Below are 144179 nucleotides of genomic sequence, written 5' to 3'. Positions count from 1 at the left end.
CAGGCTTGCGCTAGAAAGCTTCCTGGACACGGTAACCTTTCCTGCGGTCTCGGAGGAACATCAGGGCGCACTTAATGAACACCTCACGCTGGAGGAGGTGGGAGAAGCGATACAGGCACTGGCGACCGGGAAGGCACCAGGGCCTGATGGCCTGCCTGCAGAAAACTTTAAGGCCTACAGGGACACGCTGGCGCCCCTGCTCCTTCACATGTAAAATTAAGCAATCAGTGAGGGCTCGCTCCCCCCGTCCATGCGGGAGGCCTTCCTGGTCTCATTGCCTAAGCTGGATAGGGATCCAACGGCACTGGGCTCATACAGGCCATTGGCACTGCTAAATGTTGACTACAAAATACTAACAAAGCTGCTCGCGGAAAGACTGGGGCTGGTGGTTCCGCACCTTATACATACTGATCAAAACGGGTTTGTGCCGGAGCGGTCCACATCTTTGAATTTTAGGCGGTTCTTTCGTATAGCGGCTGAGGCAACAAAGACATGGCCCAGGGCGGGATGCCTGGTACTCGGCCTGGAAAAGACTTTTGACTGCCTGGAATGGGGATACTTGGCTGTGGCGCTGAAGCGCTTCGAGTTTGATGTGGACTTTCTACAGATGGTCGACCTCCTCTACAAAAACCCTGTAGTACGGGTGAGACTGGGGCCCTACATCTATGCATGTTATGGGGAGAGGCGGGCACCTGGTTCGCTGGTTTGCCGCATCGCTAAGAGCTCACACAGAGATCAGCTTGGCTCCGCTTCGAGGCAAGTGGGACTGAGACTTGGATAGGGCGCTGTCCGATAAAGAATGGGAGAGAGTCCTTAAGAGCCCGGTGAGCATCCCCAGCAACATGCGCTTTCGCCAGATACAGCTGTTCATCATCCACAGAGCCTATCTTACACCTGAGCTAATCAATAGGAACTTCCACCGCTTAGACACGTCCTGCCCAAGATGCAATGAGTTGGATGCAGGAATTATCCACCTCTTATGGAGCTGCCCTAAGCTGGGGGATTACTGGAATAGGATACATACAATGCTCGGGTGTGCACGGGCCGCATGATCCCCTTTAGCTGGCCAGAGTACATCTTACACCACTTCAAGAGGTCGCCCAAAAATAAAGCATCTTCCCACTTCTTAGACCTGGGATTGGTGGTGGCAAAGCGTCTCCTCACGAGGCGATGGAAAGCGCGCGAACCGCCAGCTGCGCAAGCATGGGTCTCTTCCCTTCAGGCGTGGGCCCGAGCAGAATGGATATCCATACGGAGGGAGGAAACGACGGGGCTATATAAGGAACCCATGGCGGACAAATGGGAGGGTATGCTTAAGGCCCTGCAATTGCCTGGGGAAGGCGGCGATCAGGTTGCTGATAAGACTTAGACAAAAGACCTGGGGCCAGAACACAACACGGGGTGCTTTCCTGCCCGGATGACCCGTCATGCACTCTTCCAGCCTTTAGATATGCAAGCCTGCGACACACACTTGCCCACAGATGTATCTGCACAGGGGGGTGGGCACCTGGAAGGGACGGGGGGGACGAGGATGGGTGTGATTGGATGTCTGCATTCTGCCGCTATTGTTGAAGTTCCCTTTTATTATATACCTGTTAGAATAATTTAATTTCTAGGTGGAAATACATGGTTAAAAGGATCCACCTCATAGTTATGCTTCTTGCAAGGCTGAGTCAATAGATGGACATGAACAATATTTCAGGAGCCGAAGCGGACCCCACCTGTACTGGTCAGTCCTGAACACAGCTACTTTGTTTACAAGACATTGCCAGAGTGACTTCGTGGTCTCACTTTATACTGAATTCAAATGACTGAATGTTGAACCGGCAAGACCGGAATGCCACGATGAATTGATTGTTTCTCTTGTACTGTATCCTGAACCGTATAAAATGTTAAAATGCTAATAAACAGATTTGACAAAAAAAGGAATGATGTAATATGTGACATCATCAGCAGTGGATTGCGGGCGTGCGAGATATAGTTAGTACAACTAACTCTATAGGAGCAATTTCAATGGTTTTGTATGAGTGAAATGTCCAGCTAACTATAACACCCCTAAAATCTACAGTTTTTTCAGTGAATTTCTAAGGTTTTTTAAATGCTAATTCCTACCTATATCAGGCCTGAAACCTATGTTTTTTTCAGTGAATTTCAAAGGTTTATTAAATGCTAATTCCTAAATATATCAGGCCTGAAACCTAAGTTTTTTTCAGTGAATATATATATATATATATATATATATATATATATATATATATATATATATATATATATATATATATATATAGTTACAAAGTGATCCTTCACCACAATGCGCGCAGCTGCGGGTGCTCTGCAAAGCGGCCGGATCCTGGCCCATTACAAACAATTTTTCCCAAAGATGCGGCACACAGGTAGGGTAGTTATAACCAAGTGTCTTTATTCACTCCTCTCTCGGACCAATGCGTTTCAGCCTAGCATAGGCTTTGTTCACGGTAAGTGAGCTCACTTCTATGTCTACTATTTATCCCAGTTAGCTATTAGGAGGCCTTCTGGGACTAGTAATTTGTCAAATTGTGCATTACATAAATACATACGCATTAGGGACGCTGCTGCTACATTTATCGACTGTGTAAATTATTAACATTTCACAGATTACTTTTCCAAATAATTTGATCAGTTTCACATGGCTGCTTAGTTCGCGCTGCATTGGATCAAATGTAAAGTTTACACCATTATCGCTATGAGCTTTGCAACCACAGTCATTAACCTCTTGGATGCTATGGGAATTCCCCTGCTGTGCTGGGATTTCGTGATCCTCATTGGTTTATGACGAGCTGGGCTCGTCATGAGCGTGCGAGGAGGCTACTGCATGACGAGCCCAGCTCGTCATGAGCGTGGAAGGGGTTAAGGGTGATATCTGGGTATAGTACCCATATGAAATCAATGTGTATACATTGATTAAATAGTGCACGCATTTGAAGTGTCACCTTAATACAACGCCCCAAAACTCTTGCAACAAAGTATTCAGTTCGTAATTTACGGGTATAGTACCCAGTTCAATTCATAATCACCTACTCAGTTATAGCTCAAATCAGTTCACTTCGGCTCAACTCATGTCCAATGAATATTGTTTTAACATTCATTCAAGATGTACATAATCCTCATCAAAGTTCATCCCCCTCGGTACCTTAGTTTTAAGTCTGATGATCAATTTAGAATCAATTTGCCGCAGTTTCTGCAGTCGATTGCCACCTCTTTCATCTGCATCCAGTATGAAGATACCATAATATGACATTGCTCTTCAATCGCTGGTTTGACTACTGGCCATGTGTTTGGCGGTAGCATATGCCATGTCTTTATTTTTCACGGCCCTTATATGCTCCAAAATCCGCTTCGGGAGCGCACATGTTGTACTCCCAATATATTTGGATCCACATTTGCATTGTACAACATACACAACATGAGTTGATGCACATGATATTTTTCCTTCAATTGTAGTTTGTTTTCCATTAGGTTCTTCATAAGAAGTTTTATTTTGGCCAATTTTATATGCCTTGCAGACATTACGTCTGCGGAATCCATTTTGTTGGTCTGTCAGCCAATTATTCTTGTTGATCGTTTGTTTTCCTTTAAAATGGCTCTGTACCAAGCAGTTTCTTAGTGATGTTGTTTTTCTATAGCTGATCAGTGGTCCTTTTCCTGCCATCTTGCCTATATCTGGGTCCCCTGATATAAGGTGCCAGTACTTCTGAATTTTGTTTCTTATGATACCCCTCTCTTTACTGTACGTCATGACAAACCGGGGTAGTCCTTGACTATCATCTTCTTTCACTTGTGGAGCAATTATCATCTTTCTACTTCTCAGATCAACTCTCTTTTTGCAATTCTTCAATATTTTATCACTGTATCCTCTAGATTTGAATCATACTGATGTCTCCATGATTTTCGTTTTATGCATCCCTTTCTTTAGTGCAGTTCCTTTTCATGCGAATAAATTCGCCTTATGGTATGCTGGACAACAGAGGTTAAGGATGAAAGCTAGTATCATGTAATATACTGTTTGTTGCTGTTTTTTTCCTATAGAGAGTGGTTTGTATTTGATCATCTTCGATAAATATTGTGAGGTCCAAAAAATCTATTTTCTTTTTAGTGATGGAATGTGTGAACTGTAAACCCACATCATTGCTGTTAAGTTTGGAGAAATAAGTGTTGAATTCCAATTTTGTTCCATTCCAAATTACGAATAGGTTGTCGATATAACGAACCCATGAGATAATTTTGTTAAGATCTTCTTGATTGGTGGGATCCCAAGCTATTGTTTTCTCCCACCAACCAATGGTGATTTTGGCGTAATTTGGTGAAAATGACATGCCCATAGATGTACCACACTCCTGCTTGTACAATTGATGATTGAAAATGAAAACGTTGTTTGTGAGACACAAATTAATCATTTGCATAAGCATTTCCGTATGTTTTTTCTCCTCTTCATTCCGTTGTTTGAGGAAGTAGGCGCATGCATTGAGTCCTATATGGTGTCTTATAGAAGTGTATAATGACACTGCATCAATGGTTATCAATAGATAGTTATTGTTCCATGCAATATTTTGCACAATTCTCCAAAAGTCCCCAGAGTCTTTAATGTAGTAACTCATGCTTTTGGCAATTGGTGCAAGAAAAACATCTACATATAGTGAGACATTTTCATATAAACTTTCACATGAGGAGACAATCGGCCTTCCGGGTGGATCAATGAGTGTCTTATGAATTTTGGGCATAAAATAGATAGTTGGAATTAATGGGAAATCTGTTTTCAGAAATGTTTTCTCTTCATCACTTAATAACCCCTCCATTTGCCAGGTATCTATTAGTCAATTGAGTTGTAGTGTCATCTGGTTTATAGGATGTATCTGTAGTTTACTGTAGTTCGTGATGTTTTCTAATTGACGATTTGCCTCTTTTAGATAATCCTCTATATTCATCAGGACGATATTCCCGCCCTTATTGGCTGGCTTGATAATTAGATTGATGTCTTCATTCAATGTTTTGATAGCATTACGTTCTCCTTTGGTCAAATTTTCTCTACATCCATCTTTGGTTTTTACACTGGTTAATTTTTCCATTTCTTCAATTACTGCTTCCGAGAACATCTCAATGAGATTGCCAGGTGACAGGGTGGGGCATATTCTTGATTTCTTTTTCAATCCGCTGTCAACCCTTTTATCTGTCCTGATTTCAAGATCTTCTAGTAATAGGGTGCCAGATATTTCCGTTGTCATGGGTTCGTACAATAATCCAAATATATTTTGGAGATTCGGGATCTCTTCAATTTGCCAATTTGATTTGTTTCCAGATGCCTCATTGGACTCCGATCTCGGGACTTGTTTGATTTGTCGAGCATGGAATTTGGCCAGTTTGAGCTTACGTATATACTTATATAGATCAATTCTTACTTCAGTCGGGTTAAAATGTTTCTCAGGACAATAAGATAGACCTTTATTCAGTATTGATTGTTCTTCTTTTGTGAGAACATGATCAGAGAGATTGATTATCAAATTTTCTATTTTCTTTTCCTTAGATAATACACTCTTTTTTATTTTGGCTCTTCTGGTTTTCCTTGTTTTCCTGACACTGCTTTGGAGCCTCTTCCACGGTTCTGATTTTGCGATGTTGCTCTTCCGCGACCCCTTCCTCTAGATAAGGTTTTGTCCAGGTTCCAGAGCCACACCTCTTCTAAAAAATCACGGCTTGTATTACTTGCTCCACTGTCTGAGCCTTCGGTCTCACTTAATTCTGATCCACTTACATTTGTTGCGGATTCAGGAGCTGTTTTGGCAGGGAAGTTTTTTTGCAAATGATTGAACCGTTTAGCGAATGTTAATATCCTGCCTAATGCGTAATCTTTTTCATCTCTGTGATTTTTACGTCCCTTTTCGTTCTTCGATCTCTGTTTCATATTTTTCAAGTCTATCATCCATGTCTTTCCTCAGTTTCATTGCCTCATCTTTGTTTATTTGTTTGATATTTTCTTCCAGTTAGTCTATTTTCATTTTAATCTCTGAAATGTCAACTGTAGCGTGTTTGATTAGTATCCGCATCATATTTAACGAACATTCTGTGTTGTTTTCAGCCCAGTCTTCAAAAAGTTCATTTTTTGATATCAGGGTGTGTGGGCATAGTGAAAATCCTGAGACCTCTCGGTATCCTCCTTACTTTAATATAATTCTCAAGTGCAATAATTTCCCAACTTTTGTTGATCTCCTTTCGATAAAGTTTCTCAATTTGATTGAAAAGTTGTTTGGCCACATTAATCACTGGCGTGTTAGTATTGTTCGCATTGCTTGCGCCGGGTAATTCCTTCTCTTTATGTTCCTTGCTTTTAAACATCTTGATAGCTTTATCCGTGCATTTTGCAGCTCGCGCTTCCATATTGACTAATTTCAGAGTGCGTCCCTGTTTGCATAAATCACTTTTAAACCGAGCATACTGGAGTTTACAATGGTTTTGGTTATTGCCGTACCTTTTCCCCGTGTTGGTCTCGCTAACTGTCGTTTCAAATCACGATGTCAGTTATACTATGAGACTGTAGGGGAAACGCATCGCCGTATTGCTGCTACATTAAAAGCGTCTGATATTGCCACTCACCTCCAGACAGACAACTACAGATACCACGATGTCCTCTGTGCTCTGGTGCTGTGCTCGAATGCTTCGTGGTTTCAGCATTGGCGGGCGCACTCTGGTTTTCCATTCACGTAGTTACAAAGTGATCCTTCACCACAATGTGCGCAGCTGCGGGTGCTCTGCAAAGGGGCCGGATCCTGGCCCATTACATACAATTTTTCCCAAAGATGCGGCACACAGGTAGGGTAGTTATCACCAAGTGTCTTTATTCAATCTTCGCTCGGACCAGCGCGTTTCAGCCTAGCATAGGCTTTGTTCACGGTAAGTGAGCTTACTTCTATGTCTACTATTTATCCCAGTTAGCTGTTAGGAGGCCTTCTGGGACTAGTAGTTTGTCAAATTGTGCATTACATAAATACATACGGTATTAGGGACGCTGCTGCTACATTTATCAACTGTGTAAATTATTAACATTTCACAGATTACCTTTCCAAATAATTTGATCAGTTTCACATGGCTGCTTAGTTTGCGCTGCATTGGATCAAATGCAAAATGTACACCTTTATCGCTATGAGCTTTGCAACCACAGTCATTAAGGGTGATATCTGTTCATAGTACCCATATGAAATCAATGTGTATACATTGATTAAATAGTGCACGCATTTGAAGCGTCACCTTAATACAACGCCCCAAAACTCTTGCAACAAAGTATTTCAGTTCGTAATTTACTTATTTACTCACCGTGAACAAAGCCTATGCTAGGCTGAAATGCGTTGGTCAGAGCGAGGAGTGAATAAAGACACTTGGTGATAACTACCATATATATATATATATATATATATATATATTACCTAGTTAGGATCGTTTTCCATAGGAAATTCGCAACATTCTATTGGGAATAACTTTGGCGCCGAATGAGGGATCTGCCTGTAATTTTCCTTAACTTTGCCTCGCTGCGCTCCGCTCCTTCCCTGAAAGTTTCGGGGGGATCCGTCGAGCGGGGGCCGAGATAAAAGGGGGGTCCCAAAACGTGTTTTCCCCATGTTAATTTCCATAGGGCGGTTGGACTCACTTTTAGCCCGAACGGCTGAATGGATTTCCACCAAACTTTGCAAAATTGTAGGGACTGGTACCCCGATGTGCATTTGCTATGTCTCAAGATATATGCTCCAGTGGTTTTTACAAAAATTAACTTTGAAAAAATATATATTGGGCTACATTGGGCTATATATATGTTAGAGCCCAAATGTAGCCCCATGTAGCCCAATGTAGCCCAAAGATGGCCACCAGAGACAAAAAAAACAAATGTAGCCCAAATATCAGCCAGATGTAGCCCAACTATAGACCAATGACAGAATGTCCCACAGTGTTCTAAAGAACAACTAGAGCGCTAACAGTCTTACTTATGACAAAAGTATGGCACACCTGAAGTCATCTTGATTGGAATAAAGTGTTAACACTTAAAACATTTAATTTGCAAAGGAACAAAATGAGGGGGTTCATTTTGCCATAGAAATTATGATTAGTGCTGAAGAAAGAAAAATTAGGGCACATTTTGAGTGACTTCTCAAATCCTCTTATATTTCATTAAACAAATTCTGATATGCAGTCTCCCAAGATGGCCACCAGAGACAAAAGAGCCCAAATGTAGCCCAAATATCAGCCAGATGTAGCCCAACTATAGTCCAATGACAGAATGTCCCAGAGTGTTCTAAAGAACAACTAGAACGCTAACAGTCTTACTTATGACAAAAGTATGGCACACCTGAAGTCATCTTGATTGGAATAAAGTGGTAACACTTAATACATTTAATTTGAAAAGGAACAAAATGAGGGGTTTCATTTTGCCATAGAAATGTTATGTATATATATATATATATATATATATTCACTGAAAAAACCATAGGTTTCACACCAGTTATAGTTAGGAATTAGCATTTAAAAAACCTATTAAATTCACTGAAAAAACCATAGGTTTCACACCAGTTATAGTTAGGTGGAAATTTTACTCTCATAAAACCATTGAAATTCCCACGTTATAGTTAGTTGGACTCACTATAACTTGCGCGTGCAATGCACTGCTGATGACGTCACATATTACATCACTCGTGACATGGTCAGTGACATCACTCATGACATCACTGATGACATCTCAAATGACATCACTGATGACATCATCCAGTGAATGTGTATCTTTCTGAAAAATAAATATTTTTTATATATGTATATCTAAAGGTTGATGGAAGAATAAATGGGTAAATAAATGTCTAAATGGATGTTTTTTGTGTGTAAAATTGATTGGTTAACTGACTTATTAAATGTATCTTAGTGAAAACATATATTAGCGAGTAATGTTTAAATATTTAAATATCTGTATCTGTGTCTCACTTTGTGTATAAGTGGCTGCATGGGTTGGTGAGTAGCTACATGAGTGTGTATATGGGTTATTAGTTGTTTTTTTGAGTATCAGTATCAGTGTCTGTATGGTTCGGTGGGGGATATTACTTAGAGCACAGATGCATGAATGAGTGACTCACTATTTGTATGTATTTTGAAGACAGCATGTGTGCAAGACTGTATGGGTGGATGATTGTGTGTATGGGTGGGTTAGTGAGTATGGGTTTTTATAATTGATTGTTTAAGAGAGTAAATATGTTTCCGTTTCTGTAGAAGTATGTGTAGTGGTGTGTTTATAGCAGTATAATCAAGTAAATGTTTTTTTGATAGTTTATTTGCATGTGTGAATTTGTGTGTGAGTAACTATATGGATGAGTATTAGTGTGTAACAGGATGTATAGGTGTATGAGTACATATGATGAGTAAGTACATGCATGAGTGACTATATAGAACTGTTGGTGAATGAGTGGATGTGTATGTAGATGTTGGAATTACCTAATAAGTTGTTGTAATTGGTATTGGTTTCTCCTTTTTTAAGAAAATGTTAGTTTCTATTTTTGAATGTGTGTGTCAAAGGTTATTTTATGCTGATAGGAGGTCTGTCACTTTGTCACAAGGATGTTGTCATCAGTGATGTCATTTGAGATGTCATCAGTGATGTCATGAGTGATGTCACTGACCATGTCATGAGTGATGTAATATGTGACGTCATCAGCAGTGCATTGCACGCGCAAGTTATAGTGAGTCCAACTAACTATAATGTGGGAATTTCAATGGTTTTATGCGAGTAAAATTTCCACCTAACTATAACTGGTGTGAAACCTATAGTTTTTTCAGTGAATATATATATCTATCTATATATATATATATATATATATATATATATATATATATATATATATATATATATATATATATATATATATATATAGATAGATAGATATATATATTCACTGAATATATATATATATATATATATATTCACTGGAAAAACCATAGGTTTAACACTCGTTATAGTTAGGAATTAGCATTTAAAAAACCTTTGAAATTCACTGAAAAAACCATAGGTTTCACACCAGTTATAGTTAGCTGGACATTTTACTCGTACAAAACCATTGAAATTCCCACGTTATAGTTAGTTGAACTAACTATAACTCGCGCGCCCGCAATCCACTGCTGATGATGTCACATATTACATCATTCATGACATGGTCAGTGACATCACTGATGACATCACTGATGACATCTCAAATGACATCACTGATGACATCACTGATGACATCTTAAATGACATCACTGATGACATCACTGATGACATCACTGATGACATCATCCAGTAAATGTGTGTTCCTGTAAATTTAAAATTTAAAATGTGTTTAACATATTGTAGAATGAGTGTATGTATGAGTGTTTGGATAATGGATTTAGTAGGTGCGTGACTGACTGTATGAGTGGGAGATTAAATGTGTCTTACTGAATGCATGGGTTAGTGACTAAAGTGTTAGAATGTGTGCATCATTATGTCTGTTGTTGTGTAACCTGCTGCATGTATTGATTAGTAGCTATATGACTGGCTATATGGGTTAATGATTGATAACCCAAGTATTTGTATGTGAGGGTGAGTGTGAGTGGAGGTGGCTGGGAGGTGTGTGACTCTCTGGATAGATGTGTGAGCAGTTGATTCACTTGGTTTATGGGTTCAAGAGTGCATGAGGAAACAGCTGTATAGGCGGTTTACTGTGTGCATGGGTGTGTTAGTGACTGAATGGATATCTCAGTGCTACATGTCCAAGTAAGTACATATGTAAAACACAGTGCATGTGAGAGTTGTCATATATAAATGACTATATATAAGAGCCTGTGATTGCATAAGTGACTGTATCTATCAATATGTACTTGTATCAGTGATTGTAAAAGACAGTAAGTATGTGTTAGTCTATGTTTAAATAAGCAAGGTTTTGTGTGTATAACGGTATAGTTGTGGAAATGGGAGTGTGATTGATTCTTTACATGACTGACTAGGTGTGTGAGTAACTCCATGGATGAGTGGCAGTGTGTGAGTCTCTGTATAGGTGTATGACTGCATATGTTGGTCTTGTATTGATGAGTGACTGTATGTATGAAAGATTGTATGGGTGAATGAGTGGATGTGTGTGTAGACCTACAAATCAGTGAGTGCGTATGTGGTAAGTAGTTTTACTGTGTCAATGGTTTCAGGAATGGTAGTTTGTATTTACCACTAGGTGTATCATAGGTTAGATTAGAATGTGAGGAGGTGTATTGTATTATCACATGGATGATGTCATCAGTGATGTCATCAGTGATGTCATTTGAGATGTCATCAGTGATGTCATCAGTGATGTCATTTGAGATGTCATCAGTGATGTCATCAGTGATGTCACTGACCATGTCATGAATGATGTAATATGTGACATCATCAGCAGTGGATTGCGGGCGTGTGAGTTATAGTGAGTCCAACTAACTATAACGTGGGAATTTCAATGGTTTTGTATGAGTAAAATGCCCAGCTAACTATAACTAGTGTGAAACCTATGTTTTTTTCAGTGAATTTCAAAGGTTTTTTAAATGCTAATTCCTAACTATAACGAGTGTTAAACCTATGGTTTTTTCAGTGAATTTCAAAGGTTTTTTAAATGCTAATTCCTAACTATAACGAGTGTTAAACCTATGTTTTTTTCAGTGAATTTCAAAGGTTTTTTAAATGCTAATTCCTAACTATAACGATTGTGAAACCTATGGTTTTTTTTTCAGTGAATTTCAAAGGTTTTTTAAAAGCTAATTCCTTTGTATATCGACTTTGTAACCTACATTTTTTTTTGTTTTTTTTATTAGCTGTTTTTTACAACAATTAATTATATATATATATTTTTTTAATTATTTGTTAAATGTATATAATTTTTTAAAAAATTTTTCCTGGTGCGCTCAGGGTGCGCGCACCGGTAAGCTCACCCGTATCATTTTGTCTTGGAACGCTCAGGGTGTGCGCACCGGTAAGCTCTCTCGAGAGCGCAGCGAGAGCGCTAATTCTGCGTTCGTAAAAAAAAAATATGTATGAAAACTAAATAATAATGCAAGACATTCAGTACCATACTTATTAAAGCAGTATTTTTGATTTTCCGAATAAAAATGATTTTGCATTTCCGTAAAGCTACCAAAACGTCACTCAGGAAGCGCCTACGTTCGCGCCACGTAAGCGCCCCCGGAAGCGCTCCGGTGCGCGCAGCGTAAGCGCGCCAAGTCATGTGACCTTAAATTAACACTTTTCATTGCTTTCTAACATTTTTTTTTCCAAAGAATGAAATCCCCACCCATTTCCTTCACTTCTTCTTTCACTTTTGTGACTGCAAGACCTGTCTTTTTCCTGATTAATCTTTTTTGGATTATCATGGCTGCTGCAAGACCCTCCAGTAGCAGTGAGGACTCAGATGGGTTCATAGAAGAAGAGGCTCTTCAGCCCAGGGTAAAAGAACACTTCATATTGAAGTTTTTTTCCATTCCAGATGATAAAAAAAAAGTAAATGCTCCAAAGGTGGAGTGCCGAATTTGTCACACTGTCCTGTCACGGGGTGACCCTACCAGAAAATATTCATTTGGAAATTCCACCATGATTCGGCACCTCCAGAGGAGGCACCCACAGAACTATGCCCGGGAGAGTGTCAGGGCTCTGGCACGAGAGGCTCCAAGGGATGGTGCGGTGCCTCTACTTCAACTGGAGGAGCAACTACATCAGGGAGGGGTACATTGTATCTAACATTCTGATCATGTGCCTAAGATCACACTGTGAGTGAAGCTTGATTCACCCATCACTGTGATCTTAGGCAGAGTCACACATACTGTTGGCAAAGACAGACATGGTACATTATATCTAACATTGCGCACACAGCTTGTAAATATGCCATTGAAACCATTACATTATCTCTGGACCAACATTAATGTCAAACATTGCGCACGCAGCTTGTAAATATGCCAATGAAACCATTACACTATCTCTAGACCAGCATTATTGTCAAACATTGCGCACGCGGCTTGTAAATATGCCAATGAAACCATTACACTATCTCTGGACCAGCATTAATGTCAAAGATTGCGCACGCAGCTTGTCCAAGCATAAAAAACAAATTATAAAAAAGTCTACCTTATAAACACACAGCTATGTCAAAGATTGCGCACGCAGCTTGTAAATAGCTTCTCTTTTTTTGTATATTCTATCTATATTCTATCTCAATTTATGCCATTAAAAAAAAGCTTTAAACATCTCTCACGGCATTTCATATTCTTGGCTGGGTGCCAATTTTATTATTTTACATGCATTTTCTGCTCGCACCCATGTCAAATATTGCGCAAGAGTCTTGTAAATATGCCCCTCTTTATCTTATATTCCATCTCAATTGATACCATTACTGAAATACTTTATGCATCTCCCACACCATTTCATATGGTTTTCTATCTGCTATTCCTATCCCTCTCCATACATTCACTTCTTCCACCCATGCTAAAGGTTGCACAAGGCACTTCAAAAAAAGGAGCATATTTACATGTCCAATGAAACCATTACACAATTTCTAAACCAGCATTGAATCCAAGCATAAAAAACAATTTATAAAGAAGTCTACCTTATAAACACACAGCTATGTCAAAGATTGCGCACGCAGCTTGTAAATATGCCTCTCTTTTTTTGTATATTCTGTCTCAATGTATGCCATTAAAAAAAAGCTTTAACATCTCTCACAGCATTTCATATTCTTCTCTGGGTGCCAATTTTATTATTCTGCATGCATTTTCTGCTTGCCCCCATGTCAAACATTGTGCAAGAGTCTTGTAAATATGCCCCTCTTTATCTTATATTCCATCTCAATTGATACCATAACTGAAATACTTTATGCATCTCCCTTACCATTTCATATGGTTTTCTATCTGCTATTCCTATCCCTCTCCATACATTCACTGCTTCCACTCATGCTAAAGGTTGCACAAGGCGCTTCAAAAAAAGGAGCATATTTACAAGTCCAATGAAACTATTACACAATTTCTAAACCAGCATTGAATCCAAGCATAAAAAACAATTTATAAAGAAGTCTACCTTATAAACACACAGCTAACACTATGGAAAAAGGTAAAAATATAATTCCTTAATTCACACAGACACTCACTGTGATATTTGTCAAAAATCTTTAAGCTCTCTATCTTTTTTAAAACAATCATTACTCACCTTTAAAAATGCTTTGGAAGATGTAAAACAGTGTCAGTCACAGTCAACAGATATTCTTAAGCAGAATCTCTGAATAATGCTACCTTCACTGGAGCCTTTCAATAATGGCACAGATTCTTTCTCATTTCAGACCCATATTCTTGTACATAGCCAATAAAAATTGTTCCCACACAAATTCAAAACCAAACTGCACATTTTAATTGGTTGTACATTTCAAGACTCTGAAACTCACATAACATTCACCCATCCCCCAGTGCTCATTTGCCCTGTAACCATGGTAACTCCCTCTTAAACCAGCATACAGTTCACAAGTTCATCATACTATGTTGCAAAACAATCCTTCAAGGCTGTTTGACCTCCCAATCTACTAGCTAATGAAATGCAATGTTTCTTTAAATGACTTTTTCTCAACCATTGAAATGACTTCTTAAAAAAAAAAAGCATACACCCTAATTTTCAGTGGAGATTTTTAACAAAGCTCCAATCATTTATGGTTATTCAACTGCACTGATTCACAACCACTTTTTTTCATAATAAAACTGCCATTTCATTTCCACAACTCATCTGACTAGAAGCACATCTACCTTCAAAATGTCAAAAGTCTGGTTTGTGGGTCATAGCTATGTCCACTGGAGTAAAAAATACGCAGCTAACCGAGGTATTTACAATCTTGATTTACAAAATGTGGACATTCTATGGATTGGACAGAGAGGATTAAGGAGTCACCAATCGATACCATTAGTAAAATCCTTTATGCATTTACCACACCCTGACCTTATAATTGCGCACTGTGGTGGAAATGACTAAGGGACTTTGACTGGGGTAGGTCTGGAAATGCTTTTAAAGGACATCTTTGGGCAATTGATGTCACTTTTTCCAAAAACTGCCTTGGTATTTTCTAATATATGCCAAAGGCAAAAATGGAACTGGTCCAACCAATTGTGTCCATAGATTGAGAAAGCAAGGAAACATGTAAATAAATCTGGTCTGCTTACCTCAGAGACTATGGTATGGGTTCCATTTACCACAACAACTCGTGTTACAACATGCAAGACATCTATAGGAGAGATTGTGTGCATTTTACAGATGAGGGGAATAGAGTTTTCCTCTTGAATATAAGACTCTGCATTGGTACCTACTTGTAGGTACAAAAAACACCCACTTAACACAACAGCTCTTTTCAGAGCTAACTTACCTCTAAACACTCTACATTATTTTTTTACTCTATTTTTTTTACACTGTTTTTCCCCGTGGTGCGCTCAGGGTGCGGGTACCGGAGAGCGCACCTGGGAGTGCACCCAGCACTTACCCCACAAAATTTGTTTAAAAAAAAAAAAGTTTTTTTGCTCTTAAGAATCCTTCTAGGCCCCCCTCAGAAAACCTAGGGGGTCAGGGGGTGTCTACTCTGCCCCCTTTTAATTATTTTCCCCTTTCTTTTTCACCTCTTGTGTCTCGATTCCACCGAGACACAAGATGGCGGACTCTCCGGACTGTTTAGAATGTTGACAGACACCCGACAACCAATCAGCTTTCCATTCGCGCACTCCCGTAGCGCGCCGGGTGCGCTCCCCGGTACGCGTACCGGTGAGCGCTCGGAGCGCGCCTATAGATATATATGTGTTTTTGAAGTTAATTTTCAAAAAAAACACTGGAGCAATTTTCAGCAAATATAGCAAAGGCACATCTGCGTTCCAGTCCCTACAATTTTGCCAAGTTTGGCGTAATTCCGTTCAGCGGTTCGGGCTGTAGACTTGTCAGACCGTCCAATGGAAATTAACATAGGGAAAACACGTTTTGGGACCCCCCTTTTTTCTCAGCCCCCACTTCACGAATCCCCCCGAAACTTTCGGGGAAGGAGCGCAGCGGAGCTGGCCAAAATTTTGGAAAATTACACACAAATTCCTCAAGCGGCGCCAGTTATTCCCAATAGAATGTTGCGGATTTCCTATGGTAGCCAATCCTAACTATAACTACCTATTGGCGACCGCCAGTAGGTAATATATATATATATATATATATATATATTTTGCCGCTTCACTTTCTGTATCTTCGGATTTCCATCCACCAGAAAAAAGCACTCTCGGGGGGTCGTTTGGGTCGTTTATTCACCAGCAAACAGACATGGTAACAAACAGACGCGTTTCGGTAAAGACCTTCATCTATAGCTATAGATAGATGAAATCCGAAAGTACAGAAAGCGAAGCGGCAATTGATTTGCGGGTGCACCCCCACACTGAAAGCCCCCGCCTGAGAGTGCCCCGCCCTGGTGTTTCCTGGAGCTGAAATATATATATATATATATATATCCAACAAACCGTCATTGATACGTTATCGAAAAGACAACAAGCTGAGGCTCAAATGCATCCAAGGTGAGATTTAATAGCAGTAACACCCAGCGCGTTTCGCAGCCACAGCCGCTGGTTCACGATATATATATCAAAATAAAACCCTTTCAGTGTTGTTCCACTGAAGTGAGGACTTTCGGATTTCAATGGAACAACAAGTGTTGCGACTTGGATTGACCTTCTGTCTCTCTAGTAGAATGGAATACATGCAAACTCGCATCGATCTATTCAAACTAATTCGCAAATTCGAACTTCACAAGTATTTTAAGACCAACCCAAACTTTCACAAACAAAGGAAACAACTGACTAAAACCACAGTGACTGATGCCCTCACAGGTGAAGATCTGGCTGCCTTTGAGGTTATGGAATCACTTTGGGTGGACAAGAGTATCGTTGCTCAGGAGTTGGCGACACAAGGAGATGACACTCTCATGCGAACTAGGCAACTGGGTTTCGATCAGGTTAAGGAGGAAAGTCAATTTAAACCTACTTCGCAATTCTTACCTCACTTACAGACGGACGCAATTGATGTGTTTGCAGAGGCGGTCAATAAAGACCTCTTAAAAATGAGAGAACGACTATCACGCTCAAGCATCAAACACAACATCTCCAAGGAACAACGTGAAGCTATTGAAAATTTAGCTAAGGATGGCACACTGATTTGTAAGCCTTCAGACAAAGGGGGCAACGTGGTTTTACAAACTAGGGAAAACTACAGCAGAAAAGCTCTCAGGCAACTGTCTGATGAGAACACCCACTGTAAAATTTCCAAGGAAAAATACATGGACAGCATCAAAAGATATCATGACATGATTAAGTCCTGGTTAGATAGATCTATGCTGGACATGGAGGAGTATCTGTTTCTTCTGTGCCTAAACCCTGTAGTACCCACTTTCTATCATATTCCAAAGATCCACAAGAGCAAGGACACCGGGGAGACCTATTGTCTCCTCCCAGGGCGGACTAACTGAACATTTGTCCATTTTTATTGATTCATTTCTTTTCCCACTGGTAAAGACTCTCCCTGCATACAGTAAAGATTCCCAGGATTTTTTGAAGCACATTGAAAAACAACTTTGGGATCCTGGATATAAACTCATTGTGCTAGACATTACCAGCCTATACACCAAGATCAGGCATGAACATGGGTTGGAAGCAGTGGCGCACTTTCTGAAGAAAAAATCTTTGACGTATACTGAGCATAACTCCATGATTCTTCAATTCACAGAATTCTGTTTAAAGAATAACATTTTTGTGTTTGGCGAGAAGTTTTTACCTTCAGGTATCTGGTACAGCGATGGGCACCTGCTTCGCCCCCAGTTACATTAACTTGTTTGTGGGCATGTGGGAGGAGCAGGTGTCCAAAGCAGTGGGTGATATTGACATGATTAAGGTCATCTCATGGCATTATTATATAGATTATCTCTGTATAATCTGGGAGGGATCATTTGAATCTGCTACCACCTTTATTGACAGTATCAACAAAAATGTGAATTTGGAATTTAGTGGTAGTATTAGCTCTGATACAGTTAACTTCTTAGATCTCAAGGTCAGTGTGAGTGGTAATCTTTTGAATGTATCTCTTTAGCGTAAGCCTACAGTGGGCAATTCTATATTGTACGCTGCCAGCAATCACCTTCCAGGGTTAATTAAGAGTATCCCGTTTGGGGAATTGTTAAGACTGAAACGTAACAGCACCAAGGTGAGTGATTTTGAAAAAGCGGCCCATGAAAGTGTAAATAGGTTTGCCGTAAGAGGTTACAATAGGGAACTTTTGGATATGACTCTTAACAGGGTGAAGAATATACCGACTCACTCAAACCTTTCCTGGAACTTAATCCGCCTAGGACTGCTTCTGGAGACAGGCTTCTCCATCGTCCTACTCAGAGCACTGAGGGGGTCTGTGCCCGCGATTCCTGCCGCGATTCTTGACGCTTGTGTGCCGGCTGCGCGTTGGGTTGCCTTGGGCCCTGAAACGACATCTTCCAGGCTCCCCCAGCGCGTCGCACACCACCCTTGTCATCACAACGCGCCGGAGGCGCTTAAAATCACTTGGTGCCTCCCGCATGTGCGGGGCGAGCGCGGGCGCTGCACGGGCCACGCCCGGGCCAAGGGCGGGCCCAGTCCGCACCCGTCAGCGGCAGGCAGAGGCTGGGCTGTGCCACCCCCCTGTCATCTTGTCTCCAGTTACAAGGTACTGTTATTACGACTATCTGTGGGCCCATTTGCGCAATGAATCCTGAATTATTCTAACAGCTGCTTCCATGCTGGGGGGGACTACTGACTGACTGTAAAAGGTGGCTGGGCCATAAACATTATGGGGAAAAGGAAAGCAATGGAGGGCGGGGGTTTAGTTGGGAACAAAAGAGGGAAAAAGTTAAAAAAGCAAATAATGGGGGTAATAATTGTGTACTAGACAGAATAGAGGTCCTAGTTTCGGAATGTGAAGAGATCTTGGGGACTGACAATGTAGCAACTGATATTGGTATAGACCTGCAAGAGAGTGGATCAGAGAATCATCCCCAATGTACAATCCCATCGATGTTTAGGAAACAGGCTTGCTCAACCACAAACCTAATCACTCATAGCCCTGTGGTTGAAGGTACAGGGAAACCCAGTCAGCCCTCACCTTCCATTCTATCATTGAACCAAAGTAATTCAGGGGCAATAAGTGATAACCAAGAGAAGGCAATCCTCTGTCCAATCCATTGTGTTAATAGATTCGCAGTATTGGAGCATATGCCTATCTCAGAATTGATTGATTGTAACTCTGCTGGTACCGGCACCCTGATAAATAGTTGTGGCTGTAGGGGCTCAAATGAGGAGCTACTACGGAAAGTGGAGTTACTTCAAAATGAGGGGGAACTTCTAAAGAAAATGGTGACAGTTCTAAATTCTAGGTCCGAAACTCCCATAGCTGCAAATATCCAATTATCTCAACCTCTTCCTTTGAAACGGCCTTACCATTGGGGTAATTTAATAAATGGTGAAATTGAGGAAAGGCGGGAAGGTATGCCCCTTAAGTCATGTGATACAATCAAAGCCACCCCACCCCCAGCCCGAGATCTGAGTTTGAAAAAAGCCCAAGTTGATGCGTTAAAAACACCTGGGGCTCGACAAACTTCATTTCCCTCTAGCACTATGAGGTATGAGGTGCAACTCCCTTTGGCCACATCTAGGGACTCCCGGGCAACAGTTTATATGGTAAAAGGCCCAAAACCCTTGAGTAGACAGGGCTATGAAAGTAGCGAGTCTTTGTGTAACAAGGCAATACATTGGCTACGCTACGTAAGAGGTTGTAGGTCCATAATCCGCGAGGATATCCTCAGAGCTAGGAGGATTACTTTGCGAAACTCAGAGCTAGACTGTATTGAGTTAAAGCTAACAGACATAGCTCTAGCTGATAATGTGCTGGCCCTGGAGTTCCGCACCTCCGCTCCCGAACATTCATCCATTCAGATTAGACATCTTCCAATCTGGCTGTCATCGGGGACGGTAGTCCAAGAGAAATCTGGGTACAAGGGAGGGGGATTCTGGGTTGAACAGGGTTGACTGAATAAAACGCAGGGATATTGAGGGCAGCATCCCAACCATGATTTAAGAAAGGTCAAGGGAGTTAAAAGTTTCGGCTACACCGTTGGCTTCAGGAATTTTGTTGGGTCAGGGTTTGGAAGTAGGTAATGCCCAGGCAACATCTATCGATGTAAGTAGTGTGGAAGGGGAAACCAGGAGTATAATGACTAACCCATTATTTCTTAACATACTCTCGTGGAATATACCTGGGTTAGAGAAGAAACTACAGCTCCCTGAGTGGAATAGATTTGTTGAGAAACACGAGGTATGTCTATTTCAGGAGACATGGAGCTTAAGTCCTTTACACAAGTCCGGCTATACCTCCTATTGCATCCCTGCATGCGTTCAGGTAGATGGCGTCCATCTGGGGGATTGCAAATCTGGATAAATATTGCACTTAACTGGACCATTCTTACCCATCCTTGCTCATCACGGGATATCTTGCATCTGACTATTTAAAGTCCACACAATGGCCCAGTCTTAGAATTATTCAGCATCTATGCAAGGGGCTCCCCAGGTGCCCAGATATCATCCACCATATCCTCCCTAGAAAGTATGTTATCGTTAATTTTGCCACACTCTAATGTTATACTGGCTGGGGACTTTAACGTTACATTTGAACCCTTGAGTATGGGTGATCCATTGGGAACTATTGAAGAAGATGCAAAATGGGCAATCCCACCTCTTAGTTTGGTCCCCATTAACCACATTGGTGCTAAGGCAATTCCCGCTGGGTGCTGATTATTGAAAATCCCATTGTTCATGACAAGGTCAGCTCGTCATTAGCACAGCTCCAGTGCACTGCGTGACGAGCTGACCTTGTCATGAGCATGGAAGGGGTTAAAAAGTGGTCTCAGAGAGCCATCCAAATTAATGCTCTCAATATGGAATATGGCCTAAGAGCAGCGAATGGTAGAACGCGCTCTGACCCACATGGTGCTAATACTTTTAATAGGATAAGCTCCCCGTCCAGAATTGACTATATTCTTATTGATGTCCAACTTTGGGGGGATTTAGAAGATATGGTAGATGTGCCATCAATAGACAGTGATCATAATCCGCTCTGTCTTCAATTAAATAATATATGGCAATCATGTGGGCTGAAGGCACGCAACCGCCCACTGATGACAACTAGAGAGGTAATCCCTACCAATTGTAAGCGTCGCCTGAAATGGCACAAAGTCTCCCAACAAGGAAACAAGTTGCGAAGTATCAAGGAGACGGTTGAATCTAAGAATAGAGAATTAATGTTGGTCTACAGCGGAACGGCGAAGCAATTTAATTTTATCCTCTTTTATCGAAATACAATTGTTCCTTTTTTATTGTAAAAGTCAAATCAGCCCTGAAGCATGATCATCTAAGGCCCACAATCCATGGTACTCTCCTAGTTGTAGGGAAAAAAGGGTGGCACTAGCTCTTGCAATCATAATGTGCTAAAATGGCTACCTGGTATAAATTATGGAAATTGTAGGAGGACAATTGTTGACACTGTGACCAAGACCTGCTGGTCGAAACGCGTAGGTGTGGGGAGTGCTGGCAATAGCCTCTTAAAATAAACCTGAAGTTTTGAACTGGGCGAGTGCAAGCATATTCTTTTTGGGTGAAGGATTACCCTCGGGGAAAGTCCGTCCCCGCTGCTTGCACCAGCTGTGAAAAGTGCGCCCTCAGTGATGTCATTTGAGATGTTATCAGTGATGTTATCGGTGATGTCACTGACCATGTCATGAATGATGTAATATGTGATATCATCACTAGTGAATTGCGGGTGCGAGAATTACAGTTAGTACAACTAACTATAACAGAGGAATTTCAATGGTTTTGTATGAGTGAAATGTCCAGTTAACTATAACATTCCTAAAACCTATGTTTTTTTCTGTGAATTTCTAAGGTTTTTTAAATGCTAATTCCTAACAATAACCTGCCTGAAACCTATGATTTTTTCAGTGAATTTCAAAAGTTTTTTAAATGATAATTCCAAACTATAACCTGCTTGAAACCTCTGTTTTTTTCAGTGAGTTTCAAAGGTTTTTAAAATGACAATTTCTACTTATTATGTTGACCACTTTCCCATATTTTCAACCACAAACGAAATCTGCCATGCTACGTAAAAAATCAGGCAATAGTTCCACTTACCACTAGCAAATTAACATCAACATTTAACTACTGTAAGAACGTCGAACATGTACTATGTGAATTACATCGAACTCACACCCATGTTTAAAGAGCAATATGTCTTAGAGATTGTAATTATACACTTCCGACACCCAACAAAATCACAATACTCAGCGCCACTACCACTACAACCAGCCCCACGGACCCCTCCCCTCTACTACCTCAGAGGCAACGCAACACAGGACAACGGACCTTTCCAAAATTATATATCCCCTGAACAGCACACTAGCTCAATCTACAAACATGTGGCAACCAAGTATGTATAAGGGAAAAATCTCGAACATCAACAATAATGTACACAACGCTAAGACTACTGGTGAAATACTATACACAATTCACTATAGAAATCAAAAACGTTTCAGTGTGTACATATACCATTGATACGTGGGGTGTACTGAATAGTGGACGCAACCATTTTATCTCAGACACTAGGGAATATTTCGGTCATGTAGTCGTGTTCACCCCCCTCCTTTGAAACAGAAGCGGAGTGGGCTAGCCCAGCGTAAACAACGTCAATGTACAACTATAAATAATTAGGCTATACCTTGAATGTGGCTCACTTCTGCTAAGAGAAGAGACTGCGGTGCAGCGAAGGTCCCCACCCTGCCACGTAGCTGCCACCATGACCACGTGCCACCTCGATACAGGCCGATTGCGAACTCAGCGCCACTTATGTCTGTATCGAAGACTTATGTCTGTATCGACTAGTGGTTTCCATCGACACTGCGGACAGCAGGGTTCACAACTTGAATTCAACTTTGGATCTAAATTTGTCTTCCGTATCTGTGCTGAGAAGTGCCTACAATCTATTCTGCGGTCAGTAGAGTTGACAGCTTGATACCAGTTGAATTCAGCTTTGCATCAACACTACGGACAGCATTGAATCCAGCCTTGCTTTATTTAGGGCAGAGACGATTGTACTGTGTCCTCAGATTTTGTTAACTGTGCGAAATAGCATTCATCGATCTTTGTGTCGACTACTGCCTTCAATCTACACTAAGTACAACAGGGTTCTCAACTTCAATTCAAATTTGCATCAACACTATGGACAGAATTGAATCCAGCCTTGCTTTATTTAAGGCAGATACATTTGTACTGTGTCCTCAGATTCTGTGACAAAATAGCATGCTTCGATCTTTGTGTCAACTACTGCCTTAAATCTACACTGCGTACAACAGGGTTCACAACTTGCATTCAGCTTTCCATCTACAATACGGACAGCATTCAAGATATCCTTGATTTATGTAAGGCAAAGATTATTTTCTTAAAGGATGCCACAAAAAAACTTCCTCAATGACTGTAGTGAGCTCTGTTTTCAAATATACACCGCGATCAAAATAGTTTACCGCTTGATATCAGTGTCGCATACGCACTACAGACAGCATTAAATTCAGGCTCGATTTATTTAAAGCAGAGAAAAAAATAGTGCTGTTGCACTGCTAGTATGTGCAAGCACCTTCAATAGCTGCACCATGTGAACTATGATAACAAACAATGTACAAGTTTGCGCCAAAATGTACCTCCACCCCCAGCAATACCAATTACCTCTGGGGTATCACCCTCAACATCGCCACCAGACATACGTCCCCAATTTGTGAAAGTTACAATGCACTGTGTAAAGAGGAATCGTGTAATTTGTTATGAGGAGCAATCATTACACCTAGTTTTAACCGCAATTGATAACCATCAATGCTAGTTTTTCCCCCCCTCAAAGTTCATATACTCCAGTATGCAACAGTGAATGTTTTCAGTGCAGCCCGTTCAGACCACACATCATCGCAGGGTGAGCACACGATAAACACCAGACGTACCACTAACTCAGTACACAGTAAATAATTGCCACGTGCCCTTGTTAACCCCTTGCATGCTGATGACGGCCCCTGTCCGTCATGCACCGCGGTGCTCGTGTGCTGATGACGGCTGGGGCCGTCATGAACCCTCCCACTTGCAATTTTACTGCACAGACGCAGAATCACGGCCGCATACAAGGGTTTAAGGCAAAATTCAATAGTCAAAACACATTTTTACCAGTGCGGTCTACCTGAACCATGCATCATCGCAAGCTCCACACAAACCGCCCTTACGTCAGTCCACCACAACTCATGAACTCTTTACGATAGAATCTTCTGTGTATTATTTCACATACAATGCTACTACCTTTGTACAACAGAAGTCATGAACCGTTTATCATTAAATATCTGTATATGATATCATGATTACTATTCTACTTCTTACCAACAACAACGTAATAAAATGGAGTCGGGCACACGTGCCCATACCCACTTCAACTATCTATCTGTGTCTGTGTATTTATTGTGTTTGTAAAATGCTGCTCCTCCGCCCTACCCGTAACATTCTATTTAAAATAACTTTTGCGTCGATTGTTGAATCTCCTTGAAATTTTCTGAAAGTTTGGGGGTGATTGGTAAAGCGGGGGCTGAGAAAAAAGGGGGGTCTTAAATCGTGTTTTCCCCATGCAATTTCCCATAGGATCTTTAGCCAAGGCTACAGTCTGGACGGATGAACGGAATTACAGCAAATTTAGCAGAGAGGTAGTCCTCAGTTCCAACTTGTGCCTTTCGCTTATCTGGTGTCAATCTGTTCAGTAGTTTCTTTGAAAATTACAGTTAAAGTCATTTATATATATCTATGGGCGAGGCGGATCCGTGGATTGTGCGAGGATTGGCCTCGTAGGATAAGCGCACCGTCCCGATCACGCGCTCAATTCTAATTGGCTGTCAAACGGTTGTAAACATACGAACTCAGGAACTGTTGGCAGCCATTTTGTGTCTTGGTAGAAGCGAGGGTCAAGAAGTCTGTGAACAGGGGCAGGGTAGACACACCCTGACACCCTAGGCCTGCTCAGGGGGTCCCATAAGGACCAGTAGGGAAAAAAAGTATGAAAATATATATATATTTTTTCAAGTCGTGGGATGCGCGTTGGATCCGCGCATTTCGCCACTGAAAAAAACCAAAGCATCAAGCTTATGTACATACTCGTGCTCCCATCATCATCGCAGGTTCTTTACCCGCTCAGTGCTTCTGATGCCGCTAACTCAGTGACCAAAGAGGCCACACACGTAGTGGTGGGCCCCCTTACTCTGTGGTTTGGGTCTGCATGAGGTGTTTGAATTATTTATTTAATTTATTTATTTAAAACACTTGTAAAGCGCAGCTGTCACCTAGCAGGCATCCTGGCGCTGAGTGGTTTACTCCTGATTTAGAAGCTGTGGGAGTTGATTGGGGAGTGGTAATGGAAGGGGGGTCTAGGGGAAAAGCCAAGTTTTTATTAGTTTCCGAAAAGGCAGAAGCTGTGAAGTTTGGCGAATGTCGGCGGGAAGACCGTTCCAGAGCTTAGCAGCCGCCACTCGGAACGATCTTCCCCCGATCCTGGCTCTCTTGAATCTGGGTACTATTACAAGGCGGGCGGTCGCAGATCGCAACGCTCTTGTTGGTGTGTACCAGGTAAACATCCGTTGAAGAGGTCTAGGTCCTAATCCGTGTAATGCCTTGAAGACCAGGCAGAGAGACCTGAAGGCAATACGTTGCTTCAAGGGAAGCCAGTGTAGCTCGGCTAAGGCAGCCGTGGTAGAGGATCTCCTGGTCCATCCAAGGGCCAGTTTGGCTGCTGCTGACTGGACACGTTGGAGTCTGTCCAGCAGTACCATGGGGGAGTCGAGCAGGAGGGCATTGCAATAGTCAAGGCGACTTAGAATAGAGCACCTGTCTATCTGTGCTCTGGCGGGTGGTGGAAGTAGAGGCAGGATTTTGCGCAATGAGCGCATGAGGGCCGAGCAGGTGGCGACAGTTCTTGATACCTGAGTTTCCATGCTCAGTTTGTTATTGAGCATGACGCCCAGGTTGCGAACACTGGCCACCGGTGGCGGATTATCTGGATTTTCCGGGGGCCAGAACTCGGCAGGCAGAAGACGAGGTATGCGGCTTGCTGGACAGAACAGGACCTCGGTTTTGGAGGAGTTGAGTTGGAGGGAGTTGTGGTGTAACCAGCCAGCAGTATCTCTCAGGCAGTCGTGGAAGGCTTCTAAGGTAATAGAGTCTTCACCCACCCAGGAGAAAATAAGCTGGGTATCGTCCGCGTAGTTTACTGTAGTCATATTGTAGGATTTAATAAGAGTGACCAGTGGTGATAAGTAAACATTAAAAAGAATCGGACTGATAGAAGAACCCTGGGGTACACCGTGGGGGACTGAGGAGAAAGCAGATTGAAAAGGGGGGAGGGATACCGCCTGTTTCCTTTCTATGAGAAAGGAGTGGCACCAGAGCAGGGCTGTGCCATCAACCCCAGCCTCTCTCAGCCTCTCCAGCAGGATCACGTGGTTGACAGTGTCGAATGCGGCAGACAGGTCCAAAAGGATCAAGGCCACCGCTTGGCCCCTGTCTGCCCGCATTCGAAGTTCTTCCATGGCCGTAAGTACAGCTGTTTCAGTGCCATGGACTGGGCGAAATCCGAATTGGAAGTCGTCCAGAACGTGATTCTGCTCGAGGTGGGCTGACAGGCAGGTGCTGACCCATTGCTCCACCACTTTCGCCCGAAAGGGCAGAAGTGATATGGGTCGGAAATTGGAAAGGCATTCTGGATTCAGGGATGGTTTTTTCAGAAGCGGGGTGATTAGAGCTTGCTTCCAAGGGTTGGGAACCAATCCACTACGGAGAGATTGGTTGCAAATCCTCCGAAGGGTATGGAATAGCTCATGCCCGCATGCTTTCCAGATTTTTGGGGGCAGTGGGTCAAGAGGGGACCCCGAGGTGATGCCAAGTGCCAGTCTTTCAAATTCTGCTTCAGGGATCTGGGGGAAAGCCAAAAGACTTTCCCTGGGCGAACCGACTAAACTGGGATACAGGTTAGTGGAGCAGGTTGCCGGGGAGGTAGGCGGGTATTGGGATGATGCGATTGCCAAGTTGTTGATGATGGTCATGATTTTATCCAGAAAGAACTGTGCGAGATTGTCACAGAGGGTCTGGGATGGTGGGATAGTTTTCTTAGCACAGTCAGGGTGTATAAGATTCTCTAAGATCTGGAATATGCTTTTTGAGCTGTTGGCTGCATTAACTATTGTGGAGCAATAGTAGGCCGATTTGCTCACTCTAATAGCCGCTTTGTATTCAAGAAGACTATTTTTCCAGAGGGTTTTATTCATGTCACAATAGCCCTGTCTCCACTTCCTCTCAGCCTGCTTACAAGCTGACTTGAGGGTTTTCAGGGAGTCAGTAAACCAGGGAGCAGACCCTCTCCCTTTAGGATTACCGTGTTTTAAAGGGGCAATGGAATCCGTGATGGATGTTATCCTGCTACTAAAGGTTCTGTAGTTGTTTTCCACCGAGCTAGTGGGAGAAAAACTATCCTCCAAATCGAAGACTGTGGTGACAGAGCTGAGCTTTTCTAGAGCTTTCCAGTTCCGGTACGTAAATTCAGCTGGACGACAATTTTTGGGCTTATTTGTGGTGGTACTAGTGATGTAAAGTTTGATGAGTGAATGGTCCGTCCAGCTCATAGGCAGAATATCACTAGGACGGGCCTTCACGGCGCTTGGGATGGGAGCAACTCTATCAGGGAAGGAGCGGAGTGGAGCAGGCCATCTTCTTGGAGAAATTTGCAAAGATTCGTCCACCGGCGCCAAAGTTATTAAAAATAGAATGTTGCGGATTTCCTATGGAAACTAGGTTTTAACTATAACTACCTACTGGCGACTGCATTCACGCGCAGAGACCCCCGCATTGCAAAGTGGTTGCGGTGTTGTTGGCTTCTGTTTCGACGGTCTGCTGGTTTCCAGGGTACTGGATTTGCGCTGCAACCCACCATCAATCTCGGGAGGAGCTGGGCGGTGGGCTACGTGGAATTCATTCCCGATGCCCCTGCCTCCATTTGGCCCGGAGGATTGGAGGTTTATGCGGTAATGGGGACCCGAGGAGGTACGAACTTTGGGAGGCACATTAACATTGAGGATGGTGAACTTTGTGATGCCGTCTCCTTCCCCGACATTTTCAGCTCATCTGAATTTGGCATTCTGGGACATGTAGGCGATATTGAGCTTGCCACAATTTGATTCATCATGGAGGCGGAGCTATCATTCAGGCAACAGGGTGCAGCTGGGTATTTGAAGCCGCGATATGTGTCGCGCATCCTGTGAACACCTCAAGGCACTGAAGAAGGCTGTGATGTATGCCGAAATGCATTTGCCGTTTTTGTGTTCCGAATAAATGCCTCCAAACGTCCCCGCCTGTGGTCTCTTCTTCTTCTGCTGGAGGAGAATACTTTGGATATTTTCAGCGTGAACGCCAACATTCACGCGCAGAGACCCCCGCATTGCAAAGTGGTTGCGGTGTTGTTGGCTTCTGTTTCGACGGTCTGCTGGTTTCCAGGGTACTGGATTTGCGCTGCAACCCACCATCAATCTCGGGAGGAGCTGGGCGGTGGGCTACGTGGAATTCATTCCCGATGCCCCTGCCTCCATTTGGCCCGGAGGATTGGAGGTTTATGCGGTAATGGGGACCCGAGGAGGTACGAACTTTGGGAGGCACATTAACATTGAGGATGGTGAACTTTGTGATGCCGTCTCCTTCCCCGACATTTTCAGCTCATCTGAATTTGGCATTCTGGGACATGTAGGCGATATTGAGCTTGCCACAATTTGATTCATCATGGAGGCGGAGCTATCATTCAGGCAACAGGGTGCAGCTGGGTATTTGAAGCCGCGATATGTGTCGCGCATCCTGTGAACACCTCAAGGCACTGAAGAAGGCTGTGATGTATGCCGAAATGCATTTGCCGTTTTTGTGTTCCGAATAAATGCCTCCAAACGTCCCCGCCTGTGGTCTCTTCTTCTTCTGCTGGAGGAGAATACTTTGGATATTTTCAGCGTGAACGCCAACATTCACGCGCAGAGACCCCCGCATTGCAAAGTGGTTGCGGTGTTGTTGGCTTCTGTTTCGACGGTCTGCTGGTTTCCAGGGTACTGGATTTGCGCTGCAACCCACCATCAATCTCGGGAGGAGCTGGGCGGTGGGCTACGTGGAATTCATTCCCGATGCCCCTGCCTCCATTTGGCCCGGAGGATTGGAGGTTTATGCGGTAATGGGGACCCGAGGAGGTACGAACTTTGGGAGGCACATTAACATTGAGGATGGTGAACTTTGTGATGCCGTCTCCTTCCCCGACATTTTCAGCTCATCTGAATTTGGCATTCTGGGACATGTAGGCGATATTGAGCTTGCCACAATTTGATTCATCATGGAGGCGGAGCTATCATTCAGGCAACAGGGTGCAGCTGGGTATTTGAAGCCGCGATATGTGTCGCGCATCCTGTGAACACCTCAAGGCACTGAAGAAGGCTGTGATGTATGCCGAAATGCATTTGCCGTTTTTGTGTTCCGAATAAATGCCTCCAAACGTCCCCGCCTGTGGTCTCTTCTTCTTCTGCTGGAGGAGAATACTTTGGATATTTTCAGCGTGAACGCCAACATTCACGCGCAGAGACCCCCGCATTGCAAAGTGGTTGCGGTGTTGTTGGCTTCTGTTTCGACGGTCTGCTGGTTTCCAGGGTACTGGATTTGCGCTGCAACCCACCATCAATCTCGGGAGGAGCTGGGCGGTGGGCTACGTGGAATTCATTCCCGATGCCCCTGCCTCCATTTGGCCCGGAGGATTGGAGGTTTATTCGGTAATGGGGACCCGAGGAGGTACGAACTTTGGGAGGCACATTAACATTGAGGATGGTGAACTTTGTGATGCCGTCTCCTTCCCCGACATTTTCAGCTCATCTGAATTTGGCATTCTGGGACATGTAGGCGATATTGAGCTTGCCACAATTTGATTCATCATGGAGGCGGAGCTATCATTCAGGCAACAGGGTGCAGCTGGGTATTTGAAGCCGCGATATGTGTCGCGCATCCTGTGAACACCTCAAGGCACTGAAGAAGGCTGTGATGTATGCCGAAATGCATTTGCCGTTTTTGTGTTCCGAATAAATGCCTCCAAACGTCCCCGCCTGTGGTCTCTTCTTCTTCTGCTGGAGGAGAATACTTTGGATATTTTCAGCGTGAACGCCAACATTCACGCGCAGAGACCCCCGCATTGCAAAGTGGTTGCGGTGTTGTTGGCTTCTGTTTCGACGGTCTGCTGGTTTCCAGGGTACTGGATTTGCGCTGCAACCCACCATCAATCTCGGGAGGAGCTGGGCGGTGGGCTACGTGGAATTCATTCCCGATGCCCCTGCCTCCATTTGGCCCGGAGGATTGGAGGTTTATGCGGTAATGGGGACCCGAGGAGGTACGAACTTTGGGAGGCACATTAACATTGAGGATGGTGAACTTTGTGATGCCGTCTCCTTCCCCGACATTTTCAGCTCATCTGAATTTGGCATTCTGGGACATGTAGGCGATATTGAGCTTGCCACAATTTGATTCATCATGGAGGCGGAGCTATCATTCAGGCAACAGGGTGCAGCTGGGTATTTGAAGCCGCGATATGTGTCGCGCATCCTGTGAACACCTCAAGGCACTGAAGAAGGCTGTGATGTATGCCGAAATGCATTTGCCGTTTTTGTGTTCCGAATAAATGCCTCCAAACGTCCCCGCCTGTGGTCTCTTCTTCTTCTGCTGGAGGAGAATACTTTGGATATTTTCAGCGTGAACGCCAACATTCACGCGCAGAGACCCCCGCATTGCAAAGTGGTTGCGGTGTTGTTGGCTTCTGTTTCGACGGTCTGCTGGTTTCCAGGGTACTGGATTTGCGCTGCAACCCACCATCAATCTCGGGAGGAGCTGGGCGGTGGGCTACGTGGAATTCATTCCCGATGCCCCTGCCTCCATTTGGCCCGGAGGATTGGAGGTTTATGCGGTAATGGGGACCCGAGGAGGTACGAACTTTGGGAGGCACATTAACATTGAGGATGGTGAACTTTGTGATGCCGTCTCCTTCCCCGACATTTTCAGCTCATCTGAATTTGGCATTCTGGGACATGTAGGCGATATTGAGCTTGCCACAATTTGATTCATCATGGAGGCGGAGCTATCATTCAGGCAACAGGGTGCAGCTGGGTATTTGAAGCCGCGATATGTGTCGCGCATCCTGTGAACACCTCAAGGCACTGAAGAAGGCTGTGATGTATGCCGAAATGCATTTGCCGTTTTTGTGTTCCGAATAAATGCCTCCAAACGTCCCCGCCTGTGGTCTCTTCTTCTTCTGCTGGAGGAGAATACTTTGGATATTTTCAGCGTGAACGCCAACATTCACGCGCAGAGACCCCCGCATTGCAAAGTGGTTGCGGTGTTGTTGGCTTCTGTTTCGACGGTCTGCTGGTTTCCAGGGTACTGGATTTGCGCTGCAACCCACCATCAATCTCGGGAGGAGCTGGGCGGTGGGCTACGTGGAATTCATTCCCGATGCCCCTGCCTCTATTTGGCCCGGAGGATTGGAGGTTTATGCGGTAATGGGGACCCGAGGAGGTACGAACTTTGGGAGGCACATTAACATTGAGGATGGTGAACTTTGTGATGCCGTCTCCTTCCCCGACATTTTCAGCTCATCTGAATTTGGCATTCTGGGACATGTAGGCGATATTGAGCTTGCCACAATTTGATTCATCATGGAGGCGGAGCTATCATTCAGGCAACAGGGTGCAGCTGGGTATTTGAAGCCGCGATATGTGTCGCGCATCCTGTGAACACCTCAAGGCACTGAAGAAGGCTGTGATGTATGCCGAAATGCATTTGCCGTTTTTGTGTTCCGAATAAATGCCTCCAAACGTCCCCGCCTGTGGTCTCTTCTTCTTCTGCTGGAGGAGAATACTTTGGATATATATATATATATATATATATATATATATATATATATATATATAATTCACTGAAAAAACCATAGGTTATAGACCATATATAGTTAGGAATTTGCATTTACAAAACCTTAAAAATTCACTGAAAAAACCATAGGTTAGAGACCATATATAGTTAGCTGGACATTTTATTGACATAAAACCAATGAAATTCCATATATAGTTAGTTGCACTCACTATATATCGCGCACCCGCAATCCACTGCTGATGATGTCACATATTACATCATTCATGACATGGTCAGTGACATCACTGATGACATCACTGATGACATCTCAAATGACATCACTGATGACATCACTGATGACATCTCAAATGACATCACTGATGACATCATCTAGTGTCTGTGTGTTTTTGTAAAGTTTAAATATGTTTTACATATTGAAGAATGAGTGGATGTATGGAAGACTGAGTGTGTGTGTGGCTGGCTGGGAGGTGTGTGACTCTGTGCATATCAATGTGTACTTGTATCAGTGATTGTATAAGAGAGTAAGTATGTGTTAGTATATGTGTGAAAAGTATGGTGTTCTGTGTTTAACTGTATAGATGAGGAAATCAAAGTGTGATTGATTCTTCACAGGACTGACTAGGTGTATGAGTGCATATGATAGTGTTGTAATAATGAGTGACTGTATGTATGAGTGATTGTATGGGTGAATGAGTGAATGTGTGTGTAGACGTAGGAATCAGTGAGTGCGTATGTAGTAACTGGTATTGGTGTGTCATGATGTCATCAGTGATGTCATTTGAGATGTCATCAGTGATGTCATTTGAGATGTCATTTGAGATGTCATCAGTGATGTCATCAGTGATGTCACTGACCATGTCATGAATGATGTAATATGTGACATCATCAGCAGTGGATTGCGGGTGCGCGATATATAGTGAGTGCAACTAACTATATATGGAATTTCATTGGTTTTATGTCAATAAAATGTCCAGCTAACTATATATGGTCTCTAACCTATGGTTTTTTCAGTGAATTTTCGAGGTTTTGTAAATGCAAATTCCTAACTATATATGGTCTATAACCTATGGTTTTTTCAGTGAATTTCATTGGTTTTTTAAAAGCTAATATCTATAGCTGTAAAATATATTCTTTATTACGTGACGTATCACGTAGCCACGTGAGACGCCTCATGACGCGTCGCATAACCGTGACGTATCGGCTCTGCAGCGCAAACAAAACCCGTAACGTAAGCGTGCCGGAGCACGCTTACAGATATATATATTTTTTTTAACCTTAATTAGACAAAATCCACACGTGCACATATCTTGAGGCCTTGCAAAGGCACATCAAACAAACAGTCCCTACAATTTTGCCAAGTTTGCTGGAAATCTATTCCCTTAATTTTTTTTTTACTGTTTCTCTTGGTTTTCCCCTTGTTATGCTTACCGGGACGCTACCCGGTACGCGAACCGGACGCTCCAAAAACACAAGATGGCGGACTCCCGTTACGCTGCCGGTTAGCTGCCCGGTTCGCGTACCGGGAAGCGCCTCTACCGCGAAAAATCGCGGGGGACTTTAATATCCCCCTCATCAATCCTAGGGGGTCAGGAGGGGTTTACCTTGCCCCCTTTCCTTCATTTCCCCCTTCTTTTTTCACCACATCTTGTCTCTCGAACCTACCGAGAGACAAGATGGCGGCCGCTCCGGACTGTTTACAATGTTGACAGCTACGCTGCCGGTTAGCTGCCCGGTTAGCTGCCCGGTAAGCTGCCCGGTGAGCTGCCCGGTTCGCGTACCGGGACGCGCCTCTACGGCGTAAAATCGCAAACATTTTTATTTTTTATTTTTTGCCCCGCAGGGCACTTTAATATCCCCCTCATCAATCCTAGGGGGCCAGGAGTGGTCTACCTTGCCCCCTTTCCTTCATTTCCCCCTTCGTTTTTAACCACATCTTGTCTCTCGATCGTACCGAGAGACAAGATGGCGGCCGCTCCGGACTGTTTAGAATGTTGACAGACACCGGAGAGCCAATCAGCTTCGCTTCGCGAAGTTCCGTTACGCGTCAGGTACGCGAACCGGGGCGCTAACCGGAGCGCTGTCACAGATATATATATTTTTTTAAACGTTAATTTCTCAAAATCCACTGGAGCACATATATTGAGACATAGCAAAGGCACGTCGGGCAAACCATATCTACAATTTTGCCAAGTTTCATGTAAAGCTATTCAGCCGTTCGAGCTAAAAGTGAGTCCAACCGCCCTATGGAAAAATGAATGGGAAAAACGCGTTTTGGGACCCCCTTTTTTCTCGGCCCCCCCTTGACAAAACCCCCCCCAAATTTTCAGGGGCTGCTCAGAAACAAAATGTGCCATTTTCCTGAAAATTTCAGCCAATTCCGTCCACAAACGCCAAAGTTATTAGACATAGAATTTTCAGAAATCCCATAGAGAAAAAATCCTAACTATACATACCCACTGGCTATCGCCAGTAGGTAATATACATATATAAACATATATAATCTGCATATCTATATAAATATAAATGCATGCATACATATACATATATGCATACATATGCATGTTATTTACATGAAAGTTTTAAAAACACTAATAAAAGCAAAGCTAAAAAGCCACCTCATTACAAACAGAATGGCTTTAACTTAAACGAGGGCGAGATCTATTGCATTTTCAATGCTTGTTTACTTTGGTTCTATCAAGAAGGCATTCAGATGTGTCACACATTTGCCATAAATTCTGAATGTTAGCACTCTAGTTGCTCATTAGATCACTGTAGTAAAGCTAGTGCTCACCAGGGAAGTCTGCTGCTAATCATGGTTTGCAGCCATTTTCCCGCATTTTTTATCCCGCAGACTTTCAGTCCGCATACCATTATCCCGCAAGGTCATTGACCTCGCATACCATTATCCCGCATTTTTTCAAAACGCATGTGCATTTATCGCGCATGCCTTTACAAAGAATTACGTTTTAAAGGCATGTATGGTAAATGCATTTGCGTTGTGAAAACCACGATGACGAGAGAGGTAAGTGGGTTTGTGTTAATTTTTTCGTGGGTTAGTGATTGTGTAGTGTAGTGTAGTGTTGTGTTAGTGTAGTGTAGAGTTGTGGTGGTTGTTTAGTGTAGGGTCATGCTGGGGGTAGTGTTTTAGGGTTTAGGGTTGTGTTGTAGTGTTTGCGTAGTGTAGGGTCATGCTGGGGGTAGTGTTTTAGGGTTTAGGGTAGTGTTGTAGTGTTTGCGTAGTGTAGGGTCATGCTGGGGGTAGTGTTTTAGGGTTTAGGGTTGTGTTGTAGTGTTTGCGTAGTGTAGGGTCATGCTGGGGCTAGTGTTTTAGGGTTTAGGGTAGTGTTGTAGTGTTTGCGTAGTGTAGGGTCATGCTGGGCGTAGTGTTTTAGGGTTTAGGATAGTGTTGTAGTGTTTGCGTAGTGTAGGGTCATGCTGGGGGTAGTGTTTTAGGGTTTTGGGTAGTGTTGTAGTGTTTGCGTAGTGTAGGGTCATGCTGGGGTGTAGTATTTTAGGGTTTAGGGTAGTTTGCGTAGTGTAGGGTCATGCTGGGGGTAGTGTTTTAGGGTTTTGGGTAGTGTTGTAGTGTTTGCGTAGTGTAGGGTCATGCTGGGGGTAGTGTTTTAGGGTTTTGGGTAGTGTTGTAGTGTTTGCGTAGTGTAGGGTCATGCTGGGGTTGGGTAGTGTTGTAGTGTTTGCGTAGTGTAGGGTCATGCTGGGGGTAGTGTTTTAGGGTTTTGGGTAGTGTTGTAGTGTTTGCGTAGTGTAGGGTCATGCTGGGGTGTAGTGTTTTAGGGTTTTGGGTAGTGTTGTAGTGTTTGCGTAGTGTAGGGTCATGCTGGGGTGTAGTATTTTAGGGTTTTGGGTAGTGTTGTAGTGTTTGCGTAGTGTAGGGTCATGCTGGGGGTAGCGTTTTAGGGTTTTGGGTAGTGTTGTAGTGTTTGCGTAGTGTAGGGTCATGCTGGGGGTAGCGTTTTAGGGTTTTGGGTAGTGTTGTAGTGTTTGCGTAGTGTAGGGTCATGCTGGGGTGTAGTGTTTTAGGGTTTTGGGTAGTGTTGTAGTGTTTGCGTAGTGTAGGGTCATGCTGGGGGTAGTGTTTTAGGGTTTAGGGTAGTGTTGTAGTGTTTGAGTAGTGTAGGGTCATGCTGGGGGTAGTGTTTTAGGGTTTAGGGTAGTGTTGTAGTGTTTGGGTAGTGTAGGGTCATGCTGGGGGTAGTGTTTTAGGGTTTAGGGTAGTGTTGTAGTGTTTGCGTAGTGTAGGGTCATGCTGGAGGTAGTGTTTTAGGGTTTAGGGTAATGTTGTAGTGTTTGCGTAGTGTAGGGTCATGCTGGGGTGTAGTGTTTTAGGGTTTTGGGTAGTATTGTAGTGTTTGCGTAGTGTAGGGTCATGCTGGGGGTAGTGTTTTAGGGTTTAGGGTAGTGTTGTAGTGTTTGCGTAGTGTAGGGTCATGCTGGGGTGTAGTGTTTTAGGGTTTTGGGTAGTGTTGTAGTGTTTGCGTAGTGTAGGGTCATGCTGGGGGTAGTGTTTTAGGGTTTAGGGTAGTGTTGTAGTGTTTGCGTAGTGTTGGGTCATGCTGGGGGTAGTGTTTTAGGGTTTAGGGTTGTGTTGTAGTGTTTGCGTAGTGTAGGGTCATGCTGGGGGTAGTGTTTTAGGGTTTAGGGTTGTGTTGTAGTGTTTGTGTAGTGTAGGGTCATGCTGGGGGTAGTGTTTTAGGGTTTAGGGTAGTGTTGTAGTGTTTGCGTAGTGTAGGGTCATGCTGGGGTGTAGTGTTTTAGGGTTTTGGGTAGTGTTGTAGTGTTTGCGAAGTGTAGGGTCATGCTGGGGGTAGTGTTTTAGGGTTTAGGGTAGTGTTGTAGTGTTTGTGTAGTGTAGGGTCATGCTGGGGGTAGTGTTTTAGGGTTTAGGGTAGTGTTGTACTGTTTGTGTAGTGTAGGGTCATGCTGGGGGTAGTGTTTTAGGGTTTAGGGTAGTTTAGTTGTTTAGTGTATGCTAAAGGCATATTCGTTCTAAAAGTTTTCGTTATTTTAATTTGCGGCCTAATAGTACATGCGGGAATTTTTTTTGCGGACTGATGGTATGCGGGATTTCGTCATATATTCGCTAATCATATTTTCTATGGCAAAATGAACCCCCTCATTTTGTTCCTTTTTAAATTAAATGTTTTAAGAGTTACCACTTTATTTCAATCAAGATGGCTTCAGGTGTGCCATACCTTTGTAATAAGTAGGACTGTTAGCACTCTAGTTGTTCTTTAGAACACTCTGGGACATTCTGTCATTGGGCTATAGTTGGGCTACATCTGGCTGATATTTGGGCTACATTTGTTTTTTTTGTCTCTGGTGGCCATCTTTGGGCTACATTGGGCTACATTGGGCTACATTGGGCTACATTTGGGCTCCAACATATATATAGCCCAATGTAGCCCAATATATATTTTTCAAAGTTAATTTTCGTAAAAACCACTGGAGCCTATATCTTGAGACATAGCAAAGGCACATCGGGCTACCAGTCCCTACAATTTTGCCAAGTTTGGTGTAAATCCATTCAGCCGTTCAGGCTAAAAGTGAGGCCAACCGCCCTATGGAAAATTGCATGGGAAAAACACGTTTTGGGACCCCCCTTTTTTCTCGGCCCCCCCTAGACGAAACCCCCCCAAATTTTCAGGGGCTGCTCAGAAACAAAATGTTCCATTTTCCTGAAAATTTCAGCCAATTTTGTCCCCAAACACCAAAGTTATTCGACATAGAATTTTCAAAAATCCCATAGGAAAAAAATCCTAACTATATATACCTACTGGCGATCGCCAGTAGGTAATATATATATATATATATATATATATATATATATATATATATATATATTACCTACTGGCGGTCGCCAGTAGGTATATATAGTTAGGATTTTTTCTCTATGGGTTTTTTGAAAATTCTATGTCTAATAACTTTGGCGTTTGTGGACGGAATTGGCTGAAATTTTCAGGAAAATGGCACATTTTGTTTCTGAGCAGCCCTTGAAAATTTGGGGGGGGTTCGTCCAGTGGGGGCCGAGAAAAAAGGGGGGTCCCAAAACGTGTTTTTAACATTGAGTTTTCCATAGGGCGGTTGGCCTCACTTTTAGCCCGAACGGCTGAATGGATTTGCACGAAACTTGGCAAAATTGTAGGGACTGGTAGCCCGATGTGCCTTTTGTAGGTCTCAATATATGTGCTCCAGTGGATTTTGAGAAATTAACGTTTAAAAAAAGATATATATCTGTAACAGCGGACCGGTTAGCGCTCTGGTTCGCGGACTTTTCGCGCAACGGAGCTTTGTGAAGCGAAGCTGATTGGTTCTCCGGCGTCTGTCAACATTCCAAACAGTCCGTAGCGGCCGCCATCTTGTCTCTCGGTAGGATCGAGAGACAAGAGGAGGTCAAAACAAAGGGGGAAATAACTATAAGGGGGCATAGTAGATCCTCGCTGACCCCCTAGGTTTGATGTGGAGGTTTTAAAAGGGCCCCGCGGGGCAAAAAAAAAACAAAATAATAATAATCGAACGGCTGAATGGATTTGCACGAAACTTGGCAAAATATTAGGGACTGGTAGCCCGATGTGCCTTTGCTAGGTCTCAATATATGTGCTCCAGTGGATTTTGAGAAATTAACGTTGAAAAAAAGATATATATCTGTAACAGCGCTCCGCTTCGCGTACTTTTCGCGTTACGGAGCTTTGCGAAGCTGATTGGTTCTCCGGCGTCTGTCAACATTCCAAACAGTCCGTAGCGGCCGCCATCTTGTCCCTCGGTAGGATTGAGAGACAAGAGGAGGCCAAAGCGAAGGGGGAAATGACCATAAGGGGGCATAGTAGATCCTTCCTGACCTCTTAGGTTTGATGTACCATTTTGCCAAGTTTGGTGTAATTCCGTTCAGCCATTCAGGCTGTAGACGTATGTAAATGTCCTATGGAAAATTGCATGGGGAAAACACATTTGAAAGTGTTGAAATTTAGAACCAATTAAAATGTTACTTTGGTTTTGTATTTGTGTGTGATGAAAGTTAATTGGTTATGTATATATGTCAAATGAGAGGAAACCACAGCCAGTTTGTGATACTACTGTCTGAGGTACATTTGTGAGGAATTTTTGGTGGTGAATTTCTGGTGTTTGATTTACACAGTACTAACACTTCTGCTACTTTTAAAAAGGTGAGTTGTTAATTTGTAAGGGGAACTATGTTGTACACTTGAAGATAATTTGAAAAATGTTTTCTGTTATTTATTTGCAGTCCTTCTGTTATACTAAATACTTGATGAAGTTAGTTTTATATTATGTATTACTAAAAACGATAAATGAAAGTGATTATTTTTTTCTGCAATTTACAGCAAGCAATTTCAAAATAAAATGGCTCACAATGAAGAGACCGTGGCAATTTCTTTTGAATTGTCCACTACATTGATTGAAATTGAGAGCACCAATAATGAAATATTGTCACAAGGAGGACATGACTTGTATGATTCCATTAGATTGATTGAAATGGACAGCACCAAGAATGAAATATTGTCACAAGGAGATGACTTGAATGATTCCACTACATTGATTGAAATTGAGAGCACCAATAATGAAATATTGTCACAAGGAGGAGATGGCTTGTATGATTCCATTAGATTGATTGAAATGGACAGCACCAATAATGAAATATTGTCACAAGGAGGAGATGACTTGAATGATTCCACTACATTGATTGAAATTGAGAGCACCAATAATGAAATATTGTCACGAGGAGATGACTTGAATGATTCCACTACATTGATTGAAATGGACAGCACCAATAATGAAATATTGTCAGAAGGAGGAGATGACTTGAATGATTTTTTTGATCAATCTCTTGATGGCGAATTTATCGAGTGTTTGGAGACCATAGAGTTACAAGAATCATCATTGCAGACTTTTAATGAGGAGATTCCAGATGAGATGATTGAAGAGGAAATTACTGATGAGGACATGTTACTAGTTGTTTCAAATTTAGAAAATTCTGAAGAATAAATTTATATTTAGAAATCAAAAATTGTTTGAGACATTATTTATTTTTATTTTTAATTTATGAGGTTGTAGCGAAGTGATTGTAGTATAAAATGAGACTTATAGTATAGAGTGCAACATTTTTATGTTACATGGTAAGTTTACTCATATTTACTTCCCTTCTGCCACTATATTATCTCCAATGTGTATTTGACATGTCTTCTTCATCTCCGGCCTCCTTTCTCTCACTGTGTGTCTCCGATGCATCTTATCGCTGGTATTTTGTGTAATTACAGAAGAGAGTAAAATAAAATAGTTCGGAACGTGAAAAGGGGGCAAAGTAGAGTACTCCTCACCCCCTAGGCCTTTTTAGGCGGTCCCAAAAGGATCAGTTTCTGCTTTCCTGAGAGATTATGGTATGAGTTCCATATACCACAATAACTTGCATTACAACATGCAAGATATCTATCTCCTATTACCAACTTTTGGAGATATTCGCGCTAAGCGCGAATATCTCCAAAAAGTAACACCTGCCCTGAGCAGTTCTTAGCCATGTTATCCAATGGGAGGTGGATAACATGGCTAAGAGTATTAGCTCGGTAATGCATGAATATCGCTGACTTTTTAGCGATATTCATGCATTGCGGCCGTTTATTATCGCATTTGCGATAAACCTTGATAATAGTAAGGTTTATCTTCGATAATTTCTGACGATGCTTAGTGGTAAAAAATTGGTTGGTAAGCATCGTTAGCGATAAATATCGCTTAACTTTGGTAATATGCCCCAACGTCTGTTAACGTTCGATTCGAAGGAAATGAGGAAGTGTTGAAAAACATTGTCTGCGCCATCTTGCCTTTTTTGAAATGCCACACTTTTGTCGTGCACGGCAGCCATTTTAGATGTCTTGACCAGACCCACTCTCTGCACGCTGTCGATTCGTAGCATGGCTCCTCACCCTCGTAAGCATCTCCCCCAGGCACTGGTCACCACCGCTCTCTGTCTTATGCATGGGCAATAAACCTTCCCCCATCTGCGCTGCTCTTCCCTGAGAATCACACTCTGTGCCCGCCCGACACCTCCCTTTCGCCCTATTCACTACCGCACCCTCTGACACTCCTCTTCCTCTGTGTCCGAATGTCCAGGCCGGTCCTAGGCTATCAGCTAGCCCTGCAGATGTAGTTTATGGCCCCAGCTGTAAAGAATCACCCCTCTTCAAAGGAGTTATAGTAGATCAAGGCCCACACCCGATGTGATCCGTCACAGCACACGCGTTCCTACTATCTGAAAACCATCCTGTATTGTGATTGGGGAGGGGACCGAGCCTGAAGCGGAAGATTCCAGGAATGACTCTTTGTACATCAAAGTTTTTACAATTATGTGTCACATTAAAAATATATAGCACTCCAACAAAGTAGTAGGAATATAAAACTTTAATAACATATAAATATATACAACAAAACAAAAACAGTAAAAACATTTAAACAACGAAGAGACCGTGGCAATTTCTTTTTAATTATCCAATAGATTTATTGAAATTGACAGCACCAATAATGAAATATTCTTGTCAGTAGCGGTCTGTTGTGCGAATAGTTCCAAGGCAGCAGAACGCGCTGAAATCTAGATGGCACGAAAGTGATGTCTAGTAAGTTGCCGCCCAGCAAAAAACGGCGTGGGGCGCCGCGGGGGTGAGTGAGTCCAGTAGGCACCACAGCTATTCTTACCGGCATTGCAGAATTACTGCTGGGGACAATGCCTGTGCTGTAGCAGGGTCACAGCAGAAACAAAAAGGATTCTGTTGAAGATGTTGTTGGTTTTCAATTTGAAAACAGTTCTGGTGTCAACTGCTATGCTAATGTAGTGGTTAATGTTTTGTTTTCTCTAGAAAATGTAAAAGAGGGGGAGGCAGTCCAAAGTTCCGTTAAAAGGGCAAAGGAAAGGATCGGTGGTTTGAACTATCAGTCAAAAAGGGGAGGGGGTGCAATAATTTTTCCTACCGGGTCACACTGTGCTTTCACCGGAAGTAAGGTCTGCAGGATTGTAGTAATTCAAAGTGAGGCTGGCGCCAGCATGGGAGCGCCGACGTCCCGCGGATACAGTTTCGTCACTCCACGGGCGATCATGGCAGTCATTCCCCATCGGGGGTCGGAGACTCCCGCGGCTCCTCTAGAATCTTCAAGGTCGTGGAGGACTACGGTGGTGGAGTCAACCAGTGACCGGGCCATTTCTTTATGTTGGGCCCGCTCTTGCCAGGTCGACCGCCATTTTGAGAGTTCGGCAGCTACCGGCGATCGCGGGGTCACATGAGCGGACGGGCTCCACCCTGCCGGGCGAGACGTTGCAGCATGGCCACAGTGGAAGAACCGTTATCTAGGTCGTTCCGAAACTGTGCAGCACTGTAGTTGTTAGGATGCCACCGCCTGGAGCGCTGAGGGTGCAGCTGGGAAGCCTCCACCTGGGGAGGCGGGAGAGGCCTGTTCGCACCGTCTCTCCCTCCCAGTGCACCCCACGGCGTCTCGCTTGAGATTTGTTATGGCCGGACCAGGCGATGAGGACGAGGGGGGGGTCGGAGGCATGTGCAAGACATCCCCCTCCAGTGTTGTCGCAGCCATTATAAAAGAAAGAAGTGTCCCGTCCGTCTTCGGGCCGGGCTTCCGGTGGATGTCGGCCGGACGCCCCTGGCTCTGGCCCCATGAACGGGTTTCTTGGTTTATCGGCTGCAGCCGGATCCCGTCGGCCTCGGCCCCCCGACCGTTGGTGGTCGGACCGGAAGAGCATGTGGCGGGACTACCTGCAACTCTCAAGGGCCACCGCGGCCGGACTGGGAGAGAGAGGGGAGGGTCGAGGAGACATTCCCCCCCCCTGCAACTGTTCAGCGTTGTAAAGGCAATCCCCTGGCCGGGTCCCGCTGGTCTCGGCCTCTCCTCCGGCTACACCCTACGTTAGGATCTCCTGGCCGAGGCGTGGCAGCAGGACCTGCCTTATATGGGCTGCTCCCGGCTGGGCGTAGCCGGAACCCTGCCCCACCTTGGAAGTTTCCAGAGTGGGGGTGGATGTTCTACTGACTTGCATTTTCCCTAGTCTATCGATTTTTTTGGCGTGGCAGGCGGTGGGACAGCGAGGGGTGATTTGGTTTCTCTTACTGTTTTTCTGGTCTCTCACCACTGGCATATTTTAACGTTTTCTTGTTTCTAGGACATTAATAGGTTTTATCATTACGTTATGTTATCGTTTCTTTGTTCGTTGTTTAATAAAAGTTCATGTTCATCAGTGGCCTACTGATTTTCGTTTTCCTATTTTTTTCTTTCCAGGTTGTTTCATGGTAAAGTTTCTGTTAACAGGATACAGTGATCACTTCGTTATTATTGCATATGTCCTTTTCACTAGGGGTGCTCTCTGGTCGGGCCAGATGACGTATCTCTAGTAAATGGTCCGGGTGAAAAAGGTGCATCAATCAGTGGGGAGTAGATAGGCATGACAGATTACAACGGGGGAGAACGGTCCGCATTACGTACCCTTTCACTACTTGCAAAGATTTTCCTACGTTTATTTGCAAACAGGGAATACCTCCAAAAAGAACTAATTCCCAAACAGTCAATGTTCGGACAATCAATCAATCAATGAGGAATGAAATAGGTACGACGTGTTAAAGGCTTGCGTTACCTACCCTTCACTATCTGCAAAGGGAGATAGAATATTCCTATTCTTCCTCGTTTGCAGGTAGAGAAGATCGTTAAGAGAATTAACTTCGAACAATTCAATGCTCGATTGAAACAATCAACAAGGGGTACTGTGAACACAAATGAACGCCGCTTATATACATACGCATTGCTATTTTCAACAGGTTGTTCCTAATGTTTCTATTTTAGCGAGGTCAAAAGAGATCCCATTAGTGGCCTACTGATTTTGCTCGATTCCTTTTGTTTTTTTACACGATTTTTCGCTATCTGCAAAGACTAAACAGAGTATTGCGACTCTGTGCTTGTTTGTAAATAGAGAATGAACCAAAGAGAACAATCAATCAAATGGAGAGAGAAGCAGGCACGACGGATTACAAAGGGGGAAAGGGCTGCGTTAACTACCCTTCACTATCTGCAAAGAGAGAGTACTCCTAATAGAAATGAGGGGTGGGGGGCAGCAATCAAAGCAGATCAGTGTGCATAAACACGAAAAAAAAAATTCTTACCACGTACTTGACATTCGACAGCTTATGATATTTGCTATTAAAAAACCATTGAAATTCACTGAAAAAACCATAGGTTATAGACCATATATAGTTAGGAATTAGCATTTACAAAACCTTGAAAATTCACTGAAAAAACCATAGGTTATAGACCATATATAGTTAGGAATTAGCATTTAAAAAACCTTATTTTACTCACACAAAACCATTGAAATTCCATATATAGTTAGTTGCACTAACTATATATTGCGCACCCGCAATCCACTGCTGATGATGTCACATATTACATCATTCATGACATGGTCAGTGACATCACTGATGACATCACTGATGACATCTCAAATGACATCACTGATGACATCTCACTTGACATCAATGATCACATCACTGATGATATCATTCATGTGACAATACAATGCATCTCCTCACATTTTAATATAACCTCTGTTTCACCCAGTGTTAAAAACAGAGTATAATTTTTGAAACCATTGACACACCAATACTAGTTACTACATACGTACTCACTGATTCCTACGTCTACACACACATTCACTCATTCACCCATACAATCATTCATACATACAATCACTCATGTTTACAACACAATCATATGCACTCATACACCTATACAGACACTCACACTCTGCCACTCATCCATGGAGTTACTCACACACCTAGTCAGTCCTGTAAAGAATCAATCACACTTCCATTTTCTACTCTATACAGTTAAACATAGAGCACCTTACGTTTTCAACCATATACTAACACATACTTACTCTCTTATACAATCATTGATACAAGTACACATTGATCTGTACAGAGTCACACACCTCCCATCCAGCCACACACACACTCAGTCTCCCATGCAAATAATTGGGCAATCAATCAATAACCCATATAGTTACTCATATAGCTACTGATCAACACATGCAGCAGTTTACAGAACAACAGACATAATGATGCACAAATTAAGACAGTTTAGTCACTAATCCATGCACTCAGTGAGACACATTTAATCACTCACTCATACATTCAGTCATGCACCTACTAAATCCTTCGTCCAGACACTTATACATCCACTCATTCTTCAATATGTAAGACATATTTTAACTTTACAGAAACATAGTCACTGGATGTTGTCATCAGTGATGTCATCAGTGATGTCATTTGAGATGTCATCAGTGATGTCATCAGTGATGTCACTGACCATGTCATGAATGATGTAATATGTGACATCATCAGCAGTGGATTGCGGGTGCGCAATATATAGTTAGTGCAACTAACTATATATGGAATTTCAATGGTTTTGTGTGAGTAAAATAAGGTTTTTTAAATGCTAATTCCTAACTATATATGGTCTATAACCTATGGTTTTTTCAGTGAATATATATATATATATATATATATATATATATATATATATATATATATATATATATATATATATATATATATATATATATATATATATATATATATATAATGTAACAGGTGCTCAGCAGCGAGGGCGCAGTTGGGAGTCAGAAATCTTGCGAGGACACCAGCGCACACTTCCATCTTCATATTACAAGCCTGGTGCATTTTGGAAAAAGTTCCTTCCTCATAGGCTTAAAACAATCATACACTATGCTACTGACATCATTATTCAAATATATGCCCTCCAGTGGGCTTCTGCAATGAGTCCCAGTGCCTGCTGGGTGATTGAGTTTTCAGTAGCCTACGTTAAACCAAATGGTGATTGATGAAAATTAATGAATGGCACCCAAATGGGATAAAGTGTCAGTTAGTGTCCAAAATCCATGCTTGAATCCCCACCTTAAGGGCAATGGTGAATTCCAAGTCCAGTGACCCTTATTCCATCTCAAGGGTGGTGCAGCCCTTCACACCCGGAGCAGGCGTGATTAACATCATGAAACGGGTGCACAGCAGCAAGGGCGCACTCGGGAGTCAGAAATCTTGCAATGGCACCAGCGCACACTTCCATCTTCACATTACAAGCCTGACGCATTTCAGATAAAGTTTCTTCCTCATAGGCTTTAATCAATCATACGCTATGCTACTGACATCATTATACATTTTCAGCAATCACGATTTGGTTTAAGGTAGGCTGCTGAAAACTCAAAAACCCAGCAGGCTTCCTTGCTCCTGTGTTTACACTGACAATACTGCCCCACCTACACAGCAGTAAACCTTATTTTAAAAGATGAGCACTGGAGGCTACATCTTACATTTATTTTACAACAGAGCTGTCCATGGGTGAGATTCCATTAGGGGTCCTATAGCACGGTAGAGGCAAAAAACAGAGGTTCATAAGCAAACATATTAGGGGTTTCACAGTTTAGAATCTGCTTTATTATAGCCATAATGAGAGAGGTAAAGTGTAGAGGCTGCACATATGCATCTACAGGCTTGACAGAGTGACTGCAACCAGTAGAAGTATGTAGTAGGGAAGGAGTACTGTGAGCCACAATACATGGCACATAGTGTTTTGGAAAATAAGACATGCACACTGTGGGGAGAAATTCATGGAGGTGTGAGGAGCCAAAACCCCATATTGCAGGGAAGTAGAGGGTGTGAGGGCAGCCTGCTATCATGGGAAGTGAGAAGACTCAAAGCAAAAACAGGGAACAAAGAAAAGCTAGGGCAGTACGTAGGCAATGCTAATACCAAATATAGTGAATAACAACCAAGGGGAGATAATATCATATTGTAAATGAAGAGCCATTAATGATTGATAAATTTGGCAGGCGATGAGAGTCTGTGAACTACAGTGCTTTGAAACAGGTTGCGCCTCTTTGCCCAGAATGCCGTCCTGCAAGCTAGACTTTGAGTGTGAAAAACTAAAGTAATTGCTTTTAATTCTATACACGATACCAATAAAAAGGACTTTAAATTTCAATCCTTTTGACACCAAATTCGACATTTATATTGCAATTCTTTAGATACCAAAAACAACCTACCTATCTGTTCCCATATTAAACTTATCACTTATTCAATGCAATAAGGTAAAACAAGGTTATGCTATGGAAGAGGTACGCCTTGCAATAGTGAAAAACTAATTTAAGAGTTTTTCACTACCAGGACATGTAAACGTTAAAAGTAAATGTCTAATATTTTAAATACACCTTTGGGCTGCTTATGGCCTACCCTAGGAGCGACCTATATATAATAAAAAGGAAATTTTAAGCCTTACAAATGGTTTATTTTGCCAGGTGAAAATGACAGTTTAAAACTGCACACACAGGCTGCAATGGCAGGCCTGACATGTTTATAAAAGCTGCTTAAGTGGGTGCATATTAAGTGTTTAAGGGCTATTAGTAACATTTAATTTACAGACCATGGGTACATTTAGTACCACTTTACTAGGGACTTTTTCACTACCAGGACATGTAAACGTTAAAAGTAAATGTCTAATATTTTAAATACACCTTTGGGCTGCTTATGGCCTACTCTAGGAGCGACCTATATATAATAAAAAGGAAATTTTAAGCCTTACAAATGGTTTATTTTGCCAGGTGAAAATGACAGTTTAAAACTGCACACACAGGCTGCAATGGCAGGCCTGACATGTTTATAAAAGCTGCTTAAGTGGGTGCATATTAAGTGTTTAAGGGCTATTAGTAACATTTAATTTACAGACCATGGGTACATTTAGTACCACTTTACTAGGGACTTACAAGTAAATCCAATGTGGCAATTGGATGCAAATACATTTCACCACGTTTAAAGGAGAGAGCACAAACACTTTAGCACTGATTAGAAGTGGTATAGAGTGCAGAGTTCAAATTAAAATTCAAACTAACTTTATTCGGTTATATTGCACAGATAACCATAAAAGTACATTAAAATCACAGCATATAAGAAAAAAGTAAAATTACACTACAAGCAATCCAAATTCATACAAATTCATACAATGGACTCATTACAAATTAGATAGTTATTGATTTTCGTGAGATAAAAACATTTTTAAGAAATGCTCAGACAGATGCCACAGTAAATATATCGTCAAGCTTCTGGATCACTAAGAACGCAGGTCTGCATTGTCTAAAATTCATATACATTAATATGGGCTTGATCCACCTTTTTCTTGGCATAGAATAAAATTTACAGAAGAATAAAATATGGATGTCAGATTGGCTGGACAAATCGTCACAGGGACATTTAATAATTCCAGTTGACCAGACATTCACATTAGGAAAACTTAGTAACCTAAACAGGATACCGAATCTAAAACGAACCAGTAGAAACCTTTCAAATTCTCTCATCTGCAAAGTTAAATAAGGTTGGATAACTGTCGCAGTCGTTATCAATTGATGAGAGATCACTGTTTTTTTAATCGTCTTCGCTTCATCCCTACAAACTTCCAGATAAGTTATGCATAGTTTTTTTATCTCCTTCCTCGGGATCTGGGTCATTAACAAAGGGTTCTCATAGTAATCCAGATGATCAATATTTACAAGGAAGGTCTTTATGTACCGTAACCACCTCATCTTGTGGGCACAATCAAGATTCAACGAATCCCCCAAAATGAAACGATTAAAAGAACCTTCCTCCGTGGTCCACACCCTGTGCCACAGAAGAACCGGTTGCACCTTAATTATATCCTCCAAGTAAGGAAGACCAAGTTCAGCATGGCAATTGTGGGTGGACGTACTATCCGGTATTGATAAAAAATATCTCAGAAAACTATTTTCTTTTTTTTTTATATATATTTTCATTGATTTTCTGCGCACATTGTAAATCAAACCATAAAAAATCAAGGTATGCCATATAGTCAATCAATCGAGCTGGATACATTACATCGCCATCAGATCCCTCTCGTACATCAATAATTATATAGCCTATCTGCCCATCAGGACCCACTCCCGCCTCCCTCTTCATGTTAGTTGTGTCTCGGTCTCTCATGTCCCCCCGCTCCTTGGTGCAAACAGACTCTTTGCTCTGCCTCATCCTCGCGGTGCCTGTCCGTCTAGCTGGGATCGCTGGTCTATCTCCCAATCTAAGCCATAATATGTTCTCCACTTTCCCCAAACTTTCTTAAATTTTTTGGGGCATCCCCAAGCTTTATATGTGACCCTCTCAGCTGCCATTTACAGGTCCATCCCCGACTTCCACTCCCCAATTTGTGGTCCCTGTGCAGATCCCCACGTCCTAGCGATGTCTCGTTTAGCTACAACCAGTGCCAGGGCAGCGAATATGAAGTGAGGGCGACTCAGATCTACATCTCCTGACATGCCCAGGAGGATGAATTTTGGGTCTAGTGGTAGAGTCTCGTTCAGTACCTTCCCCAGTTCCAACATCACTTTTTTCCAGTAGTCCTGAATAATAGGGCAGTCCCATATCGTATGATAAAAGTCCCCTCGTTCATGACCACATCGCAGGCAACACGGGTCGCTAGCTCTGCCCATCTTGTGCAACTGGGCCCTGTCGTAGTAGATCCTGTGTAGGATTTTATATTGTATAAGCCTTAATCTGGACTTGATTGCCACCTCCGGGGGATGCATAACGGCCGATTCCCAGTCCGTAGTGTCAAAGGGCCCCACATTACTTTCCCATGTCTCTCTCAATTTAGCCAGGTGATCAGGGGCATTATTAAGCAGGGTTCTGTAGGTGCAAGACACTACTTTTTCTTGTAGGTGCTCCTGTAGTAGGCGTCCTTCTAGCGGCGCATATTCCTACAGCGGGGAGGGGAATGGGCCTTCCGCCTGACATGCGTGTTTCAGTTGCAAATATCTATAGTGTTGTGTGGCGCTAAGTCCAAAGTCTGCTTGTAGCTTTTGAAAGGGTTTGAAGGAGGTGTCCGTCATTACGTCTCCCAAAGTGGATATGCCCAGGTTGTACCACGCTTGAAAGCCGCGCAGCTTGTGTATTTCGCGTAACCATGTGCAGTGCCAAAGTGTGGTCTGTCTCATGGGTTTGCGGTGCCAACCCATCGTTTTGTTTGCACTGTGCCACAGTGCAATGGTCGTCTGGGTGGCCTGAGGCAATCCCGCTTGCTTTTTCCCACCATATAGATAATGAAGAGGGGTGTGCTTGCCCATTTTATAGCGTTCTAACCTATAAGTGGGGTGGGTTGCTTCCACAAGGAGCCAGTCCGATATCGGTGTGAGGTGCGCCACTCTATAGTATAACTCTACGTCCGGGAGCGATATTCCCCCATTATACTGAGTGCGGAATAACGTGGTGAGGGCAATTCTGGTCTGTTTCCCCAGCCACAGCAGAGACCGCAGCTCCGCGTTAATCGTGTGGAACACCTGTTGCGAGAGGGGGAAATACTCATTTTGGAGAGCATATAAAAACTTTGGGAGCGTGATCATTTTGAACATGGCTGCGCGGCCTAGTATGGTAAGGGGAAGTACCTTCCATCGTTGAGCATCCTCTTTAAAGGCAAGGAGGATGCGGTGTATATTTTCCTTATAGGACCGCTGTTTGTCCGGTGTGAGATAGATTCCTAGGTACGTGAAACCATGGGTTGCCACCTGTAGAGTGTGGGGTAGGGATGGCCAATCGTATCCTATCTTGGGATTGAATATAACCGATTTGTGTCAATTGATGGTGTACCCTGGATGCGTGCCGTATGCGTTTAGTGCCTCAAAAAGGATGGGGAGGGTAGTTTCAGGGTCGGTGACATACAGGAGTATGTCATCAGTGTATAGGGAGATTTTTTCCTCTGCCGCATAGGCCGCTGACATTCTGAATCCTCTTATATCTGGGTGCTGTCGCACCACACATGCTATCACTTCTATTGTCAGAACAAATAGGAGCGGGGAGAGGGGGCACCCCTGTCGGGTGCCTCTCTGTATTGGGAATTCTCGGGACAGCCGACCATTCACCCTCACTCGCGCCTTTGGCGCCGTATATAGCAGTCGCACCCAGCTCCGATATAATGGTCCAAATCCGATTTTAATTAGAGTCACTTCAAGAAAAGGCCAGTGGACCACGTCAAATGCCTTCTCGGCGCCTAGAGAGAGCATCATCCAATTGTGGGTTCGGCGCAAGTTCATCCGGGTCGCCCGTCCGGGCATGAAACCCGTTTGGTCTTTGTCTGCCAGGTCAGTGATGACCTGCTCGCCAGGCCAGTACCGTAGCTAGAATCTTCGCCTCCATATTCAGGAGTGAGATGGGACGGAACGAGGCACATTCCATCGGTAGCTTCCCAGGTTTGCGTATAGGGACAATGATGGCTCTTCGCAGATCAGGCGGGAGGGTATCCTCCTCTAATGCGCTTTTAAATAGAGACAGGAGATGTGGGGCCAATAAGTCTGATCCCTTTTTAAAAAATTCCACCGGTGGGCCATTTGGTCCCGGTGTCTTGCCGGGTCTGAGCCTGATGATGGCCTGACAGATTTCATCAAGTGTAAGGTCTGCATCTAAACCGTTCCCGTCTTCCTCCGACCGGTGAGGCAGATCAACCGCCTCCAGATATTCCGCTATGACTGGGGTCTTCCGCAGGTCCCGGGCCTCGTAGAACGTTCCATAGTAGGTGGCAAACGCCTCCGCTATCCTTTTCAGAAAACTATTTTCAGTCAGCTGTAAAGTTGACACGTTGGAATCCCCCCAGATTCCCGCACCATATGTGGCTATCGCCACACAACTAGCTTTGTAGATACATAGGAGTTCTTTAACAGGTTTCTTCCCCATCTTTTTACAAAATAATTTCAGGGCCATTATAGACTTGGTGAATAACAATCTCCTGCTTCTTACAGCATTACCCCATTGACCAGAACAATCAAACAAAAAACCCAAATAGGGGAAAGTTTGAGTAAAATCAAGTGGTTTGGAGTCAATATACATAGTTTTCTTAATCTTTTTTGTACGTGAACCACAATTCATACAAAAGTTTTAGCGCAATTTAGTTCCAAAAGGCAACAAAAACAGGTTCAGAACACTGGAGGGGGAAGACAAATTTTTGGGGGTCCCCCAACAGAGAGGTCCAAATCGAACAGTCATCATGAAGCCTGGTGTAACTAGTGTTTGGAAAGAGCCTAAGGTCCCATTTCAGTGGATGTAGCTGCTATCCTTAATTTCTTAGCACCTTTAGCAGCTAATCAGAAATCCTAATGAGCAATTAATGGATGTATATCACTATGTTAACAGGCCATAACAAAGTTCAGTATAAACAGGTTTGTGAGCACCAGTTAGCCTGTAGATCGATGAATGTATAAGGTATGAAAATCTACCAAGCCCAAATTCAAAATCATGTAGTATGATAATAAAGTGTTGAACATGCTTGAATCCTCACTGTATAATGACTGTTTATCGTTCAAAATTTGACAGCTAAATTGGTGATGCTTTTATGTTTGGTGTCATTTAAGAATGTTTCTGACATTAGGGCTCTTGATGGAACATATATGAGTTTCACCCCTGATGCGGTCTACTTTAATGTTGTTAGACTTACAAAAAACAGTGTTCCCTTTCCAAGCTTTCCTTTATATCCTAAATTGTGTATCATAATATGTCTCAAGAGGTGCCTGGAGATGACTGAGAGCTTAAGGTCCATTCATTCTCAGATTTTGATTGACTTGCGTAAACTCTTTACACTTTTCTCGGATGTCCCTTTGAGCAAATAGGTGAAACTTATTAATTCTCTAGCAGGAGTGGCTATCGATCAGTTTGGGGCCCATTCCATCAGGAGAGCAATAGCTTCTAAGGACTTTCAGGCAGGTGCCAGAATGGAAGATGTTGGACCCGGTCCTTTGGGCAGGTTCACCCCGAGACTTTTTGCTTTTTCCTAGCCTGTTTCTGGAACCTGGGTTGGTGATTTTAGGCCTCTGCGCACTTTTTCACTGTGGTACAGTGTAAAGTGCGTGTGCTCTCTGTGTATGTGTGGTGAGCGACCTGCCCTCCCATAGGAATGAATGGGGAATATGTATGCCCATGGTAGATTCCTGATGCGTGGGGAGTGCAGGGTCGAGTTTGATATGTGTGAACTCGTGAGAATGAATGCTGCATAATGGTATATGCGGCATGGCTGTGTCTAGTCTAGAAGCGCCACTTTTAGAAGTTGGCATATTTGTGTAGTGAGTCTGCTGGCACGTGATTGGCTGATGAGCCTGGCCCAGGAGTGCCTGGGCCTGCTGGTGGATGGACTGTCTGGTTTGAGTAGGACAGGGTCTGCAGGGCCCCGGAGGAGGGGGTCTGAGTCAGCCGTAGATGAAAGGCCCCCATCTGCTGTCAGGGATGGGAGGAAAGAGCGTCTGGTGGTGCCGGGCTGTGCCTGTCGGCCCTCCATGCTGGCTCTCCCTCCTGATGGCCCACTGTCACCTCTGACCTCAGGCTGACAGGAGAGGGAAACCAGATACACCCCCGCTAGCACAAAGACTTCAAAGGACTTCAAAGCCTTTTCTGTGTATAAGAAGGGGCTGTGTCCCCTTCCATGTTGTTCTTGTTCTTGCTCTTGAGGCTGACTTGAATCTACCAGGGGTGGGAGCTGCCCAGCCCCTGGATGCCTGGATACCTGGACTCCTGGGGGACCCCTCTGCCCTGCCTGGGCTGATGGGGGGACTTGGCTTTGCCCCCTGGGAGGCTCTGGGACCGTTGCAGCATGGAGAGGCTGCATTTTCCTGGGGAGAGCGATGGAGCTGTATTTCTAGCGCCTGGAGGCGCTGCGCTTCCCCCTGAGCGCCTGGGAGCGCTCTGCCTGTGTTCTAGCGCTTAGGAGCGCTTAGGAGTGCTTTATGCTCGTTGATAGCGCTGGATGCGCTGAGGTGTCTGGCCCGTATTTATTTAATTCACGAGAGCCCACCTCGCTTTATTATTCACTTTGATCGAGAGCCCACCTCGATTTCATCCCCGTGATCGCCGCCCGCCTGCCTGTCTGGATCGGGCCGCCACGCTGCCCGCGGCGACCCGGAAGTGATTGACTGACTGGCCGGCCAATCCTGTCGCGGCCGGCCGGAAGTCCCGCCCCCGCAGTCGGCGGGAAGAAGAAAGGAAGGCGCGGGAGATGGCGGCCGGCTAACAGGGCTCCCGTGTGCCGAGGGAGCCCTGCAGCGAGAGAGGGAAGCCAGGATGTTTTCCTTCTGGTCCCCCGTGAGGAGGGGGAGACCGGAGAGGCCCGCCGCCGAGAGGAGGAGAGCGGCGGAGAGTAGCTGAGCGTGCAGGCGGGGCCCCGTGGTGGAAGAGGAGCCCCGCGCTGCCCCGAGGAAGAGAGGAGAGAGCGTCGCCTGCTGCTGGGGCTCCCGTGTGCCGAGGGAGCCCCGGAGAGAGAGTGAAGGCTGGCGTTCCGCATCGGAGTCCCGGTGAGTCTGGGCTGAGGGCCGGGCAGAGTGGGGCAGAAGCGAGGAGGGGCGCCGGGACACGTTGTCGGTGTCCGCCCCCCCCAGTGGCGCGAGCTTGCGCCTGTTGCCAGTGCAAAGCCACGAGGACTTCAAGGGCGGCCCCAGTTGTCAGTGGGTAGCCCCAACGTGTGTGAGCCCAGAGAAGCTCAGAGGGGCCATATTTTGTTTAAGAGCCTGTTTGGCTCCAGAGAGGCTCCTTGCCCGCAGTTGTGATTAAGAGCCCTGCGAGGCTCCAATGACTGGGGCATGTGTTATGCCAGAGCCTGTGTGGCTCCAACGCCCCACAGCTGTTTCAGAGCCTGTGTGGCTCCAACCTTTTGCGCAGTTTTGTTCTAGGGCCAGTGAGGGCCCCGGCGCAGTTCTGAGTCTCCAGCTGCCCAGCAATTAGTGGGCAGCTGCACCGTTTAGGCGCAAGATGGAGAGTGAGTCCCTGAGAGGGATAGAGATGGCACAGAGATGCCCGGCCAGTCACAGCTGCGCAGCACTTAGTGCCAGCTGCAGCGTTTAGGCCCTTGTGAGTGTTCCCAGGTGCCCAGCAAGTAGTGGTCACCTGCTACATTTAGCCCCCTGACATTGAGACTCAGGGCGTTCTAGCCCCAACAAGGCCAGTTGGCCTAGGGACTGCCACAGGTGGTGGCTTATGTAGGTCTTGCGCAATTGTAGGGTTATTTGCACCTCTGAATGTGATTTCTTGCATCATGTCTTATTCCTGCACCTCTGAATGTTTTTAGACATCATGTGACTTTTGCGCTATTGTATTGTTATGGTACCTCTAAATGTAATTTTATTGCATCATGTGCTCTATTCTTAACACCACTGAATGTGTAGGTTCATGCATTATGTGTTTTTCTTTACTACTCCTCTGAATGTATATTTATGCATCATGGGTAAGGTGTTCTTTCTTAGCCCCCTAAATGCTGTGTGATACTTAGGTGGTTGTTCTTTTTAGTACAGGTGGTCCTAGTGAGGTCCTGGTCCCCTGCGTGACAGTCTCCTAAGGGGTTAGGGTTGTGTAGGTGGTACTTACCTGTTCCCAGTAGTTACTGGATGTGATCTATAACTGTTACTTTGTGTTACAGTGAAGTTTATATACTTTTATTCTAATTTCTGACAAGTATTTCTATATCTGCAAAGTGTTGATTCTGACAGTGGCCCATGTGGCCCTGTCTTGTAAATAATCCCTTGTGAATATTGCCGTGCCAGTTGGCACAATGTACATGTGTGATTTCTATCTGATATGTTTGGACAATACAAAAGTTATTTTAATATAACCTTGTGTGGAGTCTCTTTTGTGCTGTGCCTAGTATGTTGTCGCTGTTGTGCGCTGACGCAAATGCTTCACACATCGCCTCCGAGTTTAGCCTAGACTGCTCGTGCCAAGCTACCTAGAGGGTGAGCAGGGGTTATCTTGGCGTGTGACTTCCTTGCCCTGACTAGAATGGTGGTTTCTGCCTGGCTTTGGCATCAGCCTTAGCCTACCAGAAATAGCCGGTTCTAACAGAAGACATCCTAAAAGCTGTTAATTGGTCTAGGGCAGTAACGTTTAAAATCCGTTCAACATGTGACATGTTTTGTTGTTGTTAAGCTTTAATGCTCAAAATAAATTCTCGGGAAACAAATTTTAAAAACCTATTACTGAAAATTCATTCATGCAGACACATCACACATGTATGAATCCAGAAAACAATTGTAGAACTACTCAAAAAAGCCCTATGCCTTATAAGTGCAAAAGCATTTTTATTTTTATAATAAAATATTTTTTATTTTTAATACTCCATCATGTAAAAAATCTCATTAATAAACTAAATGTAGCATCACAAACGTATAACACAATAATATAGCACAAATAAAAAAATATTTTAAAATCTTTGAGACAAATGACATGTGAGAAATTAAAAACATCATAAAGTGGTTATCCCAACAAGAATCAATCAAATTTATGAATGTCCACTATTCAATTGTCAAGTAGGACCACTAAAGTTCCTTCAGTATAACTCTTAGCAAACAAAGCATCAACGCATTTCCGTGGTAACAAGACCGTTTATATGACCGCCTTCTTCAGGACACAGTTAATAAGTAGTCTCTCCTATTGCTGACATGATTTCATTGCACCTATTTAAAAACACAGAGTGTTACAAAAGAAATTTTAAAAAATTTGAAAGAATGTTTTACATCAATCATGATAATATCAGTGCACAACCTAACTTTATACCTATATAAACTCTATTAACATAACATAATCTCTAAGCTAAAAGCACAGGTATTTATCAAAATCTTCTAACAGTTGTTTATAAGGGTCCAGGATTACTCATACAACATTCACCTCATACATTCATTTGAAAAGTTGTCATACTCATGCTATGCTCTCTTTTTTCGTTTCAGGGGATTTGAAAATATAATATCTAGACCCCTTAATCATGTGTATATTAAAATATCACATGATATCACATGCCAGATTACGAGATCCCTGAAGGATATCTAATTATAATTGATTTACCTTGGCGTGGTAGTCTCTTATCGTCCAATTTTGTGAAGTATCGAGCATCAAAGCTTTATCTTTCTTAAAACACCAGGATCTCACATTCTTGTCAGAGCGAAGCTCGTGATTAGTTTAAATTAATTTCAAGAGATATATATCTCATATGCTTCGTATACCCTAACTTCTTGTAATTTTGAAAAAGGTTGTTTAGTCAAACCTTCCCGATAGAGTTGATCAAAATAAAGACTGAATAGTCCCAGAGTCTTCATTAAAGTTGGGTGAACTATACATAAAAGGCGGAACCTCTTCACTTCCATGTGTTTATTAAAGGGGTCCTTAATGGGGACAAAAATATAGGGAATTTTGAATGTATCACTTAAATATATAACAAGTCCTCTTTTCACCATTAATGTAACTAAGCTGTATCATTTCAAGTTACATACCTTTGAATGTTAGGCTTATGTGCTTCTACCGAGACAAATCTATCGGCAGTTTTTGGTACTCTAATAGCGTGTCGTAAAAATGAACATGAATAGAGATTTGTAAAGCGCTACTTTGCCCGAAGGCGTCAAGGCGAAAAGGATGGAATAAAGCCAGGTACAAAGATAAAGACACAGGGTGGAGAGGCCTAGGAGTAGGTTTCAGTAAAGAGTAGAGTTTTAAGGCCCTTTTGGAAGAGCAGAAGAGATTCCTGGCCCCTGAGTTCCGACGGGAGCTCATTCCAGAGTCTAGGGGCCAGAGAGGAGAAGGCCTTACCTCCCCATCTTGCCTTAGCGACTCGGGGGACGGTCAACAAATTCTGGCTGGCAGAGCGCAAGGCTCTGCCAGGGACATAGGTCGATACTAAGGTCCTGATGCCTAGAGCTCCTGTACCATGAAGCGCCTTGTAAGTAATGGTCAGAATTTTGAATTTTATCCTGGCATAAACCGGGAGCCAGTGAAGATTTCTCCTAGTCCTGGTACCCGAAGATTGTCTGGGGGCATTTACAACAAATCTCGCTGCAGCGTTTTGGACGACCTGCAAACAATGGAGTAATTTATTACTCATGCCAAGATATAAGGCATTGCAGTAGTCCAGTCGCGAGGAAAGGAGGGCAACTGCAACGAGTTTCCGGGCATCAGGAGAGAGATAATGGGTACGTTTTCTTAATACCCTTAAAACCCCGCAGCAGGTTGAGACCGTTCTATTTACTTGCCTGTCAAAAGCAAGTGAGGTGTAAAAAATGACTCCCAGGTTATGGGCGACAGATGAGGGCTGGGGACAAGTTACCAATGTTTGGGGCCACCAATCATCAGACCAAATCTCCTTATTTCCACCAAAGACCAGGATCTCCGCCTTTTCCCCATTTAATTTAAGGAAGTTCGATGCCATCCAGCCTGCCACTGCTTCCATACAGTTTCGAAATTTTAGGGCCGTGGTCTCGACGGATTGGGACAGGGAGACCATGATCTGGGTGTCATCGGCGTACGGGAGCTCTTCCAGTCCAAAAGTTCTCACCAGCCTAGCAAGAGGGGCCACATAAACGTTGAAGAGTGTAGGGCTCAAAGCGGAGCCCTGGGGGACCCCACACTGTAGAGGCATGGCATTGGAAAGGAAGTCACCCAGTTTGACCCTCTGCTCCCGATGGTTTAAAAAAGAGGTGAGGAGGCTCAGAGCCAAGCCCTTCACTCCCGTCTCACTGAGGCGGGAGGCCAGAATGGAAGGGGACAGGGTGTCGAATGCTGCTGTAAGGTCGAGTAGGATCAGAAGAGTTGTCTGACCACTATCGACCTTAGCGTGGATGTTGTTGACCACCACTATAAGGGCTGACTCGGTGCTATGCGACTTTCGGAAACCATGCTGAGATGGATCAAGCAGGCAGATCTTATCCAGAAAGGCGCTAAGATGGAAATTTAGATGAGCCTCCAGCATCTTAGCAGGAGCGGGAAGGAGGGAAATGAGATGAAAGTTCTTAAGAGTCCCAGGATCCAATGAGGCCTTTTTAGGAGTGGTTTAACAATGGCAGTCTTCCAGGAGACTGGAAACTCACCACTGGAGATGGCTCTATTCATAACTTCCAGAAAGGGGGGAAGTAAAGTGTCCCTGCAGTTTTTTAGAATTTTGAGAGGGCAGGGATCAAGGGGAGATCCTGACTTAGTCGAGTCTAGGAGTTTGTCCAAGGTCTCAATCGTGAGGAGGGGAAAATTGGAGTAGATGTCATTGGGAGCTGATGTATAGTCAGGGCTGAGAAGGGGAACATGAGTGAGGTTATGAGTCTGGAGAGCTGTGTAAATATCCAGAATTTTAGTGTGTAAGAAGGTGGAGATCTGGTCACAGAGTTCTTGAGAGGGAACTATGGGATCAGGGTGTTGAACAAGAGATAAGGTATCTACCACCTTAAAGAGATCACCAGGGGAAGTGAGGGATGAGGTAAGTTTGGAAAAGTAAGATTGCTTTTCAGTTAACACCGCCGCTTTGTAGCTCTTTAGGAGAATTTTATGCTTGATCCGTAACTCGGCATCAGGCTGAGCTCTCCAGAGCCTCTCTTGCCACCTACACTCCTGTCTCTGAAGTCTAAGAGCTTCTGAATACCAGTGTGCTGACGGACGTTTTCCTAGCACAATAGTGAGATTTAAGCGGAGCTAGGGTGTCCATAGCCCTAGAGATAGTTCTTGCAAGCTCACGGGCAGTGGTATCAATATCTTGAGAGGGGGAGCCTTAAAACTGGCGATAAAAGGGCCAAGTGATTCATTGGACAGGCCCCTATAATTCCTCTTTAGAACCCAACAGTTCAAGTCCATGGGAGAGGCAGGAAGACAACCTGAAACAAATTCCAGGGGGACTGCCTTGTGATCCGACCAGGAGAGGGGCAAAGGGGAACCAATCTCTAACCTGGGATCATTGGTGAACACCCCGTCTAAGATGTGGCCAGCAGAGTGGGTAGGGGATAGCACTTTTTGGGAAAGGCTAAGAGAATCAAGTGAGTCCACCAGTGACTTCGTATCGGCCGAATTGAAGTTTTCTAGATGGAAATTGAAATCTCCAAGAATAGTGAGGGAAGGCCTATTGATGAATGGTTCAATTACTTCAAGTAGATCAGCGACAAACGGGGACCTAGAACCTGGGGGTCTGTAAATTAGAATACTGGTAAAGTTTTCCTTCGGAGAGGGACTGAGAGAGAAAAAGAGGGCCTGAAAGGATTTCTGGGGAGACAAAAGGTGCTCCATACAACAGCTAAAAGAGTTCTTATATACAATGCCTATTCCACCCCCTCTACGGTCCTCTCTATCCTGTCTCACCATGGCATAGCCATCGGGGAGGGCATTAATCAGGTCAGGGCCGGCTGAGTCCGAGCCCCATGTTTCGGTGACAAAGACCCAGGAAGGTTTTCTATCCGAGACAAAATCTCGGAAAGCAAAATTGTTGCTGACCAAGGAACGAGCGTTAATAAGGAAACCCACTTCTTTAGATGAGGGAAGAGGGTCCTGTTTCACCTGCGTCCTAGATGACTTAGCGACGTAAGCATGATTTGACAGACTAGGGTTGGTCATGCAACTACAACTAGAACCATGAAGCAATTGCTCAGGAAGCAGAGTGTGATGGCACGGCTGCCGGTGGGGTCTGAGAGAAGTAAGGGAGCCTGACAGGTCCCCATAGTCATCAGGAGGGGTAATAGGGATAATAGGGGGCTGGACAGAATGACAGGCCCCTAGCGCCTCCCTGGCGCTGACGGGCGCAGACGGGCAGGACTCTGGCATGACTCCGGCTAGAGTCCGGCCCGTCCGCAGTGCGCGTCCACTGCGCGGAGAAGATGATCATCCCCTTATATGGCCAACTAGAGCGCGTCCGAGCACTAGAATACCCCCAATATGGCCGCCAAAGCCAAGTTCGCCTCCCCGGGGCCGTACTCTCAGCGTCAGTGCTCGGCTGAGAGAGGCCCGGGCAGCGACTGGTAGGGGAAGGACCTGGACAGGTAACGAGAATGCTCACAAGATTTAACAGATGCTCCGCACCCAATGCAGATAATTAAAAAAGGCTTATACAGTACTTTATCCAGTCATCGTTTTAGTCATCCCCTTAACTTCAATCTGAAGTAATACTAAATTGCGGCTCAGCGAGGTGTGTTAAAAACTCTATTTTGCGTAAACCATACATACCAAAATTCGTCCTCCTGTGGTTTGGTAAATCCCTAGGGAATGGTGAATATTAATTGGGACTTCTTACTTTTCTTAGAAAACATGGAGCAGTTTTATTAAAAGTCCAAACCTCTAATGTTTATGGATTTGTATAAAATAACTAAATAGAGCTCTATTGTTCGTTAGCTTCCACTCTAGATCAAATTATAGGCTAAAGGTGCAAGTGTTATGCTCATCTAAGATCCTCCTTACTTGTATCAAAGGCTCTTGTGTAGCGTGTTCTGCCGCTCTGTTCTTCCTGATAAAACGATTGCTGTCTAACCCGCATTTCCGTGTGGTATAAATACGTTAGTTAAGGAGTCACACCTGGTGCAAGCCCCTATACGTCTTCACCTAGTGACCCACTCTGAAAAAGAGTATATTCAATTCTTAAAGCTGCAGCTGTTAAAGCGGCACTGTGTTTGCATATCTACTAATGGGTCCTTCACATCTTCCATCTACCATGTGAGTGGAAAGACGGGCCTAGAAAACATATATTAAAGGGCACCCTTCCTAAGGCAATCACTGGAAAAAAAGTGAGACATACAATAAAAACCCAGGTTGCTCAGGGGCTCCCCCCGTTACCCCTGAACCGCTCAAATTCGGGGTGTCGGCATCAGCCCATGAGGAACTCTGAAGTGGCCTCCAAAGAGCTTGCTCAAAAGTTGCTAGATGTATTCTACTTCCTAAATTCTCAGTCTATATTTGCCAATCAGCACTACAGTGCAATTTATTACTTAAGATAAAGAACAGGGGATGGCTTTTTATTGAATATATAAAATTATCTATCAAAATATTTAATGTTGTTTATACGTATGAATAGAGGATAGAAATTCAAATACTCATATTAATATGTGGGTTCCAAAATCAGACAAAATCCCCCTGATCGACATAAAGACCTGGCCGGTACAAGCCAATATATCGGTCAAAAGTATCCCACACTGCTTGGTACCCCGGAGGAAAACATTTTTGTTTTTTAATCATCAATCTCTTTCTTTTCCAAAAACAAAACTGCTCAATTACCTAACCTCATTCAGTCCTCCGTCATATTTAAGCCTGTTCTTATGGTGTCTAAAATGGAAATATAGCACTGCTTTTTTTTCTTTTAATTAAAAGGTCACCCCCTCTTCTGTTACCTTTAATTCTTTCCAGAATGAACCACCTAAAGTCCGTTCAAGTCTGGCCAACTTCTTTGACGTGACCTACTAAAGGTGCATTTTCCTTAAAAATTGTTATGGCAGGTTTGTGTTCTAATAAGCAAATACGCAATTCTCATGATGTTTCGCCTATATAGGCCAAATCACAAGGCCATAGCAAGAGGTAAACCAGATTTTTACTCATGCAGTTATAAAAATCTCTAGAAACCAGAGTATTTTTGTTTACATTATATCTGTGTCCACTATGCATTTGTTACACATAGTACAATTGCTACACTTAATTACTTTAGTGCCTATAAGGGAACTTTGTCTTACACTAGGTGTTTCCCGGTAGGTATGAACCAGTTATTTTAACAAATTATTATTTCGTTTTAATGCAAACAGTGGTCTATCCAATGTCTTTAATTCATTATCGTTAAGAATACTCCAATTGAAGTTAATGATATTCTTGATTTTATTGCTAATACACAAGAATTGACTTACAAAAACTAAGCTCTGGTTGTTTCTGTCGACATGTTTCTCAATCGCTGTATTCGATAACATGCTCTTGCAGTTATAAAACCTGGCATGTTTGAAGGAGTGAGTTATTAGTTTTTTGGGTAGCCCCTCTCTATTAATTTGATCTTCAGGATTTCTGAATGCTGGAATAATCATCCAGTGATGAACAGTTCCTTCGGAGACACAGGAACTGTCCAAAAGGGATGTTATCTTTCTGTGTCTTTGGGTGAAAGTTTGAGTAGTGCAGTAGAGTGTTTTTATCTGTGGGTTTTGAAAATAGCTCCACTGCCAAACTTCCTCCCCCATCCTTAATGCTCAAATCCAGGAAATTCACCACACTATCACTATATTGTGATGTAAATTTTAAAATGGCACAGCCCAGGTTCAGCCATTGCAAAAATTCTTCTTGGAGGTCCACTGTACCTTCACAGATGAAGAGGATATTGACTATGAATCTGACTATGTCTGACCACTATCGACCTTAGCGTGGATGTTGTTGACCACCACTATAAGGGCTGACTCGGTGCTATGCGACTTTCGGAAACCATGCTGAGATGGATCAAGCAGGCAGATCTTATCCAGAAAGGCGCTAAGATGGAAATTTAGATGAGCCTCCAGCATCTTAGCAGGAGCGGGAAGGAGGGAAATGAGATGAAAGTTCTTAAGAGTCCCAGGATCCAATGAGGCCTTTTTAGGAGTGGTTTAACAATGGCAGTCTTCCAGGAGACTGGAAACTCACCACTGGAGATGGCTCTATTCATAACTTCCAGAAAGGGGGGAAGTAAAGTGTCCCTGCAGTTTTTTAGAATTTTGAGAGGGCAGGGATCAAGGGGAGATCCTGACTTAGTCGAGTCTAGGAGTTTGTCCAAGGTCTCAATCGTGAGGAGGGGAAAATTGGAGTAGATGTCATTGGGAGCTGATGTATAGTCAGGGCTGAGAAGGGGAACATGAGTGAGGTTATGAGTCTGGAGAGCTGTGTAAATATCCAGAATTTTAGTGTGTAAGAAGGTGGAGATCTGGTCACAGAGTTCTTGAGAGGGAACTATGGGATCAGGGTGTTGAACAAGAGATAAGGTATCTACCACCTTAAAGAGATCACCAGGGGAAGTGAGGGATGAGGTAAGTTTGGAAAAGTAAGATTGCTTTTCAGTTAACACCGCCGCTTTGTAGCTCTTTAGGAGAATTTTATGCTTGATCCGTAACTCGGCATCAGGCTGAGCTCTCCAGAGCCTCTCTTGCCACCTACACTCCTGTCTCTGAAGTCTAAGAGCTTCTGAATACCAGTGTGCTGACGGACGTTTTCCTAGCACAATAGTGAGATTTAAGCGGAGCTAGGGTGTCCATAGCCCTAGAGATAGTTCTTGCAAGCTCACGGGCAGTGGTATCAATATCTTGAGAGGGGGAGCCTTAAAACTGGCGATAAAAGGGCCAAGTGATTCATTGGACAGGCCCCTATAATTCCTCTTTAGAACCCAACAGTTCAAGTCCATGGGAGAGGCAGGAAGACAACCTGAAACAAATTCCAGGGGGACTGCCTTGTGATCCGACCAGGAGAGGGGCAAAGGGGAACCAATCTCTAACCTGGGATCATTGGTGAACACCCCGTCTAAGATGTGGCCAGCAGAGTGGGTAGGGGATAGCACTTTTTGGGAAAGGCTAAGAGAATCAAGTGAGTCCACCAGTGACTTCGTATCGGCCGAATTGAAGTTTTCTAGATGGAAATTGAAATCTCCAAGAATAGTGAGGGAAGGCCTATTGATGAATGGTTCAATTACTTCAAGTAGATCAGCGACAAACGGGGACCTAGAACCTGGGGGTCTGTAAATTAGAATACTGGTAAAGTTTTCCTTCGGAGAGGGACTGAGAGAGAAAAAGAGGGCCTGAAAGGATTTCTGGGGAGACAAAAGGTGCTCCATACAACAGCTAAAAGAGTTCTTATATACAATGCCTATTCCACCCCCTCTACGGTCCTCTCTATCCTGTCTCACCATGGCATAGCCATCGGGGAGGGCATTAATCAGGTCAGGGCCGGCTGAGTCCGAGCCCCATGTTTCGGTGACAAAGACCCAGGAAGGTTTTCTATCCGAGACAAAATCTCGGAAAGCAAAATTGTTGCTGACCAAGGAACGAGCGTTAATAAGGAAACCCACTTCTTTAGATGAGGGAAGAGGGTCCTGTTTCACCTGCGTCCTAGATGACTTAGCGACGTAAGCATGATTTGACAGACTAGGGTTGGTCATGCAACTACAACTAGAACCATGAAGCAATTGCTCAGGAAGCAGAGTGTGATGGCACGGCTGCCGGTGGGGTCTGAGAGAAGTAAGGGAGCCTGACAGGTCCCCATAGTCATCAGGAGGGGTAATAGGGATAATAGGGGGCTGGACAGAATGACAGGCCCCTAGCGCCTCCCTGGCGCTGACGGGCGCAGACGGGCAGGACTCTGGCATGACTCCGGCTAGAGTCCGGCCCGTCCGCAGTGCGCGTCCACTGCGCGGAGAAGATGATCATCCCCTTATATGGCCAACTAGAGCGCGTCCGAGCACTAGAATACCCCCAATATGGCCGCCAAAGCCAAGTTCGCCTCCCCGGGGCCGTACTCTCAGCGTCAGTGCTCGGCTGAGAGAGGCCCGGGCAGCGACTGGTAGGGGAAGGACCTGGACAGGTAACGAGAATGCTCACAAGATTTAACAGATGCTCCGCACCCAATGCAGATAATTAAAAAAGGCTTATACAGTACTTTATCCAGTCATCGTTTTAGTCATCCCCTTAACTTCAATCTGAAGTAATACTAAATTGCGGCTCAGCGAGGTGTGTTAAAAACTCTATTTTGCGTAAACCATACATACCAAAATTCGTCCTCCTGTGGTTTGGTAAATCCCTAGGGAATGGTGAATATTAATTGGGACTTCTTACTTTTCTTAGAAAACATGGAGCAGTTTTATTAAAAGTCCAAACCTCTAATGTTTATGGATTTGTATAAAATAACTAAATAGAGCTCTATTGTTCGTTAGCTTCCACTCTAGATCAAATTATAGGCTAAAGGTGCAAGTGTTATGCTCATCTAAGATCCTCCTTACTTGTATCAAAGGCTCTTGTGTAGCGTGTTCTGCCGCTCTGTTCTTCCTGATAAAACGATTGCTGTCTAACCCGCATTTCCGTGTGGTATAAATACGTTAGTTAAGGAGTCACACCTGGTGCAAGCCCCTATACGTCTTCACCTAGTGACCCACTCTGAAAAAGAGTATATTCAATTCTTAAAGCTGCAGCTGTTAAAGCGGCACTGTGTTTGCATATCTACTAATGGGTCCTTCACATCTTCCATCTACCATGTGAGTGGAAAGACGGGCCTAGAAAACATATATTAAAGGGCACCCTTCCTAAGGCAATCACTGGAAAAAAAGTGAGACATACAATAAAAACCCAGGTTGCTCAGGGGCTCCCCCCGTTACCCCTGAACCGCTCAAATTCGGGGTGTCGGCATCAGCCCATGAGGAACTCTGAAGTGGCCTCCAAAGAGCTTGCTCAAAAGTTGCTAGATGTATTCTACTTCCTAAATTCTCAGTCTATATTTGCCAATCAGCACTACAGTGCAATTTATTACTTAAGATAAAGAACAGGGGATGGCTTTTTATTGAATATATAAAATTATCTATCAAAATATTTAATGTTGTTTATACGTATGAATAGAGGATAGAAATTCAAATACTCATATTAATATGTGGGTTCCAAAATCAGACAAAATCCCCCTGATCGACATAAAGACCTGGCCGGTACAAGCCAATATATCGGTCAAAAGTATCCCACACTGCTTGGTACCCCGGAGGAAAACATTTTTGTTTTTTAATCATCAATCTCTTTCTTTTCCAAAAACAAAACTGCTCAATTACCTAACCTCATTCAGTCCTCCGTCATATTTAAGCCTGTTCTTATGGTGTCTAAAATGGAAATATAGCACTGCTTTTTTTTCTTTTAATTAAAAGGTCACCCCCTCTTCTGTTACCTTTAATTCTTTCCAGAATGAACCACCTAAAGTCCGTTCAAGTCTGGCCAACTTCTTTGACGTGACCTACTAAAGGTGCATTTTCCTTAAAAATTGTTATGGCAGGTTTGTGTTCTAATAAGCAAATACGCAATTCTCATGATGTTTCGCCTATATAGGCCAAATCACAAGGCCATAGCAAGAGGTAAACCAGATTTTTACTCATGCAGTTATAAAAATCTCTAGAAACCAGAGTATTTTTGTTTACATTATATCTGTGTCCACTATGCATTTGTTACACATAGTACAATTGCTACACTTAATTACTTTAGTGCCTATAAGGGAACTTTGTCTTACACTAGGTGTTTCCCGGTAGGTATGAACCAGTTATTTTAACAAATTATTATTTCGTTTTAATGCAAACAGTGGTCTATCCAATGTCTTTAATTCATTATCGTTAAGAATACTCCAATTGAAGTTAATGATATTCTTGATTTTATTGCTAATACACAAGAATTGACTTACAAAAACTAAGCTCTGGTTGTTTCTGTCGACATGTTTCTCAATCGCTGTATTCGATAACATGCTCTTGCAGTTATAAAACCTGGCATGTTTGAAGGAGTGAGTTATTAGTTTTTTGGGTAGCCCCTCTCTATTAATTTGATCTTCAGGATTTCTGAATGCTGGAATAATCATCCAGTGATGAACAGTTCCTTCGGAGACACAGGAACTGTCCAAAAGGGATGTTATCTTTCTGTGTCTTTGGGTGAAAGTTTGAGTAGTGCAGTAGAGTGTTTTTATCTGTGGGTTTTGAAAATAGCTCCACTGCCAAACTTCCTCCCCCATCCTTAATGCTCAAATCCAGGAAATTCACCACACTATCACTATATTGTGATGTAAATTTTAAAATGGCACAGCCCAGGTTCAGCCATTGCAAAAATTCTTCTTGGAGGTCCACTGTACCTTCACAGATGAAGAGGATATTGACTATGAATCTGCTACACTTTAGCACATTCTCAAAAATGGGGCAGATTCATTAAAAATATGTATATCCTCAAAGTGACCCACGTAAAGACACGCCAGACTGGGGGCACATGTGGCTCCCATATTGGTCCCTTTGCACTGGAGATATAAGTAATTTAAAAAAAGACACATATTGTGCCTAAAAACCAACGATGCACATGCCAAGATAAACTCCACATTTGCACCGCTGCTTTCTATTGGACCCAGGATGCTACTAAAGACATTAATTGCGGCATCCTGGGGTATGTTCGTATACAATGCTTCAATATCTAATGTCACAAGTAGTTGTGTTCTACATTGGAAGCTACAACCTTCAATTATATTAATCATTTGGGCAGAATCCTTGATATAGGATTTTTGTTTCTGTACAAGTGGTCTGAAAAAGCTATCCACATATTTACTTAGTGGTTCGAATGATGAATTTCTACAGCTCACAATGGGTCTAAGAGGGAGAATAATTACTTTTTTATGAATTTTCGGCAAGCCATATATCGCAGGGATAATGGCTGTATCATTACAAAGAAACCATAATCATTCTCAGAGATCCAATCATTGGTTTTTGCTGTAGTCAGAAGTTTGGTAAATTCTTTATTCAAGGTGTTCCATTTATTCATAGGGACTCTAAGGAGTTCCATAACCCTATTTTCATAATCTGGGGTGTCAAAAATGACTACCCCCATGTCTTTATCAGCGGGCTTTATGGTGATGTTAAAATCATTTTTAAGGTTCATAATGGCTTCCTTATGTTGCTTACTAAATTATGAGTCAGTGGTGGTCGATGTTCCTAGATATTTCGTATCTTTGATTTTACTACTTGTAAAAAAAATTCACTTTTAGGATCAACCTGGGTGATATGAGGGGTAAAGGTAGATTTAGGTTTCAATCCCAAGATATTATTGTCCTCCCTATATTTCCTATCTTCAAAAAATCGTGTCAATCTAATTTTACGATAAAATGATTTAAGATCTTTTTCCAGTAAGAATTTGTTAACCTTCATAGAAGGAGCAAAACTAAACCCTTTCTCTAGGACTTCTAATTCAAGCTAGCTAAGTGTCCTATTTGGTAGATTAATATTGGAGAATGTATTGGTAGTTACTGCCAATATTTCTGATTTCTTGTTTGGAGGTATTCTTGTTGAGGTTGAGGCCTCACATATTGTTGTTGAGGTTGATTCCTCACATATTGACCTCTCCCATACCCCCGGGTTGTGCTCAATCCTCTCCTTGGACGCTGATCTAAAAAAAGAGGTTGAGGAGGAAGATGTGATAGCAGTCGAAGTACCTGGTCCATATTCTGAATTATGGAAGTGACTGCCTTGGTCCCCTCTCAAATGGCCATCTTTGTCACTCCCAGACCCAGATAATTATGAGAACGTAATGCGTTTCCTACCACCCCTATTGTATATAGGCCTCTGTTGGTAGTGTCTATCCCAACCCTGTTCTCTCCTCTGTTGATAGTAATCTTTCCCTCAATATGGGTAGCTCAATTCGGCACTATATTTCTCAATATCCTTTCTTAATTTTTTGGTCTTTTTGTTGATTAAATATTCCTTATACCCATCGACCTCAGCCTTGAGTTCTTTCAATTTTTTCTTAGTATCTTCCGTAACAGTATTGTTTTTAAGTTCCAACTTCAAGCTGTTCAATTTCATATTTCTCTAAAATAATAATTTGCTGCGCAGTTTCAATAATGAGCAGGAACCAGTTCCTACTGCATCGATTAACAATATGGGTCAAGGTTTCAAGAAACTTTCTATTTTCAATTAATAAACCGGGTTTGTTTTTAATTTGTAATCCAATAGGGATAACCCCAGCTTTTACATATTCAACAAGAAACCCAAAATGCATCTCTGTTCTTATGAGTTTCTTTTTAAAATGTAAGATCGTTCCCCATTTCTCATCTTTACTAGATAGGATGGTGACTTTATTCCCATTCTTATTATTCATATTAATTATTTTATTATACTGGTCTTCACTGAAACCAAAAGTTTTAAATGGATCCATACTATCAGAAGGTTACACAACTCTCTGCGCTGATAAGGATATAAGTGATGGATCTTCACAAGGAAAATCCAACTCCCTAACCAAACTGGTTGCACCAAATATATATGGAAGAATGGGGAGTGACTCCACTATTCATGAGAGAGGGTACCAAAGGTTGTTAAGCTTTAAACATGCTTAATTTGAGCCTCTGTCTTGCAAAAACATTGCAAGTCATGCCTACAATTTGTGAGGGACAGTCCTGATTTTATTAAAGATAAAGAGCTGATTGTTATCCCACCGCTGTTCCCACTCTGATTAATTCTATTTCATCTGCCTCAGTGCCGTCAACAAATTTGGGGACCAAGTTGGATTTTGTGTTGGATTTGGGTGACTCTACGTGGACCGTAGAACAATTCCTGGATCACAACTGGAACAGACTTGGGACAATGCCTTTTGTTTTGCTTTGGACTTTTTCTAATGTTCCTGCTGTTAAGACATGTGAATTGGTTTCTGAATTTGTTTGCAACAAGAAAAGAGGTGGCGCTGACAGGTGATGAGCGATGGCTCTTGTATTCCTTCTATTTCTATAATGTTATTGTTGGAAAGTGGATTATTGGTAGGGGCAAATGTAGGTCTGCCACTGGCAATAAGGCCACTAACTCAGTATAGGGCTAAAAAATGGTCTTAGTAAATGATTCTCATGCTCAACCCTTGGTAGCTTGGCTGCGAGCAGGCAGGCTTAACTTCGAAGACAGGTATGCAAAGCATTTTAAAATACCAATTCAGTAAATAATTAAGACACAACACATAATTGAATCCAACACCAATTTATACAAATAGGAAATATTTGTATCTTTAAAATGACACCAAAAGAACAAAAATCCAATGTAAGGGAACTGGAGATATTATTTTTTAAAGATGTATCACTTTATAGCACTTAGAAACATGTAGCATTCTATTGGGCTATCTGGACGCGATAGACCAGCTCAAAGGCAAACTTTCAGGATGATCACAATGGAGCCCTGATCGGCTACCACTCGCGGTAGATCCCGGTGACAGTTTTTACCTTTGAACTTAGGAACTTTTCTGGAGCGTTTTCTCGCGGGGTCCCTCGATGCTCTTCACCAGGCCGGACTTGGTGAGAGTTCGCCGGCCTCAGATTCCTTCTACTCCTGGTCAAACTATGAAAGTCGGACCTACGGAGCTTTTAGCGGGACGAACCTGGGAGGCTTGGCCAGCTCGCGGTTGAAGGCAGGCGGCTTGGCTGGCCAGGTTGAGTCGGTCCCCATGGAGGTTTTTTCCAAAGTTGCTCCAAAGTTCTCCAAACTCCTGGAACTTCCTCCTGAAGTTCCCCAAGGGGCCCCAAAGTGTCTCAAACTCACTCCAAGGGTCTGGAAGCTCCAAGATGGTCTTTGAAAGTTGAGGACTTAAGTTCCCACAATCCACTTGGACAAAATCCTTATAAATCCACTGGTATTTCTCCAGGTTGAGGATCCTTGGTGGTGATGTTCCAGGTGAGCTCTGCTAACCTGTAGCTTGCAGGGAGTCCACTCTTTAGCTCATTTACAGCAGGGTAATCTAGAGGGCTGTAGTTTCAGCTAGTGCAGTCTTCAGAGGGCAGACCTTAGAATTTGCACCCCAACTTTTCAGCATGGCAACGTCTTGCTTTCTTATGTTTCAAGCAGCAGATCTGAGAGACTCTGCCCCTCTCAGATATTTATTCCACTGGGTCAATCAGGAGGTCACTGCTGACCAATGGGAGCAGGGCAACACCCCAAAGTTATGACCACATCTTGTAGAGTGATGCATTATTTTGTCCCAGAGTGCACCAAATTCATAATGGCTGATTTTCCAGCAGGGAGTCAAGAGCTGACTAAACACTCCCCTAGGATGGCTACTTTCCATAGACTCTCTCCCTTGCATCTGTGCATTCCTTTCATAAGCCTAGCTCTGGCTGCGGTGATAAATTTAGAGTTGTAAATGACACTGGTTTCTTCACTCATCTTTGAAGACCATGGCTTACAACTTCTCTCAGTGCATTGGCATTCCTGTGGAACAGCACACTGCCCTCCCAGAAGAGCTGGTTAACCCCAGGGGCTCTTCATCACCTCTTTAAAGCAGCCAGGTGAATCCACTTAACTGTGACCAATCAGTACAGACCACTGGAAGGCTGAATCTGGACTTACAAACAAGAAAGTCTTATAACTTCTTGTCTGTATATTTTAGGAGGAATTCAACAATATCAGATTGTTGGATTTATCACTTTCATTCTGGGAAGTCTTTGAATGTAAGTTCTAACATTCTCCTATCAGGAGTTATTAGTTAATACCTCATTGCCATGTTAACCTAAGTGGCATGGGATTTGCAATGGGGAAAATGACGTGGGCCATTTTTCTAGCACTAGAGCTTATAAAACATATTTTATATGTGGGTTGCTTATATCTACAGGACCCCCACCCCATGGAACAAGTAGGGGTGACTTTGGGAGTTCTGAGTCTGTAGAAATATTTCAGCTCCACCCTCCACAGTGCTCCTAACATCAAAGTCGAATTTGGGAAGTACTTTATCACAATGAGGGGAATGAAATGTGAAATTTCACTTAACCCATGGTATATAAAACTCATTTTTATAAGGGTCTACCTTATAAATACCTGACCCCCCACTCATGGAACACCTAAGGGAGATTAACTTTTTTAAAGCAGTCCTGCCTCCCAGGGCTACTTTTACACCGACCTCAGGCTACAGCAGTGCAAGTGCAGAAAAAGCTGCTGGCCTCCAAACTGCCATTCCCTATGTTGGACTAGGGACTTCTAGATAGTTTTAATCCCCCTGCTCTATTATTTAATGGGGTCTGATATGGTAGGTCATGCCAATTGCAGGGGTACCACAGTGTATGTAGGTGTTTCACTGTTTTTTAAATGTGTTTCTTTCAGCAAAGCACTGGCCCTGGGCCTGGTTAGGCAGAGCCCAGGGTCAGTCAGAGTCAGTTACCACCAGTACCATTCAGCAAAAGGTTGGGGGATGCTCAGGGCACAGGTTGACTTTGCACAGTTATGATATAATTTCCTGCTTCAAACGAAATGAATTATGGATATTGTAGTGCTTTAAAAATCTGTGAATAAACAGTGAGAAGAGACTGATGCCTAATAGCTGCCTCCTTGTCTTTAATAAAATCAGGACTCTACTTCACAAACTGTGTGGTACAATCTGCACTTGAAATCAACACTAACATATGTGGAGATTAAAGACCCTCAGACATTGTTACCCAGCTGCCCAACTAGACTTCCACTTCAAATCACCTCTCTGTATTTTTCATCCCTCTTCCAAGTGCTGTGAAATATGGAAAGTAAACATTTAGAGCTATATAATCTTTCAAACAAATAGAGATAGTAAATAATTCGAAGCTAAATTGTGATTTAAAAACGAAATCCTGTGATGTGAATACATGTAGACGAAAGAAAGTTCGATATAAAAACTAAAAAACAAATGAGTGAATTTTAACTAAAATCAAAGCAACAAAATGAGATTGAAAGAGGAACGGGAAAACAACTGCTGTAAATAGTAAACTCCCGAGACTTTCAGAGATCACGGCGGGGGATGCATTGAAGCTATTAGGAAGGAAATGTGCTCTGGTTTTGTTTCTGATTCAGTATACTGGAGTGGTCGAAGGTTACAGTTCTGCAGCGTGTGGAATGATTAAAAATTTACCAAAAGCCATAGATGCCATTTCACTGTCATTTCCTTTGATTAACCTCCACCTGACCTCACTCCCTGAGGCAATTTCGGTTCCCTTACCGTTGCTGCATTTAGATTCTTGGGCTTGTAGATAAGTAAATCTGTATCATTACCGTTCCTCCATCCAGCTCACATTTTACAGCAAGTGTTTACAATATCTAATTTATTAGAAGGAGCGTTTAATTACTCCGAGCAACGCGAATGCGGAATGCCACTTTGTCTGCAGGTAGACTTTAACAATGGAAGCTCGTGAGACTTATGTTGGAGAGTTTCCAAAAGCAAACAGTGACACTTTTTGGTAAAAAAACGTTTCAAACATGTTAGCAAATAATTTGCCTACAGCAGTTGTGTGTACAATCAATTTTGCTCCGTTTACATGTGCACTAGATTCCCAAACTAAAATTCCAGGGATGTGAGAGAAAGAGAAGAGTTTACAATTTGCACGTTTTAGAGTATTTTTATTCCTCGACCATCATGACACATTTTAGTAGAACGTTTTGCGGAATTTTCAGCAGACAATTTTTTGCAATGAAAAGTGTCATTCAGCGTCAAATTAATTCTTTCTCAAAGAATGTTGTTTTGTCAAGCATGATCAACTGACCGAAGATCCTGAACTAAATAATCAGGTGGAAAATCCATGAGAACACGAAGTTACTGTTCCACTTAGAGCTTCCGACTTTCTTCAGTTTGTCGCATGTATCTCAGCACTTCACACTGAGGTGTAACTGGAAAGGGGCCACTTGAGGTCGGGTGCTGGAGTCCGCTTTCCCTCTATCAAACGACAATGACAATACCATGTCTGCATTTTGCAAAATGCACAATGCTATATTTAGCTTACATGCCATTTGAAAAAATGAAAGACTTTTGAGAATTGCTAATACGTTTATAATTTCAGCATTTGATGAAATTTTATTGTTCACATATACATGCGGGTTGAAACCACTAGAGTTTGGCTCATGGTTCATGCCATAAAAAATTATAAAGAATTAAAGCAATAAAAAAAAAACACACACACACACACCATAACCGTGACTGTATCGTTGATCCCTCTAAAGATATAGGCTTTCAATTAACTAACTACTGTAATCAGGTAGTTAACTAGAAAAGTCATGCTTGTGCCTCAGAAAGCTCCGTAATTGGAGAAATGTAAATCGTAGTTACTTGAATATCTACAAGCTAGCCTCATACTAGCTAATATTCTGTAAGATCTATTGGTAGATAGCATCGATTCCGTTTTTTAACCATGCATTAGCACTTTTTAGAGTCCCTAGCAAAATAATGTCTGTCAATAACTTTGGCATCATTTGATGAAACCTTGTAAAATTTTCAACACTAATGGCTCAGTCACTTCAGTTACTGTCTTTAAGATTCTGGGGTGATCTGCCAAGCAAAGGCAGAGAAAAGCGGTGGTCCCAAAATTATTTTTCCCCCATGTTAATTTCCGTAGGAAACTTTAGACACAGCTACTGCCCTAACTGCTCAACAGAATTACACCAAATTTTACAGAAAGGTAGTTATTGGTCCAGAAAGCGCCCTTTTTGTTACATGGTGTAAAACCGTTCAGTAGTTGCTGAGAAATTTTAAGATTTCTCAAATATACAATGGATCTGCAACTTCTCCCGATCTTATGCCTAAGATCTGATTGCCTGCCAACACTTCAAACCAGGATGTGTTGGCAGCCATCTTGTGACTCGGTTGAAATAAGTCACAAGAAAAAATATAAAAAAAGAAAAAGAAAAGGGAGCAGGGTAGAAACACCCTGACCCCTTAGGCCTCTTGAGGGGGTGGGGTGATCCAAAAAGACCTCCCAGGGCCAAAAAAGATTTTTTTGAGAAAGAATTTCGACGGTAGTCACCTTGGATTTGCAACTCCTGGCAAAAATTTAAAAAACTTGGCACAGGCTCCCACGCTTTGTTTAATTTAGGCCCCATGGAGGGCAATTGAAAATAATGATACAGGGCTGTGTGAGCCCCCAGCAGCCCAGTGAACAGCCTCCTCCCCAGGGCTGAACACAAGTGAAATGAGAGGGGCCCATGCAGCCTCCCCACAGCCCGGGGACTGCCACCTCCCCGGGGCTAATTATTGAAGAAGTGGGGGGAGACCTATAACCTCCCCCACAGACCTGGGGACACCTCCTACCTGGGTCTAATGTGATGGTGGCCTCGAGGACGCCCCCCCCTGCCTTGGGGGCCACCACCTCCTCTGGGCTTTTAGATTTTCATGGAGGGCCTCTCAACCCCCCCAGCTCCAGGGACCAGCACCTCCCTGGTACCAAACTATAGTTTAAATAAATGGGAAAAGGGTGCGTGGTCTACCTCCAAGGACATTCTCGTCCTGGGGACCATCATCTCCCCTGGGCAGGCCCTAGTCCATGGGTACTCACAAACTTTCTCTCAGGGGCCAAATTTACTGTGTGGTTTGTGGCCAAGGGCCACATCAGTGGGGGTGGGGCGGGGCTATAGCAAAAAAAGAAAACCGTGACCATGAGGTTGAACACAGGCCCCTGCAGTGGATGCCTTCGTCCACTGAGAAACCAGACCTGGCAGGTATATGTGTGTGTATGTGTGTGTGTGTGTGTGTAACGCGTCTCTCTAGCCATGGGATTGTGTGAGACCTGAATCAGTAAAGAAAGCCATACCTGACATCTTCGAGTGCGTGCCTTCTTCTTTGTTGGAGTAGGATGGTGTATTCATATATGTATGTGTATGTATGTATGCATGTATATGTGTATGTATGTATATATATATTACCTACTGGCGGTCGCCAGTAGGTAGTTATAGTTAGGATTGATTTCCATAGGGAAATCGCAACATTCTATTTGGAATAACTTTGACGCCGGTTGAGGAATCAGCCTGAATCTTTCAGCAACTTTGCCTCGCGGCTCTCCGCTCCTTCCCTGAAAGTTTGGGGGGGATTCGTCAAGCGGGGGCCAAGATAAAAGGGGGGTCCCAAAACATGTTTTCCTCATGTTAATTTCCATAGGGCGGTCTGTCGCACTTTTAGCTCGAACGGCTGAATGGATTTTCACCAAACTTTGCAAAATTGTAGGGACTGGTAGCCCGATGTGCCTTTGCTATATCTCAAGATATGTGCTCCAGAGGATTTTGAGTAATTTAGGTTCCAAAAAATGTATATATCTGTAAGCGCGCCCAGTACGCGCAGCGGGGAGCGCTCCGGGCGTGCCTTGCGACTTGTGCACGGGAAGCTGATTGGCTCTCGGGTGTCTGTAAACATTCGAAACAGTCCGGAGCGGCCGCCATCTTGTGTCTCGGTAGGATCGAGACACAAGAGGTGACAAAAACAAAGGGGGAAATAACCAAAAGGGGGCAGGGTACACCCCCCTGACCCCTTAGGTTTGATGTGGGGGCCATAAAAGGGTCCCGCGGGACAAAAACATTTTTTAATTTTTTTTCGATTTTCGCGGGGGGAGCGCCAGGTACGCGCACCGGGAAGCGTACCGGGGAGCGTACTTTGGTGAAAAATAGTGAAAATAATAGTGTAAAATAATCATTTTGAGTGATTACAGGTAGGGTAGCTCTGAAAAGAGCTTTTGGGTTCAGTGGCTGTTTTAGGTACCTACAAGTACATCCCACACACACCCACATGCACACAACCCCACACCCCCACACCCACACACTCCCCACACACACCTCACACACGCACACCTCCACCCACACCCAAACAGCCCACACCCCCACACAGACACCTTACACATCCACACCCACACCCACATCCCACACACCCACACTCACACACACACCTCAACCCCCCAACATACCCACACACGCACACACAGATACCTCAAAGACACACCCCACACATCCCACACACACACCTCCCCCCCCACACACACACACACCTCACAGACACATCCACACATCCCACACATACATACACATCCTACACACATACCCCCCACACCCACACACACCCCACACACACCTCACACACCCACACTCCCACCTACACCCAAACACCCCACACACCCACACACACACCTTACACACCCACATCCCCACCCACACCCACATACCCCACACACCTATACACCTCATCCCCCCCAGACACACACACACACACATACACACCTCACAGACGCACCCCGCACATCTCCCACACACACCTCCCCCCCCCACACATGGGGAAAACTCAGTGAAACACTAAAATAATAATTTAAAGTGCTTAGAGGTAGGGTATCTCTGAATAGAGTTGTTGTGTTGTGTGGGTGATTTAAGTACCAACATGTAGGTACCAATGCAGAGTCTTAAATTCAATGTACACCGTTTCCTCTGTAGATAATTTGCATGTTGTTATAGAAGTTATTGTGGTATATGGAATCCATACCATAGTCTGTCAGAAAAGCAGAAAGAACATGGAGGCAGGAGATGAAAAAGAGATGTCAAATACACTTTGGAGATAATATAGTGGGAGAAAGGAAGTATCTATGAGCAAAATTACTATGTAACACAAAAAAGTTGCACAGTATACTATAAGTCTGACTTTATATTATAATCAATTTGGTACTAGTTTAAGAATTACATATAAAAATGAATAATGTCTCTCATTTTCAACTTCTTTCAATCCCTATTCTTTACTTCACTTACCCTCTGTTCCCTTCTTTTGCTTCTTCACTCATTCTCTTTTTCTTAATTATTTACCTTACTCCTACACATACACCTCATCCCCCTCCCAACACATACACACACCTGTAACATACACCCCACACACACACCACACACACACCCCATACGCACAAAAAATCCTCCCACACACACACCTCAAACACACACACACATTCCATACACACACATACATCGAACACATATACACCCCACACTCATACACTTCTCACACATATTTAACACACCCTCACCTCCACCCACACCGAAACACTCCACACAACCACACCCACAGACACACCTTACACACCCACACCCCGACCTACACCCACTGACTCCCTATGAGTCACACACACTGCATTACTTATCTTTTTTTGCTGTTTTACTCAAGCCCATTCAGGTACTGTTTCCTTTACTCTCTTTGTCCTCTCTCTTTGTCACTCCCCATGTGTTATCCTAATTCAATTTTTCTCCCTCTTTCACCCCTCTTTACTTATACTACCTGGTCTTTTCTCACTTTCCCTCATCGTTCTTCATTTATCGTGGTTCCGCCACTACCCTTCATTCTCCATTTTTAGGTTTCGCCTATTATCATTCGCTTGCGAATGTATTAGGCGAAAATTCAAGGGCTCGATCGACTAGTGAAACCGCTGCGGTTTCTTCACAGTGCATGTGAGGTCACGTGGCCACAAAAGCGGGTCACGTGACCACACAAGCACGCGCATCTCCCTAATCCGCCTGCTCCCCTCGCTCGCATTCCCGCCCCCCCACCAGGCTCTCCCGCCCCCATCCGGCTTCCCTCCTAATCCGCCTGCCTCCCCTCGCTCGCATTCCCTCCCCAGGCTCTCCCGCCCCCATCCGGCTTCCCTCCGCGCACATAAAACATCTCGCGCGATGGCTGTAAAATGCTGAAGTCAGCATTACTACAGAGCTGCGGTCACAGGGCACTGTGCGCCTTGTTTGGGTTAGTGCCTTTCCCCGTCACTCGTTGCTGCTTCCGATAGTCACCCTTTCTCTGCCTCCTTCCTCTGCCAGTCTTCTCGTCCTCTGCCTTTCTCCCTCGTACTGCAGTACGTCTGCTTCTGCGCCTTGTTTGGGTTAGTGCCTTTCCCCGTCCCTCGTTGCTGCTTCCGATAGTCACCCTTTCTCTGCCTCCTTCCTCTGTCAGTCTTCTCGTCCTCTGCCTTTCTCCCTCGTCCTGCAGTCCGTCTGCTTCTGCGCCTTGTTTGGGTTAGTGCCTTTCCCCGTCCCTCGTTGCTGCTTCCGATAGTCACCCTTTCTCTGCCTCCTTCCTCTGTCAGTCTTCTCGTCCTCTGCCTTTCTCCCTCGTCCTGCAGTCCGTCTGCTTCTGCGCCTTGTTTGGGCTAGTGCCTTTCCCCGTCCCTCGTTGCTGCTTCCGATAGTCACCCTTTCTCTGCCTCCTTCCTCTGTCAGTCTTCTCGTCCTCTGCCTTTCTCCCTCGTACTGCAGTCCGTCTGCTTCTGCGCCTTGTTTGGGTTAGTGCCTTTCCCCGTCCCTCGTTGCTGCTTCCGATAGTCACCCTTTCTCTGCCTCCTTCCTCTGTCAGTCTTCTCGTCCTCTGCCTTTCTCCCTCATCCTGCAGTCCGTCTGCTTCTGCGCCTTGTTTGGGTTAGTGCCTTTCCCCGTCCCTCGTTGCTGCTTCCAATAGTCACCCTTTCTCTGCCTCCTTCCTCTGTCAGTCTTCTCGTCCTCTGCCTTTCTCCCTCGTCCTGCAGTCCGTCTGCTTCTCCAGGTCTCGTCTCGCACGTATTATTCTTTACTCTCTCAAACTAGACACCAACAACACAGCACACGTGTTCCTCAGCAACAAAAAATATCCCCATGTATCACACCAATGCACAAATCTAGTCTACTGATACAGTTGCTGATATTCCATGCAAGAAATCCAGGTTATAATCGGACTTTAAACTGGTTGAAAAATCTTTTGATTGGGGCTATCCATTTTATACATACCACTGTGGCTTAAATTATAAAAGCATATATGATGCACATTTGGGGGAATACATAAATTACAATTACAATATATAAATATAAAATGTCATTTACAAAACCAATAGCTCCAACTTTCCAAATGCGAAACCTATTGGCAACGCCAGTGCTTGTTTACTGTCCTTTCTTTTTCTTTTAACAGCCAATCACAGTCTCACACTATCTCTACTTCAGTGTTCTTCCTCTCTGTTCCTTTCTTTCGCTCCTTTAGTCATTTTACTTTTCTCACTTTCATCCAATTACACCTTCTGTATTTTTTACTATGTAATAAACAATCCCTCTGTGGTCATCTTGTAGCTCTTTTTCTCTTAACATAACTCTCTTTGTGTCCTTCCCTCATGCTAACTGCTTCATTAAATTATTTGTTTCTTTTTTGGGGGGCGCACCCCGGTACATGTTCCCATAAGTAAAAAAAATTGACAGAGATCCTTTAAAAATATAGGTTTAATTTTATAAATGTGAGGTAGTTCTGAAAAGAACTTTTTTTTATTGTTTTTGTTGTTTTATATTTTTTTATTATTTTACTGAACATTTTTTTTTTGTATTTTTGAACAATTATATATTTTTTTGTGTTTTTTAAGGGAACAAACAAAAAACAGGGAAGTGGAAATGGCTCAACAGGAGCAAAAAAAATAAAAGAATTAGTGCTTCCTTTTCTTGTTGCATTAATTAATTAATTAATTAATTGTGGGTTTATATAGCGCTAGAATCAACTCCCGGAGGAGTATCTCCGCGCTTCGACCGCTGGGGAACCCGTCCTGGCTCACCCTGAGAGATGATCCCTAATGGGTATCTCTAAGGTGCGACCAAGCATCCCCGGCGGTCTGGGGGGGCCGTTGTGAAGATGAGGCAAGCTAATGCCCAGAGTTGCCGAGTGTGGTCCCTGACTGGAGTAGGCACCAAGGCGAGAATTATCGAGCCCGCTGACCCTGGTCCACGACCCTGCCGCGTCGGGAATCAAACCCTGGTCCCGGGCCGTCCTCTGCTTACGGGTCTGCCGCCTCTAACCAGTGAGCCACACCACTCCACTTTGGTGGTTGTCCACAGCATAATTTATTAAGGTGACACTAAGTTCACCATAACATAATGTTTTGCCACAGAAAATGCAAACATGTTTTATGGTGCCAAATTTTGGTTGTATATTTGGCACCATTTGGCGTGCTTCAGGACCAGAATGTGAGTTTTCAGTAGAGGAGGTGCTGGCCACAGGGGGTAGGTTGTTCTGAAGTTCCTGTAGTTCAGCGTGGGCTACGTTATTTGGATGAAACCTCTCCATGTGGCGGATCATGGTAAAATTACCAAATGAATATTTCTTTAGGGGAGGACTGAGCCACAAATTAGACAGGTGACTTTGGGGGCGTTCACCTTTTTTTGGCCTTCAGGGATGGAAAAGAATTGCCAGACATAGTGCACATAGTGGTTGTTGTAACTGGTATGGGTATCTCCATTTTTTTGAAAATTTTAGTTTCTATTTTTGAATATGTGTTTCAAGGGTTACATTACAGTGAAAGGAAGTCTGTCACTCTGTCACAAGGATGGTGTCATCAGTGATGTCATGAGTGATGTCACTGACCATGTCATGAGTGATGTAATATATGACGTCATCAGCAGTGCATTGCACGCGCAAGTTATAGTAAGTCCAACTAACTATAACGTGGGAATTTCAATGGTTTTATGTCAGTAAAATTTCCAGCTAACTATAGCTGGTGTAAAACCTATGGTTTTTTCAGTGAATATATATATATATATATATTCACTGAAAAAACCATAGGTTATAGACCATATATAGTTAGGAATTAGCATTTAAAAAACCTTATTTTACTCACACAAAACCATTGAAATTCCATATATAGTTAGTTGCACTAACTATATATCGCGCACCCGCAATCCACTGCTGATGATGTCACATATTACATCATTCATGACATGGTCAGTGACATCACTGATGACATCACTGATGACATCATCCAGTGACTGTGTGTTTCTGTAAAGTTTAAATATGTTTTACATATTGAAGAATGAGTAGATGTAGAAGTGTCTGGATGAAGGATTTAGTAGGTGCGTGACTGACTGTATGAGTGAGTGATTAAATGTGTCTCACTGAGTGCATGGGTTAGTGACTAAACTGTCTTAATTTGTGCATCATTATGTCTGTTGTTCTGTAAACTGCTGCATGTGTTGATCAGTAGCTATATGAGTAACTATATGGGTTATTGATTGATTGCCCAGGTATTTGTATGGGAGACTGAGTGTGTGTGTGGCTGGCTGGGAGGTGTGTGACTCTGTGCAGATCAATGTGTACTTGTATCAATGATTGTATAAGAGAGTAATTATGTGTTAGTATATGTTTCAAAATGTAAGGTGCTCTATGTTTAACTGTATAGATTAGAAAATGGAAGTGTGATTGATTCTTTACAGGACTGACTAGGTGTGTGAGTAACTCCATGGATGAGTGACAGAGTGTGAGAGTCTGTATAGGTGTATGAGTGCATATGATAGTGTTGTAAAGATGAGTGATTGTATGTATGAATGATTGTATGGGTAAATGAGTGAATGTGTGTGTAAACAGGAATCACTGAGTGCGTATTTAGTAACTAGTATTGGTGTGTCAATGATTTCAAAAATGATACTCTGTATTTAACACTGGGTGTAACAGAGGTTATATTAAAGTGTGAGGAGATGCATTGTATTGTCACATGAATGATATCATCAGTGATGTGGTCATTGATGTCAAATGAGATGTCATCAGTGATGTCATCAGTGATGTCATTTGAGATGTCATCAGTGATGTCATCAGTGATGTCACTGACCATGTCATGAATGATGTAATATGTGACATCATCAGCAGTGGATTGCGGGTGCGCGATATATAGTTAGTGCAACTAACTATATATGGAATTTCAATGGTTTTGTGTGAGTAAAATAAGGTTTTTTAAATGCTAATTCCTAACTATATATGGTCTATAACCTATGGTTTTTTCAGTGAATTTTCAAGGTTTTGTAAATGCTAATTCCTAACTATATATGGTCTATAACCTATGGTTTTTTCAGTGAATTTTCAAGGTTTTGTAAATGCTAATTCCTAACTATATATGGTCTATAACCTATGGTTTTTTCAGTGAATTTCAATGGTTTTTTAATAGCAAATATCATAAGCTGTCGAATGTCAAGTACGTGGTAAGTAAAAACATTTTCGTGTTTATGCACACTGATCTGCTTTGAATGCTGCCCCCCACCCCTCATTTCTATTAGGAGTACTCTCTCTTTGCAGATAGTGAAGGGTAGTTAACGCAGCCCTTTGCCCCCTTTGTAATCCGTCGTGCCTGCTTCTCTCTCCATTTGATTGATTGTTCTCTTTGGTTCATTCTCTATTTACAAACAAGCACAGAGTCGCAATACTCTGTTTAGTCTTTGCAGATAGCGAAAAATCGTGTAAAAAAACAAAAGGAATCGAGCAAAATCAGTAGGCCACTAATGGGATCTCTTTTTGACCTCGCTAAAATAGAAACATTAGGAACAACCTGTTGAAAATAGCAATGCGTATGTATATAAGCGGCGTTCATTTGTGTTCACAGTACCCCGTGTTGATTGTTTCAATCGAGCATTGAATTGTTCGAAGTTAATTCTCTTAAGGATCTTCTCTACCTGCAAACGAGGAAGAATAGGAATATTCTCTCTCCCTTTGCAGATAGTGAAGGGTAGGTAACGCAAGCCTTTAACACGGCGTACCTATTTCATTCCTCATTGATTGATTGATTGTCCGAACATTGACTGTTTGGGAATTAGTTCTTTTTGGAGGTATTCCCTGTTTGCAAATAAACGTAGGAAAATCTTTGCAAGTAGTGAAAGGGTACGTAATGCGGACCGTTCTCCCCCGTTGTAATCTGTCATGCCTATCTACTCCCCACTGATTGATGCACCTTTTTCACCCGGACCATTTACTAGAGATACGTCATCTGGCCCGACCAGAGAGCACCCCTAGTGAAAAGGACATATGCAATAATAACGAAGTGATCACTGTATCCTGTTAACAGAAACTTTACCATGAAACAACCTGGAAAGAAAAAAATAGGAAAACGAAAATCAGTAGGCCACTGATGAACATGAACTTTTATTAAACAACGAACAAAGAAACGATAACATAACGTAATGATAAAACCTATTAATGTCCTAGAAACAAGAAAACGTTAAAATATGCCAGTGGTGAGAGACCAGAAAAACAGTAAGAGAAACCAAATCACCCCTCGCTGTCCCACCGCCTGCCACGCCAAAAAAATCGATAGACTAGGGAAAATGCAAGTCAGTAGAACATCCACCCCCACTCTGGAAACTTCCAAGGTGGGGCAGGGTTCCGGCTACGCCCAGCCGGGAGCAGCCCATATAAGGCAGGTCCTGCTGCCACGCCTCGGCCAGGAGATCCTAACGTAGGGTGTAGCCGAAGGAGAGGCCGAGGCCAGCGGGACCCGGCCAGGGGATTGCCTTTACAACGCTGAACAGTTGCAGGGGGGGGGGATGTCTCCTCGACCCTCCCCTCTCTCTCCCAGTCCGGCCGCGGTGGCCCTTGAGAGTTGCAGGTAGTCCCGCCACATGCTCTTCCGGTCCGACCACCAACGGTCGGGGGGCCGAGGCCGACGGGATCCGGCTGCAGCCGATAAACCAAGAAACCCGTTCATGGGGCCAGAGCCAGGGGCGTCCGGCCGACATCCACCGGAAGCCCGGCCCGAAGACGGACGGGACACTTCTTTCTTTTATAATGGCTGCGACAACACTGGGGGGGGATGTCTTGCACATGCCTCCGACCCCCCCCTCGTCCTCATCGCCTGGTCCGGCCATAACAAATCTCAAGCGAGACGCCGTGGGGTGCACTGGGAGGGAGAGACGGTGCGAACAGGCCTCTCCCGCCTCCCCAGGTGGAGACTTCCCAGCTGCACCCTCAGCGCTCCAGGCGCCCGGAAAACGGTTCTTCCACTGTGGCCATGCTGCAACGTCTCGCCCGGCAGGGTGGAGCCCGTCCGCTCATGTGACCTCGCGATCGCCGGTAGCTGCCGAACTCTCAAAATGGCGGTCGACCTGGCAAGAGCGGGCCCAGCATAAAGAAATGGCCCAGTCACTGGTTGACTCCACCACCGTAGTCCTCCACGACCTTGAAGATTCTAGAGGAGCCGCGGGAGTCTCCGACCCCCGATGGGGAATGACTGCCATGATCGCCCGTGGAGTGACGAAACTGTATCCGCGGGACGTCGGCGCTCCCATGCTGGCGCCAGCCTCACTTTGAATTACTAGAATCCTGCAGACCTCACTTCCGGTGAAAGCACAGTGTGACCCGGTAGGAAAAATTATTGCACCCCCTCCCCTTTTTGACTGATAGTTCAAACCACCGATCCTTTCCTTTGCCCTTTTAACGGAACTTTGGACTGCCTCCCCCTCTTTTACATTTTCTAGAGAAAACAAAACATTAACCACTACATTAGCATAGCAGTTGACACCAGAACTGTTTTCAAATTGAAAACCAACAACATCTTCAACAGAATCCTTTTTGTTTCTGCTGTGACCCTGCTACAGCACAGGCATTGTCCCCAGCAGTAATTCTGCAATGCCGGTAAGAATAGCTGTGGTGCCTACTGGACTCACTCACCCCCGCGGCGCCCCACGCCGTTTTTTGCTGGGCGGCAACTTACTAGACATCACTTTCGTGCCATCTAGATTTCAGCGCGTTCTGCTGCCTTGGAACTATTCGCACAACAGACCGCTACTGACAAGAATATTTCATTATTGGTGCTGTCAATTTCAATAAATCTATTGGATAATTAAAAAGAAATTGCCACGGTCTCTTCGTTGTTTAAATGTTTTTACTGTTTTTGTTTTGTTGTATATATTTATATGTTATTAAAGTTTTATATTCCTACTACTTTGTTGGAGTGCTATATATTTTTAATGTGACACATAATTGTAAAAACTTTGATGTACAAAGAGTCATTCCTGGAATCTTCCGCTTCAGGCTCGGTCCCCTCCCCAATCACAATACAGGATGGTTTTCAGATAGTAGGAACACGTGTGGTGTGACGGATCTCATCGGGTGTGGGCCTTGATCTACTATAACTCCTTTGAAGAGGGGTGATTCTTTACAGCTGGGGCCATAAACTACATCTGCAGGGCTAGCTGATAGCCTGGACAATCGGACACAGAGAAAGAGGAGTGTCAGAGGGTGCGGTAGTGAATAGGGCGAAAGGGAGGTGTCGGGCGGGCACAGAGTGTGATTCTCAGGGAAGAGCAGCGCAGATGGGGGGGGGTTTATTGCCCATGCATAAGACAGAGAGCGGTGGTGACCAGTGCCTAGGGAAGATGCTTGCGTGGGTGAGGAGCCATGCTACGAATCGACAGCGTGCAGAGAGTGGGTCTGGTCAAGACATCTAAAATGGCTGCCGTGCACGACAAAAGTGTGGCATTTCAAAAAAGGCAAGATGGCGCAGACAATGTTTTTCAACACTTCCTCATTTCCTTCGAATCGAACGTTAACAGACGTTGGGGCATATTACCAAAGTTAAGCGATATTTATCGCTAATGATGCTTACCAACCAATTTTTTACCACTAAGCATCGTCAGAAATTATCGAAGATAAACCTTACTATTATCAAGGTTTATCGCAAATGCGATAATAAACGGCCGCAATGCATGAATATCGCTAAAAACTCAGCGATATTCATGCATTACCGAGCTAATGCTCTTAGCCATGTTATCCACCTCCCATTGGATAACATGGCTAAGAACTGCTCAGGGCAGGTGTTACTTTTTGGAGATATTCGCGCTTAGCGCGAATATCTCCAAAAGTTGGTAATAGGAGATAGATATCTTGCATGTTGTAATGCAAGTTATTGTGGTATATGGAACTCATACCATAATCTCTCAGGAAAGCAGAAACTGATCCTTTTGGGACCGCCTAAAAAGGCCTAGGGGGTGAGGAGTACTCTACTTTGCCCCCTTTTCACGTTCCGAACTATTTTATTTTACTCTCTTCTGTAATTACACAAAATAGCAGCGATAAGATGCATCGGAGACACACAGTGAGAGAAACCAGGCCGGAGATGAAGAAGACATGTCAAATACACATTGGAGATAATATAGTGGCAGAAGGGAAGTAAATATGAGTAAACTTACCATGTAACATAAAAATGTTGCACTCTATACTATAAGTCTCATTTTATACTACAATCACTTCGCTACAACCTCATAAATTAAAAATAAAAATGAATAATGTCTCAAACAATTTTTGATTTCTAAATATAAATTTATTCTTCAGAATTTTCTAAATTTGAAAGAACTAGTAACATGTCCTCATCAGCAATGTCCTCATTAAAAGTCTCCAATGATGATTCTTGTAACTCTATGGTCTCCAAACACTCGATAAATTCGCCATCAAGAGATTGATCAAAAAAATCCTTCAAGTCATCTCCTCCTTGTGACAATATTTCATTATTGGTGCTGTCAATTTCAATCAATGTAGTGGAATCATTCAAGTCATCTCCTCGTGACAATATTTCATTATTGGTGCTCTCAATTTCAATCAATGTAGTGGAATCATTCAAGTCATCTCCTCCTTGTGACAATATTTCATTATTGGTGCTGTCCATTTCAATCAATCTAATGGAATCATACAAGCCATCTCCTCCTTGTGACAATATTTCATTATTGGTGCTCTCAATTTCAATCAATGTAGTGGAATCATTCAAGTCATCTCCTTGTGACAATATTTCATTCTTGGTGCTGTCCATTTCAATCAATCTAATGGAATCATACAAGTCATGTCCTCCTTGTGACAATATTTCATTATTGGTGCTCTCAATTTCAATCAATGTGTTGGACAATTCAAAAGAAATTGCCACGGTCTCTTCATTGTGAGCCATTTTATTTTGAAATTGCTTGCTGTAAATTGCAGAAAAAAATAATCACTTTCATTTATCGTTTTTAGTAATACATAATATAAAACTAACTTTATCAAGTATTTAGTATAACAGAAGGACTGCAAATAAATAACAGAAAACATTTTTCAAATTATCTTCAAGTGTACAACATAGTTCCCCTTACAAATTAACAACTCACCTTTTTAAAAGTAGCAGAAGTGTTAGTACTGTGTAAATCAAACACCAGAAATTCACCACCAAAAATTCCTCACAAATGTACCTCAGACGGTAGTATCACAAAATGGCTGTGGTTTCCTCTCATTTGACATATATACATAACCAATTAACTTTCATCACACACAAATACAAAACCAAAGTAACATTTTAATTGGTTCTAAATTTCAACACTTTCAAATGTGTTTTCCCCATGCAATTTTCCATAGGACATTTACATACGTCTACAGCCTGAATGGCTGAACGGAATTACACCAAACTTGGCAAAATGGTACATCAAACCTAAGAGGTCAGGAAGGATCTACTATGCCCCCTTATGGTCATTTCCCCCTTCGCTTTGGCCTCCTCTTGTCTCTCAATCCTACCGAGGGACAAGATGGCGGCCGCTACGGACTGTTTGGAATGTTGACAGACGCCGGAGAACCAATCAGCTTCGCAAAGCTCCGTAACGCGAAAAGTACGCGAAGCGGAGCGCTGTTACAGATATATATCTTTTTTTGAACGTTAATTTCTCAAAATCCACTGGAGCACATATATTGAGACCTAGCAAAGGCACATCGGGCTACCAGTCCCTAATATTTTGCCAAGTTTCGTGCAAATCCATTCAGCCGTTCGATTATTATTATTTTGTTTTTTTTTTGCCCCGCGGGGCCCTTTTAAAACCTCCACATCAAACCTAGGGGGTCAGCGAGGATCTACTATGCCCCCTTATAGTTATTTCCCCCTTTGTTTTGACCTCCTCTTGTCTCTCGATCCTACCGAGAGACAAGATGGCGGCCGCTACGGACTTTTTGGAATGTTGACAGACGCCGGAGAACCAATCAGCTTCGCTTCACAAAGCTCCGTTGCGCGTAAAGTACGCGTCCTGGGACGCTGCCAGGTCCGCTGTTACAGATATATATCTTTTTTTAAACGTTAATTTCTCAAAATCCACTGGAGCACATATATTGAGACCTACAAAAGGCACATCGGGCTACCAGTCCCTACAATTTTGCCAAGTTTCGTGCAAATCCATTCAGCCGTTCGGGCTAAAAGTGAGGCCAACCGCCCTATGGAAAACTCAATGTTAAAAACACGTTTAGGGACCCCCCTTTTTTCTCGGCCCCCCCTTGACGAACCCCCCCCAAATTTTCAAGGGCTGCTCCGAAACAAAATGTGCCATTTTCCTGAAAATTTCAGCCAATTCCGTCCACAAACGCCAAAGTTATTAGACATAGAATTTTCAAAAAACCCATAGAGAAAAAATCCTAACTATATATACCTACTGGCGACCGCCAGTAGGTAATATAAATTATCCCTCCCTCTATCTCCCTCTCTGTCTCCTTGTCTCTCTCTCCCTCTCTCGATCTGTCTCTCTCTCTCTCCCTCTCTGTCTCCCTGTCTCTGTCTCTCTCTCTCTCTCTTGGTCTGTCTCCCTCTCTCTCCCTCTGTCTCCCTCTGCCTGTCGCCCTCCTCCCTCTGTCTCCCTCTATCTTCCTCTGTCTGTATCTGTCTCCATCCCTCTGTCTTCCTCCCTCTCTCTCCCTCCCTCTGTCTTCCTCCCTCTCTCTCCCTCCCTCTGTCTCCTTCCCTCTATCTCCCTCTGTCTGTCTCCCTCTCCCTCCCTTTGTCTCCCTCCCTCTATCTCCCCTGACTCCCTCCCCTTGACTACCTCCCCCTGTCACTCTCCCCCTGTCTCCTTCCCTCTGTCTCTCCCTCCCTCTGTCTCTCCCTCCCTCTGTCTTTCCCTCCCTCTATCTCTCCCTCCCTCTGCCTCTCCCCGTATCTGTCTCTCTCTGTCTCCCTGTCTCTCTCTGTCTCACTGCCTAAGTCTGTCTGTCTCTCTCTGTCTCCCTGTCTATGTCTCTCGCTCCCTCTCTCGGTCTGTCTCCCTCTCTCTCCCTCTCTGTCTATTTCTCCGTCTCTCTCTCCCTTTCTCAGTCTGTTTTCCCCTCTCTCCCTCTCTGTCTCCCTGTCTATGTTTCTCACTCCCGGTCTGTATCCTTCTCTCTCCCTCTGTCTCCCTCCCTCTGTCTCCCTCTGCCTGTCGCCCTCCTCCCTCTGTCTCCCTCTATCTCCCACTGTCTGTCTCTCTCCCCCTGTCTCCCTCCCCCTGTCTCCCTCCCTCTGTCTCTCCCTCCCTCTGTCTCACCCTAACTATGTCTCTCCCTGTCTCTCTCTCCCTCTGTCTCTCCCTCCCTCTGTCTCTCCCTCCTCCTGTCTCCCTCCCTCTGTCTCTCCCTCCCTCTATTGTTCCATCCCTCTGTCTCTCTCTCTCCCTCTGTCCATCCCTGTCTCTGTCTCTATTTTTTGCTCCGTGTCTCTGTCTGTCTGTCTCTCTCTGTCTCCATGTCTCTCGCTCTCTGTCTCCCTGTCTCTGACTCCCTGTCTCTGTCTCTCTGTCTCCCTGTCTCTGTCACTCTGTCTCCCTGTCTCTGTCTCCCTGTATCTGTCTCCCTGTCTCTCTGTCTCTGCCTCTCTGTCTCTGTCTTTCTGTCTCCCTGTCTCTGTCTCTCTGTCTGTCTCTCTATCTACTTGTCTCTGTCTCCCTGTCTCTGTGTCTCGGTCTCCCTGTCTGTGTCTGTCTGCCTCTCTCTTTCTCCCTGTCTCTGTCGTTCTCTCCCTCTCTCTGTCTGACTCCCTCTCTCTCCCTCTCTGTCTCCCTCCCTCTGTCTCTGTCACCCTCTGTCTCTCCCTCTCTCTGTTTCTCCCTGTCTCTGTCTCCCTGTCTCTCTGTCTCTCTCTCTCCCTGTCTCTGTCTCCCTGTCTCTCTGTCTCTGCCTCTTTCTCTGTCTCTCTTTCTCTGTCTCTCTGTCACCATGTCTCTGTCTCTCTGTCTGTCTCTCTGTCTCCCTGTCTCTGTCTCCCTGTCTCTGTGTCTCGGTCTCTCTGTCTGTCTCCCTGTCTCCCTGTCTGTCTCCCAGTCTCTGTCTGTCTGTCTCTCTCTGTCTCCCTGTCTCTGTCTTCCACTCTTGGTCTGTCTCCCTCTCTCTCCCTCGCTCTCCCTCTCTGTCTCTCTGTCTCTGCCTCTCTCTCCCTCTCTCGGTCTGTCTCCCTCTCTCTCTGTCTCCCTGTCTCTGTCTCTCGCTCCTTCTCTCGGGTTGTCTCCCTCTGTCTCCCTCTGTCTCCCACTGACTCCATCCCCCTGTCTCCCTCCCCCTGTGTCCCCCCCTGTCCCCTCCCTCTGTCTCTCCCGCCCTCTGTCCCCCCTCCCTCTATCTTTCCCTGTATCAGTCTCTCTCTACTTCCCTCTGTCTCTCCCTCCCTCTGTCTCTCCCTCCCTCTGCCCCCTCTGTCTCTACCTCCCTCTGTCTTTCCCTGTCTCTGTCTCTTCCTCCCTCCCTCTGTCTCCCTCTGTCTGTCGCCCTCCTCCCTCTGTCTCCCTCTTTCTTCCTCTGTCTGTCTCTGTCTGCCTACCTCTGTCTTCCTCCCTCTATCTCCCTCTGTCTGTCTCCCCCTTACTCCATCCCCCTTGCTCCCTTCCCCTAATTCCCTCCCTCTGTCTCCCTCCTCCTGTCTCCCTCCCCCTGTCTCCCTCCCTCTGTCTCTCCCTCCCTCTGTCTCTCCCTCTCTGTCTCCCTGTCTCTGTCTCTCTCTCCCTCTCTCAGTCTGTCACCCTCTCTATCTCCCTCTGTCTCCCTCCCTCTGTCTCCCTCTGCCTCTTGCCCTCCTCCATCTGTCTCCCTCTATCTTCCTCTGTCTGTCTCTGTCTCCCTCCCTCTGTCTTCCTCTCTCTATCTCCCTCTGTCTATCTCCCTCTCCCTCCCCCTGACTCCCTCCCCCTGTCTCCCTCCCCCGTCTCCCTCCCTCTCTCTCCCCCTAGCTCTATCTCTCCCTGTATCTGTCTCTCTCTCCCTCCCTCTGTCTCTCCCTCCCTCTGTCTCTCCCACCCCCTGTCTCCCTCCCTCTCTCTCTCCCTCCCCCTGTCTCCCTCCCCCTGTCTCTGTCTCTCTCTCCCTCCTCTGTCTCTCCCTGTCTTTCGCTGTCTCCCTGTCTCTGTCTGTCTGCCTACCTGTCTCTGTCTCTCTGTCTCCCTGTCTCTGTCTCCCTATCCCCGTCGCGTTGTCTCTGTCTCCCTGTCTCCATCTCCCAGTCTCTGTCCCCCTGTTTCTGTCTCCCTATCGCTGTCTCCTTGTCTCTCTGTCTCTCTGTCTCTGTCTCTGTCTTCCTGTCTCTGTCTCTCTGTCTGTCTCTTTGTCTACCTGTCTCTGTCTCCCTCTCTCTGTGTCTCGGTCTCCCTGTCTGTCTCCCTGTCTCTTTCTGTCTGTCTCTCTCTGTCTACCTGTCTCCGCCTCTCTCTCCCTGTCTCAGTCTGTCTCCTTCTCTCCCTCTCTGTCTCCCTCCCTCTGTCTCTCACTCTCTCTGTCCCTCCCTGTCTCTGTCTCTCTCCCTCCCCCTGTCTCTCCCTGTCTCTGTCTCTCTCTGTCTACCTGTCTCTGTCTGTCTGGCTCTCTCTGTCTCCCTGTCTCCATGTCTCTCTCCCTGTCTTTTTCTGTCTGTCTCTCTCTGTCTCCGTCTCTCTCTCTCCCTGTCTCAGTCTGTCTCCCTCTCTCCATCTGTCTCTCCCTCCCTCTGTCTCCCCATCCCTCTGTCTCTCCCTGTCTCTATCTCTCTCTGTCTCACTGCCTCTCTCTTTCTCACTGCCTCTGTCTGTCTGTCTCTCTCTGTCTCCTTGTCTCTGTATCTCTCTACCTCTCTCTATCTGTTTCCCCCTCTCTCCCTCTCTGTCTCCCTGTCTCTGTCTCTCTATCCCTCTCTCGGTCTGTCTCCCTCTCTCTCCCTCTGTCTCCCTCCCTCTGTCTCCCTCTGCCTGTCACCCTCCTCCCTCCGTCTCCCTCTATCTTTCTCTGTCTGTCTCTGTCTCCCTCCCTCTGTCTTCTTCTCTCTATCTCCCTATGTCTGTCTCGCTCTCCCTCCCTGTGTCCCTCCCTGACTCCATCCCCCTTGCTCCCTCCCCCTGACTCCCTACCCCTGTCTCCCTCCCCTTGTGTCCCTCCCCCTGTCTCCCTCCCTCTGTCTCTCCCTCCTTCTGTCTCCCCCTCCCTCTATCTCTCCCTGTATCTGTCTTTCTCTCCCTCCCTCTGTATCTCCCTCCCTCTGTCTCTTCCTCCCCCTGTCTCTGTCTCCCTCTGTCTCTCCCTGTCTCTGTCTCTCCCTCTGTCTCACCCTGTCTCTGTCTCCCTGTCTCTGTCTGTCTGTCTACCTGTCTCTGTCTCTCTGTCTCCCTGTCTCCGTCTCTCTCTCCCTGTCTCAGTCTGTCTCCTTCTCTCCCTCTCTGTCTCCCTCCCTCTGTCTCTCCCTCCATTTGTCCCTCCCTGTCTCTGTCTCGCTTTCCCTCTCCCTCCCTCTGTCTCTCCCTGTTTCAGTCTGTCTCCGTCCCTCCCTCTGTCTCTCCCTCCCTCTGTCTCCCTCTCCCTCTATTTCTCCCTGTCTCTGTCTCTCTGTGTCTCGCTGTCTCTCTCAGTCTCACTGCCTCTGTCAGTCTGTCTGTCTCTCTCTGTCTCCTTGTCTCTGTCTCTCTCTCCCTCTCTCTGTCTGTTTCCCCCTCTCTCCCTCTCTGTCTCCCTGTCTCTCTGTCCCTCTCTCGGTCGGTATCCCTCTCTCTCCCTCTGTCTCCCTCCCTCTGTCTCCCTCTTCCTGTCAACCTCCTCCCTATGTCTCCCTCTATCTTCCTCTGTCTGGCTCTGTCTTCCTTTCTCTATCTCCCTCTGTCTGTCTCCCTCTCCCTCCCTCTGTCTCTCCCTGACTCCCTCCCCCTGTCTCCCTCCCCCTGTCTCCCTCCCCCTGTCTCCCTCCCTCTGTCTCTCCATACCTCTGTCTCCCCCCTCCCCCTATCTCTCCCTGTATCTGTCTCTCTCTCCCTCCCTCTGTATCTCCCTCCCTCTGTCTCTCACACCCCCTGTCTCCCTCCCTCTGTCTCTCCCTCCCTCAGTGTACCCCTGTCTCTGTCTACCTGTCTCTGTCTCTCTGTCTCCCTGTCTCTGTCTCTCTGTCTCCCAACCCCCTTGTCCTTGTATCTGTCTCCCTGTCTCCATCTACATGTCTCTGTCTCCCTGTCTCTCTGTCTCTGTCTCTTTGTCTCTGTCTCCCTGTCTCTGTCTCTCTGTCTGTCACTCAGTCTACCTGTCTCTGTCTCCCTGTCTCTGTGTCTCGGTTTCCCGGTCTGTCTCCCTGTCTCTTTCTGTCTGTCGCTCTCTGTCTCCCTGTCTACGTCTCTCTCTCCCTGTCTCAGTCTGTCTCCTTCTCTCCCTCTCTGTCTCCCTCCCTCTATCTCTCCCTCCCTCTCTGTCTCCTTGTCTCTGTCTGTCTGGCTCTCTCTGTCTCCCTGTCGCCATCTCTCTCTCCCTGTCTCGGTCTGTCTCCCTCTCTCCCTCTGTCTCTCTCTCCCTCTGTCTCTCCCTGTCTCTGTCTCTCTCTGTCTCCCTGTCTCTCTCTGTCTCACTGCCTCTGTCTGTCTCTCTCTGTCTCCTTGTCTCTGTCTCTCTATCCCTCTCTCTGTTTGTTTCCCCCTCTCTCCCCCTCTGTCTCCCTGTCTCTGTCTCTATCTCCCACTCTCAGTCTGTCTCCATCTCTCTCCCTCTGTCTAACTCCCCTTGTCTCCCTCTGCCTGTCACCCTCCTCCCTCTGTCTCCCTCTATCTTCCTCTGTCTGTCTCGGTCTCTCTCCCTCTGTCTTCCTCTCTCTATATCGCTCTGTCTCCCTCTCCCTTCCTCTGTCTCTCCCAGACTCCATCCCCCTTACTCCACCCCCCTGTCTCCCTCCCCCTGTCTCCCTCCCTCTGTCTCTCCCTCCTCTATCTCAACCTCCCTCTATCTCTCCCTGTATCTGTCTCTCTCTCTCTCCCTCCCTCTGTCTCTCCCTCCCTCTGTCTCTCCCCCCCGTCTCCCTCCCTCTGTCTCTCCCTCCCCCTGTCTCCCTCCCTCTGTCTCTCCCTCTCTGTCTCCCCCTCCCTCTATCTCTCCCTGTATCTGTCTCTCTCTCCACCCCTCTGTATCTCCCTCCCTCTGTGTATATTTGGCACCATTTGGCGTGCTTCAGGACCAGAATGTGAGTTTTCAGTAGAGGAGGTGCTGGCCACAGGGGGTAGGTTGTTCTGAAGTTCCTGTAGTTCAGCGTGGGCTACGTTATTTGGATGAAACCTCTCCATGTGGCGGATCATGGTAAAATTACCAAATGAATATTTCTTTAGGGGAGGACTGAGCCACAAATTAGACAGGTGACTTTGGGGGCGTTCACCTTTTTTTGGCCTTCAGGGATGGAAAAGAATTGCCAGACATAGTGCACATAGTGGTTGTTGTAACTGGTATGGGTATCTCCATTTTTTTGAAAATTTTAGTTTCTATTTTTGAATATGTGTTTCAAGGGTTACATTACAGTGAAAGGAAGTCTGTCACTCTGTCACAAGGATGGTGTCATCAGTGATGTCATGAGTGATGTCACTGACCATGTCATGAGTGATGTAATATATGACGTCATCAGCAGTGCATTGCACGCGCAAGTTATAGTAAGTCCAACTAACTATAACGTGGGAATTTCAATGGTTTTATGTCAGTAAAATTTCCAGCTAACTATAGCTGGTGTAAAACCTATGGTTTTTTCAGTGAATATATATATATATATATTCACTGAAAAAACCATAGGTTATAGACCATATATAGTTAGGAATTAGCATTTAAAAAACCTTATTTTACTCACACAAAACCATTGAAATTCCATATATAGTTAGTTGCACTAACTATATATCGCGCACCCGCAATCCACTGCTGATGATGTCACATATTACATCATTCATGACATGGTCAGTGACATCACTGATGACATCACTGATGACATCTCAAATGACATCACTGATGACATCACTGATGACATCTCATTTGACATCACTGATGACATCACTGATGACATCATCCAGTGACTGTGTGTTTCTGTAAAGTTTAAATATGTTTTACATATTGAAGAATGAGTAGATGTAGAAGTGTCTGGATGAAGGATTTAGTAGGTGCGTGACTGACTGTATGAGTGAGTGATTAAATGTGTCTCACTGAGTGCATGGGTTAGTGACTAAACTGTCTTAATTTGTGCATCATTATGTCTGTTGTTCTGTAAACTGCTGCATGTGTTGATCAGTAGCTATATGAGTAACTATATGGGTTATTGATTGATTGCCCAGGTATTTGTATGGGAGACTGAGTGTGTGTGTGGCTGGCTGGGAGGTGTGTGACTCTGTGCAGATCAATGTGTACTTGTATCAATGATTGTATAAGAGAGTAATTATGTGTTAGTATATGTTTCAAAATGTAAGGTGCTCTATGTTTAACTGTATAGATTAGAAAATGGAAGTGTGATTGATTCTTTACAGGACTGACTAGGTGTGTGAGTAACTCCATGGATGAGTGACAGAGTGTGAGAGTCTGTATAGGTGTATGAGTGCATATGATAGTGTTGTAAAGATGAGTGATTGTATGTATGAATGATTGTATGGGTAAATGAGTGAATGTGTGTGTAAACATAGGAATCACTGAGTGCGTATGTAGTAACTAGTATTGGTGTGTCAATGGTTTCAAAAATTATACTCTGTATTTAACACTGGGTGTAACAGAGGTTATATTAAAGTGTGAGGAGATGCATTGTATTGTCACATGAATGATATCATCAGTGATGTGGTCATTGATGTCAAATGAGATGTCATCAGTGATGTCATCAGTGATGTCATTTGAGATGTCATCAGTGATGTCATCAGTGATGTCACTGACCATGTCATGAATGATGTAATATGTGACATCATCAGCAGTGGATTGCGGGTGCGCGATATATAGTTAGTGCAACTAACTATATATGGAATTTCAATGGTTTTGTGTGAGTAAAATAAGGTTTTTTAAATGCTAATTCCTAACTATATATGGTCTATAACCTATGGTTTTTTCAGTGAATTTTCAAGGTTTTGTAAATGCTAATTCCTAACTATATATGGTCTATAACCTATGGTTTTTTCAGTGAATTTTCAAGGTTTTGTAAATGCTAATTCCTAACTATATATGATCTATAACCTATGGTTTTTTCAGTGAATTTCAATGGTTTTTTAATAGCAAATATCATAAGCTGTCGAATGTCAAGTACGTGGTAAGTAAAAACATTTTCGTGTTTATGCACACTGATCTGCTTTGAATGCTGCCCCCCACCCCTCATTTCTATTAGGAGTACTCTCTCTTTGCAGATAGTGAAGGGTAGTTAACGCAGCCCTTTGCCCCCTTTGTAATCCGTCGTGCCTGCTTCTCTCTCCATTTGATTGATTGTTCTCTTTGGTTCATTCTCTATTTACAAACAAGCACAGAGTCGCAATACTCTGTTTAGTCTTTGCAGATAGCGAAAAATCGTGTAAAAAAAACAAAAGGAATCGAGCAAAATCAGTAGGCCACTAATGGGATCTCTTTTTGACCTCGCTAAAATAGAAACATTAGGAACAACCTGTTGAAAATAGCAATGCGTATGTATATAAGCGGCGTTCATTTGTGTTCACAGTACCCCTTGTTGATTGTTTCAATCGAGCATTGAATTGTTCGAAGTTAATTCTCTTAAGGATCTTCTCTACCTGCAAACGAGGAAGAATAGGAATATTCTCTCTCACTTTGCAGATAGTGAAGGGTAGGTAACGCAAGTCTTTAACACGGCGTACCTATTTCATTCCTCATTGATTGATTGATTGTCCGAACATTGACTGTTTGGGAATTAGTTCTTTTTGGAGGTATTCCCTGTTTGCAAATAAACGTAGGAAAATCTTTGCAAGTAGTGAAAGGGTACGTAATGCGGACCGTTCTCCCCCGTTGTAATCTGTCATGCCTATCTACTCCCCACTGATTGATGCACCTTTTTCACCCGGACCATTTACTAGAGATACGTCATCTGGCCCGACCAGAGAGCACCCCTAGTGAAAAGGACATATGCAATAATAACGAAGTGATCACTGTATCCTGTTAACAGAAACTTTACCATGAAACAACCTGGAAAGAAAAAAATAGGAAAACGAAAATCAGTAGGCCACTGATGAACATGAACTTTTATTAAACAACGAACAAAGAAACGATAACATAACGTAATGATAAAACCTATTAATGTCCTAGAAACAAGAAAACGTTAAAATATGCCAGTGGTGAGAGACCAGAAAAACAGTAAGAGAAACCAAATCACCCCTCGCTGTCCCACCGCCTGCCACGCCAAAAAAATCGATAGACTAGGGAAAATGCAAGTCAGTAGAACATCCACCCCCACTCTGGAAACTTCCAAGGTGGGGCAGGGTTCCGGCTACGCCCAGCCGGGAGCAGCCCATATAAGGCAGGTCCTGCTGCCACGCCTCGGCCAGGAGATCCTAACGTAGGGTGTAGCCGAAGGAGAGGCCGAGGCCAGCGGGACCCGGCCAGGGGATTGCCTTTACAACGCTGAACAGTTGCAGGGGGGGGGAATGTCTCCTCGACCCTCCCCTCTCTCTCCCAGTCCGGCCGCGGTGGCCCTTGAGAGTTGCAGGTAGTCCCGCCACATGCTCTTCCGGTCCGACCACCAACGGTCGGGGGGCCGAGGCCGACGGGATCCGGCTGCAGCCGATAAACCAAGAAACCCGTTCATGGGGCCAGAGCCAGGGGCGTCCGGCCGACATCCACCGGAAGCCCGGCCCGAAGACGGACGGGACACTTCTTTCTTTTATAATGGCTGCGACAACACTGGGGGGGGATGTCTTGCACATGCCTCCGACCCCCCCCTCGTCCTCATCGCCTGGTCCGGCCATAACAAATCTCAAGCGAGACGCCGTGGGGTGCACTGGGAGGGAGAGACGGTGCGAACAGGCCTCTCCCGCCTCCCCAGGTGGAGACTTCCCAGCTGCACCCTCAGCGCTCCAGGCGCCCGGAAAACGGTTCTTCCACTGTGGCCATGCTGCAACGTCTCGCCCGGCAGGGTGGAGCCCGTCCGCTCATGTGACCCCGCGATCGCCGGTAGCTGCCGAACTCTCAAAATGGCGGTCGACCTGGCAAGAGCGGGCCCAGCATAAAGAAATGGCCCGGTCACTGGTTGACTCCACCACCGTAGTCCTCCACGACCTTGAAGATTCTAGAGGAGCCGCGGGAGTCTCCGACCCCCGATGGGGAATGACTGCCATGATCGCCCGTGGAGTGACGAAACTGTATCCGCGGGACGTCGGCGCTCCCATGCTGGCGCCAGCCTCACTTTGAATTACTAGAATCCTGCAGACCTCACTTCCGGTGAAAGCACAGTGTGACCCGGTAGGAAAAATTATTGCACCCCCTCCCCTTTTTGACTGATAGTTCAAACCACCGATCCTTTCCTTTGCCCTTTTAACGGAACTTTGGACTGCCTCCCCCTCTTTTACATTTTCTAGAGAAAACAAAACATTAACCACTACATTAGCATAGCAGTTGACACCAGAACTGTTTTCAAATTGAAAACCAACAACATCTTCAACAGAATCCTTTTTGTTTCTGCTGTGACCCTGCTACAGCACAGGCATTGTCCCCAGCAGTAATTCTGCAATGCCGGTAAGAATAGCTGTGGTGCCTACTGGACTCACTCACCCCCGCGGCGCCCCACGCCGTTTTTTGCTGGGCGGCAACTTACTAGACATCACTTTCGTGCCATCTAGATTTCAGCGCGTTCTGCTGCCTTGGAACTATTCGCACAACAGACCGCTACTGACAAGAATATTTCATTATTGGTGCTGTCAATTTCAATAAATCTATTGGATAATTAAAAAGAAATTGCCACGGTCTCTTCGTTGTTTAAATGTTTTTACTGTTTTTGTTTTGTTGTATATATTTATATGTTATTAAAGTTTTATATTCCTACTACTTTGTTGGAGTGCTATATATTTTTAATGTGACACATAATTGTAAAAACTTTGATGTACAAAGAGTCATTCCTGGAATCTTCCGCTTCAGGCTCGGTCCCCTCCCCAATCACAATACAGGATGGTTTTCAGATAGTAGGAACACGTGTGGTGTGACGGATCTCATCGGGTGTGGGCCTTGATCTACTATAACTCCTTTGAAGAGGGGTGATTCTTTACAGCTGGGGCCATAAACTACATCTGCAGGGCTAGCTGATAGCCTGGACAATCGGACACAGAGAAAGAGGAGTGTCAGAGGGTGCGGTAGTGAATAGGGCGAAAGGGAGGTGTCGGGCGGGCACAGAGTGTGATTCTCAGGGAAGAGCAGCGCAGATGGGGGGAGGTTTATTGCCCATGCATAAGACAGAGAGCGGTGGTGACCAGTGCCTAGGGAAGATGCTTGCGTGGGTGAGGAGCCATGCTACGAATCGACAGCGTGCAGAGAGTGGGTCTGGTCAAGACATCTAAAATGGCTGCCGTGCACGACAAAAGTGTGGCATTTCAAAAAAGGCAAGATGGCGCAGACAATGTTTTTCAACACTTCCTCATTTCCTTCGAATCGAACGTTAACAGACGTTGGGGTATATTACCAAAGTTAAGCGATATTTATCGCTAACGATGCTTACCAACCAATTTTTTACCACTAAGCATCGTCAGAAATTATCGAAGATAAACCTTACTATTATCAAGGTTTATCGCAAATGCGATAATAAACGGCCGCAATGCATGAATATCGCTAAAAACTCAGCGATATTCATGCATTACCGAGCTAATGCTCTTAGCCATGTTATCCACCTCCCATTGGATAACATGGCTAAGAACTGCTCAGGGCAGGTGTTACTTTTTGGAGATATTCGCGCTTAGCGCGAATATCTCCAAAAGTTGGTAATAGGAGATAGATATCTTGCATGTTGTAATGCAAGTTATTGTGGTATATGGAACTCATACCATAATCTCTCAGGAAAGCAGAAACTGATCCTTTTGGGACCGCCTAAAAAGGCCTAGGGGGTGAGGAGTACTCTACTTTGCCCCCTTTTCACGTTCTGAACTATTTTATTTTACTCTCTTCTGTAATTACACAAAATAGCAGCGATAAGATGCATCGGAGACACACAGTGAGAGAAACCAGGCCGGAGATGAAGAAGACATGTCAAATACACATTGGAGATAATATAGTGGCAGAAGGGAAGTAAATATGAGTAAACATACCATGTAACATAAAAATGTTGCACTCTATACTATAAGTCTCATTTTATACTACAATCACTTCGCTACAACCTCATAAATTAAAAATAAAAATGAATAATGTCTCAAACAATTTTTGATTTCTAAATATAAATTTATTCTTCAGAATTTTCTAAATTTGAAAGAACTAGTAACATGTCCTCATCAGCAATGTCCTCATTAAAAGTCTCCAATGATGATTCTTGTAACTCTATGGTCTCCAAACACTCGATAAATTCGCCATCAAGAGATTGATCAAAAAAATCCTTCAAGTCATCTCCTCCTTGTGACAATATTTCATTATTGGTGCTGTCAATTTCAATCAATGTAGTGGAATCATTCAAGTCATCTCCTCGTGACAATATTTCATTATTGGTGCTCTCAATTTCAATCAATGTAGTGGAATCATTCAAGTCATCTCCTCCTTGTGACAATATTTCATTATTGGTGCTGTCCATTTCAATCAATCTAATGGAATCATACAAGCCATCTCCTCCTTGTGACAATATTTCATTATTGGTGCTCTTAATTTCAATCAATGTAGTGGAATCATTCAAGTCATCTCCTTGTGACAATATTTCATTCTTGGTGCTGTCCATTTCAATCAATCTAATGGAATCATACAAGTCATGTCCTCCTTGTGACAATATTTCATTATTGGTGCTCTCAATTTCAATCAATGTGTTGGACAATTCAAAAGAAATTGCCACGGTCTCTTCATTGTGAGCCATTTTATTTTGAAATTGCTTGCTGTAAATTGCAGAAAAAAATAATCACTTTCATTTATCGTTTTTAGTAATACATAATATAAAACTAACTTTATCAAGTATTTAGTATAACAGAAGGACTGCAAATAAATAACAGAAAACATTTTTCAAATTATCTTCAAGTGTACAACATAGTTCCCCTTACAAATTAACAACTCACCTTTTTAAAAGTAGCAGAAGTGTTAGTACTGTGTAAATCAAACACCAGAAATTCACCACCAAAAATTCCTCACAAATGTACCTCAGACAGTAGTATCACAAAATGGCTGTGGTTTCCTCTCATTTGACATATATACATAACCAATTAACTTTCATCACACACAAATACAAAACCAAAGTAACATTTTAATTGGTTCTAAATTTCAACACTTTCAAATGTGTTTTCCCCATGCAATTTTCCATAGGACATTTACATACGTCTACAGCCTGAATGGCTGAACGGAATTACACCAAACTTGGCAAAATGGTACATCAAACCTAAGAGGTCAGGAAGGATCTACTATGCCCCCTTATGGTCATTTCCCCCTTCGCTTTGGCCTCCTCTTGTCTCTCAATCCTACCGAGGGACAAGATGGCGGCCGCTACGGACTGTTTGGAATGTTGACAGACGCCGGAGAACCAATCAGCTTCGCAAAGCTCCGTAACGCGAAAAGTACGCGAAGCGGAGCGCTGTTACAGATATATATCTTTTTTTGAACGTTAATTTCTCAAAATCCACTGGAGCACATATATTGAGACCTAGCAAAGGCACATCGGGCTACCAGTCCCTAATATTTTGCCAAGTTTCATGCAAATCCATTCAGCCGTTCGATTATTATTATTTTGTTTTTTTTTTGCCCCGCGGGGCCCTTTTAAAACCTCCACATCAAACCTAGGGGGTCAGCGAGGATCTACTATGCCCCCTTATAGTTATTTCCCCCTTTGTTTTGACCTCCTCTTGTCTCTCGATCCTACCGAGAGACAAGATGGCGGCCGCTACGGACTTTTTGGAATGTTGACAGACGCCGGAGAACCAATCAGCTTCGCTTCACAAAGCTCCGTTGCGCGTAAAGTACGCGTCCTGGGACGCTGCCAGGTCCGCTGTTACAGATATATATCTTTTTTTAAACGTTAATTTCTCAAAATCCACTGGAGCACATATATTGAGACCTACAAAAGGCACATCGGGCTACCAGTCCCTACAATTTTGCCAAGTTTCGTGCAAATCCATTCAGCCGTTCGGGCTAAAAGTGAGGCCAACCGCCCTATGGAAAACTCAATGTTAAAAACACGTTTAGGGACCCCCCTTTTTTCTCAGCCCCCCCTTTGACGAACCCCCCCCAAATTTTCAAGGGCTGCTCCGAAACAAAATGTGCCATTTTCCTGAAAATTTCAGCCAATTCCGTCCACAAACGCCAAAGTTATTAGACATAGAATTTTCAAAAAACCCATAGAGAAAAAATCCTAACTATATATACCTACTGGCGACCGCCAGTAGGTAATATAAATTATCCCTCCCTCTATCTCCCTCTCTGTCTCCCTGTCTCTCTCTCCCTCTCTCGATCTGTCTCTCTCTCTCTCCCTCTCTGTCTCCCTGTCTCTGTCTCTCTCTCTCTCTCTCTTGGTCTGTCTCCCTCTCTCTCCCTCTGTCTCCCTCTGCCTGTCGCCCTCCTCCCTCTGTCTCCCTCTATCTTCCTCTGTCTGTATCTGTCTCCATCCCTCTGTCTTCCTCCCTCTCTCTCCCTCCCTCTGTCTTCCTCCCTCTCTCTCCCTCCCTCTCTCTCCCTCCCTCTGTCTCCTTCCCTCTATCTCCCTCTGTTTGTCTCCCTCTCCCTCCCTTTGTCTCCCTCCCTCTATCTCCCCTGACTCCCTCCCCTTGACTACCTCCCCCTGTCACTCTCCCCCTGTCTCCTTCCCTCTGTCTCTCCCTCCCTCTGTCTCTCCCTCCCTCTGTCTTTCCCTCCCTCTATCTCTCCCTCCCTCTGCCTCTCCCCGTATCTGTCTCTCTCTGTCTCCCTGTCTCTCTCTGTCTCACTGCCTAAGTCTGTCTGTCTCTCTCTGTCTCCCTGTCTATGTCTCTCGCTCCCTCTCTCGGTCTGTCTCCCTCTCTCTCCCTCTCTGTCTATTTCTCCGTCTCTCTCTCCCTTTCTCAGTCTGTTTTCCCCTCTCTCCCTCTCTGTCTCCCTGTCTATGTTTCTCACTCCCGGTCTGTATCCTTCTCTCTCCCTCTATCTCCCTCCCTCTGTCTCCCTCTGCCTGTCGCCCCCCTCCCTCTGTCTCCCTCTATCTCCCACTGTCTGTCTCTCTCCCCCTGTCTCCCTCCCCCTGTCTCCCTCCCTCTGTCTCTCCCTCCCTCTGTCTCACCCTAACTATGTCTCTCCCTGTCTCTCTCTCCCTCTGTCTCTCCCTCCCTCTGTCTCTCCCTCCTCCTGTCTCCCTCCCTCTGTCTCTCCCTCCCTCTATTGTTCCATCCCTCTGTCTCTCTCTCTCCCTCTGTCCATCCCTGTCTCTGTCTCTATTTTTTGCTCCGTGTCTCTGTCTGTCTGTCTCTCTCTGTCTCCATGTCTCTCGCTCTCTGTCTCCCTGTCTCTGACTCCCTGTCTCTGTCTCTCTGTCTCCCTGTCTCTGTCACTCTGTCTCCCTGTCTCTGTCTCCCTGTATCTGTCTCCCTGTCTCTCTGTCTCTGCCTCTCTGTCTCTGTCTTTCTGTCTCCCTGTCTCTGTCTCTCTGTCTGTCTCTCTATCTACTTGTCTCTGTCTCCCTGTCTCTGTGTCTCGGTCTCCCTGTCTGTGTCTGTCTGCCTCTCTCTTTCTCCCTGTCTCTGTCGTTCTCTCCCTCTCTCTGTCTGACTCCCTCTCTCTCCCTCTCTGTCTCCCTCCCTCTGTCTCTGTCACCCTCTGTCTCTCCCTCTCTCTGTTTCTCCCTGTCTCTGTCTCCCTGTCTCTCTGTCTCTCTCTCTCCCTGTCTCTGTCTCCCTGTCTCTCTGTCTCTGCCTCTTTCTCTGTCTCTCTTTCTCTGTCTCTCTGTCACCATGTCTCTGTCTCTCTGTCTGTCTCTCTGTCTCCCTGTCTCTGTCTCCCTGTCTCTGTGTCTCGGTCTCTCTGTCTGTCTCCCTGTCTCCCTGTCTGTCTCCCAGTCTCTGTCTGTCTGTCTCTCTCTGTCTCCCTGTCTCTGTCTTCCACTCTTGGTCTGTCTCCCTCTCTCTCCCTCGCTCTCCCTCTCTGTCTCTGCCTCTCTCTCCCTCTCTCGGTCTGTCTCCCTCTCTCTCCCTCTCTGTCTCCCTGTCTCTGTCTCTCGCTCCTTCTCTCGGGTTGTCTCCCTCTGTCTCCCTCTGTCTCCCACTGACTCCATCCCCCTGTCTCCCTCCCCCTGTGTCCCCCCCCTGTCCCCTCCCTCTGTCTCTCCCGCCCTCTGTCCCCCCTCCCTCTATCTTTCCCTGTATCAGTCTCTCTCTACTTCCCTCTGTCTCTCCCTCCCTCTGTCTCTCCCTCCCTCTGCCCCCTCTGTCTCTACCTCCCTCTGTCTTTCCCTGTCTCTGTCTCTTCCTCCCTCCCTCTGTCTCCCTCTGTCTGTCGCCCTCCTCCCTCTGTCTCCCTCTTTCTTCCTCTGTCTGTCTCTGTCTGCCTACCTCTGTCTTCCTCCCTCTATCTCCCTCTGTCTGTCTCCCCCTTACTCCATCCCCCTTGCTCCCTTCCCCTAATTCCCTCCCTCTGTCTCCCTCCTCCTGTCTCCCTCCCCCTGTCTCCCTCCCTCTGTCTCTCCCTCCCTCTGTCTCTCCCTCTCTGTCTCCCTGTCTCTGTCTCTCTCTCCCTCTCTCAGTCTGTCACCCTCTCTATCTCCCTCTGTCTCCCTCCCTCTGTCTCCCTCTGCCTCTTGCCCTCCTCCATCTGTCTCCCTCTATCTTCCTCTGTCTGTCTCTGTCTCCCTCCCTCTGTCTTCCTCTCTCTATCTCCCTCTGTCTATCTCCCTCTCCCTCCCCCTGACTCCCTCCCCCTGTCTCCCTCCCCCGTCTCCCTCCCTCTCTCTCCCCCTAGCTCTATCTCTCCCTGTATCTGTCTCTCTCTCCCTCCCTCTGTCTCTCCCTCCCTCTGTCTCTCCCACCCCCTGTCTCCCTCCCTCTCTCTCTCCCTCCCCCTGTCTCCCTCCCCCTGTCTCTGTCTCTCTCTCCCTCCTCTGTCTCTCCCTGTCTTTCGCTGTCTCCCTGTCTCTGTCTGTCTGCCTACCTGTCTCTGTCTCTCTGTCTCCCTGTCTCTGTCTCCCTATCCCCGTCGCCTTGTCTCTGTCTCCCTGTCTCCATCTCCCAGTCTCTGTCCCCCTGTTTCTGTCTCCCTATCGCTGTCTCCTTGTCTCTCTGTCTCTCTGTCTCTGTCTCTGTCTTCCTGTCTCTGTCTCTCTGTCTGTCTCTTTGTCTACCTGTCTCTGTCTCCCTCTCTCTGTGTCTCGGTCTCCCTGTCTGTCTCCCTGTCTCTTTCTGTCTGTCTCTCTCTGTCTACCTGTCTCCGCCTCTCTCTCCCTGTCTCAGTCTGTCTCCTTCTCTCCCTCTCTGTCTCCCTCCCTCTGTCTCTCACTCTCTCTGTCCCTCCCTGTCTCTGTCTCTCTCCCTCCCCCTGTCTCTCCCTGTCTCTGTCTCTCTCTGTCTACCTGTCTCTGTCTGTCTGGCTCTCTCTGTCTCCCTGTCTCCATGTCTCTCTCCCTGTCTTTTTCTGTCTGTCTCTCTCTGTCTCCGTCTCTCTCTCTCCCTGTCTCAGTCTGTCTCCCTCTCTCCATCTGTCTCTCCCTCCCTCTGTCTCCCCATCCCTCTGTCTCTCCCTATCTCTATCTCTCTCTGTCTCACTGCCTCTCTCTTTCTCACTGCCTCTGTCTGTCTGTCTCTCTCTGTCTCCTTGTCTCTGTATCTCTCTACCTCTCTCTGTCTGTTTCCCCCTCTCTCCCTCTCTGTCTCCCTGTCTCTGTCTCTCTATCCCTCTCTCGGTCTGTCTCCCTCTCTCTCCCTCTGTCTCCCTCCCTCTGTCTCCCTCTGCCTGTCACCCTCCTCCCTCCGTCTCCCTCTATCTTTCTCTGTCTGTCTCTGTCTCCCTCCCTCTGTCTTCTTCTCTCTATCTCCCTATGTCTGTCTCTCTCTCCCTCCCTGTGTCCCTCCCTGACTCCATCCCCCTTGCTCCCTCCCCCTGACTCCCTACCCCTGTCTCCCTCCCCTTGTGTCCCTCCCCCTGTCTCCCTCCCTCTGTCTCTCCCTCCTTCTGTCTCCCCCTCCCTCTATCTCTCCCTGTATCTGTCTCTCTCTCCCTCCCTCTGTATCTCCCTCCCTCTGTCTCTTCCTCCCCCTGTCTCTGTCTCCCTCTGTCTCTCCCTGTCTCTGTCTCTCCCTCTGTCTCACCCTGTCTCTGTCTCCCTGTCTCTGTCTGTCTGTCTCCCTGTCTCCGTCTCTCTCTCCCTGTCTCAGTCTGTCTCCTTCTCTCCCTCTCTGTCTCCCTCCCTCTGTCTCTCCCTCCATTTGTCCCTCCCTGTCTCTGTCTCGCTTTCCCTCTCCCTCCCTCTGTCTCTCCCTGTTTCAGTCTGTCTCCGTCCCTCCCTCTGTCTCTCCCTCCCTCTGTCTCCCTCTCCCTCTATTTCTCCCTGTCTCTGTCTCTCTGTGTCTTGCTGTCTCTCTCAGTCTCACTGCCTCTGTCAGTCTGTCTGTCTCTCTCTGTCTCCTTGTCTCTGTCTCTCTCTCCCTCTCTCTGTCTGTTTCCCCCTCTCTCCCTCTCTGTCTCCCTGTCTCTCTGTCCCTCTCTCGGTCGGTATCCCTCTCTCTCCCTCTGTCTCCCTCCCTCTGTCTCCCTCTTCCTGTCAACCTCCTCCCTATGTCTCCCTCTATCTTCCTCTGTCTGGCTCTGTCTTCCTTTCTCTATCTCCCTCTGTCTGTCTCCCTCTCCCTCCCTCTGTCTCTCCCTGACTCCCTCCCCCTGTCTCCCTCCCCCTGTCTCCCTCCCCTTGTCTCCCTCCCTCTGTCTCTCCATACCTCTGTCTCCCCCCTCCCCCTATCTCTCCCTGTATCTGTCTCTCTCTCCCTCCCTCTGTATCTCCCTCCCTCTGTCTCTCACACCCCCTGTCTCCCTCCCTCTGTCTCTCCCTCCCTCAGTGTACCCCTGTCTCTGTCTACCTGTCTCTGTCTCTCTGTCTCCCTGTCTCTGTCTCTCTGTCTCCCAACCCCCTTGTCCTTGTATCTGTCTCCCTGTCTCCATCTACATGTCTCTGTCTCCCTGTCTCTCTGTCTCTGTCTCTTTGTCTCTGTCTCCCTGTCTCTGTCTCTCTGTCTGTCACTCAGTCTACCTGTCTCTGTCTCCCTGTCTCTGTGTCTCGGTTTCCCGGTCTGTCTCCCTGTCTCTTTCTGTCTGTCGCTCTCTGTCTCCCTGTCTACGTCTCTCTCTCCCTGTCTCAGTCTGTCTCCTTCTCTCCCTCTCTGTCTCCCTCCCTCTATCTCTCCCTCCCTCTCTGTCTCCCTGTCTCTGTCTGTCTGGCTCTCTCTGTCTCCCTGTCGCCATCTCTCTCTCCCTGTCTCGGTCTGTCTCCCTCTCTCCCTCTGTCTCTCCCTCCCTCTGTCTCTCCCTGTCTCTGTCTCTCTCTGTCTCCCTGTCTCTCTCTGTCTCACTGCCTCTGTCTGTCTCTCTCTGTCTCCTTGTCTCTGTCTCTCTATCCCTCTCTCTGTTTGTTTCCCCCTCTCTCCCCCTCTGTCTCCCTGTCTCTGTCTCTATCTCCCACTCTCAGTCTGTCTCCCTCTCTCTCCCTCTGTCTAACTCCCCTTGTCTCCCTCTGCCTGTCACCCTCCTCCCTCTGTCTCCCTCTATCTTCCTCTGTCTGTCTCGGTCTCTCTCCCTCTGTCTTCCTCTCTCTATATCGCTCTGTCTCCCTCTCCCTTCCTCTGTCTCTCCCAGACTCCATCCCCCTTACTCCACCCCCCTGTCTCCCTCCCCCTGTCTCCCTCCCTCTGTCTCTCCCTCCTCTATCTCAACCTCCCTCTATCTCTCCCTGTATCTGTCTCTCTCTCTCTCCCTCCCTCTGTCTCTCCCTCCCTCTGTCTCTCCCCCCCGTCTCCCTCCCTCTGTCTCTCCCTCCCCCTGTCTCCCTCCCTCTGTCTCTCCCTCTCTGTCTCCCCCTCCCTCTATCTCTCCCTGTATCTGTCTCTCTCTCCACCCCTCTGTATCTCCCTCCCCCTGTGTCCCTCCCTCTGTCTCTCCCTCCCTCTGTCTCCCCCTCCCTCTATCTCTCCCTGTATCTGTCTCTCTCACCCTCCGTCTGTATCTCCCTCCCTCTGTCTCTCCCACCCCCTGTCTCCCTCCCTTTGTTGCTCTCTCCCTCTGTCTCTCCCTGTCTCTGACTCTCCCTCCCTCCCCCTGTCTCTCCCTGTCTCTGTCTCCCTGTCTCTGTCTGTCTGTCTACCTGTCTCTGTCTCTCTGTCTCCCTGTCTCTGTCTCTCTGTCTCCCAATCCCCGTCTCCTTGTCTCTGTCTCCCTGTCTCCATCTACCTGTCTCTGTCTCCCTGTCTCTCTGTCTCGGTCTCTTTGTCTCTGTCTCCCTGTCTCCCTGTCTCTGTCTCTCTGTCTGTCACTCAGTCTACCTGTCTCTGTCTCCATGTCTCTGTGTCATGGTTTCCCGGTCAGTGTCCCTGTCTCTTTTTGTCTGTCTCTCTCTGTCTCCCTCCCTTTGTCTCTCCCTCCCTTTGTCCCTCCCTGTCTCTGTCTCTCTCTCCCTCCCTCTGTCTCTCCCTGTCTCTGTCTCTCTCTGTCTCCCTGTCTCTGTCTGTCTGGCTCTCTCTGTCTCCCTCTCTCCCTCTGTCTCTCCCACCCTCCGTCTCTCCCTGTCTCTGTCTCTCTCTGTCTCCCTGTCTCTCTCTGTCTCACTGCCTCTGCCTGTCTCTCTCTGTCTCCTTGTCTCTTTCTCTCTATCCCTCTCTCTGTCTGTTTCCCCCTCTCTCCCTCTCTGTCTCCCTGTTTCTTTCTCTCTCTCCCTCTCTCAGTCTGTCTCCCTCTCTCTCCCTCTGTCTCCCTCTGTCTGTCACCCTCCTCCCTCTGTCTCCCTCTATCTTCCTCTGTCTGTCTCGGTCTCTCTCCCTCTGTCTTCCTCTCTCTATATCCCTCTATCTTCCTCTCCCTACCTCTGTCTCTCCCTGACTCCATCCCCCTTACTCCCTCCCTCCGACTCCCTCTCCCTCCCCCGTCTCCCTCCCCCTGTCTCCCTCCCTCTGTCTCTCCCTCCCTCTGCCCCCCTCCCTCTATCTCTCCCTGTATCTGCCTCTGTCTCCCTCTCTCTGTCTCTCCCTCCCTCTGTCTCTCCCTCCCTCTGTCTCCCCCGCCCTCTATCTCTCCCTGTATCTGTCTCTCTCTCCCTCCCTCTGTCTCTCCCTCCCTCTGTCTCTCCCTGCCCCTGTTTCCCTCCCTCTGACTCTCCCTCTCTCTGTCTATTCCTCCATCTATCTCTCCCTGTATCTGTCTCTCTCTCCATCCCTCTCTCCATCCCTCTGTATCTCCCTCTCTCTGTCTCTCCCTCCCCCTGTCTCCCTCCCTCTGTCTCTCCCTGTCTCTGTCTCTCACCCCCTCCTCTGTCTCTCCCTGTCTCTCGCTGTCTCCCTGTCTGTCTGTCCACCTGTCTCTGTCCCTCTGTCTCCCTGTCTCTGTCTCTCTGTCTCCCTATTCCTGTCTCCTTGTCTCTGTCTCCCTGTCTCCATCTCCCTGTCTCTGTCTCCCTGTTTCTGTCTCTCTATCTCTGTCTCCCTGTCTCCCTGTCTCTCTGTCCCGTCTCCCTCCCTCTGTGTCTCCCTCCCGCTGTCTCCCTCCCTCTGTCTCTCCCTCTCTGTCTCCCCCTCCCTCTATCTATCCCTGTATCTGTCTCTCTCTCCACCCCTCTGTATCTCCCTCCCCCTGTGTCCCTCCCTCTGTCTCTCCCTCCCTCTGTCTCCCCCTCCCTCTATCTCTCCCTGTATCTGTCTCTCTCTCCCTCCGTCTGTATCTCCCTCCCTCTGTCTCTCCCACCCCCTGTCTCCCTCCCTTTGTTGCTCCCTCCCTCTGTCTCTCCCTGTCTCTGACTCTCCCTCCCTCCCCCTGTCTCTCCCTGTCTCTGTCTCCCTGTCTCTGTCTGTCTGTCTACCTGTCTCTGTCTCTCTGTCTCCCTGTCTCTGTCTCTCTGTCTCCCAATCCCCGTCTCCTTGTCTCTGTCTCCCTGTCTCCATCTACCTGTCTCTGTCTCCCTGTCTCTCTGTCTCGGTCTCTTTGTCTCTATCTCCTTGTCTCCCTGTCTCTGTCTCTCTGTCTGTCACTCAGTCTACCTGTCTCTGTCTCCCTGTCTCTGTGTCTCGGTTTCCCGGTCTGTGTCCCTGTCTCTTTTTGTCTGTCTCTCTCTGTCTCCCTCCCTTTGTCTCTCCCTCCCTTTGTCCCTCCCTGTCTCTGTCTCTCTCTACCTCCCTCTGTCTCTCCCTGTCTCTGTCTCTCTCTGTCTCCCTGTCTCTGTCTGTCTGGCTCTCTCTGTCTCCCTCTCTCCCTCTGTCTCTCCCACCCTCCGTCTCTCCCTGTCTCTGTCTCTCTCTGTCTCCCTGTCTCTCTCTGTCTCACTGCCTCTGTCTGTCTCTCTCTGTCTCCTTGTCTCTTTCTCTCTATCCCTCTCTCTGTCTGTTTCCCCCTCTCTCCCTCTCTGTCTCCCTGTTTCTGTCTCTCTCTCCCTCTCTCAGTCTGTCTCCCTCTCTCTCCCTCTGTCTCCCTCTGTCTGTCACCCTCCTCCCTCTGTCTCCCTCTATCTTCCTCTGTATGTCTCGGTCTCTCTCCCTCTGTCTTCCTCTCTCTATATCCCTCTATCTTCCTCTCCCTACCTCTGTCTCTCCCTGACTCCATCCCCCTTACTCCCTCCCTCCGACTCCCTCCCCCTGTCTCCCTCCCCCTGTCTCCCTCCCCCTGTCTCCCTCCCTCTGTCTCTCCCTCCCTCTGTCCCCCTCCCTCTATCTCTCCCTGTATCTGCCTCTGTCTCCCTCCCTCTGTCTCTCCCTCCCTCTGTCTCTCCCTCCCTCTGTCTCCCCCGCCCTCTATCTCTCCCTGTATCTGTCTCTCTCTCCCTCCCTCTGTCTCTCCCTCCCTCTGTCTCTCCCTGCCCCTGTCTTCCTCCCTATGACTCTCCCTCTCTCTGTCTATTCCTCCCTCTATCTCTCCCTGTATCTGTCTCTCTCTCCATCCCTCTCTCCATCCCTCTGTATCTCCCTCTCTCTGTCTCTCCCTCCCCCTGTCTCTCTCCCTCTGTCTCTCCCTGTCTCTGTCTCTCACCCCCTCCTCTGTCTCTCCCTGTCTCTCGCTGTCTCCCTGTCTCTGTCTGTCTGTCCACCTGTCTCCGTCCCTCTGTCTCCCTGTCTCTGTCTCTCTGTCTCCCTATTCCCGTCTCCTTGTCTCTGTCTCCCTGTCTCCATTTCCCTGTCTCTGTCTCCCTGTTTCTGTCTCTCTATCTCTGTCTCCCTGTCTCCCTGTCTCTCTGTCTCATTTCCCTGTCTCTGTCTCTCTGTCTGTCTCTTTGTCTACCTGTCTCTGTCTCCCTGTCTCTGTGTCTCGGTCTCCCTGTCTGTCTCCCTGTCTCTTTTTGTCTGTCTCTCTCTGTCTACCTGTCTCCGTCTCTCTCTCCCTGTCTCAGTCTTTCTCCTTATCTCCCTCTTTGTCTCCCTGTCTCAGTCTCTCCCTCTCTCCGTACCTCCCTGTCTCTGTCTCTCTCCCGCCCTCTGTCTCTCCCTGTCTCTGTCTCTCTCTGTCTCCCTGTCTCTGTCTGTCTGGCTCTCTCTGTCTCCCTGTCTCCGTCTCTCTCCCTTGTCTCGGTCTGTTTCCCTCTCTCCATCTGTCTCTCCCTCCGTCAGTCTCTCTCTGTCTCTGTCGCTCTCTGTCTCCCTGTCTCTCTCTGTCTCCTTGTCTCTGTCTCTCTCTCCCTCTCTCTGTCTGTTTCCCCCTCTCTGTCTTCCTGTCTCTGTCTCTCTATCCCACTCTCGGTCTGTCTCCCTCTCTCTCCCTCTGTCTCCCTCCCTCTGTCTCCCTCTGCCTGTCGCCCTCCTCCCTCTGTCTCCCTCTATCTCCCTCTGTCTGTCTCCCTCTCCCTCCCTCTGCCTCTCCCTGACTCCATCCCCCTTACTCCCACCCCCTGACTCCCTCCCCCTGTCTCCCTCCCCCTGTGTCCCTCCCCCTGTCTCCCTCGCTCTGTCTCTCCCTCCTTCTGTCTCCCCCTCCCTCTATCTCTCCCTGTATCTTTCTCTCTCTCCCTCCCTCTGTATCTCCCTCCCTCTGTGTCTCCCTCCCCCTGTCTCCCTCCCTCTGTCTCTCCATCCCTCTGTCTCTCCCTGTCTCTGTCTCTCTCTGTCTCCCTGTTTCTGTCTGTCTGGCTCTCTCTCTCTCCCTGTCTCCGTCTCTCTCTCTCTCCCTGGCTCGGTCTGTCTCCCTCTCTCCCTCTGTCTCTCCCGCCATTTGTCTCACCCTCACTCTGTTTCTCCCTGTCTCTGTCTGTCTCACTGCCTCTGTCTGTCTGTCTCTCTCTGTCTCCTTGTCTCTGTCTCTCTATACCTCTCTCTGTCTGTTTCCCCCTCTCTCACCCTCTGTCTCCCTGTGTCTGTCTCTCTCTCCCTCTCTGGGTCTGTCTCACTGTCTCTCCCTCTGTCTCCCTCCCTCTGTTTCCCTCTGCCTGTTACCCTCCTCCCTCTTTCTCCCTCTTCTTCCTCTGTCTGTCTCTGTCTCTCTCCCTCTGTCTTCCGCTCTCTATATCCCTCTGTCTGTCTCCCTCTCCCTCCCTCTGTCTCTCCCTGACTCCATCCCCCTTACTCCCTCCCCCTGACTCGCTCCCCCTGTCTCCCTCCCCCTTGTCCCTCCACCTGTCTCCCTCCCTCTGTCTCTCCATCCCTCTGTCTCCCCCTCCTTTCTATCTCTCCCTGTATCTGTCTCAATCTCCCCCCTCTGTCTCTCCCTCCCTCTGTCTCTCCCTCCCCCTGTCTCCCTCCCTCTGTCTCTCCCTCCCCCTGTCCCTACTGTCTCTCCCTCTCTCTGTCTCTGTTAGAAATGGGATTTCTGGTTGGCTGAGGCTTGCGCCAAAGCCAGGCAGAAACCACCACTCTAGTCAGGGCAAGGGAATTACCCCTTAAGAATAACACCTGCTCACCCTCTAGGTTGCGTGGGGCGAGCAGCCAAGGCTAATCTTCAGGGTGCTGTCAGTTAAGCATTTATGAATACACGCCGCAAATCCAGTGATCCCCCACAAATGGACACCAGGCGTTGTATTTATATCAAAAATACGTAACTTTATTTAGAAATATATCTGAGGCAGTGACTTAACACAAGATCAATATAACACGCAAGTTGAGGTCACAAGATCTTTAAATAGGCAATTGTTCTTTCAGCAATACTTTAAATTACCAGAGTTCCTTTAAGAATGCTTGTTTTGTAGGTTCCCGCACTTCCTTCCGCTCAAAAATAACTTAAATGCAGTGGTTCATCTATTTTTCTCCTGTCACAATGACTTAGGTCATCAACAAAAGGGGGAGGGGGCTTCAGAGTTCTTCCTAAAGCCTAAGGTGCAGGTTTCAACACTCCCCTAATGTCAAAAACCCTCAATGCAAGGTTTCAGCCCTGTTTGGGCGAGTTGTACACTTTGTAGCTCTCTTGTGCGCTTAGAACAGGAGAAATCCCAAGGCCCTATCGATGCTCACGCATCTCGCGTGAGCAGCTGGAAGCGGCGTACAGCTTCTTAATGCAATATGAAGCGTACAGGTCACTAAAGGCAGTACGAGGCGTACGGTTGTGAATGAGGAGATTTCCAGGGTATGGCTCTCAAGGGGGGTACGGGGCGTACTTTTCAATGTGCACCGTTCTCGACTGGGACTACCAGCGCACAGTATGTGGCGCACCGATCAGTAGGTGATGAGAGCGTACAGTTCAAACGGGGAAATAAAACTTTGCGGGCCCCGAGCCCGGTGATGGCTCAATAATCCTTGTGCAGATGTTCAGTGCGCTTCAGGTGCGGGCGTTGTCAAAGTACGCGCTGGAAACTGAGCTTACTGGGCAAAGCAAGCGTACGATGCGTACAGGGAGGTGCGCACGGAGATCCTCAGCGCACCGATGAGGAAAGGCAAGCGTACTTCTTGAAGGCAAGGCGGGGCGATGTCAGCTTCTTCTCCGCGGCCTCAGCTTGTCGTTTCCAGCGGTGGGGGCTCTTTGTGGAGTGCGGCTCAGAGGAGAGCTGTGGGCAGGGTGCGGGGCAGTCCGGCCGAGCGGGTCACGGCTCCTGGAGGGAGCGGGGCGGGCTCAAGGCGGGGGCCAGGCACAAGCTGCCGAGAGTGCGGGGTGGTCCGGCCGAGCGGGTCACGGCTCCTGGAGGGAGCGGGGGGGGATCAAGGCGAGGGCCAGGCACAAGCTGCCGAGAGTGCAAGCCGGTCCGGCCGAGTGGGTCACGGCTCCTGAAGGGAGCGGGGTGGGCTCATGGCGGGGGCCAGGCACAAGGTGCCGAGGGTGAGGGGCGGTCCGGCCGAGCGGGTCACAGCTCCTGGAGGGAGCGGGGCGGGCTCAAGGCGGGGGCCAGGCACAAGCTGCAAAGCGGAGAGCGAGGCACTCCAGAGGGGGGGACCCAGCAGTGAGTCAAAAGTCAACAGGTAGAGGTCAATGGTCCTGGGACTCTGGTCAGGGGACCAGCTCAGCTACAGGCCCTTGGAGATCGTCAGAGGCCCCAGGTTTGCAGGAACAAGTCAAAGGGGGGCTCAAGGGGGCCTTGCAGGTTTCTTCTGGTCTTCTTAGCAGCAAGGTCCTTTCTCCTCCAGCAGAGATTCTTCTGAGGGCTGACGGGATCTGATCTCTTGGGAGCAGGGCTCCTTCTTTTATACAGTATTTCTTTTGTCTTGGCAGGCCAGGGGGGCCTGCGCATAGTTTCTTTCAATCTCTGAGGACTTTGTTTTGTCAACTCGGGTTTCTGCATTGAAGGGGCTGGGCAGGGACAGCAGACGCTCCACAGGAGGTGGAGTCAGCACTCAGATGACAAGGACATCCAGGAGCACTTTGTTGACAGGCTTCCCTCTTCCTGGGCCAGGTGTCGGGCAGGGTCTTCAGTCGCTCCCCAGGGGGCGGATCCAGCGTTGTGGTGGCAGAGCAAAGCCCTATTCAGAGTCAAGGGGCACTCCCACTACCTGTCATCCCTAGCCCTGTCACTCACACAACCCAGACAGCAGATACACATCCTGGCAGAGGCGGGCTGAAATGGTTAGGCAAGCAAATGCTAACTTTCTAAAAGTAGCATTTGCAAACACAGGATATTAAAATAAACTTTACTAAAATAAGTATTTTATTATTCTGAGTTCAGGCATACTAGAGTTGACCTTCTACCATGTTCCCTGAGCCTGCTGGGATTATAGGGTGTAATAATTCCAGCAGCCCATCCTGGCCTATGAGAACAGGTAGCCTTACAATAGTGAAAAATGAAAATGGCTGTAATTCACTATTAGGACATGCCACACACATCAGGGCTTGTCCTACCTTATGCTTGCAATGCACCCTGCCCTACGGCCTACCATAGGGGGTGACTCACATGAAGTAAAGGGAAGGTTTTGGGGCTGGCAAGTGGTTGTACTTGCCTGGCCAGAATGACAGTACCAGACTGCACGCAGGTTCTGCAGTGGCAGACCTGAGACACAGTTTAAATGGCTGCTTCTGTGGGTGGCGCAACCAGCGCTGCAGGCCCACTAGCAGTATTTGTACTTACAAGCCCTGGCACTCCTAGTGCACTTTACTGGGGACTGACAGTAAATCAAATGAGCCAATCATGGAAGTCAATTAATATACACATTTTCATAGGGAGAGCATATGCACTTTAGCACTGGTCAGCAGTGGTAAAGTGCCCAGAGTCATTAAACCAACAAAAACAGGTCAGAGAGAATGTTGGAGGTAGGCAAAAAGTTCAGGGATGACCCTGCAGAAAGGGCCAAATCCAACAGTCTCCCCCTCCCTCTATTTCTCCCTGTATCTGTCTCTCTCTCCATCCCTCTGTATCTCCCTCCCTCTGTCTCTCTGTCCCCCTGTCTCCCTCCCTCTGTCTCTCCCTGTCTCTGTCTCTCCCTGTCTCTGTCTCTCCCTGTCTCTGTCTTTCCCCCTTCCCTCTGTCTCTCCCTGTCTCTGTCTCCCTGTCTCTGTCTGTCTGTCTACCTGTCTCTGTCTCTCTGTCTCCTTGTCTATGTCTCTCTGTCTCTGTCTCTCTGTATGTCACTCTGTCTACCTGTCTATCTCCCTGTCTCTTTCTGTCTGTCTCTCTCTGTCTCCCTGTCTCCATTTCTCTCTCCCTGTCTCAGTCTGTCTCCTTCTCTCCCTCTCTGTCTCCCTCCCTCTGTCTCTCCCTCCCTTTGTCCCTCCCTGTCTCTGTCTCTATCACCCTCCCTCTGTCTCTCCCTGTCTCTGTCTCCCTGTCTCAGTCTGTTTGACTCTCTCTGACTCCCTGTCTCCGTCTCTCTCTCTCTCCCTGTCTCGGTATGTCTCCCTCTCTCCCTCTTTCTCTTCCTCTCTCTGTCTCTCCCTCCCTGTGTATCTCCCTGTCTCTGTCTCTCTCTGTCTCCCTGTCTCTCTCTATCTCACTGCCTCTGTCTGTCTGTCTCTCTCTGTCTCCTTGTCTCTGTCTCTCTCTCCCTCTCTGTCTCCCTGTCGCTGTCTCTCTCTCCCTCTCTTGGTCTGTCTCTCTCTCTCTCCCTCTGTCTCCCTCCCTTTGTCACCCTCTGCCTGTCACCCTCCTCCCTCTGTCTCCCTCTATCTTCCTCTGTCTGCCTCTGTCTCCTTCCCTTCGTCTTCCTCTCTCTATTTCCCTATGTCTGTCTCCCTCCCTCTGTCTCTCCCTGACTCTATCCCCCTTACACCCTCCCCCTGACTCCCTCCCCTGTCTCCCTCCCCCTGTGTCCCTCCCCCTGTCTCCCTCCCTCTGTCTTTCCCTCCCTCTGTCTCCCCTCCCTCTATCTCTCCCTGTATCTGTCTCTCTCTCTCCCTCCCTCTGTCTCTCCCTCCCTCCGTCTCTCCCTCCCCCTGTCTCCCTCCCTCTGTCTCTACCTCCCTCTGTCTCTCCCTGTCTATGTCTCTCCCTCCCTCCTTCCCACCCTCTGTCTCTCCCTATCTCTGTCTCTCTCTGTCTCCCTGTCTCTGTCTGTCTGTGACAGTGTCTCGGTCTCCCTGTCTGTCTCCCTGTCTCCCTGTCTGTCTCTGCCTGTCTGTCTCTCTCTGCCTCCCTGTCTCTGTCTCTCTCTCCCTCTCTTGGTTTGTTTCCCTCTCTCTCCCTCTGTCTCCCTCCCTCTGTCTGTCACCCTCCTCCCTCTGTCTCCCTCTATCGTCCTCTGTCTGTGTCTGTCTCCCTCCCTCTGTCTTCCTCCCCCTGTGTCCCTCCTCCTGTCTCCCCCTCCCTCTGTCTCACCCTCCCTCTATCTCTCCCTGTATCTGTCTCTCTCTCCCTCCCTCTGTCTCTCCCTCCCTCTGTCTCTCCCTGTCTCTTTCTCTCCCTCCCTCCCTCCCTCTGTCTCTGTCGGTCTCTGTCTCCCTGTCTCTGTCGGTCTGTCTGCCTGTCTCTGTCTCTCTATCTCCCTGTCTCTGTCTCTCTATCTCCCTATCTCCGTCTCCTTGTCTCTGTCACCCTGTCTCCATCTCCCTGTCTCTGTCTCCCTGTTTTGGTCTCCCTATCTCTTTATCCATGTCTCTGTCTCCCTATCTCTCTGTATCCCTGTCTCTCTGTCTGTCTCTCGGTCTACCTGTCTCTGTCTCCCTGTCTCTGTGTCTAGGTCTCCCTGTCTGTCTCTCTCTGTCTGTCTATCTCTGTCTCCCTGCCAATATCTCTCTCTCCCTGTCTCGGTCTGTCTCCCTCTCTGTCTACCTCCCTCTGTCTGTCCCTCTCTCTGTCTCTCTCTCTCCCTCCCTCTGTCTCTCCCTGTCTCTGTCTCTCTCTGTCTCCCTGTCTCTGTCTGTCTGTCTCTCTCTGTCTCCCTGTCTCTGTCTCTCTGTCTCCCTGTCTCTGTCTCCCTGTCTCCTTGTCTCTCTCTCTCCCTGTCTCTGTCTCTCTGTCTCCCTGTCTCTGTCTCTCTGTCTCTCTGTCCCCCTGTCTCTGTCTCCCTGTCTCTGTCTCCCTGTCTCTGTCTCTCTCTATCTCCCTGTCTCTCTCTAGCTCCCTGTCTCTGTCTCCCTGTCTTTGTCTCATTGTTTCTGTCTCTCTGTCTCCCTGTCTCTGTCTCTCTGTCTCCCTGTCTCCGTCTTCCTGTCTCTGTCTCCCTGTCTGTCTCCCTGTCTCTGTCTCCCTGTCATCGTCTCCCTGTCTCACTGTCTCTGTCTCTCTGTCTCTCTGTCTCCCTGTCTCTGTCTCACTCTCTCTCTCTCTCTCTGTCTTCCTGTCTCTGTCTCTCTCTCTCTGTCTCCCTGTCTAAGTCTCCCTGTATTTGTCTCCCTGTCTCTGTATCTCTGTCTCTCTCTATCTTATCCTCACTGTCTCGTGTCTCTCTGCCTCTGTCTCCCTGTCTCTGTCTTTCTTTCTCTCTGTCTCTCTGTCTCCCCGTCTCTGTCTTCCTGTCTCTCTGTCCCTGTCTCTCTGTCTCTGTCTCTCTGTCTCCCTGTCTCTGTCTCTCTGAATGTCTCTCTGTCTACATGTCTCTGTCTCCCTGTCTCTGTGTCTCGGTCTCCCTGTCTGTCTCCCTGTCTGTCTCCCTATCTGTCTCTCTGTCTGTCTCTCTGTCTACTTGTCTCTGTCTCCCTGTCTCTGTGTTTTGGTCTCCCTGTCTCCCTGTCTTGGTCTCCCTGTCTCTGTCTCCCTGTCTCTGTCTTCCTGTCTCCCTCTCTCCATCTCCCTGTGTCACTCTCCCTGTCTCTGTCTCTCTCTGTCTCTGTCTCTCTCTGTGCCCCTGTCTCCCTGTCTGTGCCTCATCTGTCCCTGTCTCCCTGTCTCTGCCTCATCTGTCTGCCCTGTCCCAGCTCTCATTCCCTGCTGCCCCGTCACCCTCTGTCACCTTACCCTCTGTGTGTGGCAGCCCAGGTGGATACAGTACACGGGCACACACACAGCTGCACCCGAGTACTTCACAGGTCTTTAAAAGACCATACATGTTGTTAAAGAGGCTATGTTGTATTTTACCTCTTCTTAGCACCCCTGAAGCTCCACTCTGACTATGGCTGGAAATGCCCGCCCCCATAGAGCAGAGTCTGTGTTTGCTGACATTCTTTAAAAAATAAAGAAAAGAACACAGGTAAGATGTCGGCAAGGTCTGCGGGCCGCCAAGGAAGGCTTGCCGGGCCGCTGGTGGCCCTTGGGCCATACTATGAGTACCCGTCCTCTAGTCTAAGAATGACAGGGGCCGCAAGGTCTTCCCTCCTCGAGCCCTACTTTGCTCTGGGAACCGCCACCCCGCAGGGCTGGCTCTAGCAATGCCCCAGAGTGCCCACCTCGAGGACATTGCAGTTTGCAGTAGGATGGTGGGAGCACTGTTCCTGCCTTGCCATAGCAAACAGAGTGCTCCACTTTGAGCAAGCGAGAGCATTTTCCTCTCGCTTGCTCAAAGCGGCGCACACTTTGCTTTTACGCACAGGGAGCTGCATGTCCTGTGTGTAAAAAGCAATACCAGCTCCCGCCGGAGCATGGAGCTGGCCAGGACCATGGGGGCCTTCAGGCTCCCCCGTGGTCCCCAACGTGGAAAATGTGGGTGCTATGGGCACTCACACTACAGGCCAGGCCCTGGGGGATGGGATCTCCGGGGCTAACATCGGCCCAGGGAGGGGGGCCGGATGGGCCCCCCTCCTCATTTTAAAAACAATTATAAAGGCTTGGCCCAGAGGGATGGGGTCCCTGGTGCTGAAACTGTCCTCAGTAATGGGACCGTGTGGCACCCCTCCCATGTAAAAATAATACTAATAAAATAAAGGGCAGGCCCCAGGGGCCAAATTGGCTGAGGGAAGGGGATCACTAAGCCCCCCTTACTCTATTAAAAAGATAGTTAAAAAAGGAAAAGGCCCTGAGGCATGGGGTTCCCAGGGCTGTAAGCGGCCTGGGGAGGGAAGCTACGCACCCCTTCCCTAAAAAATGTTATGAAAAAAACCCTCCAGAAAGTCATTGGAGGCCATGCCCCTTTCACCACCACTGTGCAAATGTGCCTCCTGGCACAGAGGTGGATGGAGAATGAAGTCTCCTTGAATGCTGAGGGTCTGTACGGGACAACAAGCCCTCTTGTTTACTCCAGTAAGTCCCAGACAGCGGGATGGCTGAGTGGACTTTGACAAACACAAGCGTGCCCCTAATTGGGGAATGTCCCCCAGTCACAGCTTATTTCGCTCCTGGGGTTGTAGATTTCCAAAATTAAACTATCTCTGTCTCTCTCTGTCTCCCTGTCTCTGTCTGTCTGTGACAGTGTCTCGGTCTCCCTGTCTGTCTCCCTGTCTCCCTGTCTGTCTCTGCCTGTCTGTCTCTCTCTGCCTCCCTGTCTCTGTCTCTCTCTCCCTCTCTTGGTTTGTCTCCCTCTCTCTCCCTCTGTCTCCCTCCCTCTGACTGTCACCCTCCTCCCTCTGTCTCCCTCTATCGTCCTCTGTCTGTGTCTGTCTCCCTCCCTCTGTCTTCCTCCCCCTGTGTCCCTCCTCCTGTCTCCCGCTCCCTCTGTCTCACCCTCCCTCTCTCTCTCCCTGTATCTGTCTCTCTCTCCCTCCCTCTGTCTCTCCCTCCCTCTGTCTCTCCCTGTCTCTTTCTCTCCCTCCCTCCCTCCCTCTGTCTCTGTCGGTCTCTGTCTCCCTGTCTCTGTCTCGCTATCTCCCTATCTCCGTCTCCTTGTCTCTGTCACCCTGTCTCCATCTCCCTGTCTCTGTCTCCCTGTTTTGGTCTCCCTATCTCTTTATCCATGTCTCTGTCTCCCTATCTCTCTGTATCCCTGTCTCTCTGTCTGTCTCTCGGTCTACCTGTCTCTGTCTCCCTGTCTCTGTGTCTAGGTCTCCCTGTCTGTCTCTCTCTGTCTGTCTATCTCTGTCTCCCTGCCAATATCTCTCTCTCCCTGTCTCGGTCTGTCTCCCTCTCTGTCTACCTCCCTCTGTCTGTCCCTCTCTCTGTCTCTCTCTCTCCCTCCCTCTGTCTCTCCCTGTCTCTGTCTCTCTCTGCCTCCCTGTCTCTGTCTCTCTCTCCCTCTCTTGGTTTGTCTCCCTCTCTCTCCCTCTGTCTCCCTCCCTCTGACTGTCACCCTCCTCCCTCTGTCTCCCTCTATCGTCCTCTGTCTGTGTCTGTCTCCCTCCCTCTGTCTTCCTCCCCCTGTGTCCCTCCTCCTGTCTCCCGCTCCCTCTGTCTCACCCTCCCTCTCTCTCTCCCTGTATCTGTCTCTCTCTCCCTCCCTCTGTCTCTCCCTCCCTCTGTCTCTCCCTGTCTCTTTCTCTCCCTCCCTCCCTCCCTCTGTCTCTGTCGGTCTCTGTCTCCCTGTCTCTGTCTCGCTATCTCCCTATCTCCGTCTCCTTGTCTCTGTCACCCTGTCTCCATCTCCCTGTCTCTGTCTCCCTGTTTTGGTCTCCCTATCTCTTTATCCATGTCTCTGTCTCCCTATCTCTCTGTATCCCTGTCTCTCTGTCTGTCTCTCGGTCTACCTGTCTCTGTCTCCCTGTCTCTGTGTCTAGGTCTCCCTGTCTGTCTCTCTCTGTCTGTCTATCTCTGTCTCCCTGCCAATATCTCTCTCTCCCTGTCTCGGTCTGTCTCCCTCTCTGTCTACCTCCCTCTGTCTGTCCCTCTCTCTGTCTCTCTCTCTCCCTCCCTCTGTCTCTCCCTGTCTCTGTCTCTCTCTGTCTCCCTGTCTCTGTCTGTCTGTCTCTCTCTGTCTCCCTGTCTCTGTCTCTCTGTCTCCCTGTCTCTGTCTCCCTGTCTCCTTGTCTCTCTCTCTCCCTGTCTCTGTCTCTCTGTCTCCCTGTCTCTGTCTCTCTGTCTCTCTGTCCCCCTGTCTCTGTCTCCCTGTCTCTGTCTCCCTGCCTCTGTCTCTCTCTATCTCCCTGTCTCTCTCTAGCTCCCTGTCTCTGTCTCCCTGTCTTTGTCTCATTGTTTCTGTCTCTCTGTCTCCCTGTCTCTGTCTCTCTGTCTCCCTGTCTCCGTCTTCCTGTCTCTGTCTCCCTGTCTGTCTCCCTGTCTCTGTCTCCCTATCATCGTCTCCCTGTCTCACTGTCTCTGTCTCTCTGTCTCTCTGTCTCCCTGTCTCTGTCTCACTCTCTCTCTCTCTCTGTCTCCCTGTCTCTGTCTCACTCTCTCTCTCTCTCTGTCTCCCTGTCTAAGTCTCCCTGTATTTGTCTCCCTGTCTCTGTATCTCTGTCTCTCTCTATCTTATCCTCACTGTCTCGTGTCTCTCTGCCTCTGTCTCCCTGTCTCTGTCTTTCTTTCTCTCTGTCTCTCTGTCTCCCTGTCTCTGTCTTCCTGTCTCTCTGTCCCTGTCTCTCTGTCTCTGTCTCTCTGTCTCCCTGTCTCTGTCTCTCTGAATGTCTCTCTGTCTACATGTCTCTGTCTCCCTGTCTCTGTGTCTCGGTCTCCCTGTCTGTCTCCCTGTCTGTCTCCCTATCTGTATCTCTGTCTGTCTCTCTGTCTACTTGTCTCTGTCTCCCTGTCTCTGTGTTTTGGTCTCCCTGTCTCCCTGTCTTGGTCTCCCTGTCTCTGTCTCCCTGTCTCTGTCTTCCTGTCTCCCTCTCTCCATCTCCCTGTGTCACTCTCCCTGTCTCTGTCTCTCTCTGTCTCTGTCTCTCTCTGTGCCCCTGTCTCCCTGTCTGTGCCTCATCTGTCCCTGTCTCCCTGTCTCTGCCTCATCTGTCTGCCCTGTCCCAGCTCTCATTCCCTGCTGCCCCGTCACCCTCTGTCACCTCACCCTCTGTGTGTGGCAGCCCAGGTGGATACAGTTCACGGGCACACACACAGCTGCACCCGAGTACTTCACAGGTCTTTAAAAGACCATACATGTTGTTAAAGAGGCTATGTTGTATTTTACCTCTTCTTAGCACCCCTGAAGCTCCACTCTGACTATGGCTGGAAATGCCCGCCCCCATAGAGCAGAGTCTGTGTTTGCTGACATTCTTTAAAAAATAAAGAAAAGAACACAGGTAAGATGTCGGCAAGGTCTGCGGGCCGCCAAGGAAGGCTTGCCGGGCCGCTGGTGGCCCTTGGGCCATACTATGAGTACCCGTCCTCTAGTCTAAGAATGACGGGGCCGCAAGGTCTTCCCTCCTCGAGCCCTACTTTGCTCTGGGAACCGCCACCCCGCAGGGCTGGCTCTAGCAATGCCCCAGAGTGCCCACCTCCAGGACATTGCAGTTTGCAGTAGGATGGTGGGAGCACTGTTCCTGCCTTGCCATAGCAAACAGAGTGCTCCACTTTGAGCAAGCGAGAGCATTTTCCTCTCGCTTGCTCAAAGCGGCGCACACTTTGCTTTTACGCACAGGGAGCTGCATGTCCTGTGTGTAAAAAGCAATACCAGCTCCCGCCGGAGCATGGAGCTGGCCATTACCATGGGGGCCTTCAGGCTCCCCCGTGGTCCCCAACGTGGAAAATGTGGGTGCTATGGGCACTCACACTACAGGCCAGGCCCTGGGGGATAGGATCTCCGGGGCTAACATCGGCCCAGGGAGGGGGGCCGGATGGGCCCCCCTCCTCATTTGAAAAACAATTATAAAGGCTTGGCCCAGAGGGATGGGGTCCCTGGTGCTGAAACTGTCCTCAGTAATGGGACCGTGTGGCACCCCTCCCATGTAAAAATAATACTAATAAAATAAATGGCAGGCCCCAGGGGCCAAATTGGCTGAGGGAAGGGGATCACTAAGCCCCCCTTACTCTATTAAAAAGATAGTTAAAAAAGGAAAAGGCCCTGAGGCATGGGGTTCCCAGGGCTGTAAGCGGCCTGGGGAGGGAAGCTACGCACCCCTTCCCTAAAATATGTTATGAAAAAAAACCTCCAGAAAGTCATTGGAGGCCATGCCCCTTTCACCACCACTGTGCAAATGTGCCTCCTGGCACAGAGGTGGATGGAGAATGAAGTCTCCTTGAATGCTGAGGGTCTGTACGGGACAACAAGCCCTCTTGTTTACTCCAGTAAGTCCCAGACAGCGGGATGGCTGAGTGGACTTTGACAAACACAAGCGTGCCCCTAATTGGGGAATGTCCCCCAGTCACAGCTTATTTCGCTCCTGGGGTTGTAGATTTCCAAAATTAAACTTAAACAAAACAATCTTGTTCAGAACCAAGATTGCGAGTGTAATACCAATTTGTTTATCGAGTGGACTTGGAGGTCATGTCCCCTTTCTCCACCACTCTGCAAATGCTTGTCAGGTCTCAGGAATCCTGCTGTGTGGGACTTACTTGAGGTAGAGGAGGGGATCAGGAACCGCCTACATTTCATCAGTGGCTGTATAGTCTAATATTAATTGGGTGGCAGGAAATTGCCCTTTATAAGTGTCAAGGGTTAAAAACTATAAAAAAAGGTATGAATGTTTTTGAAGCCACTTATTGTCTGGATGGAGGAACAAAATAGGCAAGGTGTTGGCTAGACGGAATAGTTCACTATGGGCCATATGTATCAAGCTAATTAGCATTCGCAAAGGCCGAAATTCAGTGAAATTCGGCCTTTGCGAATGCTAATTAGACAAATGGTATGTATCAAACATGTTTGATGCAAAATAAGGAATAGCAAAATTTGAAATTCCTTATTTTGCGATTGCACTTAAGGAATCGCAAATTTAGCGATTCCTTAAATGCAATGTATCAAACAAAAAATATTCAAAAAATGCCATTAAGGTTTCGCAAATTACCACCAACTTCTAGTTGGTGGTAATTTGCGAATTATTTTCAAAAATCTTTTTTCCAAAAAACAAAAGGTGCCATATGACGCCCATACATGCCCTTAGGGCATGTATGTGCGCCATATGCCCCCAAATGTCTTTTTCAGGGGTGCAGCAGGGTGTTCTTGAGACACCCCTGCACCCTTGAAAAAATTCCTAATTTGCGATTAGCTAATTGCTAATCGCAAATTGCCCCTTCATTCCTATAGGCCTCCTGGCCCATAGAAATGAATGGGTAATTTGCGATTAGCAATTTTCTAATCGCAAATTAGGAATGGTAAGGAATCGCTATTAAATAGCGATTTTGTACATACATACCGTTTTGCGAATTCCAAATAGCGATTCCTTAAAATTCGCTATTTGGAATTCGCAAAACGGAAGTATGATACATATGGCCCTATGTGTTCCTATTTAACGATATTGAAATAAATTGCTGAATTTTTGTTGAAAGTCCTGGAGAGCAAAGTTTGCTCTAGTGCAGATTTAATATTAACCGCATCCGCGCTAAGCGTTTTACCGCTGTGCGCTAAAGGCTCTGAATTACCGTGTTACATGACGAGCTCAGCTCGTTATGAGCGTACGAGAGGCGTACCTCATGACGAGCTGAGCTCATCATGAGCGTGGAAGGGGTTAAGATATATGATTGACTAGGATGAGCTTCAATGGTGTAATATGCTTTTTTGCTTCTGGGTTTTTTCTTTACTTTGCTTTTTTTAGTTTTTTTGTTTTTTCTATGTCCTCGTGTTTGAAGCCTTTGTGTTTTGTTTCACTGTTTTCCTTGAACAAATATTCTACTGTAATATGTCAGAGGTAAAAAAGAAGAAGTAGTAGGAGGGGTAGTAGGCCCCCAAGGATATGGCAATTACCCCTCCTGTTATCTCCAATAAGTCCCGCACAGCGGGATTGTTGAGAGGTCTCTGGAAGCCACACCCCCTTTCTCCACCACTCTTCAAACGTGGCTTGTTGTGCACTAGCCATTGGGGGATGAAGTCCACTTTACCCCCTGAGGGACCTTGGGGGCCAATATGCCCACCTGTTATCGCCTGTAAGTCCTTGTTAGACCTAGCACCATTGGCGTGGGTCTCCCTTCCATTTTTGCTGTTGCCTCAGGTGTTTTTGCTGGTATTAGATGCTTTGGGCACTGTGCCACTGCTATTCAGTGCCACAGTGCAAGTGCTCTCTTTTGTAAATTGATGTATTGATTAGTGATTCCATGTTTGGCTATTTCGGTTTACTTGTCAGACCCTAGTCTAGTGCACTGAGTGTGCCAGGGCGTGTAATCCAAATGCTGCTGGTGGGCCTGCAGCACTGGTTGTGCCACCCACAGAAAAAGCCTTATAAAATGTGTCTACGGTCTGCCATTGCAGAGCCTGCATGCAGTCTGGTACTGTCATGCTGACTGGGCAAGTGCACCCACTTCCCAGTCCCTAAACCTACCCTTTTCTTCATATCAGTTACCCCTATGGTAGGCCCAAGGGCAGGGTGCATTGTAAGTGTAAGGCAGGACATGTCCTGATGTGTGCGGCATGTCCTAGTAGTGAATTACAGCCATTTTCGTTTTTCACTATTGTAAGGCTACCTGTTCTCCATAGGCCAGAATGGGCTGTAAAGTTATTACATTTTATAATCCTAACTGTCTCAGAGAACATGGTAGAAATTCGAGTTTAGTATACCTGAACTCAGAATAATCAAATACATATTTTAGTAAAGTATATTTTAATATTCTGTGTTTGCAAATACCACTTTTAGAAAGTAGGTATTTGCTTGTCTAACCATTCAAACCTGCCTCTGCTAGTTTGTGTATTCCTATGTCTGGTTTTGTGAGTGACAGGGCTGGGTATTTCCAGGAGACAGGCTGAGTCACCCAGTGGTGAATAGAGAGATCTGCATCTAGATGAGAGGGAGGTGTGCACCTGTACCTTAAATAGGGCTGTGCCTGCTTTCCACAATGCTGGCTCCACCCCCTGGGGAGCGGCTGATGTCTCTGCCCTGCACACTGAAAGAAGAGAAGGAGTCCTTTAAACAAAGTGCTCCAGAACTGTACTTGCCTTCCACAATGCTGGCTCCACCTCCTGTGGGGCGTCTGATGTGCCTTCCCTGCACTGTGAAAGGAAAGGAGAAGTCTGGTAAACAGAGTGCTTTAGAACTGGTTTGGACTGGGCAAAGGCCCCTCTCCCTTCAGAGAACAAAGGATTTCTGGGTATAAATATTGGCACCCGGGTCCCATGAAATTAGATCACTTTGGACTACAAGAAGAAACCTTTACTGAGGAGAGGAACCTGAAGAAACTGAGGAGAGACTATTCCCAAGCTGAAGTGCTGCTTAGGGGATTGGCCTGCCGTGGTTGCCTTACTGCCAAAGGAAGGAGAAAGGAACTTTGTGTACTTTGCTTTCAACTTGTGAAGGATCTCCAAGGGCTTGGAAAAGTGCTTGCCTCCTGCTGAAGTCTCAGGGACAACAGACTTCACCCCCCAGCTCCCCAGAGTTCTTTTGGAAGTGACTGCTGCTGTTTTGGGCCTTCTGAGGAACTGCGTGTCACAAGGAGCTGGAAGCGCGACTCAACGAGAAGAAGCGCGTCGCCGTCGCTGTGCCTGCTGTCGCAACTCCGGAGAAAGGATTGTGTCACAACTGGAACTGTCGCACTGCACCGCATCGGAGAGAAGCGTGCCGCAATGAAGAGGAAGCGTGTTGACGTCGCTGATGCTGCCGTCCCAACTCTGAAGAAGGAGGGTGTCGCCGCTGTGGTTATCGCACTGCACAGCGTTAGGAGAAGAATCTCGCAACAAGGTCGGAGCTTGTAGCCGTCACTGTGCCTGCCGTCGCAACTCCAAAGCCAGATGGTGTCGCCGCTGGAACTGTCGCATTGCACCGCATCGACCAAGAGCACTTCGCATTCCCGAGAAGCGCGTCGCCATCGGAGCTACTGCCGTCGCATCTTGGATGTCGCCGTTGTAGTTGTCGCATTGAGCGGAAGCATCATGCTTCGTGGAGAAGAGCGTCGCCGCTGGAGCTGTTGCCATCGCATCGTAAGGGTGTCGCCGCTGCAGTCCACGTATCGAACCGAGAGTTTTTTGGCATCCCCGAGAAGCATGCCGCATCTGGAAGATCTTCACGTCTTTATTTCTTTGCACCTGACTTTGTGGCATTTCCCATCGCTGCGACATTGCTTGTCGTGGTAGCGCAACACAACTTCAGGTAACATTGACGCAGTGTCACTTCTAAGAACTGAACTGAACTAAACTTAAATCTACCATCTTAAAGTAATCATAGTGTGTATTTTTGTCATTTATGGTCTTGTGGTAACTCTATATAAAGTCTACTTATTTCTTGTATAAAACCTGTGCGGTGTCCATTTGTAGTGTTGTCACTGGGTGACTGTATGTGGTGACAATTGCTTACTTACAACGCCTCTGAAATAACCCTTGACTGCTCACGTCATGCAGCCTAGAGCGCGAGCAGGGGTTATTTTAGGAGTGTAATCCCCTTGTCCTGACTAGAGGAGAGGGTCCCTGTTTGTCACAAGTACCAACCTGTGCCCACTAGGGACCCCCAAATCTAACATTGATGGCATGGAAGGGATTCTGGATTTGCATTTGTGACTCATGTACAGTGACTGGGGAACACTACTTAATGAGTGCAGACCATAACAATACCGCATACTTTTTGGTAGATTCCTTTTTGAATTTTTGGATTGCATATTTTTGAAAAATGCTTAATTCAGTAGAGTGAGCAGAGTCTGTAACCTCCCTTAATTGCGAATAGGAAGAGGAGAGGCTGGAATGCTACACAGTAAAGCAGATGAAGTACTTTTGCAAGAAATTCAATGTTTTCTACTTCTGGATGTAAAGTGAAGGAATAATTTTACAAGGCGCTGAGGGCCTGGGTAGAAGCAAGGAAAACTCCTGTGATTGAGGAGGATGATGATGCAATTGTACAACAAGAAGGGCCAGTGGGCCTAGGAGGAAGGAAAGTACCTTTCTCCGCACGTAGCAGTGCTTCTAACAAAAGTCTTTCTCTAGAAGAGTTGGAGGACATAGAGAGATCAAGAAGGCATGAAATGGAATTGACCAGGTTCAAGGTTGATAGGCAACTAGAAATAGAAAATAGAAAGTTAGATCTTGAGGAAAAGAAAATGCAGTTTGAGCATGAAAAAGTTTTGAGGGAGTTGGAGTTTAAAACCAAAAGTTTAGCAGTTACTCCCTCTGGTGGCAGCATACCGTCAGTACATACAGAAGCTCTGGGCTGCCCCTTCACCCTGAAGGAAATACAGGACGCTATCTCGCTCTTACACCCTGGTAAAACGCCTGGTCCGGATGGGTACCCTCAAGAGTACTATGTGGCCTTTTGGGATATTTTGGCCACCCATTTGGTGGACCTTTTCCGCCATGTGGCGGAGACAGGGACATTCCCGCCTGAGTCTGATGTCGCCACAATAGTGGTTATTCCGAAGATGCAGCCGCCCTCCCTGAACTGTGCGGACTTCCGCCCGATCTCACTGATCAACACGGACATCAAGATCTTCGCCACTGTCTTGGCTCAGAGACTCCGGCCCCTCCTGCAAGACCTGGTCCACCCTGACCAGTGCGGGTTCATGCCTGCCAGGGGCACTCACCACTGCATCCGTCGTCTCCACCTGGCTCTGGCCCACCGTGGTCGCCTAACCCCGTACTTGGCACTGCTTTTCATAGACTTTGAGAAGGTCTTTGAATCGGTGAATTGGGATTATCTGCAGGATATGCTGGAAAGGATATGTTTCGGTCCCTTGTTCCGCCATTTTATCAGAGTTCTCTACACTAATCCCAGAGCCTGTGTACTCATTAATGGGGAGCTTTCTGAGGCATTCCCAATCCAGAGGGGCACGCGTCAGGGGTGTCCGCTTTCACCACTCTTATTCGCGCTGGCGATGGAACCCCTGGTGGCACTCATCCGACAAGACCCACTTATTCCGGGTTGGGCCTGGGACTCGAGCCAGGTTAATAAGATAGCCCTATATGCGTACGACGTTCTGCTTTATTTGGTGGACCCAGATAGCTCTGGCCCCAGGAGCCTGGCGGTTCTCTGGACTCTGCCTCAATCTAGCAAAGTCAACTTTGGTCCCCCTGCATCCCTCCAGAGACTGCTACGACTGGCAGTCGGACATCCCCCTTAGGAGACACTCGGTCAAATATCTTGGATTTGGTTAGCTCTCCTGCCAGAGCTCGAATGGGCCTTGAATGTTAGGCCTTTGGTCGTCAGGATGAAGGCGGATCTCAAGAGATGGCAGACCCTCCCCCTTAACCCCCTGGGCAGGAGTGCACTCTTCAAAATGATGGTCCTCCCCGGTTTCTTTACATACTGCAAAACTTTACTATCCACCTCCCTTGTTGGTTCCGCAAGCTTGACGGTGTCCTCACCTGGTTTCTCTGGGGAGGGGGAGACCACGTTTATCTCTCGCGCACTATCGTATTCCCCCTTTGATGGGGGTATGGGGGTAGCCAATCTCCACCTCTATTACCTGACCACGAAACTTATCGTCATCCACGATTGGTATGCGGGCGGCTGGTCCGACCCGGCATATCACGTGGAACTCAGTACGTCGGACTTCACGCAGATCCAGGTGTTTTTATACGGTAGCCCAGTGCCACATGCCATGCCCCCAGTCACCAGGACGGTGTTTCTGGCCTGGTGCACAGCTCTACACCACGTGAGGTGGGACCGGAAACTCACTCGGCAGACGCCACTTTGGCATGGGTCCTGGATGCAATAGGTCTTGTCCTTGCAGGGGTTCCGACGGTGGGACCTCATCGCGGTTTAATTGCTCGGAGATGTTTGGGTGGGGGACCACATCCGATCCTTTGCGGACCTGCAGCAGCGCCATGCCCTTCCTCACTCCCAACTCTATAAGTACCTACAACTCAGACATGCCCTTTATACACATGTCTCACCCCTTGTCTCCCTTCCAGAGTTCAGCCCACTGGAGGCTCAGGTGATGATGGGGAACCTAGGGAGGGGGAAGTGTCTTGCATTTACCGGTCCCTGGTGAAAAATGGTCCCGCTTCCCTAGATCGGCTCAGGGGTCGATGGGAGGGTTGGCTGGGTCCCCTAGAAGAGGCGGACTGGAGAGATGCCCTTATGGCACCCAAAACCCTGACCACATCCTCCAAGTTGCACCTGGTTCAACTTTATTACCTTCACGCGGCATATCTGACCCGACGCGTCTATTCCAGGCCCGGATGAAATCCTCTCCAATATGTACACGATGCGCCTCCGCCCCTGGCGATTTATATCACATGGTATGGTGCTGTCCGGCTTTGGTGCCGTTTTGGGGGGGTGGAGCATGAACTCACGCAGGCCCTGGGATGGGAGGTTCCCCATGATCTGATGTGTATGTTGTTGGGGGTGTTTGAGTGTGGGGAAAATTGTTTAATAAGTTGCCACCATGATGATCTGCCTTCATTTTATTTTATGTACAATTGTATTTAATGTCTGGACTGCCGTGCTATACCCCGATGGACCGCCCTTTTCTCTGTCAACTATATGCATTGTCATGCTCATCCCAATGATTATTGACCTGCAACCAATGAATTTACATGTTGTTATAAATCTAATAAATTTGATTATCACAAAAAAAGGCTTTGATAGAAAAACAGACATTTGAGGAGAGCAGATCTAGAGTGTATATATATATATATATATATATATATATATATATACATATATATATATATATATATATATAGATATATATATATAAATCTATCTATATATATATCTATATCTATATTCACTGAAAAAACCATAGGTTATAGACCATATATAGTTAGGAATTAGCATTTAAAAAACCTTATTTTACTCACACAAAACCATTGAAATTCCATATATAGTTAGTTGCACTAACTATATATCGCGCACCTGCAATCCACTGCTGATCATGTCACATATTACATCATTCATGACATGGTCAGTGACATCACTGATGACATCACTGATGACATCTCAAATAACATCACTGATGACATCACTGATGACATCTCAAATGACATCACTGATAACATCTCAAATGACATCACTGATGACATCACTGATGACATCTCAAATGACATAACTGATGACATCACTGATGACATCATCCAGTGACTGTGTGTTTCTGTAAAGTTTAAATATGTTTGATATATTGAAGAATGAGTGGATGTATAAGTGTCTGGATGAAGGATTTAGTAGGTGCGTGACTGACTGTATGAGTGAGTGAATAAATGTGTCGTACTAAATGCATGGGTTAGTGACTAAACTGTCTGAATGTGTGCATCAGTATGTCTGTTGTGATGTAAACTGCTGCATGTGTTGATCATTAGCTATACGAGAGGTTATATGTGTTATTGATTGGTTGCCCAAGTATTTGTATGGGAGATTGAGTTTGTGTGGGGGTGGCTGGGAGGTGTGTGACTCTGTGCATAGATGTGTGAGCAGTTGATTCACTAGGTGTATGAGTTCAAGAGTGCATGTGGAAACAGCTACATGGGCCGTTGACTGTGTGCATGAGTGTATTGATGAGTGAATGGATATCTCAATGCTACATGTCATAGTAAGTACATATGTAAAACACAGTACATGTGAGAGTTGGCATATATAAATAACTGTGCATGAGAGCCACTGAATGTGTGAGTGGCTGTATGGATCATTGTGAACTTGTGTCAGGGATTGTATAAGAGAGTAAATATGTGTTAGTATATGTTTGAATAAGTAAGGTGTGTATAACTGTATAGTTGAGGAAATGGAGGTGAGATTGTTTCTTTGCATGACTGACTAGGTGTGTGAGTAACTCCATGGATGAGTGACAGTGTGTGAGTGTCTGTATACACTGAGTGTATCTAAGGTTATATTAGAGTCTGAAGAGGTTTATTGTATTAGCACAAGAATGATGTCAAATGAGATGTCATCAGTGATGTCATCAGTGATGTCATTTGAGATGTCATCAGTGATGTCATCAGTGATGTCACTGACCATGTCATGAATGATGTAATATGTGACATGATCAGCAGTGGATTGCAGGTGCGCGATATATAGTTAGTGCAACTAACTATATATGGAATTTCAATGGTTTTGTGTGAGTAAAATAAGGTTTTTTAAATGCTAATTCCTAACTATATATGGTCTATAACCTATGGTTTTTTCAGTGAATTTTCAAGGTTTTGTAAATGCTAATTCCTAACTATATATGGTCTATAACCTATGGTTTTTTCAGTGAATTTCAATGGTTTTTTAATAGCAAATATCATAAGCTGTCGAATGTCAAGTACGTGGTAAGTGAAAACATTTTCGTGTTTATGCACACTGATCTGCTTTGAATGGTGCCCCCCCCCCTCATTTCTATTAGGAGTACTCTCTCTTTGCAGATAGTGAAAGGTAGTTAACGCAGGTCTTTGCCCCCATTGTAATCCGTCGTGCCTGCTTCTCTCTCCATTTGATTGATTGTTATCCAAGTATTTACTGTTTTAGAATTAGTTCTCTTTGGTTCATTCTCTATTTACAAACAAACACAGAGTCGCAATACTCTGTTTAGTCTTTGCAGATAACGAAAAATCGTGTAAAAAAAAAAGAAAAGGAATCGAGCAAAATCAGTAGGCCACTAATGGGATCTCTTTTTGACCTCGCTAAAATAGAAACATTAGGAACAACCCCTCATGACAAATACAAAACTAGTGAGATGAACTGAACTCCACACAATGATGGCTGCAAAACAGCTCGGCTCCGCCACCCACCCCGCCCAAAATAACGATAAAGAACGGCTGCCATGATTGGTTGCGGAATGACCACGACGGAGCTACGAAATGGTGCTGCTCTCATGCTAACCCCAGCTTCAGTCTGAAACATCCAGAAACACTGTAGACTACCAATTCGATCAGTTCCGGTAGCGCCCCAATGTAACCCGGTAGAGAAGAACTAGCTCTCCCCTCTTTGACTGATGGTTCTTGTTGCCTGTCCCTTCTGTTGTCATTTAACAGAACTATTTAGCCTGCTGAAAGGGGTTGTGTTCCGACCGCTGGTTGGTGGAGACATTTTGACTATATTCTGTACCTGCGTTGTCGCGTAATGCGTCATATGACGCGCCGCGTTAGCGCATCCGGAAGTCATCCGGGGCGCGCAGCGCGTAACGTAAGCATAACAAGTCATGTGACTTGTTAATAAAACTTTTCATTGGTTCATTTTACTTTTCTTATTGTAATGATGAAAGGCTTGGTCATATGACCTAAAAATTACGCTTTTCATTACTTCCGAACATTATTTTTTCTTAAATATATGTTATAATGTTCCAGGCTAATGTACTTTCCCGGAAATTTTACAACTGTCCTGCAAGTAAAATATATTCTTTTTTCGAGAAAAAGAGCGTTTCTTCGTCCCATGACGGAGCCGTTGAGCAAAAGAGGGTCGACCTGCTGTCTTAGTCGCCGATACGCCTGAATATGAGATTCTTATCGATCACTTTATGTTGCAGGAATAGAAAACACAACAGCCCTTGACCATTTATCTTTACTGCGTTCCTTCGTATTATACCTTTTACCCTTCATGTAATTGGTCTGCTTTATTTCACTTGCCTTTTAATGATTCTAAAACAGTCACTATTATTAAAAACTTTACCAATGTATATACTACTACCATGTTTTCTTTTAAAAACCTTTATTGAGAAAATTTCATTATACAAATACGAGCCTATAACCACGTGGGCCGGCCACAGAGCAAACTGTAATCGTATATGATGAATAGACATTTACACTGTAGAGGAACGTAACGGGCGGGCCATTAGGTTGCAAGAACTAAGGTGTCTAACAGTTACGGAATCGGTGGACGTACATTTTATAATTAAAATACGACAGGGCCAGTTACAATAAAATTATCTAGATATACATTTGCGGGCAAGTACCATGGGTGACGTTAATTCGAACTTTCAACAGTACAGTAATCAATAACACATCAGAACTTAATATCAATAGGGATGTCGAAATATTCAATCAATTCTCGTCCCCGCCCGCCATGTGCTTCAAAACTGCATACGTATCTCGTGATTTCAAGGTTCTGCAACCAGTACACAACAAGGAGTTACGAGTCCCATTTATTCTGGCGCCATTTTGGGCAAGGACGGGCAGGTCCAGGATATAGTCAAAATGTCTCTACCAACCATCGACTATGATGATGTTCATATGCTGTATTTATTAGAGTAACACTCATCTGTCCACATGAAATTAATTTGCCACAATCTAAACATGTCATTTTAATCTTTCCAAAGTTCTTCTAAATATTTGGGACCGTTTCCCTTGCCTCTGAAGCTCTCAGTGCCACTTCTTTGATGAATGTACTAGCAGGTCAGGGGTTCTCCTCCAAATCTCTCTTTTATGCAGCACTATAATTAATTGGTGCCACCTCTCCATATGACGATGCATGGTATAGTTACCAAAACTATATTTTTTTTCGGTTCCTCTGGAGAGTTCATCGTGGCAGATGAAGCGTGTAACGTACCGGGCATTTACCTTTTTTTGCATGTACAGGAAAGGAAAAAAAAATCGAGCGTCCGAGTTCTAAGGTGTCCCAGGGCCATTTTGGTGGACCAGGCCCAAATCCAAAGAACAGCCATCTCACAGGCTAATGGGGCGACCCACGCCGAGTTTCAGCATTGTAGGATGACCACACAAGTACAGCAACTTGCTAGACATCACCTCGGTGCCATCCGGATCTCGGCGCCCCACTGCAGATGAAGTGCCTCTCAACTATGAAACCACCACGGTGACATCCGGATCTTGGCGCGTTGTGCTGCCTTCGGCCTATTCGCACATCGGTCCGCTACTGACGCCATCTCACAGGCTAATGGGGCGACCCACGCCGAGTTTCAGCATTGTAGGATGACCACACCAGTACAGCAACTTGCTAGACATCACCTCGGTGCCATCCGGATCTCGGCGCCCCACTGCAGATGAAGTGCCTCTCAACTATGAAACCACCACGGTGACATCCGGATCTTGGCGCGTTGTGCTGCCTTCGGCCTATTCGCACATCGGTCCGCTACTGACGCCATCTCACAGGCTAATGGGGCGACCCACGCCGAGTTTCAGCATTGTAGGATGACCACACCAGTACAGCAACTTGCTAGACATCACCTCGGTGCCATCCGGATCTCGGCGCCCCACTGCAGATGAAGTGCCTCTCAACTATGAAACCACCACGGTGACATCCGGATCTTGGCGCGTTGTGCTGCCTTCGGCCTATTCGCACATCGGTCCGCTACTGACGCCATCTCACAGGCTAATGGGGCGACCCACGCCGAGTTTCAGCATTGTAGGATGACCACACCAACTTGCTAGACATCACCTCAGTGCCATCTGAATCTTGGCATCTCAACGCCTAGTGGTATCTTCCATACAAAAAATATTGTTACGCTGCCTTTGGCCCCATTCGCACATCAGTCCGCAACTTAGACATCACCTCGGTGCCATCCGGATCTTGGCATCTCAGCGCCTTGTGGTGTCAGTCAGAAAATATTGTTGTGCTGCCTTCGGCCTATTCGCACATCGGTCCGCTACTGACGCCATCTCACAGGCCAACGGGGCGCCCCACGCCGACTTTCAGCATTGTAGGATGGCCACACCAGTGCGGCAACTTGCTACACACCACCTCGGTGCCATCCGGATCTTGGCATCTCAGCGCCTTGTGGTGTCTTCTACTCCGGAAATATAGTAGAAAATATTGTTGCGCTGCCTTTGGCCCCATTCACACATCAGTCCGCTACTGACACCATCTCACAGGCCAACGGGGCGCCCCACGCCGACTTTCAACATTGTAGGATGGCCACAGAAGTGCGACAACTTACTAGACACCACCTCGGTGCCATCCGGATCTTGGCGCGTTGTGCTGCCTTCGGCCTATTCGCACATCGGTCCGCTACTGACGCAAACTCACAGGCCAACGGGGCGCCCCACGCCGACTTTCAGCATTGTAGGATGGCCACACCAGTGCGGCAACTTGCTACACACCACCTCGGTGCCATCCGGATCTTGGCGCGTAGTGAAGCTGCAGCAGCTGCAAATAAGCTTCAGACAGTGTTACAACCGCTGCTCAGAACTCTCAACTATGACACCACCTCGGTGCCATCCGGATCTTGGCGCGTTGTATTGCCTTCGGCCTATTCGCACATCGGTCCGCTACTGACGCCGCCTCACGTGCCAACGTATTTTCTCCGCATTTTATACCCTATGCCGCATAACAGGTCATGTGACTTGTTTATAAAACTTTTCATTGGTTCATTTTACTTTTGGTTTCCGAATGATGGAAGGCTTGATCATATGACCTAAAAACAACACTTTTCATTGGATGAAAACTTTTTTTTTCCCCAAACGATGAAAGCCCCACCTTGTTTCTGGATGTTTCAGACTAAACTGGCGTCAGCATGAGAGCACCACCATCTCGTAGCTCCGTCGTGGTCATTCCGCGAGCAATCATGGCAGCCGCTCCCCACCAGAAGCCTGCAGGAGTCGGGGCCCCCAAAACTTTTGATGAATTCTCAAGGCGGAGGGGACGCTTTCGAGAATGGGGTCCAAGACCTAGCAGACAAGCGTCCGATTTCCAAGGTGTCCCAGGGCCATTTCAGTGGACCACGCCCAAAAAGGAAAGAGCCTGCCGCCATTTTGAGAGTCCTGTGGCAGCCGCCTATCGCTGCACCGCAAGAGTGGGCGCAACTCAGCTGAATGGCGGATTTTGACACAGTGGACCAAAAGCGGACGGAATGGCAACTGAAACGGTAAAGGGGCGCCCCACTAAAACAGATGAGACTCCACCTGGAGAGGCCCGTTCACGCCGCCTCCCCCGGGGCGCTCCATGCCGTTATTCGGAGCAGCATTGTAGGATACCAAAACCAGTGCGGCAACTTACTGGACATCACCTTGGTGCCATCGTTCTGCTGCCTTGGAACTATTCGCACAACAGTTTGCTACTGATGACCCACCCCCCGCGACGCCCCACGCCGTTATTTGCTGGGTGGCAACTTACTAGACATCACTTTCGTGTCATCTAGATTTCGGCGCGTTCTGCTGCCTTGGAACTATTCGCACAACAGTTTGCTACTGATGACCCACCCCCCGCGACGCCCCACGCCGGAAATCTGGACGTTGTGCTGCGTTGGGACTATTCGCACAGCCGACCGCTACTTCGTTGTTTTTCTCTAAAAATGTTTATATGTTATTACTATTTTTGTTTTCTTGTATATATTTATAAATTATTAAAGTTTTATAATCTTACTACTTTGTCGGAGTGCTATATATTTTTAATGTGACACATAATTGTAAAAACTTTGATGTACAAAGAGTCATCCGTGGAATCTTCCGCTTCACGCTCGGTCCCCTCCCCAATCACAATACAGGATGGTTTTCAGATAATAGCAACGCTTCTGCTGTGACGGATCTCATCGAGTGTGGGCCTTGATCTACTAAACTCCTTTGAAGAGGGGTGATTCTTTACAGCTGTGGCCATAAACTACATCTGCAGGGCTAGCTGATAGCCTAGGACCGGCCTGGACAATCGGACACAGAGGAAAAGGAGTGTCAGAGGGTGCGGTAGTGAATAGGGCGAAAGGGAGGTGTCGGGCGGGCACAGGGTGTGATTCTCAGGGAAGAGCAGCGCAGATGGGGGGAGGTTTATTACCCATGCATAAGACAGAGAGCGGGGGTGACCACTGCCTGGGTGAGATGCTTGCGAGGGTGGGGAGCCATGCTAAGGATCGACAGCGTGCACAGAGTGGGTCTGGTCAAGGCATCTAAAATGGCTGCCGTGCACGACAAAAGTGTGGCATTTGAAAAAAGACAAGATGGCGCACACAATGTTTTTCAACAATTCCTGATTTCCTTCGAATCGAACGTTAACAGACGTTGGGGCATATTACCAAAGTTAAGCGATATTTATCCCTAACGATGCATTGCAAAGATTTTTTTACCGTCAGAAATTATCGCAGATAAACCTTGCTATTATCAAGGTTTATCGCAAATACGATAAAAAACGAGCGCAATGCATTAATATCGCTGAAAACTCCGCGATATTCATGCATTACCGAGCTAATGCTCTTAGCCATGTTATCCACCTCCCATTGGATAACATGGCTAAGAACTGCTCAGGGCAGCTGTTACTTTTTGGAGATATTCGCGCTTATCTCGAATATTTCCAAAAGTTGATAATAGGAGATAGCGATGTTAGCGACTGTTTCCAGTCGCTAACATCTTGGCATGCCCACTTTGCATGTCATTAGTGATAAATATCACTCACATGCAAAGTGGGACCCAAGATGGTCGCTATCTCCTACTAGCCGTCGCTAACTGGTGTTAGCAACAGCTAGGTAATACAGATATAATTTTATCTCCGCGAAGCGGAGCGCTGTTACAGATATATATCTTGTTTTTGAACGTTAATTTCTCAAAATGCACTGAAGCACATATATTGAGACATAGCAAAGGCACATCGGGCTACCAGTCCCTAATATTTTACCAAGTTTCGTGCAAATCCATTCAGCCGTTCGATTATTATTATTATTTTTTTTTTTTGCCCCGCGGGGCCCTTTTAAAACCTCCACATCAAACCTAGGGGGTCAGCGAGGATCTACTATGCCCCCTTATGGTCATTTGCCCCTTCGCTTTGGCCTCCTCTTGTCTCTCGATCCTACCGAGAGACAAGATGGCGGCCGCTACGTACTGTTTGGAATGTTTACAGACACCGGAGAGCCAATCAGCTTCGCTTCGCAAAGCTCCGTAACGCGAAAAGTACGCGAAGCGGTGCGCTGTTACAGATATATATCTTTTTTTGAACGTTAATTTCTCAAAATCCACTGAAGCACATATATTGAGACCTAGCAAAGGCACATCGGGCTACCAGTCCCTACAATTTTGCCAAGTTTCGTGCAAATCCATTCAGCCGTTCGATTATTATTATTATTATTTTTTTTTGCCCCGCGGGGCCCTTTTAAAACCTCCACATCAAACCTAGGGGGTCAGCGAGGATCTACTATGCCCCCTTATAGTTATTTCCCCCTTTCTTTTGACCTCCTCTTGTCTCTCGATCCTACCGAGAGACAAGATGGCGGCCGCTACGGACTGTTTGGAATGTTGACAGACGCCGGAGAACCAATCAGCTTCGCTTCACAAAGCTCCGTTGCGCGAAAAGTCCGCGAACCAGTGCGCTGCCCGGTCCGCTGTTACAGATATATATCTTTTTTTAAACGTTAATTTCTCAAAATCCACTGGAGCACATATATTGAGACCTACAAAAGGCACATCGGGCTACCAGTCCCTACAATTTTGCCAAGTTTCGTGCAAATCCATTCAGCCGTTCGGGCTAAAAGTGAGGCCAACCGCCCTATGGAAAACTCAATGTTAAAAACACGTTTTGGGACCCCCCTTTTTTCTCGGCCCCCACTGGACGAACCCCCCCCAAATTTTCAAGGGCTGCTCAGAAACAAAATGTGCCATTTTCCTGAAAATTTCAGCCAATTCCGTCCACAAACGCCAAAGTTATTAGACATAGAATTTTCAAAAAACCCATAGAGAAAAAATCCTAACTATATATACCTACTGGCGACCGCCAGTAGGTAATATCTATATCTATATATATATATATATATATATATATATAAATATATATATATATATATATATATATATATATATATATATATATGAACTCCAACCTGTCCCTGAACGCACTTTACGTGCAGACACGTAACGGGGACTCCAAATGACGCCACAGCCAGTCTGAATTCAAAGGTGATAATCTTTTATTGGTGCATGCAGGGTGCAAAGCCTAGTCATACGCGTTTCGGGCACCGGCCTCAGAAACAAAATGTGCCATTTTCCTGAAAATTTCAGCCAATTCCGTCCACAAACGCCAAAGTTATATATATATATATATATATATATATATATATATATATATATATATATATTACCTACTGGCGGTCGCCAGTAGGTATATATAGTTAGGATTTTTTCTCTATGGGTTTTTTGAAAATTCTATGTCTAATAACTTTGGCGTTTGTGGACGGAATCGGCTGAAATTTTCAGGAAAATGGCACATTTTGTTTCTGAGCAGCCCTTGAAAATTTGGGGGGGGTTCGTCCAGTGGGGGCCGAGAAAAAAGGGGGGTCCCAAAACGTGTTTTTAACATTGAGTTTTCCATAGGGCGGTTGGCCTCACTTTTAGCCCGAACGGCTGAATGGATTTGCACGAAACTTGGCAAAATTGTAGGGACTGGTAGCCCGATGTGCCTTTTGTAGGTCTCAATATATGTGCTCCAGTGGATTTTGAGAAATTAACGTTTAAAAAAAGATATATATCTGTAACAGCGGACCGGTTAGCGCTCTGGTTCGCGGACTTTTCGCGCAACGGAGCTTTGTGAAGCGAAGCTGATTGGTTCTCCGGCGTCTGTCAACATTCCAAACAGTCCGTAGCGGCCGCCATCTTGTCTCTCGGTAGGATCGAGAGACAAGAGGAGGTCAAAACAAAGGGGGAAATAACTATAAGGGGGCATAGTAGATCCTCGCTGACCCCCTAGGTTTGATGTGGAGGTTTTAAAAGGGCCCCGCGGGGCAAAAAAAAATAATAATAATAATAATCGAACGGCTGAATGGATTTGCACGAAACTTGGCAAAATTGTAGGGACTGGTAGCCCGATGTGCCTTTGCTAGGTCTCAATATATGTGCTTCAGTGGATTTTGAGAAATTAACGTTCAAAAAAAGATATATATCTGTAACAGCGCACCGCTTCGCGTACTTTTCGCGTTACGGAGCTTTGCGAAGCGAAGCTGATTGGCTCTCCGGTGTCTGTAAACATTCCAAACAGTACGTAGCGGCCGCCATCTTGTCTCTCGGTAGGATCGAGAGACAAGAGGAGGCCAAAGCGAAGGGGCAAATGACCATAAGGGGGCATAGTAGATCCTCGCTGACCCCCTAGGTTTGATGTGGAGGTTTTAAAAGGGCCCCGCGGGGCAAAAAAAAAAATAATAATAATAATCGAACGGCTGATGACCATAAGGGGGCATAGTAGATCCTCGCTGACCCCCTAGGTTTGATGTGGAGGTTTTAAAAGGGCCCCGCGGGGCAAAAAAAAATAATAATAATAATAATCGAACGGCTGAATGGATTTGCACGAAACTTGGTAAAATATTAGGGACTGGTAGCCCGATGTGCCTTTGCTATGTCTCAATATATGTGCTTCAGTGCATTTTGAGAAATTAACGTTCAAAAACAAGATATATATCTGTAACAGCGCTCCGCTTCGCGGAGATAAAATTATATGTGTATTACCTAGCTGTTGCTAACACCAGTTAGCGACGGCTAGTAGGAGATAGCGACCATCTTGGGTCCCACTTTGCATGTGAGTGATATTTATCACTAATGACATGCAAAGTGGGCATGCCAAGATGTTAGCGACTGGAAACAGTCGCTAACATCGCTATCTCCTATTATCAACTTTTGGAAATATTCGAGATAAGCGCGAATATCTCCAAAAAGTAACAGCTGCCCTGAGCAGTTCTTAGCCATGTTATCCAATGGGAGGTGGATAACATGGCTAAGAGCATTAGCTCGGTAATGCATGAATATCGCGGAGTTTTCAGCGACATTAATGCATTGCGCTCGTTTTTTATCGTATTTGCGATAAACCTTGATAATAGCAAGGTTTATCTGCGATAATTTCTGACGGTAAAAAAATCTTTGCAATGCATCGTTAGGGATAAATATCGCTTAACTTTGGTAATATGCCCCAACGTCTGTTAACGTTCGATTCGAAGGAAATCAGGAATTGTTGAAAAACATTGTGTGCGCCATCTTGTCTTTTTTCAAATGCCACACTTTTGTCGTGCACGGCAGCCATTTTAGATGCCTTGACCAGATCCACTCTGTGAACGCTGTCGATCCTTAGCATGGCTCCCCACCCTCGCAAGCATCTCCCCCAGGCAGTGGTCACCCCCGCTCTCTGTTTTATGCATGGGTAATAAACCTCCCCCCATCTGCGCTGTTCTTCCCTGAGAATCACACCCTGTGCCCGCCCGACACCTCCCTTTCGCCCTATTCACTACCGCACCCTCTGACACTCCTTTTCCTCTGTGTCCGATTGTCCAGGCCGGTCCTAGTCTATCAGCTAGCCCTGCAGATGTAGTTTATGGCCACAGCTGTAAAGA

The sequence above is a fragment of the Lissotriton helveticus genome, chromosome 4_1, assembly GCF_964261635.1.
Source record: "Lissotriton helveticus chromosome 4_1, aLisHel1.1, whole genome shotgun sequence".
Taxonomy (NCBI): Eukaryota; Metazoa; Chordata; class Amphibia; order Caudata; family Salamandridae; genus Lissotriton; species Lissotriton helveticus.
This window is presented reverse-complemented; position numbering follows the sequence as displayed.